At 43.0% G+C, this 144,179-nt stretch overlaps 2 protein-coding genes across 5 annotated transcripts; one reads left to right on the top strand and one right to left on the bottom strand.

Moving 5' to 3' along the window:
• Positions 1–13,762: 13,762 nt before the first annotated feature.
• On the top strand, positions 13,763–52,166 carry LOC147445744 (protein FATTY ACID EXPORT 3, chloroplastic-like). 2 transcript variants are annotated; one of them, XM_086525170.1, is made up of 7 exons: positions 13,763–14,147; positions 14,732–14,828; positions 14,901–15,167; positions 50,172–50,339; positions 51,389–51,435; positions 51,520–51,560; positions 51,691–52,166. In XM_086525170.1, exons 1-7 carry the CDS (start codon positions 13,887–13,889, stop codon positions 51,776–51,778), a joined length of 969 nt encoding a protein of 322 aa, XP_086381296.1. In that variant the 5' UTR covers positions 13,763–13,886; the 3' UTR covers positions 51,779–52,166. The 2 variants fall into 2 exon arrangements, with proteins under 2 accessions (XP_086381296.1, XP_086381295.1); XM_086525169.1 differs by having other exon boundaries at positions 13,765–14,147; positions 14,732–15,167.
• A 1,736-nt stretch (positions 52,167–53,902) lies between these two features.
• Positions 53,903–106,644, bottom strand: LOC147445745 (FKBP-like peptidyl-prolyl cis-trans isomerase family protein). Of its 3 annotated transcripts, none has more exons than XM_086525171.1 (11): positions 106,489–106,644; positions 105,923–106,084; positions 97,351–97,400; positions 97,213–97,268; positions 64,171–64,228; positions 64,000–64,074; positions 63,813–63,902; positions 54,619–54,696; positions 54,491–54,531; positions 54,329–54,413; positions 53,903–54,201 (listed from the first exon to the last, which is right to left on the bottom strand). In XM_086525171.1, exons 1-10 carry the CDS (start codon positions 106,574–106,576, stop codon positions 54,386–54,388), a joined length of 726 nt encoding a protein of 241 aa, XP_086381297.1. In that variant the 5' UTR covers positions 106,577–106,644; the 3' UTR covers positions 53,903–54,201; positions 54,329–54,385. The 3 variants fall into 3 exon arrangements, with proteins under 3 accessions (XP_086381297.1, XP_086381298.1, XP_086381299.1); XM_086525172.1 differs by having other exon boundaries at positions 53,903–54,204; XM_086525173.1 differs by having other exon boundaries at positions 53,903–54,242.
• Between the last annotated feature and the right edge of the window lie 37,535 nt (positions 106,645–144,179).

Genomic DNA, 144,179 nt, shown 5'->3' on the forward strand with positions numbered 1-144,179 from the left:
GTCCAAGTTGCACCAATATGATTGCATGCTTTGCCAATCCTATCGGATTTGAATTCTTGACGGAATGCATTGAGCATGATCTTTTCTTAGTTCTGTGACTCAGAACTAGAAAATCTGATTGGCCGAGGCTGCAAAACCACTGGGGCTTTGCATGATGCCCACCTATGAGTTTTGCCACTTGTTTCCATTTCTAACCTTGTCGGAGTTCTCTAATTTCAAAAATTACAGATATACTGCAGGAAAAAATTGATATGGAGCACACCATTCATCCCCACACAAACCATGGCATCCTGTAGGAGAATGGGTTGCAGGCAGGGCGGGGGGGGGGGGGGTATGCCCTCGTGGGCATCCTCCCTTGGTGTCAAGCCAAAAGGCCTTGCCTTGGGCGACTGTGTGTGAGCATCAATATAAAAAAAAACCATTGAGAAGCTCTCATGGCGGACTCCACGCTCTGCGCAGAGGAAATATTCGCAAAGAAGTCGCCGTCTAGGCCGAACTAGGCACCATCCATGTGACGTGAAAGGCTCCCCAGAGCCTTGCAAACTCAACAAGGCCGAAGCCGCATGATTTGGTTCTGGTCGACAGTGCTCCCCCTTCCCTTGCTTAGCGGCCCTGCCCACGCCGGGTCTCTCCTTCCCGATGTGTAGAGAACTTCCCCGCCTATTGAGCGGTCCTTCCCACGGCCATGCCCTATCGTCTTGTCCACGACGAGAGAGAGAGAGAGAGAGAGAGAGAGAGAGAGAGAGAGAGAGAGAGAGAGAGAGAGAGAGAGAGAGAGAGAGAGAGAGAGAGAGAGAGAGAGAGAGAGAGAGAGAGAGAACAAGAGAGAGAAAGCAAGATCATGCACTTGCCATGAAAAACCATGCAAGCCTTCTCCTTCCCCCCTCCATCCCTGAGCTTTGATACCAATGAAAGGCCATAGGGAAGATAGGCATGCTCATAACCACCCAACCTGCCTATATGTAGGCCCCTGGACCTCTGGCTCTTAGCTACATATAGCCCCTGTCCTGCATGTGTATCCGTCGGCCCTTGGCCAGGGCCGTGCCCTCCTATAGTCCTACCCTTGGCATAACAGTTCTCTGATGACACCTTGTCTCCCTGCTCGATGGCGACCCTGCACTCTCTCGCACAGTCTGCTCTCTCACAAGATGGCTTGTTTTTTACGACGACAAAAAAAAACTCCTTCTGCTTTTCTACTTGCCACCTTATTTCCCCATTGCTTGTTATTTTTCGCGGCATCATATAAGCTAGTTGAAGAAAAAAAATAAAGCAAAAGTAAGTGGTCAATCCCATGTCGGCCGTTCACACTCAAACTCTAGCCAAGATTCTAAGCAGACATCTTCTCAAAGAAGGCGGATCTCTTATCGACCAAAGCATTACCAATTACATCATCCCATATGCTGCAATCCATGTTCTCCAAGTGATGTCGTTTCAGTGAGTAGCTCCTCAAGCACCTTTGTGCCTGTATAAAGATCAAGCATTGCTAAGTACAACCCTTGACATACATATCTACCGGAGCATTGGTGACCAAATTTATTTCATTGCCAAGCATCTCCCTGTAAGCTTTCTCACTCCAGAACCAATAGCCAATGCATTATAAAATACAATTGCCTTGCCTTATTGGTGATCGCATAATCATTGAGCTCCAAATAACACCATCATGAGCAATAAAGTCATCAAACCTTAAAGTTTGATGCTTTTGGCATACTTATCTGCCATCTACGGTACTCTAGAACGCTACACTAAAAAACAATAATTCTTTCATTAGAAAACCTAAAAAATCCTTTTTGTTTTGTGTTTTTTCTCCCAATGAACGCGGGGCATCACGACATCGGGATTTACATGCAGGCTCTAGCATGGGTACGAACACTCACCTACCACCAGAGCCGATACGACTGCGTGTAGATCGATAAAGTGCCTTAGTGGGTGTAGGTTGAGAGAGCACCGCACCGCGCACGCACGCACTTACACCCCCTCCATGGCTGCCTCGCTCCCTTGAGCTTTGATAGCAATATGAGAGACTTGGGACTAGCACATACAACTCTCCACCTAATCATGCCATATATAGGCCCTTGGCCTGCTAAATATAGGCTTTCCTGTACCACATGTGTGTCCTGGTTCTTGGCCCTGGTCCGCCATACCCTAGGCCTGACATGTCTTATCATTAATCACAATATACCATATGGGATTTGCTTAATGAAATCTAATTGTAGACTTAGCCAATGCATCTAACTCAAGCAATCTTTGCTAGACATTTTCGCATGCTTAGATGGCATGCCAAAAGACAATCTTTAGTTGTTTCTTTTGGACAAGAACAACTTGGATTTTTACTTGCCATAAAGAAAATTTGCTGCCCCATCAAACTCACATATATTGTAAATCTCTTTGTCTGGTCTAATGGAAATGGCCTATGAACTTTGAGCGGAATTAAGAGTATCAGAGTGAGCATTTTTGTGAGATTACTTTGAGAACATAGAGGGTGAACTTAATTAGCAACATGAACATAGTACTTGATTAACTTGGCATGAACAATAATTTTGCAAGAGAGAGAGTATTAGAGAACAGGACAATAGTTGAGGACCGGATTTACTTTGGGCCGGTCCCCTCTCCAAAAGGCGTTTGTATTATAGATTCTCCCATCAAGAGAGACTTGTTACAATACAATCTTTGTGTTCCTTGTGACCTTGGTGATGCTATGAAGATGGAAAGCTTCATGCATCACGAGCTTAACATAAACTTTGCAAAAAGCATTAACTATCACAAGCCTCAGTCCCAAGGCCTCAAACACCTTCAAAGGTGGAGAGAGCCAGTGGGGAATGAGGGTAGGGAAGAGGAAGAAGAATCATCCATATGAAAAAGAAATAGTTCCTCACTTATCATCAGGTCTTCTTGCTTAGCATAGCATAATAGCATAGTAATGAAAATGAAGAAGATAGCAAACTTAAGCATTGAAGCATGACTCTTGGTTGGATTTGCATTCCATAGCCAAGAGTGTTGATGTAGGCTCTCCACGTTTCAACAAGCTTGGAGAAAGAAACGGAGATCTTGCACTTTGCGCTCCACACAATGAGAGAATGTGTGTGTGTGTGTGTGTGTGTGTGTATGGGAGAGTATAAACCCCTCTCATGTTTGGTCCACCTCTCTCTCTCTCTCTCATTATTTAATTATTTCATTTGGACATGTGTCCTCTTTTTCCTCTTTGAAAGAAAGAACTTAATTATTTATTTTTATGTATTTAAATTCTCATCGGAGATCTTTAAAACCTATCCAATAGCATTCAAGCACATGATGAGGACCACATGTGGAGGATCATTTGAACATGTGTCTTTTATGCTTATTAAGTCATTTGGTTGAATTTGAATACTTCAAGGACTTAGTCAATCAAGCATGGAAACTTTGATGCCTCTTGAGAGTTTTCTTTGAATTGAATACTTCAAGAACTTTAGTCATTTAAGCATCTGAGAAACACCTCAAGCTTCTGGGTAAGGCTCCCGCTAACACTTAGCAAGCCAACAAGCACCTCATGCTTGGGTGGGATTCCCACCTCAAGGTTAGCCCTAGCTTGCCTAAGGTCAAAGGACTTTTGAACACTAACTTTTGGAGGTCTTCAATGAGGCTAACCCTATGGTATTTAAGCTCCATTCAGTAGCATTACTCTTTAACATACCATCTCTCATTTGGACCCCTTTTAACCTTGGCCCCGTGTTGAGACAGATCCATAAGCACATGTCTATATTCTAACCCGTGTTCCTGTTTATTCTCCCACATTAAATGATCAGTTTAATATAAGAAAATCATGTGGGTTGGTTAGATATTAGATTTTATGACATTACCTGTCTCTTGAAATCATAGTCATCCTCGACTATGAGGTAGAAGAGATAAAGTCTTAGTTGTTAGTCTACGTTTCTTAGCGGGTAGAGTATCCCTTTTCACCCTGTGACATCCTTCCAGAATGGATGACTAGTCCATTTGGTGCTTGGGAGACATAGCTGCCGGAAGCATGTCTACTCTTTAGTCCATATTATACTCCCAAAGTAGAGTGACAAATTCTATTTGGTGTTTGAGTGACGTCGTCGTCACAAACATGATTCTAAGCATGCAAACTATTTAAATTTGTGCACAAAAGAGGATTAGTCTTATAAGACAAAAACATTGTAATTTAGAAAGCATTTACATTTGCTTACTCTAGTGCATCATTGTAAGCATTAACAAGGTTCATACTATCCTTAAGCTGTATTCCTTGCATCCATCTAGCATCTTCAAATGGATAATTTTTAAACTTAATAAGATACCGTCGGATAATCTTACCATGCCATAGTACCTTGTCCTCATGCCGAAGGATAGCTTCGGGTTGTAGCACCCCTTCTTGGTATTCGATTTCTGAAGAGTCTTCAATAATTGGTTCTATTGGTGGCTCTCCTTTGTAGGGACTAAGTAGGCTCACATGAAAAGCATTGTGTATGAGCCAATGGTTGGGAAACTTGAGTTGATAAGCCATGTCATTGATTGGCTTCAAGATTTGAAAAGGACCATGATATCTTTTTGTTAATTTAGCATAATACTTTTGATGGTCCGTAGGATTTTTGCCCACTGTTTGCCTCAATCGAGCCTTGGGAAACTAAAGTAAGTCCCAATCATTTTCTTTGAATGTTAAGGCCCTTCTGTGCTTGTCACAGCAGCAGCTTTTTGCCTTTATTCAGAGATGGATATAGCCTCCTTAACCTTTTGAAAAGATTCTTGTAGGCCACGGCTATACTCATCAGCAACGGAGATCTTCCCATGTACTTAAAGTAGCAAGGGACTTTTAGGTCTTCCCTCTATGATCTCAAAAGGTGCTTTTCCTGTAGTAGTATGGACAGTATTATTGTACGCATACTCTACAAGGGGTAAGTACTTCTCCCATTGTGATTGTTGATCTACTTCTGTAACATAAGTCTTTAGTAGATCGAGTATCGTAAGATTGGCTATCTCACTTTGGCCATCCGTTTGTGGGTGGTAGGCCGAAGAGAATTTCAATCTTGTACCTAGATTTTCAAAGAGACCTTTCCAAAAATTATTGGTCATTCTAGGATCTCTATCTGACACGATGGATGTTGGTAATCCATGGTGTTTGAAAATCTGAGATATGAAGATGGTTGCCATTTGGTGTGCCTTAAGAACTTCTCAAGCTTTTGTGATCTTTGCCATGTAGGGCATGATTTGTGATGTCCTCCCCTCTTGTATTCTCTAGGAGAATAGCCATAGCTTTCGTCGGGAGAGGACGAAGGTGAAGAACAAGGAGAAGAGGGTGACCTCTTTCTTTAACTTTTCTTCCTTTGTTTCCTCTCTTCCCTTTTGGAGTGATGAGGAAAAGGACTGTGTGTTGATCGCCAAATCCTCTAGACCGCCATCTTCGTGGAGCCACATCTTCAGAGGAGCTCAAGGATTCATTACTTTCTTGTTCTTTGGATTCCTCCTCCAGTATGGGAGAGAGTCTTCTTTTGGGGGTCTCATCAAGAGGCCTCCTAAGCTCTCCCTCCTCTTGGAGAGGAAGGGAAATCCCATAAGCACGAAGTTGTTGAGTAACTTTGACTTGCAAAGTAGGGTTGCAACCTAGTAACAAGATAATTGATAAACATGGGGGCAACATCATTAGCACCTTCATGTGCAAAATCAAAGTTATCAATGTTCATTCTACTCTCTTGGTTATTGTCAGCCATGCTAATTATACTTATGTGTTTAATTAGTGTATTCTTTGGCAACTCAAAACCTTAGGTGCTCCTCCTCTTAGCCTTTGAAATAAGCACTTAAGTATCTACACCCATGGCTCAAATTGGTTAATTATAGAGAGTAGTGGGGTGGGTCTAACATAGAAAAATTGCCAAGGAATAGCTCCTTTCAGACTTTTAATGGCTCAATAATGGTAAAGCCGTAGGCAAGTCTTAAAAAACCCCATTATTAAGGCCAAATCTCCCGAGGTGTGCACCATATCCCACATAGTGGACTCAACAAAACCGATAATAGATCCTAGTCCCACTTACCCTAATGTAATTAACAAAATCAACCATTAATAGGCTACTTAAGGACCTCTCTTCTTAAGCAAGAAACGAGAAACCAAATGCTCTGATGCCAATGTAATGGAAATGGCCTATGAACTTTGAGAATAGCGGAATTAAGAGAATTAGAGTGAGCATTTTTGTAAGATTACTTTGAGAACATAGAGGGTGAACTTAATTGATGGTAGCAACATGAACCTAGTACTTAATTAATTAACTTGGCATGAACAATACTTTTGCAAGAGAGAGAGTATTACAGAACATGACAATAGTTGATGACCGGATTTACTTGGGGCCATTTACTTGGGGCCGGTCCCCCCTCCAAAAGGCGTTTGTGTTATAGATTCTCCCATCAAGAGAGACTTGTTACAATACAATCTTTGTGTTCTTTGTGACGTTGGTGATGCTATGAAGATGGAAAGCTTCATGCATCACGAGCTTAACATAAAATTTGCAAAAAGCATTAACTATCCCAAGCCTCAGTCCCAAGGCCTCAAACACCTTCGAAGGTGGAGAGAGGTAGCGAGGAATGAGGGTAGGGAAGAGGAAGAAGAATCATCTGTTGGAATTAGGTTTGCAGAGAAACGCACACAGCTTGGAGAAGATGAAGGAAGCTCAAGGCAGAGTGTATTACTTAGTGTGCAATGGAAAGATAGATAGCCCTGGGGTGATGGGCGCATACACAATGCTCGGGGGAAAAAACCTCCTAAAGAGGGAAAAAAATGGCCCAATGGTCCTAGTGTGTTCACACAGATCACTACCACATGTATATGGTAACAAATCCCCCCTAGAGTGCTGCGGTGAACGAGAGCTGGCACATGAGTAAAGGGAAGTGCCATGCCCCGAGGACATGATACAATCCACAAAGGGGAGTAGGCCCAAAGCTTTGCGGAAAGCTTCAAACTTCTCACGAAACAATGCCTTTGTGAAAAGATCTATAAGGTTGTCCTATGTTGGCACATAAGCCAAGCTGATCTCTCCTGTTGAGAGCCTCTCCCTGACATAGTGGTAATGCACCTCAATGTGCTTTGTGTGAGCATGAAAACTAGATTCCTCACAACTGCCAATGCGCTCTGACTGTCAGTGTAGATAGTGTTGGCAGTGTCCTGTCCAACACCCAAATCAACCATAAGGCGTCTGAGCCATACACACTCAACCGTAGCTGCGAAGACTGCCCTGTACTCAGCCTCACAACTCAAAGTGGCCACAGTAGGTTGCTTCTTGCTCAACCATGATATACATGAACTGCCAAGCATGAAACAAAAACCACTTGTGGACACTCCAAACTTACATAGCAATGTCTCTATGTAACTTTTCATCTACATAAAGAACCACAAGGAGAAGTACATCACCCTCACACTTTACATACAGTGTGCTTTCTGTTGGACTGTTACGAAAGCCTTGTTTGACCAAATGAGTGTCAAATTTCTCATATCAAGCATGAGGAAATTGCTTCAACCCATACAAAGCCTTGTTACATTTGCACACTTTGTCCTCTTGTCCTTTCTTGACAAAACCACGAGGCTGGTTTACATAAACTTCCTCAAATATGTTACCATTCAAGAAAGCAGTAACAATGTCTGATTGATGTACATCCCAACCAAAATGAGCTGCCAATGCACATAGAAAATGCATAGTAGTCATACGACAAGTCGAAGAAAAAATTTCTTTACAATCTATGCCTTTTTGTTGCCCATAACCCTTTGCAACAAGTCGAGCCTTATGGCGATCGATCTCACCATCCGGCTTGCATTTCTACTTGTAAACCCACTTCGTACCAATGGCCTTTTTGCCAGGAGGAAAATCACATAAAGTCCATGTGTCATTTTCTATAAGTGCATCATATTCTGATTGCATGGTAGCCATCCAATTTTTTGAATTTTGTGCTTCATCAAAAGATAGAGGTCCCTCAACATCATGTAAGCTAGACACAGCCAAAGCATAACAATATGATGCATAAGATGCATGGCGAGAGCCTGAACGAGTACGACTAGACAAAGGTACATCCAATTTACGGTCACGCGAAGTGTGGACCAACCATTTTGGCATACCTCTAGCCTGCTCATTTTCAGCCCTTTCCTTATCAAGTACATCATGTACATCTACATTAGTAATAGGCTGATCTATAACATTTTCGGAAACCCCCATAGGCTGTACATTTGCCTCACTGAAATTTACACTCGAACTTCCACCATTGAAAGGAGGCAACAAAGTGTCATAAATGTCCTATGAGCTTACATTACTGTCTCTAGTACATGACAGCAAGGGCTGAACAGAATCTTCCACAAACATTACATCCCGTGAAACCAAAATACACTTTGTTTGCGGCAACCTGTAACCTTTTCTTTCAGCACTATAACCAACAAAAATACATTTGACACCCTTATCATCCAATTTTCTGTGCTACACTTGTGGCACTAAACCATAAGCCAAACATCCAAAAACACGCATGTGCTCAATAGATGGCTTTCTATCATGCCATGCTTCAAATGGAGTCATAGACTGCAACGCTTTTGTAGGACACATGTTGAGTACATAAGTGGTACACATGACAGCCTCGAGCCAAAACAAATGTGGTAAAGCTTGACTCTCGACCATACATCTTGCCATTTTTGTAAGAGACCTGTTTTTCCTCTCAGCAATACCATTTTGCTCAGGCGTATACGTCATTGTACATTGGTGTTTTATCCCACGACTAGCCAGAAATGCATTAAATTCATGAGACATATACTCCCCCCCTCGATCAAAACGGAGGGTGCCCATAGTACATTTCGATACATTTTCAGCCATATCCAGAAATTGTCAGAAGCACATAAAAACTTCGGACTTCGCTTTAAGAGGAAATACCCATGCATGCATGGAGTAATCATCAATGAAATTCATGAAGTACAGGTAATTGCCCAAGGACGGAGTTTGCATGGGCCCACAAACATCACTATGCACAAACTGCAACCTGCATGTGGCCCTAACTGAACCATCCTTTTGAAACTTAGAACCCTGCATTTTACCCAAAATACAACATTCACAAACATGTTTGATAGGTGCTTCAAGAGGCGTCAAAGAAGCAACCATATCAGATTTCTGCAAACGCAGCAGACTGGCAAAATTCAGATGCCCAAAACGTGCATGCCAAAGTTTTGCATCTGAAATAGCCCTTGAATCTGCAACTGCATTTGCAAAATTTTGTCCACACTTGTCATACAAAGTGAGCTTATCCAACCCACGGCACAAAAGGTCAGATGCAACAATTTTATCACCAAAACTGAGATCATGAACTGTACATCTGTCATCCACAAATTTGACTACAAGTCCAAGTCTAGCAAGTGGGATACAGACGAAAGATTCTTCTTGATCCCAAGTACATAAAGTGCATCAACAAGTGTGAAAGAACTGCCATTTGCAGCAGTAAGCACAATCTTTCCAACCCCCTGAATCGGATAAGACGCATTGTTGGCACAAGTGACTGAATTCCCATGAGGGACAGACTCAAAAGAGGTGAACAATTCACGATGTGAGGTAATGTGCTTTGTAGCACCGCTGTCGAAATACCACACATGTGAATCTACAGCAACTGACAAGCATGCATCATGGACAACAAGATTGTAAGTGCACTCTACACTAAAAGCCCATTCTGCATCAACATCAGCATCAAAGTCTCCTTTTACAGAAGACTCAACAATGGTTGCATTTATAGTGGAACCAACATTTGCAGTGGAACCACCCTCTTTCTTCTTAGCCTCTTTGGCCTTCAACTTACCCCTGCTTGATCAAATGATCATTAGCTCTACAATAATGGCAACGCATCTTCTTTTTGCCCTTATCACCAGAATTTTCTGACGAATTTCTACCAGCAAAAGCATTAGGAACAAAATTTTTGCCACTCGCAGTAGAACCATAAGAAGTGGGTGCATTGTTGTTACCACCCTTTCTTTGAGAAGCAATAAAAGCCTGTTCAGCTGCAAGCTGCCTAGTCCTGTTTTTTCTAGAAAGTGACTCTTGCAACAACAATGTGCATAATGTATCAAACTTGACAATTTTAGGATTTCCTTGGGTTCTTAGTCTCGAAGTACTAGCAAAAGTCTGGCATGAATCTGGTAAGGCATCAAGAATAGTCTGCAAAAGGGAACTGTCTGAAATGACTTCACCTGCAGAAATAAGTTGCTCATTGATATCCTTGACACCAGCAAGGAAAGTGTCCATATCATCTTCCTCATGCATAATCTTCGATCCCAACTCTTTACGCAACAAAGCAATTTTAGCCTCATTGCGGCTTGCATAAAGACCTGCTAGAATATCCCAAGCCTATTTTGCAAATTTTGATGAACGAATGTGAGGAACAATGGTGCGCTTCACAGACAACGCAATCAATGCATGAGCCTGCGCATCCTTTACATCCCAATGAGCTTGTTTTGCTGTAGGCAAAACAACTCTAATCGCAGCAATCCTTGCACCAAGACCTGCAACATCCTCAACATCGCCTGCATCCTCAGAACCAAGACGTACATCAATGTCCTGAACAATATTCCAGACGCCCTTTGACACAAGAACATGTTGCATCATGTAAGCCCACATAGGGTAATTGTCCCCATCCAATCTGTCCTCAATAGCAAACATCTTGAACACATCTGTGTTGTTGTCAGCCATGGTAAATGCTACACTTGTTGCATCATGTGAGCCCACATAGGGTAATTGTCCCCATCCAATCTGTCCTTAGCAGCAAACATCTTGAACACATCTGTGTTGTTTTCAACCATGGTAAATGCTGCACTTGATGTGAAAATTGCTTGAAAAGAGGAGAAACAAAGCAGGAACAACACGTGCTATATAGCACAAGTGGTAGTAGACTGTAAGGCACCTGCTATGGAGAAAATGGAACTGACAAAAATTCTGCACAAAATGACGAAATAGCATGTGCAGTACTACCTGTAGTGGAAACGAAGGCCGAAATGAGCCCGAAACGCAAGCCAAAGTTCACAGAAATCGACGAAAGTGAGCAGGTGTGTGTTGGAGCTGCTGGCGACTGTGTGTGTTGGAGCTGCTGGCGACTGAGCTCGAGAGGACGCAACTTGCTCTAATACCAATTGTTGGAATTAGGGTTGCAGAGAAACGCACACAGCTTGGAGAAGACAAAGGAAGCTCAAGGCACACAATAGGGAGTGTGTTACTTAATGTGCAATGGAAAGATAGATAGCCCTAGAGTGATGGGCGTATATACAATGCTCGGGGGGAAAAACCTCCTAAAGAGGGAAAAAATGCATCGGCGGTCCTAGTGTGTTCACACACATCACTACCACATGTACATGGTAACATCATCCATATGAGAAAGAAATAGTTCCTCACTTATCATCACTCTTCTTACTTAGCATAGCATAATAGCATAGTAATGAAGATGAAGAAGATGGCAAGCTTAAGCATTGAAGCATGGCTCTTGGTTGGATTTGCATTTCATAGCCAAGAGTGTTGGTGTAGGCTCTCCACTTCTCAACAAGCTTGGAGAAGGAGATGGAGCTCTTGCACTTTGCACTCCACACAATGAGAGATGTGTATGTGTGTATGGGAGAGTATACCCCCCTCTCATGCTTGGTCCACACCTCTCTCTCTCTCTCTTATTATTTTATTATTTCATTTGGACATGTGTCCTCTTTTTCCTCTTTGAGAGAAAGAACTTAATTATTTATTTTTATGTATCTAAATTCTCATTGGAGCCCTTTAAAACCTATCCAATAGCATTCAAGCACATCACGAGGGCCACATGTGGAGGATCATTTGAACATGCGTCTTTTATGCTTATTAAGTCATTTGGTTGAATTGAATACTTCAAGAACTTAGTCAATCAAGCATGGAAACGTTGATGCCTCTTGAGAGTTGTCTTTGAATTGAATACTTCAAGAACCTTAGTCATTTAAGCATGTGAGAAACACCTCAAGCTTTTGGGTAAGGTTCCCATTAACACTTAGTAAGCCAACAAGCACCTCATGCTTGGGTTGGATTCCCACCTCAAGGTTAGCCCTAGCTTGCCTAAGGTCAAAGGACTTTTGAATACTAACTTTTGGAGGTCTTTAATGAAGCTAACCCTACGGTCTTTAAGCTCCATTCGGTAGCATTGCTCTTCAACATACCATCTCTCATTTGGACCCCTTTTAACCTTGGCCCCATGTTGAGTTTAATATGAGAAAATCATTTGGGTTGGTTAGATATTAGATTTTATGACATCTGGTGCAAAAGCTGTCATATTAAATCATGACGTTACAACAAACTCACAAAGAGAATTTGACAGAGTTTTGGCAGTAATTGAAAATATCTCAACCAAAAACTACGAGAGAAAACACATAAAGAAATAGTCAAAACCATGGCAAGAAAAGCAATAGAAAATTGATAGAGTTTGGATATTATCAAACAATTTGTTAGCAAACTGTGATAGAGAGATGCATAAACTAAGTAGAAAACTATGGCAAAATTTTGACTTTGGCATAAATCTCAAATCATAATAGTCATAAACAATGAGTAGATAATATCAAAATGTAGGCGTAATTTGAATCAAATATAACTCCTAAACTAGTCTCAAGCCAATGCATGTCCTATGACGAGGCTCCAATAAGGGGAGCTCCAACGATCTAATCCACATTACATTTTAGTAACCAATATCCCAATGTTCAGCTTCAAAAAACCTCACCATGATCCTCGCAAAAGGCTATGTAGACTCAAGACTCACTTCCATAAAATGCCAAAAATGGCACCACCTGAGCATACAAGGTAGTATCCCAAACTTGTATTAAAAAGTAAGAGATATGCCAAAATTTGATAAGGTGGCAAACACTATACTCAAATAGATGCCAAATAGAGTACGGATTTCAAAATCTAGCAATCTTCCACCTCAACTGAAATCTACCTCAATCATAAATGAGACGCATCATGAATGGAAAGCACTGTGAGAAAGAGCATCAAATCTACCATAATAAGACCCCAGATAAGATCACTCAACAAGAGCATTAGATTTGTCCAAAATGGCTTCAACAGTATACATAAAAACCAAGCTCAATAGCATAACACAAGATGCCAATTTGTAGAATCCACAACTCTCACATAAAGAAATCGGTATCACATTTAACAAGAGCATTAACTCAAAGTTCACATCCAAAATAAGCATTTGCATACAAAAATGCAAGTTTAAACATCCCTCAAAGAGCACCACAATAAATCTCAATGTACACAATGCTCTGCAATGTGGGCATTTACATGCTAGTGCACCTAGGCAACCTATCTATTGCTATTGCAAGGGGGGGGGGGGGGGGGGTTGGGGTTGGGGGGAGGGGCTAGACACTATATGCCACGGGGTCTTAATGACCCCAAGGCGGTGGGATCGACAGTGGGGGTTGAAGCGCATGAATCTTGAAGCGGGGGAACGGCATAGAAACAAGTCAATGGCCGATTGGTAATCTGAGATTCAACCCCGCCACCCTGTGGATGGGAGCCTGATGAGCTAACCACGCAGACACGCGTGGTTTGTTGAAACAAATGTGAGTTCACAACATTATAATCTCCCCTTTTCCTCCTATTGTCGTTCCTTGTTTACTTTTCCACATTTGATGTCTCAGGTGCCTCCGTTTTTGTTCTCCGTAGTCGATCCCACCGCTTGCAATTCATTTGATAGGCTACCCGTGTCAAATAGTGCTGAAAGGAGGACGGTCCTAGAGGAGATTCCGATTCCATTTCCGGTGGTTTAGAGAAACAGAGGCTTTAGGCCTAGGCCAGACTACAGAGCCCACATTTTGATCGAGCTCTGCGTTGATATTTACATTTGACACGCGCTTTAGAAGCGTGAAGAGAATTTGAGCCTGCGCTTTTCCAGCTATGGCGGGGGCCTGTACAGCTCTGCGCTCGCAATCTCCATCTTCACTCCAGCAAACAGCAGAATTTCTGCCCCGGACATCGTCCATCTCAAGGCTTTGCTTTTCAACTAATCTGCGTCCAAGATTTCTACGCCTCCGCACGCGTGCACCCTCTTCTTCAGCGTGCTTTAAGACGGCTCCCATTTCCGGAAGTGGTCTTCAATCCAGTATTCACTTGTCTAGAAAAATTGGGACCTCCATTGCGGCTTCCTCAGAGGATTTAGTACGTCAAATTCGCAATTTGGATCTGTTTTCCATGACCCTCATCTTGCTTGCTTTCTGAATGCATGCAGTCTGTCTAAGGGTCGTGCTTACATTGGTTTGAAGTTTTTCATTTCAGTCTGTTCTCCATTTCTCGTACAAATTATCTTGCTGTAGCTTCTTTACGAGCTTCGAATTTTTTTTAGCACATGAAAGCTGTGAGCATTTCGAAGCACATATTGTGGTCCGTCTTTCAGTACTTGATGAATTGTGCAAGTTATGTTCATGCCTACAACAATGCGAATGCCATTGTGTGAAGCACATCTGCAAATATAATTGTTTTAAAACATCAATATGTCATTCCAAATTCTATTGTTTGGTTACTTATCTGACAGTTGGTGAGAAACATGCATAACTGATGGAAACATGTCATTGTTCAGTTCTTAATAGTTAAAACATCAAAATGGTTGCAAATTCATGCGACAAAGGGTTGCAAGTTCATGAGATAAGAAGGCAGATCTTTGCAGATCTGTGTATTGGCACGTAGGATATGAAAGTGTTGATATAGACAAGTATGTGTCTTATTTCATCCAATTGTAACTGCAGGCTTCTGTTGGTGCTAAAGGGACCGAAGCAGACTTTGTGGATGAAAGTTCGAGCAAAGCAGCAAGTAATGCTGCGTCCAGTGAAGATGCAGCGGCTGGTGAGGATGAGGTCTTTAAAGCAGAGACAGTTAGCAAAGATGATAGCAGTGAGCCTGCTAACAAGTTTATAGGGGTTTTAAGGGATACTACCGAGGAGCTGAAGGAACAGGCAGAGAAGGCAAGAGCTGCTCTAACCGTGACAGCGCAAGAGACAGCCGCGGTGCTAGCAGCAACCGCTCAAGAGACGGCTCAGAAGAGTAAGGAGAATTTGTCCTATATTGCTGAAAATGCTCCTGATCCTATCAGAGAAATTGCTGACACGGCCTTGAAAGCTCATTCATCAGACACTCCAAAGAAGTTTGCAAAGATTCATGATTTTTGCCTTGGTATTCCATACGGTAAGCATTTGCCTTTTCACTTGCGATACAGTCCAGTCTCAGAGTGTTTGAGTGCAAATTCTTTTGTAGAATTATGTACATTGCTGCGTAGTTGCCACACACATCATACCAGGATGCCTTGCAGTACTGCAAACATGCCCTTCTGCCTAAACTGTTTGCCCCAAATGTGACCTACAGTCTGCTTGTGTCTTTCTTTGTTGGAATAATTACTTTATCGATAGTCAAGTGCTTTATTCTGTTTATGGAAATGAAGGCTCTTTGAACATGGCATAAGGATATGTTTTCAGGCCTTTAGTGAGTTTGTAACCTTTGAGTACTCGTAAGTGTGTAGGACACTATGATTGACACATAAAAGATGCCCACATTGCACGTGACGATACAGAGAGACAGTACGCTGATGCTGAAAGATGAAAAAGGCGGCCAGAGGGAGAGATAGGCAGACAATAATGAGAGATCCCCCCCCCCCCCCCCCCCCCCCCCCCCCCCCCCCCCCCCCCCAAAAAAAAAAAAAAAAACAAAAAAAACAAAACAAAAGAAAAGAAGAAAAACAGAGAATGTCAATCCCGCATGTATTCATATTAGTTGATATCACATTTCTTGAAATATAAAAGCATAATTTTAGTGTAAAACTTAACCAATGTAAGGGGTAGATGCTTTGTGGTGTCCTGAGAGATGAAGTTTTCGGTGAACGTGGATCACACAAGACAAGGACCCTTTGATTGTTGAGACTTTCCCAACTGCCTTTCTTTTGCTATGCATTTCCTTTCACATAGCATGAAAGCATCTTCCCTCTGTTAGAGTTTGTGCATGGCCCTTCTCACCACAATTGTTGCAATGCCGTTTTGCCTTCAAGGCGTCAGCTCGGCATCACTCTTATTGTCTTTGGTGTTGTTGCTTTTATTCTTACCCTTCTGCTTGTTGTTGTTGGAAGAACTAGTCAAGTATTTGGAGCATGATTTCTTCCCTGTATTGAATCGCTCCTCCTGATCCAATACCATTGGAACAATCTCGTCCCAAGAGATAGTATTCAGCCGGCCACTCGTAATCAAAGAAGAATAGAAGTTGGAGTACCGAGGAGGCAATTGGACCAAAAGCTGGATGGCGATGTTCTCTGAACTGATAAGCTTTCCTATATGAAGTATCTTTTGCTGAAGCTCCTGCATCTTGTTGATGTGATCCCGCATGGAAGAATGCTTCGCATCCAAGGTCCTCAACTGCACCTCGAGGGCTATCCGCTTTATTGGAGAAACTCGATCATAAAGAGAAGAAATCCGATCCCAAATCATTTCCATCTTTCATCAATCGGATGTGACTAATAAGTGATGGTGTACTGTTGAGAATAATGAAAGACCGAATCCGAGCATTGACACGCTCCCATAACTTCGCTCCCCCGCCACTCCTGCAAGGTCCTTTGGCTTTTGAAAGTTGCTCAAGACAAAACCTCCAAGCTCGTAAGAGTCAAAGACCGCCATCATGGTGGCTTTTCAAATGGCATAGTTGCGTCCATTTAATTGCCGATCCAAGGGAAAGGTAGGGAGGGGAGGGTAGGCATCTTGATTGGTTGATTGCCTACAGTGGAGTAGAACTAAGACCAATCTCATCATTCCTTGTTGACGATGGGTGCACCGCCGCCGTCTCTTCCTCATGATGTGCTTCGCCATCACGGGTTGAACTTGTTTCAGAATCATCACTCCTTTGCATGGTGTTGGAGAATTTAGGCATGTGATAAGGCTAGGTCGAGGTAGAAGTTCAAATCTGAAAATCTGCCCACTACAGCCGAATCAGTTCCAAAAGAGTGAAAAACATAGAATAAACAGCAAACCGTCTCTTTTCGTCGCGAAAAATCAGCACCACAAACTCGCACAAATCACCAATCCGATTCAAGAGCATGCCATAGCTCTGATTCCATATCAAAGGTGCATTAGAAAAGGGTGAATCGGGTGATGAACTTGTCTACAACCACGAGCAAAATACCTCTCCGTACCAAGTAGCCAATAGATCTCGTATCTATCGCGATGGATCTCGTCGTCAAGGTCCTAGCCCGTACCACCCACCAAACGGTCGCAAGCACACCCCACGGGAACTGGCCCACTGAAGAGGGTGTGCACACGTTGTGGAGGGGGAGCGCTAGCAAGGGAAGAAGGGATCGCTGCCAAAAAACGCCAACAAGAGAGAGATCGATGATGGTGACAAAACGCTAGGGAGAGGATGTGGTCGCGCTTTCACAAAACGCTAGCAAAGCTGAAAACGTTAGAGAGAGAGAGAGAGAGAGAGAGAGAGAGAGAGAGAGAGAGAGAGAGAGAGAGAGAGAGAGAGAGAGAGAGAGAGAGCCCAAATGCTGGATCTCTGCATTGAATCAACATGCCAAAAGTAGGGGGGGGGAGGGTTGCTTATATAGGCAATCTGTAAGTTTGCCCTACCTCAGCCAAAAAAACCCCATGACCCAGAAAATGGCCTTAAATGCGAATAAATATGTACTCTTAAAAGCGACGTGACACACATATTCAGTAGTAGAACTACAAAAGACTCTAGACTCTTGACCCCGGGAAACCCTTGGAATGGGGGTCCCGCCTCATGCCAGCGTACCAGTTGAGCAACACTGTGAAGTGCACCGCCGTGAACGTATACGTCTACCTCAAATATGGCCGGGCGCAGCCACAAAACAACCCCCACTCCCTAATCTTATCCTGGGGATACTGGAGCTACCACCGGACGGGAATTTAAACTCTTAACAATTTTAGGCTAGAAGAATCCGACAAGCCATTCCCCACGTCAATCGGATTCCCGGGTCAACAAATGTGTGACATTTTCACTTGAAACTTAGCCTTGGTCAAATACTTATAAATAAATTATTTAATGATTTAATTTGTTGGGTTGGTGGACAATTTGCCCTATCTCAACCTAAAGGACCCCCTAGGAATGGGGGTGTCGCCTCATGCAAGCCTACCAGGTGAGCAACACTGTGAAGTGCACCGCCGTGAACGTGTACGTCTACCTCAAGTACGGTTGGGCACAGCCACAAAACAACCCCTCCCTAATCTGCTCCTGGGAGATACTGGAGCTACCACCGGACAGGAATCTGAACTCTTAACAGTTTTAGGCTAGAAGAATCCGACAAGCCATTCCCCACGTCAATCGGATTCCCGAGTCAACAAATGTGTGACATTTTCACCTGAAACTTAGCCTTGGTCAAATACTTATAAATAAATTATTTAATGATTTAATTTGTTGGGTTGGTGGACAATTTACCCTATCTCAACCTAAAGGAGTTTATAACTAGCTGATTGGCATTGCAGGACCTAAAGAGAATAAATAAAGCAGGACACACACACACACACACACACACAGAAGGACTTGCGTATTCAGCTGATGACATGGCAGCAGGTTGTACGGACACCCGAATTTTGCGTTGACATGCTGACATGGTATATTGTACAGATTTCCGCGTTTTGCGCTGACAGGTGCTAATGTGGCACTGTACGAATTTCCGTGGTTAACACTAGCTGATTTTCAACGCCAGCTTTTGGGCTAGTTGCTTTTGAGTTTCAAGCTTTTCATGTAAACTGCTTTTCAAGGCCAACGGCCTTTAAATAGGTGCAGAGGGCTCAGTCTCCGGCACACTTCAATGAGAAGGTGCAAAGCACGAGTACCAACATTGTAGTGAGTTCAAGTAATATAAAGAAATACCGAAAGGGGCGCCAAGGTTTGGGGCCAATACTCTCTGGGGTGGAATTCCACCACTCCGTGTCGCGTGTGCTCTCTCTCTCTCTCTCTTTCAGTTTCAGTTGTTATTGAAGTGCTAAAAGTCTGTTCAGTCTGTTCTTTTCCGTTGGCACGTGGTGCTCGTCTTGTGACAGTGATATCAGAGCATCATGCGTGTGCTTTTCTGTAAGCATACCGGTCCTACAAAAGAGCAGACAGAGCAAACCAAAGGCTACTGGAATTTTATTTGAAGTATCTTCGGGCCGCGAACCCGAACTTATTAGCCAGTCCCAGCTTACTTCATCGTGCATCGGGTGCGCTCCAGTCTTCATCGCTTTGTCTTACAGGGCATAACCCAAAAAGATCACTTGCAAGAGAAGGATCCAAGATTTGTTTCAAGCTACAGTTTTTCTTAGAGGCAGTGCCATGCAGTGGTTAAATTCTTAGCTACCAAGCCGTACAGTCCAAGGACTTGGCAAGCTCTCAAGAAAATGTTTTCCTGAAGTTACATGCCTTCAGACATCTTAATTCGGATTGTAGCTTCTGGCAGAGTGGGGTATTCTGAAATGCTTGCCATGGAAACCCTAGCAGATTATAACTTGAAATTTCTCGACATCTCTCAACAGATGTCTCTTCTCGAGCCGCCAGAGGAAGACTTTCTGTCCAAGAGTTGATGGGGACCATGCTATGGTTGGCTACGACCTTATGGAAGGAATCTAACCCTATTTTTTGGTGTAGGTTTCATGATGGAAAGTCAGTCAAATTTTCGAGCTCGACTGATGTCGAGATTGCTTTTTAAGTTTTGAGTTTTGTTTGAGAATGTCACGTGCACATCTAACCCTATGTGTATGTGGACAAGCTACTTCATGACATGGGTTCAATTCAGTTAGATTAGGAAGTGTACTGGCACTTTTGTGAGTCTGTTCGTAGACCGTGCATGTCCAGACACTTAGAGTAGATGCATATCCTCTGGTTGCTCACAGCATGATTATCAGATTACAGTCAGAACCCATCAAGAGCATTTTTACAGTGCATAGACCTATTTTCCCTATTTTTGACATTTTTCACATATTATTTTTAAGTGACTTTTGTTGGAAACTGGGTAGGGCAAATTCAATAAGCATGGATATAAGCAAACCTAGCGCTAGCACTTATGAGCAGAAGAGGCAGCAGGAACATGACGTTCAACATGCACCTTCTCAGCAAGACTTTCCCCCGCGACAACCTTAGTGTTTTCAGCCTTCAGAAGACACTAGCGTTTTTGCATCAAGATCAGCCCCTGGCATTTTGCATTGCAGATCAGCCTTGGCAACAGCAGACACAACTGATCAGCCCCAGCGTTAGCAGATTTCCTCAGCAACACAGATCAGCACTAGTGGTTTTGATCAGCAAGAGGCCTAGCGTTTGCAGATCTTTTGCGACAGAACCCATAAGAACACCAACGTTTTCAGTTTTCAGCATAGACTCACAGCAGAGCAAGTCCCGAATCTCACAGATCTCACCTCCCTGCAACAGATCCTCGCCGCACGGTCAAACCCAGTGAAGTTTGCAGTTTCAGCCCGGAAAACGCAGATTTCAGCATCTGCGTTTTCAGTGCGTCGTTGTCGCATCGTCGCCATCGACATAGAGTCAGAATTCAGCAGATAAAGATTTGCAGATTTCAGCCATTAGCGTTTTCAGATTTCAGCCCGTCTCGTCGTCGTCGACATCGTTGGCAAGTCCAAGCATTGTAAAGATTTGTGCAATCAATAGTAGACCGCTCTCGCCATAGAGAGTGGGGCCTTCGGAGGAGGGTTGACAACATTCTGGTGTCGCATTCTTCTCTCTCTATCTCTCAGTCTCAGCACCTTCATTCAGTGTTTATCCACTTTGTTTGTGATCACTTTCACTCTCTCATTAAAGGAACGGAAGGCTCTCTCTTCCATAAGTAAAAAGGAACCTTGAGCACAGTTCGGAGCACTCATCTTGAGCAAAGTTCAACAACCACTTCCGCTGCACCTTACATTGGTATCAGAGCTTTGGCAATGTTCTGTATGACTCAAGGAAAGAACCACAAGAACCACAAATTTATTCATTTCTGTGCTTGTTGTGGTCGCACACAACCCAATAACACTTGGGCGTGTCGATTCCTAATCGTGTTTTTGAAGAGTGACAGGAAACCCAAGAAAGAAGGGCTTGTTGAGCCTCCCCTTGTTTCTCTTTTCACTCATTGAGAGCGGGCCGTGCACTTAGCGGCCGGCCAATTGACGTGAGGTGGGAAAAAGCAACCTTGGGGTGAGCGCAAGGCCGCCAAGGGGTGCGCCCGCGGGAAAGAGAAGAGGTCGGGTGAAGAGAAGATCCTTCTCTAACACAGATTGCAAGCTAAAGAAGACCTTCAAGAACCTCAAGAACCCAAGACCCACAAGAACCCAAGTTCCTCGTGAACTTAAGAAACCAAGACTTCAATGTATGGTCATTGCCCGAAGCGGAAGGGATACTTCGCATGGAGGTGATAAGCATGGCAGTGGCGAAGAAGAATTTTTCCCACCAGGAGGTTTTTCTGACCCTCCCCCTTCCCCATCTACGCCAAGGATTGCACTAACTCCTATGGAGGCTTTGGAGCAGATGTTTATGGACAGGAGGATAGAACTAGAAGGGCAACGTGCTGCCTTGGAGCGCAAGTGCAAAGAAAGACAAGCAACATGGGAGCAAAGAAAGGAAGAATTGGATCGTAAACACACAGAAAAAAAAACAGAAATAGAAGCAGACAGAAAGGCCGACTTGTAGCGTGAGCGTAAGCAAGCGCTCGAAATGGCCAAAGAAAGAATGGCAGTCTTAGAGCGTGAGCATGAGCACGCACGCTTGGCAGCCAAAGAAAGCCTAGCCGAATTCGATCGCAAGTGCGAAGAAAGAAGGTTACAGTATGAAGCCCTGAGCGCCCAACAAATGAAAGAGTCGTTGCGACTCTTTTCTCATGTGTAGGCACAGATGCAAGAGATTCGGGAAAAGGAGACTCTCTCAGTCTCTTCTTCTCCAAAGCATGACACACAGGATTTGCATGATTATGATAAGCATGATGGTTTGCATGATAATGATTTGGATGATAATGACAAGCATTTGCATGATCAAGATGTGATTATTCACGAGCATCATGATTTGCAGGAAGAAGCTGTGATTGTTCACAAGGATGATGGTTTAGTTTTCTAGTGAAACTAACCTCATTGCAGATTCGGTCGATCACGAAGAATCGATCTTGGCTCTCGAGTCGAGTTCGAAAGAACCCCCACAGGAAGTATTATGTGTTCGAATGATTAGTCAGCACGCATTGTTCGAGTGTTTCATTCGCGATGCTTTCCTGTATTTTAGTCACCGTCCTTATGTGATCCCTTTTCATAGGCATGACATATGGTACGATGAACACGATTTACTCATGAATGAGCACGGATGTATGCGGATTACTCATGAAAAGATGACATGTTTGCATTCAAGGAATTCACATTCCATGTCTCTTCCTTGGCATGACACTAGTATCCGAAAGAGCACAAGAAGGATTGAGCATCAAGCATGGGCATTTCCTTTGTGATTTGCTACAGTTGATTGATTTAGATCAGAAAGTCAAGATTCGATCCCATTGTTTGCGTGTGTTTGATGAACGGTTTGGCACTCCGTCTCTATGTTCATCTCCATTGCATGCACAGTTTTTTCGAAGGAATAGTATTTTTCCAATCACTTTACATGGAATGGGTATGTTCATGTTTTTGTGTTGGAAGTGGTTTAAGAAATTTTCAGCCTCGGAGATTCTTGAAGAAGGTAGACGCATGACTATAGACGAAATTGAAGCATTGAAGGAGACTCAGAAGACTTTGTGTCGCTTTCGGCGTGGCCCAAAGAAGCAAGCGTAGCAGACCTTTATGAAGTTCAAGTATCGCATGACCCACGCTTCAGAGTGGGCCGGCGAAGAGTCCTTCACAGGATTCCAGACAGTGTTGGTTATCTCCCTCGACGCCATACAGCTCGGTACCAGTACCTCACTTTGAAAAGGAGGGGATGTCACGTGCACATCTAACCCTATGTGTACGTGGACAAGCTACTTCATGACATGGGTTCAGTTCAATTAAATTAGGAAGTGTATTGGCACTTTTGTGAGTCTGTTCGCAGACCATACATGTCTAGACACTTGGTAGATGCATATCCTTTGGTTGCACACAACATGATCATCAGATTACAATCAGAACCCATCGGGAGCATATTTACAGTGCATATATCTATTTTCCCTATTTTTGACATTTTTTACTTATTATTTTTAAGTGACTTTTGTTGGAAATTGGGTAGGGCAAATTCACTAAGCATGTATGTAAGCAAACCTAGCGCTAGTACTTATGAGCAGAAGAGGCAGCAGGAACACGACGTTCAACAAGCACATTCTCAGCAAGACTTTCCCCCACGACAACCTCAGCGTTTTCAACCTTTTGAAGACACTAGCGTTTTTGCATCAAGATCAGCCCTTGGCATTTTGCATTGCAGATCAGCCCCGGCAATAGCAAGACACAACAGATTAGCCCTAGCGTTAGCAGATTTCCTCAGCAACACAGATCAGCCCTAGTGTTTTTGCTCAGCAAGAGGCCTAGCGTTTTGCAGATCTTTTGCGACAGAACCCAGAAGAACACCAGCGTTTTCAGTTTTCAGCATAGACTCACAACAGAGCAAGTCTCCAACCTTGCAGATCTCACTTCCCTGCAGCAGCAGATCCTCGCCGCACGGTCAGATCCAGCGAAGTTTGCAGTTTCAGCCCGGAAAACGCAGATTTCAGCATCTGCGTTTTCAGTGCATCGTCGTCGCATCGTCGCCATCGACATCGTCACCGACATAGAGTCATAATTCAACAGATAAAGATTTGCAGATTTCAGCCATTAGCGTTTTCAGATTTCAGCCTGTCTCATCGTCGGCAAGTCCAAGCATTGTAGAGATTTGTGCAATCAATAGTAGACCGCTCTTGCCATAGAGAGTGGGGCCTTTGGACGAGGGTTTGACAACATTGTGGTGTCGTATTCTTCTCTCTCTATCTCTCAGTCTCAGCACCTTCATTCACAGTGTTTATCCACTTTGTTTGTGATCACTTGCACTCTCTCATTAAAGGAACGGAAGGCTCTTCCTTCCGTAAGTAAACAGGAACCTTGAGCACAGTTCGGAGCACTCATCTTGAGCAAAGTTCAACAACCACTTCCGTTGCACCTTACAGAGAACTTCTTTGGTGATCCTGTTTGAAATTTGTTTAAAATGGATGGCATCTATTTTAAACCTGTCTTGGTGTAACAGACTTGGACACTCCAAGTCAAGAATCTACCACGACAGCACCAAATAACCACTTCAAAACAGTTCACAGTTCACAATTTTATTCGACACTGGCCCGGTGGAGTTCTGTGCCTAGAGATATTGGCCCCAAAGACTAGCGCCCCTTTCGGTATTTCTTTTTGTATTAATCTGTGTTCAAAGTACAGGAGTGCGGGTAGGTGCTCACACTCAGACTCTGCATCGAGATGCTCTGAGTTGTGAGAGGCCAGCTCGTCTATTTAAAGGTTGCATTGGATGCCAAAAGCAGAGCCCAAAAGCTTTAAAAGCTGAAAATAAAAAGCTTGTAAAATAAAGCAGTTCCACTTTCTCTCTCAAGCTCTCTCTTGAGCTCTTGGATAAAGCAAAAGATGTTTCTCTTTCTCTTTCTCTCTCTCTCTCTCTCGCTTAATAAAATAACGCAAAGAGGCTCTCTCTCTCTCTCTCTCTCTCTCTCTCTCTCTCTCTCTCTCTCAACCGCGTGGGAAAAGCAATGCCAAAAAGCTATGCCCAAAATTGCCGCAAAAGCATCGTTCAAAAATCGGCCAGCGCTGCCATGTCAGCTCTGCCATATGCGCCGCGATTCGCGGGCTGCCATAGCAATGCCACGTCAGCATCTGCGCAGAATTTCCGGGACTTTTTTCCGCCAACTGGAGTGTGTGTGTACTGCTGTCCATAGCGAAGCCATGTCACGTCACTGATTCCGGGACTTTTTCCCGCCAGTTGGAGTGTGTGTGTACTGCTGTCCATAGCGAAGCCATGTCACGTCACTGATTTGTGACACTTGGTGCTGATTTGAACTGTTTGACTTTGGTTTGAGTACTGGTTCCAATGCTTGGTGATTTACTCCCGCGTGGAGTAGTGAGAAATGATGTTCGAAAATGCTTGCTCATACTCATGGCCCGGACCCTCGTGGTTATTTGCGGGTGGAATATTGAATGCTTGAAGAAAATATTATTGTTGTTACTCCCTGCCTGGTTATGCGGGAGGAGTATTAAGAAGTCTGAGCAATGGTTACTCTGAGCATCTCCAAAGGAAGCAGGCTGCGGTTTGGGGGGCGTTTGGTTGTGAAAGGCCTCTATATCTCCCGGCCCTGACCTTTTGAGGTTATGCGGGAGGAGTGATGAGGGAGTCGTTGATTATCTAACGGCCCGAACCTTGTTAGATTATGCGGGAGGAGCGTTCATGTCACAAACGGGAGCGCATAGCAATATAGAATATACTCGGATCAATAGAATTGATCACTTAATACCGAAGGCAGAGGGTATAGCGAGAAATAGAGAAAGAGAGTGAGAAGATCGACACAGTACTAGGACCAGAAGATGGGCTGCCCCCCCCTCCCCCCCAATAGTATCTTTATTACTGAGGAGAAGTCTGCACTTGAACCGAACGTATTACCACGTTCGTTCTAGAATAAGACTTGATGGTTCCTGGAAGCCTCAGCTTCTGATTCCTAGGGCAGAACCCTATTCCAAGGAACTCTTGTTCCTTATTCCAAATCCTCGAGAACCAAGGTTCTCGCCTCTGGATCTCACCTTCCAGACTTAGAGCATGGCATCCCTGCAACCCTTTTCCTACTCTGTTTCGAGAGTCCTCGTCCCGTAGAACAACTCTGCTTTTCCGGACACGAAGTCCTTCCTTGGGAATCTCAACTTCTGGATCCCAACTCGAGGGTCTACAACTCTCGGATTCGTGGATCTACGTTCCAAACTCAGGTACGAAACCCTTGGGCTGATCTGGCTCTAGTTTCTCAAAGCGCTTTCTCCTGCAAAGGCTCCTGCCTTCCTCTGCTCCTACTCCCTCGTGAAGAGGAAGTACAACTGCAAACACACACAAACATGGGACAACAATTGTGGTAATTCCACAATTGATACCCCTCGCTCTTTGAGCGGGAAAAGCGACCTTTGTGCTTTGTAGTCTCGCGGTCCTTGTGTCTTCTGGCGGCAGAGTCTCCTCTTGTTGGCATTGGCAACTCCTCTTTTGAGAGAGGGGGTGTGATGCTTTTATAGCTCCCTGGCCATTGCAGGAAGAGTTGAGCGTTGGCTGCCTGCGCAAAGATTGCGGTGTTTTTTTTTTTTTTTTTTTTGCTCTTCTGCCAAAAAGAGGGAGAGAGAAAACGATGGCTTTATTTAATCATAGGCTGGCCGCTTATTAAGTGGGCGGCCGCTCACCTTTTAAAAATGGTATGAACCTGCCCAAAAACTTAGTAAAACCTTATAAGTTAAAAACAATGCTTTCCAGGCGTCCCTGGATGCTACCACATGCACAGATGCAATGCAGAAATAGACTTCCTCACGGGAAAGCATCTGCTTTCCTGAAAAGCAACGTGCTTTCTTAGAAAGCAATTGTATTTCCTCAAAGTTTCCTTTGAATCCATCTTCATTCAAGTGCTTGCTCTTCCTTGTGCACAATTCTAACACAGTTCGGAATTTCCTCCTGACTATGTGGATATTCCTTTTCCGAGGCACCCGTCACCACCTTGTGACGCATTAGGAATACCCATTACATAGTCCTTTCCTGCAGAACTTACGTTACAATCTCCTTTGCGATGCTCTCTGTCACCCATCCTATGACGTATCAGAGATGTCCGTTGCCGGATGGTCGGATACTTCTTCGCGATGCTCCCTGTCACCCATCCGATGTGACACATCAGAAGAACCTGTTCATGGTGGCCTTACAGATATTCCCGTTCACAGTGCTCCCGTCATTACTCTGAATGACGCACTAGGAATACTCTGTACTTGAATGTCTCCAGTGAGAAAAACCCTCACTTAAAATTCCAATTGTTCATTTAGAATTATTTTTCCTTGGTGTTCCAAGTGAGAAAACCCTCTCACTTATAAATCCAACAATTCATTTATAATTATTTTTCTGTCAGATAAAGCCAATCTAGCAAAAGTTCATTGTTGACTTTATGTTTCTATGTCTTGTAACATGCATAAGTGAGCATTTGTGTTGCATTGTGATGTGCCAACCTCTGAATATTCCTAATTGGACGAGATTGCCTGAGTATGTAATTTTAGTGCATCAAGACACCCGTGGAAGATCAGTGTGGTCTGGTTGGGATGGCTAATTTTACTACGCCGGAATATCAAGTGTCACAAACTGGTGACGTGGCAGGCTTCCAGACACACACATAGACACACACATACAATGGTCGCGACAAAAATGCCACGTGGCAGCAGCACGGGTCTCCGCAAAATGTGTTGGCAAGCTGACGTGGCCAATCGTACAGAATTCCGGAAATTGCGGCGCAAAACGCATTGACATGCTGACGTTGCAGCGTACGGATTTCCAGAAATTGCGCAAGCTGATTTTGTGGCAACTTTTGGGCAAACTGCTTTTGAGATTAAAGCTTTTGAGTTTAGGGATTTTTGGGGCTCTGCTTTTGGGCATCCTTATACTCATAAATAAGCGGGCAGGGCCTCACTTCTCAGAGCATTTGGATGTAGAGTCTGAGAGTGTGTACCTACCCGCTCTCTTGTACTTTGAACACAGATTAATACAAAAAGAAATACCGAAAGGGGTGCCAGTCTTTGGGGCCAATACCTCTGGGCACAGAAGAACTCTGGGCCGTGTCAATTTTGTGAACTGTTTTGAAGTGAATCCCTGCTGTGTTGCGGTAGAATCTTGACGTGGGTGTCCAAGTTTGTTATTGTGGTATCAGAGCGCGGCCGATTTCTCTTCTATCGGGAAATCCGATCCTTTCTCGTGGCACTTACAAATTCTAACAAAAATCAGTCGACTGCTTCTGCATCTGTGAATGCTGGAGGAGATCAGGAAGAAGATTCTCATAAGCAAACAGAGAAAGACTACGGCCCACCTCGGCCCGCTCAGTTCAAGATTGAAGAGAGCGAACGTCGACAATTGGTTGACGAGGCAACAAAGCAGATGATTAAATTTGGTAAGGATCCAAAATCTGCAAAATTTTTGTCTCAGCAATCCCTCGCAGAAGTACACGCCCAGTGGTAGAAGGCCACAGAACCACCCATCAAACCGGCAATCAAGAAACCTCCTTCTCCGAGGATGTTTACAGAGTAGGATTTACAAGAGGTGGTTCAGACACAGATTAGCCGGCTTTTGGACGCAAATAACAAATCCAAAAAGCATGAGAAAAAGCATAAGAAAGGAATTGACTTCTTGGGTTATTTGGGTCGTCAATCTTCTTCTGCATCGGCAAGAAAGCAGAAGAAGCGCATACGATTTGAAGGCCTACCCAGTTCTTCTTCTTCTTCTTCTTCTTCTTCCAGCTCTTCTAGCTCTTTTGACTCGAGCGAAGAAGATAGAAAAGGCAAAAAGTGAAGCAAAAAGCAAAGCTTCGGAAAGGGCAAGAAAAAGGCAAAGAAGCCTAAATTTCGTCCAGTTTCTGACAGTTCTACAGAGGAGTCATCCTTGGATAGTTCGGACTCTGACGATCACATGTTTTATGCAAAGAAGAAGCATTTCTATAAAGCCAACCAATATGACTTCCTCGAAGATAAAAGCAAGAAAGTAGGAGAATTCAAAGAAGGTGGACAATCAATTAAGTTTGACTCTTTTTCTACATTCCGAGATGCTCCAAGGGCTTTGGCCTTCATACAGCAGTTTGACATAGCTTTCTTTGGAGGGCATTACTCAGAGCACTCCAAGATTCATAACCCTATGTGGTTGTGGACAAGCTACAGCATGACCAGGGTTCAGTTCAGTCAAGTCAGTCTAGAATAGGAAGTGACCTTGCACTTTTGTGAGTCTGTTCGCAGACCGTGCATGTCTATTATTTTTAAGTGACTTTTGTTGGAAAGTAGGTAGGGCAATTTTGCTAAGTTTGTATAAGTAGAAAACTAGCGCTAGCACTTTCTTGCAGAAGAGGCAGCAGGAGCACACGCTCAACAGACGACTTCTTAGTAGACCCCCAAGAGGCCTAGCGTTTTTGCATCACAGCAGAGGGTTGGCGTGTTTGGACTAGATCAGCCAGCGTTTTTGTTCTTGCAGATTCATGGCGATAGCAGACCAAGCAGACTCCCCAGCGTTAGTAGATTCTCCACAGCCTAACCATTTTCAGCCCTAGCATTTTTGCATCTACGAGACACTTTAGCGTTTTTGCAGATCTTCGCGACAGAATCCCCACAAGCATCAACGTTTTTCAGCTATGCATTGGCGTTTCTGCAACAATACCATAGCCAGCAAGACAGCGTTTTGCAGCAGCCTTTCAGCACCATAAAGACGACGATTATGGACAGCCAGATCCAGTGTTAGAAGGACGGCAACCTCAACGATTTTAGGCAGCAAATTCAGCAGATGGAAGAGTAGCAGATCCAGCAATTCCAAGCACGAAAGACAGCTTTTGTTGCACACCAAGTCACAGTAGCAAATAGTCTGGTCATCGTCGGCACCACCGTCGGCCTCGACATAGCCCCATTAGATTTGCATCAGCATCTTGTACCAGATTGTGCAATCAATAGTAGACCACTCTCGCCATCGAGAGTGGGGCCCTTGGAGGAGGGTTTGACAACATCTTTGGTGTCGTATTCTCTTCTCTCTCTATCTCTCAGTCTCATGCACTTTCATTCACAGTGTTCACCACTTTGTTTGTGTCCATTGCACTCTCTCACTAAAGGAACGGAAGGCTCTCCCTTCCGTAAGCAAAAGGAAACCTTGAGCACAGTTTGGAGCACTCATCTTGAGCAAAGTTCAACATTTACTTCCGTTGCACCTTACATTGGTATCAGAGCTTTGGCAGTGTTCTGTATCACTCAAGGAAAGAACCACAAGAACCACAGATTTATTTATTTTTTTGCTTGTTGGGGTCGCACGTAACCCAAGATCTCTTGGGCGTATCGATTCCTAATCGTGTTTTTGAAGAGTGACAGTCCCAAGAAAGAAGGGCTTGTCCAGCCTGCCCTTGTGCCTCTTTTCACTCATTGAGAGCGGACCGTGCACTTAGCAGTCGGCCAATCGACATGAGGTGGGAAAAAGCAACCTTGGTGTGAGCGCAAGGCCGCCAAGGGGTGCGCCCGCGGAAAAGAGCAGATCTCGGGTGAAGAGAAGATCCTTCTCTAACAGATTGCAAGTAAAAGAAGAACCGCAAGAACCTCTAGACCCTCAAGAACCGCAAGAACCTCAAGCCCCTCAAGAACCTCAAGAACCAAGACCCCCAAGAACCCAAGTTCCTCGTGAACTTAAGAACCCAAGACCACAAGAACCCACAAGAACCGAAGACTTCATTGGATGGTCATCAGTCGAAGCGGAATGGATACTTCGCTTGGAGGTAATGAGCATGAGAGAGGCGAAGAAGAATTTTCCCCACCAGGAGGTTTTTCCGACCCTCCCCCTTCCCCATCTACGCCAAGGATTGCACTAACTCCTATGGAGGAGTTGAACCGTTGTTTATGGAAAGAAAGTTAGAACACGAAGAAAGAAAAGTAGAAAGAAAAGTAGAAAGAGAAGGAGAAAGAAAGGCCTACGAAGAAAGGAGGGCAGCCATTGATCGTGAATCGAAGAAAGAATGGCAACCATAGAGCGTGAGCACGAGCGCGAGAATAAAGAAAGAGAAGCAGAATTTGATCTCGAAAACAAAGAAAGACAAGCAACATTTGATCGCGAGAACAAAGCAAGACAAGCAATGAACGACCGACACAAGAAAGAGATGTTGACTTTTTTCTCAAGTGCAGGCACAGATTGCAAAGGATCAGGAAAAGGAGACTCTCTCAGTCTCTTCTTCTCCCAAGCATGACACACAGGATTTGCATGATGATTTGAATGACAAGCATGATGATTTGCATGATGATCACGATGTGATTTCTCACAAGCATGATTATTTGCATGTTGATTTGCATGATGATCAAGATGTGATTTCTCACGAGCATGATGATTTGCATGAAGATGATGTGATTGTTTACAAGGATGATGGTTTAGTGAATACTTTCTCTAGTGAAGCTAACCTCATTACAGATTCGATCAAACACGACGATCCGATCTTGGCTCTCGAGCCTAGATCCAAAGAACCCTTACAGGAAGTACTATGTGTTCAAGTGATTCATCAGCACGCATTGTTCGAGTGTTTCATTCGTGATCGTTTCTTGTATTTTAGTTAGCATCTTTATGTGATCCCTTTTCCTAGGCATGACATATTGTACGTTGAGAACGTTTCACTCGTGAATACGCACGGATGTATGCGGATTATTTATGAAAAGCTGAAAAGTATGCATTCAAGGAAGTCACATTCCATGTCTCTTCCTTGGCACGACACAGTCGTAGAAAGAGCACAAGAAAGTATGAGCACCAAGCATGTGCATTTCCGTTGTGAATGGCCACTGTTGATTGCTTTAGATCAAAAAGACAAGATTCGATCTCATTGTTTGCGTGTATGTGGTGGACGGTTTGGCACTCAGTCTCTTTGTTCATCTACATTGCATGCACAGTCTTTGAGGATGACAAGATTTTTTCCAGTCACTTTACATAGAATAGGTATGTTCATGTTTTTGTGTTGGAAGTGGTTTTAGGAATTTTCAGCCATGGAGATTCTTGAAGAAGGAAGGAGCACAACTCTAGACAAAGTTGAAGCATTGAAGGAGCCACAAAAGACTTTGTGTCGCTTTCGGCGCGGCCCAAAGCAGAAGGCATTGCAGACCTTATAAAGTTCAAGTATCGCATGACCCACACATCAGAGTGGGCCGCCGAAGAGTCCTTTCCACGATTCTGGATGTTATTGGCGAGCTCCCTCGACGCCATACAGTTCGGTATCAATACCTCACTTTGAAAAAGAAGGAGATGTCACGTGACACATTCAATCCTGTGTCCGTGGCCAAGCTACGGCATGACCAGGGTTCAGTTCAGTCAAGTCAGTCTAGAATAGGAAGTGATCTGGCACTTTTGTGAGTCTGTTCGCAGACCGTGCATGTCCAGACACTTAGATTAGATGCATATCCTCCGGTTGCACATAGCACGATCATCAAATTACAGTCAGAACCCATCAGTAGCATTTTACAGTGCATAGACCTATTTTCCCTATTTTTGACATTTTTCACTTATTATTTTTAAGTGACTTTTGTTGGAAAGTAGGTAGGGCAATTTTGCTAAGTTTGTATAAGTAGAAAACTAGCGCTAGCACTTTCTTGCAGAAGAGGCAGCAGGAGCACACGCTCAACAGACGACTTCTTAGTAGACCCCCAAGAGGCCTAGCGTTTTTGCATCACAGCAGAGGGTTGGCGTGTTTGGACTAGATCAGCCAACGTTTTTGTTCTTGCAGATTCTTGGCAATAGCAGACCAAGCAGACTCCCCAACGTTAGCAAATTCTCCACAGCCTGACCATTTTCAGCCCTAGCGTTTTTGCATCTGCAAGACACTTTAGCGTTTTTGCAGATCTTCGCGACGGAATCCCCACAAGCATCAACGTTTTTCAGCTATGCATTGGCGTTTTTGCAGCAGTACCACAGCCAGCAAGACAGCGTTTTGCAGCAGCCTTTCAGTACCATAAAGACAATGTTTATGGACAGCCAGATCCAGCGTTAGAAGGAGGACAACCTCATCGTTTTTAGGCAGCAAATTCAGCAGATAGAAGAGCAGCAGATCCAGCAATTCCAAGCACGAAAGACAACGTTTGTTGCACACCAAGTCACAATAGCAGACAGTCTGTTCATCGTCGGCACCACCGTCGGCCTCGACATAGCCCCATTAGATTTGCATCAGCATCTTGTACCAGATTGTGCAATCAATAGTAGACCACTCTCGCCATTGAGAGTGGGGCCCTTGGAGGAGGGTTTGACAACATCTTTGGTGTCGTATTCTCTTCTCTCTCTATCTCTCTTTCTCGTGCACTTTCATTCACAGTGTTCACCACTTTGTTTGTGTCCATTGCACTCTCTCACTAAAGGAACCGAAGGCTCTCCCTTCCGTAAGTAAAAGGAAACCTTGAGCACAGTTCGGAGCACTCATCTTGAGCAAAGTTCAACATTCAGTTCCGCTGCACCTTACAACTACATCTTTCTTCAAGGGAAATGCTCGAACATGGTGGTCCACCCTTCTATTGAGAAAGGAAGCTCTAGTTAAATGGTTGAAACTCAAAAGGCTTTTTATTTCTTGTTGGCTGACTGAGGAGTACGAACGAGATATACGAACTACTTGGAATCATCTTCGTATGACCAAGGGAGATTCTCTGGACGCTTATTGCAAGAGATTGTGGAGTTCTTTTCTACCAGCCTCTTCATTTAAGGTCGTCTCGTTTAAAGAACAGATTGAGCAGTATTGTTGCGGACTTCCCACAGAGATCCACGACTACTGCTTGGAACAAAAGTCAAATTCTATTCAAGAATTGATGGGTCATGCGAAATGGGGTTTTGTGATACATTCGGGCAATTTGACTTACAAGGAGTCACGACCCCGGCTTACTCTTCGAGAGAGGGCCAATTACATCAAAGAGGGGAAGTGTTTTGGATGCGGGGAACATGGGCATGTCTCCGCGAAGTGCCCTAAAAAGGCACAGCAAGAACAGAATGAAGACATGTCAGAGAGTTCGAGAGCAGCAGAGGAACGTGGCAGAAAAGGCAAGATGAAAGCAAGACTGGTTCCAAATTGCATGGGTACTGACCCAAGCACGATTGATGAAAATACAGAACTTTGCCGAGCTTGGGACAAAGTGAAAGATCAAGAAGCCTTGATTTTCTTTGATGGAGGAGCCAAGGCCAACTTCATTTCACTTGAATTGGCGGCGCGGCTTGAGATTACACCCGATTGGATGGGACCACAAGCAGAGGTAGTTCTAGCGGCACCCGGACGGGACATAGCCATTACACTTGTCATTGGCAAACTTCGGTTGCATTGTCAGGGGTATTTGGAGCACGAGGACTTTTACATAATGCCCTTGGAAGGCTGTGATGTACTCCTTGGATTCCCTTGGTACCATAAGAACAACGCCGTGGTCGATTATCGGGCGAAGAAAGCGACATTGACAAATGAAAAGGGCAGAAAAATTGTACTTGATGTGAAATTGAAGGGCGAGTCTGTTCCTATTGTATCGGCCTTGGCCATTTCGAAATTAGTGAAATCCAGTCTCTTTGTTTACCCGATCTATTTGAAAGAGTTAAATGATGAACACAGGACGAATATGTCTGAACTTGATAAAGAACGTTAAGATTTTCTCCACACTCATGCTGATTGCTTTTCTGAGGGCTTGCCAGGCGAGTTGCCACCATCTCGTCCTGAGGATCATACGATTGATCTGATACAGGTGACTGCCTTTCAGACTTTGAAAGAGAAATTGACTACTGGACCAGTTTTGACTTTGCCGGATTTCAAAAGTCATTTGAAGTATATTGTGATGCTTGTGGTTGTAGTCTGGGTGCGGTCTTAATGCAAGAAGGCCATGTCATTGCCTATGAGAGCCGATTGTTTTCAGGGCCGGAATTGACAGCACAGATTTATGAGAGAGCTTTTGGCGGTTATCCATGCTCTTACTCAGTGTTGACATCACCTACTCAGAGCCGATTTTACGGTCTTCACTGATCATCAGAGTTTACGCTACTTCTTGTCACAGAAGCAGCTTTCGGAAAAGCAGATGCGGTGGGCTAACATCTTGTCATAGTTTCACTTCTAGATTGTCCATGTACAGGGACAGAAGAACGTGGTGGCAGATGCTTTGTCTCGGAAGCTGTTTGTCTTGGCTATTTCCGCGATTCATCATAGAAGCTTCAAGGACATGGTCGATTAGTACGCCACAGATCCAGATTTTTCAATGTATTCACACGAATACACAATGGGAAGGTAGTGCGGGAAAGTCCATACGGGATGGCTACTTGATGAAGAAAACGATGTTGTGTGATACACAACAGTTGAGGGAAAAGGTTCTAACCGAATGCCACTGTCCACCATTTACGGGTCACCGCGGCATTGATACCACCTTGAAAGGTGTGGAGCGTTACTTCTTTTGGTCGAGACTCAAGAAAGATGTGGACGATTTTGTACGTAGTTGCTTGGTATGCCAAAAGGTCAAGTTTGACAGGCATAAAGCACAGGGATTGTTACAGCCTTTATCCATTCTCACCCGCCCTTCGAAAGTATTGCAATGGATTTCATTTTTGATCTCCCGAAGACACAGAGTGCACACGATGGTATCTGGATTGTTATTGACAGATTTAGCAAGCATGCTCATTTCATTCTAGTGAAGAAAACAATCAAGCCGGATCATTTAGCGAGACTGTTCATTACCTAGATATTCAGATTACATGGCATGCATGAGACGATAGTCTCTGACAGAGATCCCCGATTCATGAGTTTGTTTTGGAAGGCTATTTGGGAGAACATTGGCACATGGTTGCAGTTCTCGTCATCTTTCCACCCGCTGATAGATGGGCAATTTGAGATTGCAAATTCAGTCGTATTGGATTTATTGAAGTCTTATATTTCTGATCAGAATACTCAATGGGAAAAGTTTTTGCCCTTGGTGGAATGTGCCTACAATAACACGATCCACTCTTCGACGGGGAAGGCGCCATTTGAGATTATTGAAGGTGCTACGAAGGTTCCACCCTCCCTAAGCACGAAAGATAAGATTTTTGAAGCCGACCAGTACACGAGGGACTTGGACACTGCTCTTGCCAAGGTCCGGGAGGCTTTAGTAAAATCTCAGGAAAGACACAAGAAGGCAGTAGATCGACACCGTCGCGATTTGAAATTAAAAGAAGACGATTGGGTGCTCTTATGATTTGAGAAGGCACGCTTGAGAAAGAAAAAGGGAAAGGAGCGGCTTTTTCCAAAGCTTAGTGTGAGATACTATGGACCTTTCCAGATAAAAGAAAAGATAAATGATGTCTCCTTTAGAATGAAGTTGCCTGATACTTGGAGAATTCACAATGCTTTTTATGTGAGTCTCTTGAAGCCTTATAAAGGCGATGTGCCTGATAATGGGGAGCCAGATGAGCAACCCGAAGTGGAGGAAAGCGAAGAGATACTCGTTCTAGAACAGATACTGGCACATAATGATAGAAAGATTAAAGGTAAAGTGATTAAGCGGTTCTTGGTTAAATTCAAGAACTATCCTGCATTGGATACGAAGTCAATGGAGGAGGAGGACCTGGCAGATATTCCTCAGATTGTGGAACTTTACCTTGAAGCATGCGGTTTAGCATAGTCTACTCCGATAGAACCTCGATTTCAGCATGGGTGAATCTAGTGCAGCGGGCATGCACAAGAGGGAAGTCACTCCGCTCCTTTGTCAACAGATTACCCCGATTTTTTATATAGAGTCACTGATGTCCATTCGGGTTTCAGGGATACTGTTGGGCTGACAGTATTCTGCTGTATGACTTTATGAACTGGACGTCTCGAAAATGAAAATGATATTGATGTTGGGTTAAAGGCCTAAATAACCCCTTTGTGCATTTTATACACACACATATTTAAAGTCACTTATAATAAAAGTGGGAAAGCCCACAAAACTCGTGAGTTTTCCCCAAATCGTGTGAGCTCTCTCCCTCTCTCTGCTTTCGATCCCTAGCGCTTCTACTTTGCTACACTCGTGCCTCGCTTCACCTGGCCCAATCCTGCACTCCTCCACCTCGTGCATCTACTAGTATCAAAACCCTAGGGTCCGAAACAAGCCCTGCGCAGGCTGCTGGACAGCAAGATATATTGCTCTCCAGCGACCAATTTCGCTTCCATTGCGAAGCCCCTTGCTTCTGGGGTCAAGAAGGTCACCGAAACTGCCAAAAGGCCCAAAACAAGCTGTTTTTAGGTCAAAACAAGTGATTTACAGGTTATTACAGGTTAAAACAGCAATACGCAGGTGTACCAAATTTATGGGATCACATGTATTGATGTTTTGTGCGAGGATTTGAGTGAAAAGCCGAGTACATGTGATTTAAATCGCATATTCAGCTGAAAATTCAAATTTGGAGAGTTTCATGTAAAGAAATTGTGGTCTATCGTATGCAAAGTTTGTCTGACTTAGAGTCGGCCAGGTTGAATAAGAAGGCCATGGCCTACATCAAAATGGCTATCAATGATGACATTTTGACGGACATCAAGCGTTTGGACTGTGCTTATGCAATATGGCAAAAGCTAAAGTCCAATTATGAGAACACAACGCTTGTGAACCAGGTGCATTTGATGTGAAAGTTGGTGAATATGCAGCTTGATGACTCAAAGTCAGCTTCTGAGCATTTGAGTGCTTTTACAGGTGTGTTGAGTCAGTTGCAGGACAATGGGCTTCAACAATTTGATGATAAGCTAAAAGCTATTTTCTTGCTTATGACTGGGATAGGCCATCATTAGCACTAAGCAATGCATCAATGACATCTTTCTTTGAGATAAGCAAGAAAATATTGAGGGAATGGGTACCATGCGCTTGGCTCTTAACAATGGTCAAAAGCTTGTATTGAATGATGTCAGGTTCATACCAGGCATTAAGAAAAGTTTGCTATGTGTTGGCCAGTTAGATGCACATGGTTTTACTACCATCTTTGCTGGGGGTTCATGGAAGTTGCTTAAGGGCTCTATGCTTGTTGCAAAAGGGTCTAAAAGAGGTACTTTGTCATATCTTCGATGCAAAGCTTTGCCTGGCAAGTTTCTTGTTGTTGCTTAAGTTGCTTCCCATATGGAATTGTGGCAGAAGAGACTTGGCCATATGAGTCAAAAGGGTATTGATGTGCTTTCCTCCTTGAAAAGGGTTGATGTGAAAGCCAAAAACTTGGATTTTTGTAAAGATTGTCTTATGGAAAGCAAAAGAAATTTTCTTAATACTGTGGTGTCTCTCGCAAAGCTAATCCTCTTGATCTTATTCACTTCGATGTATGCACTATGCTTGTTAAGTCTTTTGGTGGTGCATTGTATTTTGTTACATTCATTGATGACTGTACTAGGAAAGAATGGGTGCATTTGTTGAAAAATAAGAGTGTGACTTTTAATGCTTTTAAGAAACTTCATGCTTTTGTCACTACTCAAAAGAGTGGTAAGCTTAAATGTCTCAAGTCGGACAATGGAGGAGAATATGTATCTGCTGAATTTCAACATTTTTGTGATGATAATGGGATCAAAAGGGAGTTGACAGCCCCTTATAATCCGTCTTCGAATGGTGTGGCTGAAAGTACAATCGTACTTTATCTGTGAGAGTGTGTTGCATGTTGTCCACCGCTAATCTTTCCCAAGAGTTTTGGGGAGAGGCATTAAAAACTGCAAGTTCATATTTGCAATCGCTCTTCGAATAGTACGTTGAAAAATGACATTCCAGAGGAGGTTTGGTTTGGCAAACCTACCTCTTATGATCATTTGAGAGTATTTGATTGCGAAGCTTTTGTTCATGTACGCAATGATTTGAGAACAAAGCTTGATATGAAGTCCATTAAAGGAGTCTTCCTAGGTTATGGGGAAGTAGGTGAGATGGGCTATAGAGTGTGGTTACCACAATTTAAAAAGGTAATTTGCAGCCGAGATGTAGTGTTCAATGAGGCAAAATTGCTTAAGAATGCTACAAAATCTGATGCTGACAAGAAAACAGTAAGATTTCAGTCTTTCGTGCCATCCATTGATGTTGAAAAAGAGCCTCATGATGCATTACCGCAAGCTGAAATTGATAATTACCGGTTAACCTTGAGCCAGAAGAGGTAAGGTGTTGCTAAATTAGCTTTATCTGACATAAAAAAATAATTCTAAATGAATTATTGGATTTATAAGTGAGAGGGTTTTCTCGCTTAGAACACCAAGGAAAATAATTCTAAATGAATTACTAGAATTTTAAGTGAGAGGGTTTTTTTCACTGGAGACATCCGAGTACAGAGTATTCCTAGTGCGTCGTTCAAAGTAATGACGAGAGCACTGTAAACGGGAATATCTGTAAGGCCACCAGGAACGGGTACTTTTGATGCGTCACATCGGATGGGTGACAGGGAGCATTGGGAAGAAGTATCCGACCATCCGGGAACGGACATTATTGATGCGTCATAGGATGGGTGACATAGAGCACATGAAGGAGATTGTACAGTAAGTTCGGTAGGAAAGGACTAGGTGATGGGTATTCCTGATGCGTCACAAGGTGGGTGACAGGTGCATCGGAAAGGGAATATCCATAGTGAGGAGTAAATTCCAAACTGTGTTAGAATTGTGTACAAGGAAAAGCAACACTTGAATGAAGATGGGTTCAGAGGAAACTTTGAGGAAAAACAGATGCTTTCTAAGGAAGCGGAATTGCTTTTCGGAAAAGCAGATGCTTTCCCGCGAGGAAGTTTATGTCTGCATTGCAACTGTGCATGTGATTGCATCTAGGGACGCCTGGCAAGCGTTGTGAAAGCATTGTTTTTAACTTATAAGGTTTTATTGAGTTTTTGGACAGATTCAGACCAATTTTCACAAGGAGGAGATGCTGCTTTTGCAGATTTCAGCCGCAAAGAAGACGTTGCCGATGATGGCCATGGCGGCCCCAAGTGTACCTGATGTTGCCAGGACCCAATGCGCGAGTTCCCTCGCAAAGAAGCGCCTACGGAGCGTGTTTCCATCGCGACAAGTTGCTGTTTTTCTCTGTTTTCAGCCCATAAAGGTCGTAGACGGGGCTGATTTACTAGAAGGAACCCGAGAACACACCTCTTTTGTGTGTAGGATTAGAAGAGAGGATTTTCTATGTAGAGATCTCTTCCGAGGAATTGCTTTTCAAGAACCGAGCTGCGTTTCAAGCGTCGAGATTGTGAAGGTAACGATTTTCATGTTATGATCTCTGAGTATTTGATTGTAGGTGTACTTCCTCTTCGTGAGGGAGTAGGAGCAGAGGAAGGCACAAGCCTCTGCAAGATAAAAGCGCTCTGAGGAACTAGAGCAAGATCAGCCCAAGTTTGGGAAGTAGATCCACGGATTGGAGAGAGATAGTCTCTCAAGTTGTGATCCGGAAGTTGAGATTCCCAAGTAAGGACTTTGCGTCCGAGAAAGCAAAGTTATTCTGTAGGAAGAGGTCTCTGGGAACAGAGTCGGAAAAGAGTTGCAGGGATGTCATGCCCTGAGTCTGGAAGGTGAGATCCAGAGGCGAGAACCTTGGTTCTCAAGGATTTGGAATAAGGAACGGAAGTTCCTTGGAATAGGGTTTTGCCCTAGGAATAGGAAGCCGAGGCTTCCGGGAACCATCAAGTCTTATTCTAGAACGATCGTGTTACCACGTTCGGTTCAAGTGCTTGTATAGACTTCTCCTCAGTAATAAAGATACTATTACGGGGGGGGACCAATCCATCTTCTGGTCCCCAGTACTGTGTCGATCTTCTCACTCTCTATCTCTCTCTATCTATTTCTCTCTATATCCTCTGGCTTCAGTAATAAGTGATAAATCCTATTTATCCGAATGTATTTTATATTGTTATGCGCTCCCGTTTGTGACAGTGGTATCAGAGCATGGTCTCCTCTCTTTCTCTGTAAAGGAGGATGACTCTAGGAAGATACGAGACGAAGCCATGACAAGCTAAGAGAGAAGCAAGCAGGCAGAAACCTAAGTCCTGTAGGAAAGCTCGCAGAGTTGGGAAAATTTCTCTCTCTGCAAGAAGTCGACACAAGACTTGGGATTCTTTGAGAAGGCGAAGAGCATGATGCTCAAGAACCTAGAAAATCCAAGGAGCGGAATGCTCAAGATCCTTCAGAATTCTGAAAATATCCATGAACATCAATCCTAAATCATAGCCATGAAATCCCGTCATTCCGGAAAGGATATGAAGAAGGTCTTTAGACCTCAGAGCACTCCGGTCAAGTTTGATACTTTTGACGGAAGGGAAGATGTCCCGAAAGCCGAAAGCTATCGCTTTCATTCGACAGTTTGAAGTTGCCTTTGCAAACGACAATTTCTAAAAAAGCGTTGAAGGTGAGGCATGTGACCAAACACCTCAAGGGGATTGCAAGTACTTGGTGGTATACCAAAGCTCTGCAAGGAACTTACAACAAGACTTGGATTCAATTCAAGGCTGAATTTTTCGACAATTTTTTTTCCTCTTCGCTTTGAGGAAGGCATCCAAGAAGATTGGGATCCGTTTTCCCAATAGAAATACGAGCGAGTCCAAGCAAGTAGTGGTTCACTCTTGCCAAGGTAGCTCCACTCTTGACCCTCTCTGAGGAAGGAAGGATGAAGAAATTGAACGAAGGACTTTTGCCCGAATTTTGTAGACGCATCTGCAAGATACTTTGCAGCAGATGGTGGAGTCAGCAATACAAGCTGAAAGTGTACATCCGAGTGTACATAAAATCTAATCCCCGCAGTGGGACGAGAACCATTGAACACGGAAACAACGAACTTTTGTTACCTCTCCTCGAAGGATACGTTGCTATCCGGAGAAAGTTTGGAGTAAGGGAATTCAATCTATAACTCCTTAAATTTTGAACAAAAGACCCTCGAACTTTAAGTGAGAGAGCATGTCTTTGATCAAAGCTAAATCTTTGAGGGATTTGAAAACTGCGTATTGCTTTTATGCACGAGATATGCATGTATCTAACCAGACAATCACTCTCAAGTGTTTATGAGAGTAGGGTTGAGTCAGAACATTGTTTTATACGATGAATTGCTTTGCTTAACCATCTGGAAGGTCCATGATTAATCTGGTATCCGGTAATTCTCGAACAGATTGCCTGCTACTGCGGGTAGGACATTATGAAGGAACCATTATGAGCTTTCAAGCAAAGAAAAGCTTTTATCAAGCTTAAGTACCTTACGAACCAACACTTCCTACCCGGTAAGAGAAGACATGGTAGTGCTTTTTGCACAAGTGAATGAATACTCTCTTTATGAGGGAAGGAACAAGCGACGGTTACGGCTTGTTCTCGAGGACTCCAAGGATTGAAATCCTAGTTTATTTGATGAGCGGGTTTTGCTCTGAGATTGAGCCAAGGGATCGTCAGGTTGAGCGTCTTCGCTCTAAGGATCTTACGAAGGGAAGGTAATTTCCTAGGCTCACTGAAACTTATGTACACCTTTGGGTACATGGATAACACACGAAGATGTAGACCTATGCTAAGGTGGGTCATCTACCAATCGAATTTTTTTCTGCTGAACGGAATGAGATGAACCAACTTCCTTTTGAGGAACTGGACGGGAATTTGTTATACTCTCTTGAGCGCCTTTTTGCACGCAAGGATATTCCGACACGAGAATCTCTTTTTGAGATGTGTTCGGTAGAAGGACTTTGAGTCTCTACGGAGAAGAGGTTTTTTGATGATCGTTGATCATTGAGTACGCTATGTGCTTTTACCATTACAGAAGCAACTTTTGGTTGCGGTATATGTTTCTCCATGAGCAGGTCAAGTAGCATTTACACGTTGCTCGAATAAATTCGATTTCGTGAGAGAGTAAAATTCGCCAACTGTTTTAAAATGGTAAGAATTACCTTAACCACATATGGGAGAACATCATTGAGATCTAAAGCGGGTTCGCCCTTAAGTGGGCCCTGTTTGAACTTATGTTCATAGAATGGTATGGCTAGAATTTTATCTGCCTAAGATTTTGCGAGGAGTCCTAGATGCTTGCAAGGATGGCCTCTGCAAGGAAGAGACGCTAATGGACGTCAGGAAAACACTGCTGGTGGTAATACCTCGCAGGAGGAAAAGATTGGAAGGAAGTGCCGCCGTACACAAGGAATCTTCGGATTGGAACCGTCCGCCTACGTTGAGCGACGGAAACAAGAACCTTCTTTAAGGTGATCGCAGACTTTGTTTGTGAAGGAAGACATCGAGATTAATACTCTTATGATTTGGGCATTCCCTATGTGGGAGGACACAGAGGTTTAATACCCTCTCGACTAACAGCGTAGGATTATGCGCAAGAACAGATACCTAGATTGATCTCTAGGAGGATTATTCTTCTCGGGATTGAGAAGGTGGAATTGAGTTAACAGATTCTCGGATGAGGAACCTTCCAATCTGTTGGAAAGACGCGAATGAGGAGGTCTTACATGGCTTGTAAGTTTGATGATTGGTGAAGGATATCCTCGAGGTACTAGAGGAAGGACATGAATCGGTAAGTATTGAATTATTGAATTCTATTTAATTTAATTTTTAAGTTCTCTTTTGAGAAAGGACCAACTCAACTCACCATTGAGCAAGATTTGGAATTTTTTCGGTTTCTCCCCGGGCAGTTCAGTTGGACCTCTACAGTTGAGGACAACTGTTTATAAGTGAGAGGGATGTTGCTAAATTGGCTTTATCTGACATAAAAAAATAATTCTAAATGAATTATTGGATTTATAAGTGAGAGGATTTTCTCGCTTGGAACACCAAGGAAAATAATTCTAAATGAATTACTAGAATTTTAAGTGAGAGGGTTTTTCTCACTTGAAACATCCGAGTATAGAGTATCCCTAGTGCGTCATTCAAAGTAATGACAGGAGCACTGTGAAAGGGAATATCTGTAAGGCCACGAAGAACGGGTACTTCTGATGCGTCACAACGGATAGGTGACAGGAAGCATCAGTAAGAAGTATCCGACCATCCAAGAACGGACATCTGTGATGCATCATAGGATGGGTGACATAGAGCATCGTGAAGGGGATTGTACCGTAAGTTCGGTAGGAAAGGACTAGGTGATGGGTATTCCTGATGTGTCACAAGGTGGGTGACGGGTGCATCTGAAAGGGGATATCCATAGTCGAGAGAAAATCCGAACTGGAAAAGAGGAATATGCGTAAAGACGCAAGCACAAGAATAAAGATGGGTTCTGAGAAGCTTTTCTTAAAAAGCGGAATATTTTAACGAGTTTTCCGGGAAGAGCAGACGTTTTCCCACGAGGAATCTATGTTTGCATTGCATTCATGCATGTGGTTGCATCCAGGGACGCCTGGGAAGTGCTGTGAAAGCATTGTTTATAACTTATAAGGTTTTATTGAGTTTTTGGGCAAATTCAGACTATTTTTAAAATACGCCGGCCGCCCATTTAATAAGTGGGCAGCCATCTGATAAATAAGGCAACAGATCAGCCAGCGCTTTCTCTCTTTTTCTGGAAGAACAGTGGGGGAAAAAAAAAAAAAAACCGGCTGCGATCTCTACGCGAGCAGCTATTCGTACTGTGGCAAAGGAGCTATAAAAGCACCACATGCCCTCACTGAAAGGGAGTTACCAACGTCAGCAAGAGAAGACTCTGCCGCTAGATAACGCAAGAGACCGCGAGACTACGAAGCACGGAAGTCGCTTTTCCCGCAAAAGAGCGACAGGTATCTATTGTGGATTCACCATACGAATTGTTGTCGCGTGTTTGCGTGTGTGTTTGCAGGTACTTCATCGCGAAGGAGAAGCGAGAAGGCTTCGGCCTACGCTTGGAATTCCGGAAATGGAATTCGAAAACCCGGAACGGACATCACTGATGCGTCATAGGATGGGTGACATAGAGCACATGAAGGAGATTGTACCGCAAGTTTGGTAGGAAAGGACTAGGTGACGGGTATTCCTGATGCGTCACAAGGTGGGTGACAGGTGCATGGGAAAAGGGAATATCCATAGTCAGGAGCAAATTCCAAACTGTGTTAGAATTGTGCACAAGGAAAAGCAAGCACTTGAATGAAGATGGGTTAGAGGAAACTTTGAGGAAAAACAGATGCTTTCTAAGGAAGCAGAATTGCTTTTCGGGAAAGCAGATGCTTTCCTGTGAGGAAGTTTATGTCTGCATTGCAACTGTGCATGTGATTGCATCCAGGGACGCCTGGCAAGTGCTGTGAAAGCATTGTTTTTAACTTATAAGGTTTTATTGAGTTTTTGGACAGATTCAGACCAGTTTTCGCAAGGAGGAGATGCTGCTGCAGATTTCAGCCGCAAAGAAGACGTTGCCGATGATGCCCATGGCGGCCCCAACTGTACCCGATGTTGCCAGGACCCATTGCGCGAGTTCCCTCGCGAAGAAGTGCCTACGGAGCGTGTTTCCATCGCGACAAGTTGCTGTTTTTCTCTGTTTTCAGCCCATAAAGGTCGTAGACGGGGCTGATTTACTAGAAGGAACCCGAGAACACACCTCTTTTGTGTGTAGGATTAGAAGAGAGGATTTTCTATGTAGAGATCTCTTCCGAGGAATTGCTTTTCGAGAACCGAGCTGCGTTTCGAGCGTTGAGATTGTGAAGGTAACGATTTTCATGTTATGATCTCTGAGTATTTGATTGCAGGTGTACTTCCTCTTCGTAAGGGAGTAGGAGCAGAGGAAGGCACAAGCCTTTGCAGGATAAAAGTGCTCTGAGGAACTAGAGCAAGATCAGCCCAAGGGTTTCGTACCCAAGTTTGGGAAGTAGATCCACGGATCGGAGAGAGGTAGTCTCTCAAGTTGTGATCCGGAAGTTGAGATTCCCAAGTAAGGACTTTGCGTCGGGGAAAGCAGAGTTATTCTGCAGGAAGAGGTCTCTGGGAACAGAGTCGGAAAAGAGTTGCAAGGATGTCATACCCTGAGTCTGGAAGGTGAGATCCAGAGGGGTTCTCGGTTCTCAAGGATTTGGAATAAGGAACGGAAGTTCCTTGGAATAGGGTTTTGCCCTAGGAATAGGAAGCCGAGGCTTCCGGGAACCATCAAGTCTTATTCTAGAATGAACGTGGTAATACGTTCGGTTCAAGTGCTTGTATAGACTTCTCCTCAGTAATAAAGATACTATTATGGGAGGGGACCAGCCCATCTTCTGGTCCCCAGTACTGTGTCGATCTTCTCACTCTCTATCTCTCTCTATCTATTTCTCTCTATATCCTCTGGCTTCAGTAATAAGTGATAAATCCTATTTATCCGAATGTATTTTATATTGTTATGCGCTCCCGTTTGTGACAGTAGGACATGATATTGATGCTCCTAATGAGGAAGGACAGCCACCTGAAGTGGTTGAAAATGATTTTCAGTAGCATGATAGAGCTAAAAATGAGTTGCCTCATGATGTAGAACCGTTGCCTAAGAATGTAGATCATTGGGTACGCAAGTCAACTCGTTTGAGAAGGCAACTGCAGAGATTCAATCCCTCTTTGCATCATGTAATGTTGTCAGATGAGGGTGAACCTCTTACTTATAAAGAGGTTAAGTCATGTGAGTCAAGTAGTAAGTGGGAGCTTGCAATGCAGGAGGAAATGAAATCCTTGTATGCAAATGATACTTGGGATCTTGTGCCTTTGCCTAAATGGAAAAAGGCTCTTCCTAACAAATGGGTATACAAGATTAAGATCGTGGATGAAAAACCCAAGTACAAGCAAGATTGGTTGCAAAAGGATATGCACAGAAAGAAGGAATTGATTTTCAAGAAATCTTTTCTCCTGTTGTAAAGCTTACAACATTACGTGTCCTTTTTGCTCTAGTTGCGGTGCATGATTTGGAATTGAATCAAATGGATGAAGACATCGTTTTTGCATGGTGACATTGAGGAGGACATATACATGAAACAACTTGAGGGTTTTGTAGTTTCTACACGCGAGGAACTAGTATGCAAACTGAAAAGGGCTTTGTATGGTTTGAGACAATCATCAGGGTAGTGGTATAAGAAGTTTGACACTTTTATATTGTTTCAAGGCTTTAAACGCAGCCATGCAGATCATTGTTTGTATACGAAAAGGGATGAAGATGGTAGTCATCATACTTGTTCTCGATGTTGATGACATGCTACTTGCCGGGAAACATAAGACTAGTTTCGATGCTTTGAAACGTAAGCTAAATTCAACATTTGCTATGAAGGATTTGGGTGATGCAGAGCATATTTTGGGCATGCGTATTAAAAGAGATAGAAAGCTGAAATTGTTGTTTTTATCTCAAGAAAAGTACATTGCAAAAGTACTTGATAGATTTAATACGGCTGATGCTAAGCATCTTGGAGTACAGCTTAGCAAAGCAGATTGCCCAAAGGATGAGGTGGCATTGAAAGCAATGAAGGGAATCCCTTATTCATCGACTTGTGGTTCTCTTATGTATGCTATGGTTGCGACTCGTCCTGACATTGCTTATACAGTGGGAGTTGTTAGTCGATACATGTCGATTCCTGGCAAAGCGCATTGGGAAGCTGTCAAATGCATTCTGAGATATTTGCAAGGTACACAATCAAAGTATATTTGTTATGGCAAAAGTGACTTAAAGTTGCAATAATATTGTGATGCAGACATGGCAGGTGACATGGATACCAAGAAATCTACTAGTGGATATGTATTTGCTATTGCTGGTGGTGCAGTCTCTTGGTGCTCTAGGTTGTAGAAAATTGTGGCACTGAGTTCTACTGAGGCTGAATACATTTCAGCCACAGAGGCTTCAAAAGAGGCCATTTGGTTGGGCAGACTTGCAAAAGAACTTGGCATGCCTGCTCATACTTCAGTGTTGGGGTGTGATAGCGAGAGTGCTATCTATTCAGCAAAAAATGCCATGCTTCATGCACGTACCAAACACATAGATGTGCGGTACCACTTCATACGTCAAGTATTGGAGGATGGTCTAGTCACCTTGACTAAGATCAATACACATGATAACCCTGTAGATGTTCTCACCAAAAATCTTGCCAAGGCTCAACATGAGCATTGCATACAGCTGGTGGGAGTTGGTTAACTTAAAGGCGTCACTTATGCCTTTAAGTGAGAGGTTGTTGGATTAAAGGCCTAAATAACCCCTTTTGTACATTTTATACTTTGTCTAGGTTCACATTGAACCTGGACATATTTTTATAGTCACTTATAATAAAAGTGAGAAGCCCACAAAACTCATAAGTGAGTTTTCCCCAAATCGTGCGAGCTCTCTCTCTCTCTCTCTCTCTCTCTCTCTCTCTCTCTCTCTCTCTGCTTTCGATCCTTAGCGCTTCTACTCTAGTACACTTGTGCCTCGCTCTACCCGGCCCAATCCTGCACTCCTTCACCTCGCGCATCTACCGGTAGTCTCTCCTTCGCGCTTTCAATTGATTGATTTGTACTTGACTTGTTTGAGTGCAGGAACTAAAAGACGAAATGATTGCAGCATTTTGGTCTCATAAATCTCTATAGACATGATTGCAATATAAATTAGTTAATCGAGCATCTGTGAGGTCCCGACTAGATCTAGATGCGATTACTAAATACGTTGTCGATTAATCATGGTCTGAGATTTGGAATGAATCTGAATGTGATTTGTCGTGCGATGTCTGGTGATGTGACTGTCGATTGGTACATGTGCTAGATGTGTTGTTCCTAGTGCCTGCCACGACCCCCGCAACCTATATAGTGGTCGCGACAAAAATGCCACGTGGCAGCGGTACGGACCTCCGCAAAATGTGTTGGCAGGCTGACATGGCCAATTGTACGAAGTTCCGCAAATTGCAGTGCAAAACGCGTTGACATGCTGAGTGGTAGCGTACGGATCTCCAGAAATTGCGCAAGCTGATTTTTATGCCAGCTTTTGGGCAAACTACTTTTGAGTTTAGGGATTTTTGGGGCTCTGATTTTGGGCATCCCTTGTACTTATAAATAAGCAGGCAGGGCCTCACTCCTCACATAACTACGCCGGGCCGCATCAATTTTGTGAACTGTTTTAAGGTGAATCTCTGCTGTGTCGCGGTAGAATCTTGACTTGGGGTGTCCAAGTTTGTTACATCAAGAGTTCCGATCTGGACGAAAGGAGAAGCCGACTCCTTGATCAAAAGAGCCGAAAGGAGAAGCCAACTCCTTAACAAAAAGAGCAAAACTGATTGTCCCTCGGAAATTTTTGAGCCAACTCCAGTTGTTTTGCAGATATGCTGTGATCGCGGACGATTACTTTCTTTCAAGAAGGGGGGATGTCACAAACTGCTGACGTGTCAGGCCACCGAAGAATGGAGCCAACTTGCACATCCCGGCCGAGGGGCCTAAACCCTACAAGCAGCAAAAGAAGTTGAAGTTCTCACCAACTTACAGATCCTCGCCGAGTGGGTCTATTTTTAAAGAAGTTCCCGCCAACTTATGGGACCCCGTTCGATGGGGCCCAAGTGACCTAAAGAGAATAAATAAAGCAGGACCCACACACACAAAAGGACTTGCGTATTCAGCTGATGACATGGCAGTAGGCTGTACGGACGGTGGACGTCCGGATTTTGCGTTGACATGCTAATGTGGCAGATTGTACGGATTTCCGCGTTTTGCGTTGACAGGTGCTGACGTGGCACTGTACGGATTTCCGTGATTTACGGTGGCTGATTTTCAGCACCAGCTTTTGGGCGAGTTGCTTTTGAGTTTCAAGCTTTTCATGTAAACTGCTTTTCAAGGCCAAGGGCCTTCAAAATTTAAATAAGTGCAGAGGGCTCAGTCTCCGGGACACTTCAGTGAGAAGGTGCAGAGCACGAGTACCGGTATTGTAGTGAGTTCAAGTAATATAAAGAAATACCGAATGGGGCGCCAAGGTTTGGGGCCAATACTCTCTAGGGTGGAATTCCGCCACTCCATGTCGCATGTGCTCTCTTTCTTTCAGTTTCAGTTGTTATTGGAGTGCTAAAAGTCTGTTCATTGTGTTCTTTTCTGTTGGCACGTGGTACCTGTCTTGTGACACTGTCTCCTTAGCGTGCAACACTTAGTCTGGATTTGTCAATACAATGAGACATTCTTGTCCTAGTGCTCTTGTACGCCACCTTGTAATGAACCAAAAATGTTCATAACTGAGTCTCCTGCTCATTGAACCTTCGGAACAAATGCTTAGCAATGCTCCAAGTCATGCATCCTGTCGCCATCAGAAACGTCCGTTCTGGATGGAAGGATATCTTTCGTAGATGCTCTCGTCATCCGACACATCGTAAGTATCAATTCAAGGTGGTGTAGCAGATTTTCCTTATAACATTGCTCCAGTCATTTATCTGAAATTACGCTCTAGGAGTATTTGTTCTAGGATGGCTTCGAAGGTTATTCCGTCTGCGTTGCTCTATGTCACGAGTGAGGCATCCGAATTATTACCTTCTAGTGGATCCACCGTCAATAGTACAAATGTGCGCACATGTTTAAAAAACATTAGATTTTCAGCAGACTAGGACTGTACAGAAAGAGCCAATTCAACATCAGGGTGTTAATTTTTTGTAGCCATCTTGAAGTTTATCAATGGTAATGATTTGTCTCTGAAATGGTCTTCTTAATTAATGCTTATTTTCTTTGTCCAGGTGGAATACTTGTGATAGGAGGCTTCCTTTGGTTTATTATATCTGGAAGCACTGCTCCTATTCGTTTTGGAGTTATACTCGGTGGCATTCTTTTGGCTTTGAGTGTTACAAGTTTGAGTGCATGGAAAGAAGGAAAGCCAACGACCACTTATATTATAGGACAAGCAGGTGATAGTTTGCTACCTCCCGGAGACTTTCTTTTCCAAAAAACATATTTGTGCGGATATGTTCACACATTAGGGGGGTGCATTGAAGTGTCCATGTAATGGCGTGTGGTTGTCGTGTGGGAGTCTTTAATCATTTGCATGCTCTGTAAAGGTGTTTGTACTTGGATCCAAGTACACAATCTCTTTCAAAATGATACCCATACGGATAGATGGGTATTTTCAATGTCAGTAATCAAGCACTTGTTATGGTTTTTTTCATCAAGAAAGCTTAACACTAGGTTGGTGACTTCAGTCAAATGTCCTAATGACAAGATGAAAAAAATTATACATTATTCTCATTATGCATGCATGTGCCTTCTTATCCATACATGCATGGTTCCTATCAAAATGATAAAAGTAGATTAAATTATGAACAAATTATTGTTGAGACTTCAAAATGTGAGGTGCGCATTTTCAAAGAGAGCCATTGTTACGGGTTGTGCATCAAGGAAGCTCAACACTTGGTTAGTGACTTAGACACAAATCTTCTATGTCAAGAATCTAGAAACCAATTATTCTCACTAAGCCTAGTGTTTTTTAAAACGTTCGATCAAGCTTAATGCTGATCAATACTAGCTTCTAATGGGGGTTGTTGGAGTGTACAACTCTTGTTAGCAACTATAATAAGCACTCAAAGTAAAAGCGGTACAACTTCTTTTATGAAAATTGTACCTCAAATCTGATCATATACAAGGCCTTCATCACTAGTATGTTGGGTTCAGCCAAAGAATTTAAATGATTAGAGAGTGACTGGCTCTCAAAAGTGGATTGAAATTGGAGATATTACACTGATTTAGAGGCCATTTTTCTCATTCTTCACCCTCCAAAAACCAATCGAGCAAAATTTGCACTTTGTTTACCAATTTAATGTTTATTGTGACGTTATGTAATCAGTTATTATCATCTCGCTCTCGACTATTAATGAAGTCAGCTGATACGTTCTATATTAGTAAAAAAACAATCGAGAAAAATATGGGTTTGTTGATCGATGTATGTTTCTTGCTGTGACAGTTATTTCAGCAATCCTTGCATTGAGACAGAGTCGAAGGTTGTTTGAGGTAATGGTCTATCTGCTTCCTAAATATTATGCATGCAAATCAGGTGGAGATGTTAATTAAAAGCTTTTTTCTGTGATCTGGCAGGCTAGGGCCTTTTTCCCAGCTGCATTTTTCACTCTAATCAGGTTTGTTTTTACTTCTTTTATATATTTTCAGAAGGGGGACCATTATATTTAGGATGTATATAATGGTGTATTGTAAAATGGAAATATTTGACTATCTCGGTGTTTGGACTGAGTTGCTGTTTTATTGCAGTATTGGAATGGTAGGATTCTACAGCTATGTTCTCATAGCAGGAGGAAATCCGCCACCGAAGAAGATGAAAGAGGCACCTGCAGTCTAATGTGCTACATTAAAGAATAAGAGAACTCCTTAGAGGTCCAGAAATACGCAGTGAATTGCAGAGTGAGCAATCCTATAACAAAGATAAGTCAACATGTGGAGCAAGAAAGGCCCTTATCAATGCAATTATATTTGCGTAGTGATAATTGATGTGCTATATATGCAAATGGCACATACCTTTGCCATTGTTAAAGCCCAAGCTTTTGAACGTGCCCAGTCGGTTGAGCTCAGGGTGTTCTGTAAGGCAGCATGGTAGCAATTGTAGCCTAGCGAGAATTGAGAGTTTCTTAACTTTGTGGAGAGTGTCACCTTGTCAGGTTTTTGTGCTAGTAGACAATAATAATTATTACTCCCCCACCTAAATTTTGGTTTCCTTGGTTTGGGGCTCCTATTATGCGTTGTTAGTGATAGAATGCCTTGCCTCGTTCCTGCTCACGCTCTTCTATCTTCATTTATTTCTTAGCTCATCCACCCAGTGTTCATGTTCATAAAGTTTTGAGATGTGTTTCAAAGACAGGTGTCTTTGCATTCTTTTTCCGTTTAAAGTGGTAGGATGAAAATGGGGTCATCAGTTTTGTACATATGATGGACGCTCAAATTATCTGTTTTGTTGGGTATTTTGCCACTTGCTGCATCTGGCTTCTTATGTTAACAATGATTAGCTGTGTGCAACTCACATTCTTAAACATGTAAGTTTGAGCATATGCGCGTGCAAGAGCTCAATGGAAGGATTTTACCAGAGAAATTATAACTTTTTTGCTATTTCTTAAGAGTGCAAATCTCATGATAAATTCCCTTCCCCCCCTTTTACAAGCATAAGGCTAAAAGTTGGATACAGCGTAGAACTTGAATGGGGTCAAACTCTAAAGCCTTTCCTTGTGCTTTTCATTTCTATCTTGGCAACTAGAGAACAAATTCGTAGTAGAGGAATCTTCAAACACATTCATTAACAAAATTTCTGACCATATTAAATGAGTTGTAGAAATTAATCTTGTCGAATAGTTGATATAGATATTCAAGCAATGGTCTACAAGTTTGTGCCAAATCTGCGTAGTGAAATGGTGTCATATGATACTGTTTAGAATGCTTCCCAGAATTCATAAGAGCTTTGACCACCTCCGGCCCTTTTTGCCAATACTGTTCGCAATGCAATTATTGCTTGATTTTGGATTGTCTATACTTTTGATGCTGAAATAAAAATGATAGCTGCAACTACACAATTATTTCAGTCATGACAATTTGCATGATCGGGGAGGGCACTTTGCAAGGGACCTTTGTAAAGTCCAAACTCCAGCCTCTACAATGGCTACGAGTAGGTAAGGTTTTGAGCTTAATAAGTTCTCACTATAGTAATAAATTTCTTTTCAAGATTCCAACTTCAAGGTTCACACATTTGGTGTGTTATTAAGTCCTACAAAAGGATATCTCAAGCCTAGCCGTGTAGCTTAAACCAGGTCAAGAGATTGTCAAAGTAGAATAAGCTACCCACAATCTGGTGGCAATCTCGAGCATATCACCCATATCAACTCATGCCTTCAAATCCTCAAATCTTCTTCTACGTGGTTGTACAATGGAGAAGTGAATTCAGCAAGTCAGAAAAGTAGGTAGGAGACCCGCAATACAAGGTAGAGGTCAAAGGAGATCAACTACTTTCATAACTCTTTGCATTACCGAGTTCAAAACTACACACCACAAACTAAAAGGGATAAGATGGATCATGCCAATTTGCTTCAGATACATTTGCCTACTAGAATAGTTCAAAGTTGACAAGAAGCTTGAAAGCCCACTATGGTTCACACAATTAAAAATACCCAAGAAAGAGTGGCTGTAGCAATCTTGCATCCAGGCACTAACTTGGCAAAGTTGATATGCGCTCATTATCCCATGACCTGAAAGATCAATATTATTCACGAATGCTAGGAGAAAATACAAAGGGAGAAAAAGATGTGAACTTTGCGATTGGATAGTGTGAAGCAAAGTTAATATGACTCTAAAATCAAAACAAGGTGATGGCCCACATTGGCATTCTAAAACAAAGAAAGCTTGAGAAAAAGGGAAGTCACATGAGAGACCCATTTACAAATTTTAAAGTTACGCGAGGCCTTAAATGGACGATTATCAGAGATGGCCCTTCAAACACATTCTTAATGTGAAAGACATTGGACACATTGGATTGTAGTAATCAGTTTACAATAGGCCCCAGTAAGCAACACATTACATGTCCAAAAATTTATATAACAAATACATGGTTTTGGTGCTTTACTCCTTTTTTTTCCGTGTATTGCAATAATTGTGGTGCTGACTTTAAGAATCTCTGCTGCTTCATCAATCAGCTGAAATTCAAGGAGCCAGTGTGGAGTACAAAAATACATAGTTCAGTCCAGGTGCTCCACACGACTGTAGAGCAGGGCGTACAGCAGTTTTCTGCTGAGAAAGGGCAACCATCACAATACTCTTGAGCATTCCTATGTATAATCAAAATTTAAATGCTTGATGCAACAGATCAATGGATCAAGAAGGCACATCAGAGTTGTTTTAGACGCAGTTTTACCTCAGCATGTGAAGGACATCACATTGCATTAGCATGAATGATTACATAAGAACCTTGTCAGCCTTCCACTAGTTTCACTGGTGACCTGTAAAGATGAATTTTTTGATAGTTAACCATATGTATACTGACCAAGATGCGAAGCCAATTTGAAGTGTCTTTTACCCGAATGGCGATTGTTTGATGCTGAGAAGTTCTAAGTTCATCTGCATTGAGCAGATAATTTAAGCTATCAAAAAACTTGGGAAACCTTGGCAGCACAGTACATCAAGAAGCAAAATCATTAAGCATACCTCTAGCGTTGCATTGGGTGGGATTTCTTGAATTCCTTTGTTTCCATACGCAAGTTCAGGAGGGACTATAAGCAATCTCTGATACAGTATCAAGAAACCAAGTATTCTTTTGATCAGACTCTCTGAGGAAAAAGCAACTAATAGTTGGATCTTCTTGAGCCAAGTAATTTTGCATGTGCTAGGTGAGAGAGACAAAAATGAAATGAAATGTTAATATAACATCTTCTAAAGGCCAAAATGACACGTGTGTGTGTGTGTGTGTGAGAGAGAGAGAGAGAGAGAGAGAGAGAGAGAGAAGAAGAAGAAGAAGAAGAGAGTTTTAACGTCGTAGGAAACTATCCCGAGAGAGAGAGAGAAAGAAAGAAAGAAAGAAAGATTTTTAACGTCTATGTCAGGCCGAAATCGGCCTACGAGACAAATCAAATGTACATGGTGTGTATGTCATCCGTCTATCGGAAAGACAAATGAAACAAAACTGATACAAAACTGAACTGAATGTAGGTAGTGGAGTATCTGAGGAGGGATGGAGCTCTATCTCTAGGGGTATATGCATGTCTATATGCTCAAGGTAGTACAATCATGAGAATGCATCAAGCTATCTAGCTCCATCCTGTACTAATGGGGGGATGTAAGATGTGGTACATGGGCGGGTCTGGTGCCAAGGCTACCCGGATGAAAGCTGTCGGGTCGGCCCTCATCTGAGCCACTCGCTCCTCAGTGGCACGGTGCTCCCGGGCTCGGATCTCCTCGATCTGTCGGTGGTGGGAGCTCGCGCCTCTGTAGCCTGTGACTCGTGGTCGTCGTCTAGCTCGGCTCACCTCCGCCTGTGGGAGTGTCACTCCCCTCTGAGTGTCTAGTGAGGGAGGGGCGGCAATCCTCTGAAAGAAGTCTGTGAGCTGCGACTGTCTCCCCTCTGTCTGTGTAGCTGTGTGGCTGTAGTAGTGTGTCCCGATGGCTCTGTATCTCTAGTAAGAAACGTCCGAGCTGTCTCTGATCTCGAGAGTCCATGATCTCTCGGAGAGTGGGCTGTCCTCTGAATAAGGCCTCATACCTGCCTCTGATCTCAGTGTATGCTCTGCATCTACATACAAAGTGCTCCTCACTCTCCACCTCCTCTGTGCAGGCTCTGCAGACTCGCTCCTCCCTGGGAACACCAGTATGTCTCCCGATCTCAATCTCTAACCTGTGTGCAGCCACTCTCAGCTGACCAATCGCCACCCGTGAGCTATGTGGCATATATGTGTCCATGTAGCGTGGTCTCTGTATGAACCCCCCAGACAATATGGTGAGAAACTGGTCTCTGTAATCTGACATCCTCGTCCCCAAGCCAGGTGACTCCCAAACTCTCCTAGTGTATAGAGAGAGAGAGAGAGAGAGAGAGAGAGAGAGAGAGAGAGAGAGAGAGAGCTGAAATGAAATGAAATGTTATTTTAAACGTTTTCAAAAGGCCAAAATGACCTATGAGACCAAACTGATACAATCTTGGTGGATCTAATCCAATCTCGGGGTACAAAAGTAAAAATGAAGTAAGGTGAAAGACTAAAATCATCATCATCACCAATGCCCGAAGATGCCCGGCATCAGGCATTGTCCGAGAAAGTATTGCATCGGTCACTGAAGAGCTTCGTCAAAGTCCGCCCCTGTAAATAGTCGTACTGGGCGTCTCCCATGTCGTGTTAGAATAGTCCTGATCCTCTGATGGAGCCTCCATCGATGTGGCCGCCCTCGTAGACATGAGCTCTCCCGAGCTCAATGGCTCTGTCAACTAATATACCTCCAGTATAAGAGGGATCTGAAGTCTGCTGTGACGCATGCTCATCTGGCTGCTGAGTCCCTGCTCTAAAGAAGTCAGTGATCTCCCTTTGTGAATGTCTCCTACTGTCTGATCTCCTCAAGAGACTCTTCGTATCTGTGCAACTCTAGCAAAAACAACAGAAGGCATCTCTCATTTTGATATCTCATACTCTAGCCAACGGTCCAAAGCTCTCTCTAAATAGACAATGAAAGTGGCCTCGTATCTCATAGTATACCGAACAATGACAAATGTGATGTAACTCTTATCTCTGGCTCTATATGACACAACTGGCATATCCTGGCCTCTGTTGAAACTCTCCTAAATATGCAGGTCTCAATCCCTAGCAATGCGATGATGTGCGCATCTGTCCAATAGCTACTGTGAAGGTTGCTCACCTGACTGCAGAGTCCCTGCTCTAAACAAGTCAGTGATCTCCCTTTGTGAATGTCTCCCATTGCCTGATCTCCTCAAAAGACTCTCCTTGTGTCTGTGCAGCTCTAGCAAAAACGACCCGAGGCATCTCTGATCTTGATATCATATGACTCTAGCCAACACGGTCCAAAGCCCTCTCTGAATAGACAATGAAAGCGACCTCGTATCTCGTAGTATAGGACAATGACAAATGTGATGTAACTCTGTCTTTGGCTCTATATGACTCAACTGGCAAATCCTGGCCTTTGGTGGTACTTTCCTAAATCTGCAAGTCTCAATCTCTAATTGATGCGATGATGTGCGCGTCTGAGCAATAGCACATCGTATCCTATGGGATGAATGAGTGTCCATATAGGCCGGCCTGATCACATATCCATCCTCTCTTAGTTGGAGAAGATGCTCTCTATATAAATCCATCTTCATACCCAACTCCTATGTCTGTTGTATCCATGTGCTCCTGGTATCTAGCTGAATCAGATCCTGACGTATGAGCTAGTTATCTCTGTCCATGTGAGAGATAGGGAGGGTGCATCCAAGGAGTATTGGAACGGAGGCAATCTATCCATGCCGAAACCATGATGTCATTTGGCCATACTAGCATGCTGTATCCCCTGTAGCGCTAGCTGTCAAGGATGCACTAGCTGTCAAGGATGACTCAAGGGCTAGCCGAGCATATCTGTCTCTGCGGAGTTCCCATAAACTATGCATGAAGGATACTCATCTAGTAAGTGCCTTGACCACGAGAGGGGGGGCAGCTAGCTCGCCTTGAATAATCTCATGTGACACTGAGGCCTTAGCCCGAATCATCCGAGAGATCATAGAGACTAAAGGCCTCTCCATACATCTCCATCCATCAATGCTACCAAATCTGAACCCCGTGAAGCATAGCAGAAGCCACTAGAGTATCAACAAGCCAGAGCTTTGTTCGAGGTTCCTAAAACTGAACCTGCGAACACATCCTCTCCAATCCTCCCAAGGCTGCATAAGCTCTTGTCAATCTAGTCTCTGCTGCTCTCCCCAATGAAAACACCGGTCCACTTGAGACTACCCCAAGATAGGTGTATGTATCTGTATACTCCACCGTCTCCTGGCCATATGTAAATGTGGGTGCTGACCTCCTGAACCACTAGAGAGAGAGAGTATACCTAGATGAATCCAGGATAAGCCCAGATTCACCCTTGAAGGAAAGTGCAAGGTATAGCCCCATGGTAGTCACCCACAAGACAATATAACCATCAGCTCCATCATGCATAGTATTGACTAAATACCACGACATCCCCACTAACGACATCCCCAAGAGAGAGAGAGAGAGAGAGAGAGAGAGAGAGAGAGAGAGAGAGAGAGAAATGAAATGAAATGATATATTAACGTCTTCAAAAGGCCAAAATGACCTATGAGACCATCACATACAAAGTGGTGAATCTAATACAATGTCTGAAGTACAAGTACAAAAAGTACTGAATGTAAAATGTGAAAATGAAAAATGAAGTGTGAAATGTGAAATGTAGAATAGGCCCTCAATGACACTCTGGGTGTCGTGCTAGAATGCCTCTGATCCTCTGCTGGAGTCTCCGTCGATGGAGTGTTCTCCTGTGTCTCGGTCATGGTCGTCTCGATCTCCCGAGCTCAGTCGCCCTGTCAATGAGGGTGCCTCTGGTATGAATGTGGGTACAACTTTGTGCTGGTGGTTGGTCTCCTGGCTCCCTCGATCCAAAGAAATCTGTGATCTGTCTCTGTGACTGTCGTACTCCATGTCTCCTCAGCAGACTATCTCTATGTCAATGTAGCTCAAGTAGATATAAGCCAAGGCATCTCTGATCCTGATACCTCATGACTCTATCTAGGGGTCCAAAACCCTCCCTGAATAAGCAATGGAAGCGCCCTCGTATCTCATAATACACATTGCAGTGGCATATGTAGTGTAGCTCTGTGTCTGGCTCTCTATCGCACAGTTGGTATATCCTATACTCTGGTGGTATCCCTTTGAATCTACCCGTCTCAATCTCCAGCTGGTGTGAGGATGTGCGAATCTGACCAATAGCACATCGCAGACCATGAGACAAATGAGTGTCCATGTAGCTCGGACGAATCACAAACCCATCTCCCGAAAGTTAGAGAAGATGCTCTTTATAGAAAGCCATCTTCGTACCCAACTCTTGCATCGGCTCTACCCATGTCCTCCTGGTGTCCAACTGTATAAGATCCCGACAAATGAGTCTAGTGATCTCCGTCCGTGTGACTGGCAGTGAGGGTGCATCCAGGGAATACTGAAAAGGAGGCAGTCTATCCATGCTGAAACCATGCCTCTGAAACCATGAGGTCATCTACGCATACCAACATGATGCGTCTCCCTGCATCGCTAACTATCTAGAGGACTCAAGAGCCAATCTAGTATATCTGCCTCTATGTGTATCCCATAGACTGTGCATAAAGGACACTAATCTGGTAAGAGCCTCAATCTCTATAGGAGGGGCAGCTACCTCCGCTCAAATAATCGCATGTGGTACGGAGGCCTTGGCTCTAATCATCCGGGATATCATAAATACCAAGGGTCTCTCCATGCTCCTCCAACTGTCATGATTCACAGATGGTCCCCAAACCTGGACCCCATAAAGCATAGCTGAAGCAACCAAAGTATCAAAGAGCCATAGCTTTGTTCGTGGTTCTTGAAACTGAACCTGCGAACACATCCTCTCTGGCCCTCCCAATGCCGCATAGGCTCTGGAAAGTCTAGTCTCTGTTGCTCTCCTCAGAGTAAACCTCGGTCCTGTGAATACCACCCCCAGATATGTATATGCATCTGTGTACTCCACAGTTTCCTGACCATATACGAGTGTAGGTGCCGATCTCTTGACCCACTGTGGTGTGGTGTTAAACACCATAACCTTGGTTTTACCAAGGTTCACAGACAATCCACTATCCTCTGCAAAGCTGAGCAATGCATCCAACTGTCTCTGCATGCCCTCTGGTGACTCTGATATCAACACAATATCATCAAAATATAATAACAAAGGGATCCATGTCCCTGCTAGCTGAGCACCTCTGTCCCCCTCTCTGTCAATGTAGTCAGAAACCTCATCTACATACACACCAAATAGTGTAGGGGACAAAGGACACCCCTGTTTCACTCCTATAGTGGAATGAACAATGTCAGAAATCCCCTCAAGAGTGTGTACATGGCCAGTCACTGAGCCGTATAAAGCCATGATCCCCCCTATGATCTCTGTGGGTACTCCCAACTTCAGTAGCCTGCACATCAATCTAGCCCTCGGCACTGTGTCAAATGCTTTGCGGAAGTCCACACAGCAACAATACATCCGTCTCCCATGTGCCCGACCCTCCTCAATAATGGCTCTGAGTGTAAGAATATGGTCCAAGTGGAGAAACCCCTCCTGAATCCAGCCTGTCCTGCTGCTCGTATGCCCTCATTTTTTGCCCATTTACTCAGTTGTTGTTCAAGAATGGATGCATACAACCGTGCCAATGTGTGCCCTATCATAATAGTACAGAAGTTCCCTGGCACTGTGGGTCTCCTGCCTTGAAGAGAGGTACAATAGTAGATAATCTCCAAGACTCGAGTAGTCCCTCACACATAACACGGTTAAACAACCGCGCAAGAACCTCTGACAGTAAATCTCTAGCATTTATCAAGTGCTCTGCCACCAAACCATCATGATCATATGCTCTCCTAGTCCTCATCCTGTCAATGGAGTTCTTCACCATCTCAGTGGTAAAGAAGGTACTAGTGGCTGGACATGGCTCTAGAGGGTCTGGTAATGGTGGTTGCCCAGGTATTGTATATAATGATGCTGCATACTGACCCCAAATCTCGGGAGAAGTAATCACTGGAGGAGGTGAGTGCTCATGGAAGAGACGCCAGGCCTCACCTGAATCTCGACTCAAAAAGAGCTGATACAAATCACGTTCCATCTGGGCTAAAAAGGCCCGCTTCTTCCGTCGCACTAAATGCCGAAGGGCAATCCGAGACTGTCTATATGTAATGACTCCAAGTATAAGCTCGCTCTGAATCTGAACTCTCATCTCTCTACACTCCTCATCATACCAACTATTCTGAGGCATGTTCCCAAAACGTCTTCTCTGATCTGGTTGAGTGTGTGGGTATGCCTCTACTGCTGCCCCATGCAAGATCTCCATCAATAGAGTGGCGATCTCCTCCACGGTATATACAAGCTCGGCTGCCCACATCCGACTGTAAATCTCCTCCACATAAACTGAGTCCGTCTCTGGTGTAAAAGTATACCGTGTGTGTGCAATCCTCCGTGGTGTCTGAGAGGCACTGTACTGGAAAGAGACTGAAAAAGTCAAGAGAGCATGGTCCACTGCTACTCCAACAGGTCTAGGTCCCACACTGAGATCCTGAATACTAGAGATGAAGCTCGGTGAAGTCATGACATTGTCCACAGTCCTGGCCCCGTGTCTGTGTGGAAAGTATGTGAATCCCCCAGACGAAGAAAAAATCTCTAGACCATTAAGTATGGCCAAACCATGCGTAGTCGTCATCTCCATGAGATATCTCCCATACTCTGTGTGCTCTCTATCCTATGAGTGTCTGTCAAGCCCCATCTCCGATATATCCATCTCTCTAAGCATCTCCTCCGAGGTATCATAAAATACCGTTTAGGAGTTGGCCGTCCTGGCATTAAAGTCTCCCAAAAGAATGATATCTCCATCTCTAGAGAACTCCCATATGTCGTCATCAAGTATAGAGAAAGGGGACTACCCTCTAGGTGAGGTATAGACTGATGTGCTAGGGGAAAGTAACATATAGTAATGTATAAGAATCTGCCCGTCTCAGCTCTCAGTCTCATCTACATGTATCTCGCCTGGTTATCTCTCCGGACAATCTGTAATAGCGGCTGCAACTCCTCCCCGAATAAGACTGCTACCCCTCCTGAACCTCGACTCCCATGCTCGGATCTAGTGTCTGGCCGACAAGCCGTCTCCCATGAATAACGAGTCACACGTGGCATCAACTGTCCAGATTTCTGATGTGTCTCTGAGTAAAAGACAATGTCTCTATCTCTGAAGCTATCCTCAAAGGCACCCACATCCAGCCTATATGATCCATTACAATTCCATGCCGCCATCCGAAGTGTGGCCCCATATGTCTCGCACCGTCATGCTGTGCGTCTTTCCAAAACCACTACTTTCCCTCCTCTATAAAAGGCAATTTTTCCCTTCTCCCTTGCTGCCTTGATCTCTGGTATCAACTCTTGCATATGTGCTATTTGTGCTAAAGTAAGGTCATCCCCCATAAATATCCCAGTTTTCTGAAGTGCTGGTCTCTTCTTCAGGAATTCCTTCCTTGTTTCCAAAGTCGGGAAACGCAAAATAAGTGCTCTCTCTTTGACGTTTCCCTTCTCATCCACTCCCTTCTTTCCTACTCTCCAAGCACCTGTGTGCATAGGTTCCGGGATGCCTATGCGCTGCAAGAGTTCTTTCACTTCTTCTTCTACATTTTCGGTATCTTTGATACCTGTAATACGCACATGGAGGACTCTATTCCTCCTCTTCTGTTCCTCCTCAATGGTCATATTGATGATGGTAGAAGTCTGTGCAGCTTCTGGAATCCGGGCCTTCCCTTTCTTTGCACCCTCAATCCATTTTTCTGCTTCGTCAACCTTCTCCTGTGTTTTAAAAAGGCGCTCCGCCCATGAGGAAGCCGCTTTCGAGTTTTGTTCTTCCCTTTCGCGCAGAGTTTTCACCGGCTCCTTAATTTCTTCGAGCTCCTTTAACATCAAGGGCTGATTTCCCCCCTCCATTTTGGGCATAATTTTGCAAGCTGCAAGTTCCCCTTTAAGCTCTTCAATCACTGCATCCTTTTCCTTCATGTACTTTTCCACATTGGTTTTCCAAGATTCAAAGCTTGCAATTGCCTCATCCAACTTTTTCTGCATAATACATTCCATTACATTCACTTCTGCCCGCATTAGAGCCTGCATCTCCCCTTTCACAGATAGATACATCTCATCATGCTTACCAAGCATCGCTTTATCCAATTCTTTCCTCGTATCTGCATACATAGAATTCTTATAACTCTCTGCGTTTGCGTACATCTCTTTCCTGATGTCATCTCTCATAAAGCTGAGCTCCGATTTAATCATCACTTGAACCCTCTCCATCATTAAATCATCCTGGACTCTGACGGTTTTCCCTGCCCGTAGAGAGCTTGGCGAGAGTACACTATCTCTGTTCCTCCGTTTGAATGTCGCTTTCATTTTTTGTGGGGTGATGAAGCTACCTGTATCACCATCCTCGGCTGGTTGGTCCATCCGAGAGAGAAGAACAGAGCGAGCAACGTATGAGAGAGAGAGAGAGAGAGAGAGAGAGAGAGAGAGAGAGAGAGAGAGAGAGAAAAGAAGAAGAAGAAGAAGAGAGTTTTAACGTCGTAGGAAACTATCCCAAGAGACCTTAAAGATCTAGCCAAAGAGGAGTTTAACTCAAGACCTGTTATTCAAGAGGGAAATGGAATAACCAATCTACCACACTTGGGTGATAGAAAGATTATAACATTTTCCTCTTTTTATTAGCACACACACACACCCAAGAAGAAGAGAGTTTTAACGTCGTAGGAAACTATCCGCAGAGAGAGAGAGAGAGAGAGAGAGAGAGAGAGAGAGAGAGAGAGAGAGAGAGAGAGAGAGAGAGAGAGAGAACGGAGGTTATGTGGAGCCTGCAAAAAACAATATCCATGTGTGTAACCAGCCTCAAGTGCAGAGGAAACATGCTCGCATGCAAATGTTGCAGAGAGAGAGAGAGAGAGAGAGAGAGAGAGAGAGAGAGAGAGAGAGAGAGAGAGAACGGAGGTTATGTGGAGCCCACAAAAAATAATATCCATGTGTGTAATCAGCCTCAAGTGCAGAGGAACCATGCTTGCATACAAATGTTGTAGAGAGCAGTATCAGCTTGTTTTACAAATTCCTTTTTTTGGGGGGGAAGCGTTTACCTGACCGCCTACACGCATTCCTTGTACCCCATAATCCAAGCCTTTAAGCACAATTCCTTGCTCAGATGCACCAACATCAAACCCATAAGGCTGCACAAACAGATGCACTTTAAAGAGACAAGCTCACATATCACAAAATAAAGACATTCTTTTTTTCGAAGTACAAAAATGATCATTCCCTACTCACAGTGCCACCAGTCACTCCCAATCCCTGCCTGCTGGTCATGAATGTCACACCCCTCCACTTTACGACATAATGAACCTACAACAAAGGTATATTGCTCTACAGTTTCCTCTAGAAGTGCATCAAAGTTCCAAAAGCAGCATGGATGCAATCAGCATAATTTCATTGTCTTACTGCCACACGAGAACCCTTAGACGCAATGGCACCTCCTCCAACTTTCAGATCATAATACCTATAACAAAAACAACAAGATTAAGTCAGCTCTTGGCATTGCACATCTATGGCTGGATCTAGAGAAAGTTTATGCAAGCTAAATGAAGACACTGTGTGTAACTGATCTTCTAGAAGAATCAATGTTATCTACTTGAAGCTGACCTTAAATCAGCGCATACTACACAGTAAGCTCATAGTCCAAGACAGGCCCTAAATAGGATCAAGTATTAAGGGTGGTTGATATCACATAATAACCAGCCCAAAGAACTCATCTCGGCCAACCCCTGAACCGCACGTGTGCACAAAAGAGTCTCTAATGACATGACCTTTCCAGCTTCAGAATGTTATTGGAAATGGCCCTATGTTGCCAAGGATGGCTTAAGGCTCTCTCTCTCCCAGAACTTGATGCAGAGTGGCAGTGCAGTGTTGATGCCGATTCTGCTAGAGTGCACCTTTTGGCCTCGGAGATCCGGAATCTGATATTGGAGATTCATTGGAGTTTACAGCCTCTTCATGTAGAGGGGCGGTACTAATTCAATTACTTGTTCATTACACACAGAGGAGTGAGAAGAAGAGAGAAGACAGATGTGTCCAACAACTAGATCATCACTGCGCACACCAATACCGACACCCCATAGGCCACAAAGACCAGCCCCCCTTTTGGTATTTCTTTATTCAAGTGAAAACAAACAATTCGAACACTTAGACCAAACTCCCACCAAGCTGTCCAAACCTGTCGAGGGCTGAAATTGGAGGTTTCGACCCAATTTTGGCAACATAACAGTGCCAACATCTCTCTAGGTCAAAAGTACAAGTCTAGGATGGAGTCCCTTGCATTTTAGAAGCTTCCCGGTGAGCTGCAAGTAAATTTCAGCCTGCTGTAATTTCCTGTTATGTCATAAAGTGATGACGTGGCATGCCCAACTGGAAGAAAAATGGCCAAGTGGACAAGAGAAAAGAACTTATGAGCACCAATCGTGGGGCCTCAAACCCAAAAAACCCAAAGCGTAGACTCTGACAATGGTTTCCGTAGAACGCACTGTACGGATGTTGACGTGGCAGATCGTACAGATTTTTGAATTTTGCATTACTGTGCTAACGTGGCAGGCTTTATAGATTTCTGTAATTTGCGTTGCTCGCAATTCTGGGCAGATTTACGCAAGCTTTTGGTGCAGATGCTTTTGAGGCTTGGTGCTTTTAAACTGATTGCTTTTGGGGCTCTGCTTTTGGGCATCCCTTGTAAGTTTACAAGAGGCCCTTGGGGCCTCACTCTCCAGAGCATTTGGACACAGTTGGAGAGCAGAGAGATTGAAGTTACCAGATACTTGGAAGATTCACAATGCATTTCATATGAGTGTTGATATCTTTCAAAAGTGAGGTGCCAATGGATAGGGAGCCAAAGGAGCAACCGGAAGTGGAAGAGACCGAGGAGATTCTCATTTCAGAACATATATTGGCTCACAAGGAAAGTGAAAGGTAAAGTGATACGCCGGTATTTAGTCAAGTTTAAGAACTATCCGGCATTGGATGCGAAATGGATGAAGGAGGAGGACCTAGCAGATACTCCTCAGAGTTTGGAACTTTACCTTGAGGCTTTTGGTTTAGCTTCGACTATTCCAAGAGTTCCTAATGATCAGTGGGTTGAATTTGGTGCAGTCGGGACTGCACAAGACGGAAGCTACTCCACTCCTTTGTCACACATTACCCAAATAGAATAAAGTCACTATGCCCAAGTCTATTACACGCACCACAACTGTAACCCTCGTTATACAGTGTTTGCATTTCCTACACTCAAGGCGCACAGTCCTATGCGCAATGGCAGGTCCTACAGTTCCCTGAGTGAGAGAAGCGTCCTTGGGTGAAACGCTACAACAGACTCAAACACAAGAGAGGAAGAAAATTCAAAGATTAACGGATTAGTGCAAAATCACAAATTTCTGATACCAATGTTAGGTGCAGCGGAATTGAATATGGTGACAAGATCTAGACTTTACACTTCCCCAAATCTTTGCTTCTTTCCTAGCTTGAATGTGTGCTATTTAGCGCGAATGATGGTTCCTTTTATTTCTTTGTTGAGAGAAAGGTAGAGATGTGTATCGAGAGAGAGAGAGAGAGAGAGAGAGAGAGAGAGAGAGAGAGAGAGAGAGAGAGAGAGAGAGACCCGATGGGCTCCCAACAAACCCTCTCAAGGGCCCCCCACACTTGCCAATGTGGTATTTGCTCTTGATTGCGTAAATGGAATGTACACACATGCAATACCTCAAGTGGAGACTTTACTTACTCGAATGGGGAATGTCGCCACGGGGTAACTCTTCAAGATGAAGCACCTCCGGGCTGACTTGATGCACCTTTGGATCCCATCTCGATGAGGGGTTCCAAATGGCCACCAAGGGTAGATCTGGGGCTGAACGCTCCCGATGTGAGAAGAAACAAGGACTGAAAGCTGGCTGCAAAAATGCAGATTTGGCATGCAAAACGCAGCAGATCTATCGCATAAAGCAGGGCTGAAAACATAGATCTCAATGATGCCAATGATAAACCGCAATGGGAGCACTCGATGCCGGTAAGGGAATGGCCAAAAAGAGGATCAATGGGCTGCCGAAGTACCGAACTGCATCTGGGAAGCCAACATTAGCGAATTCGATGCGTTTCCGGTGAGGAAATGGGCTGGAAACAGAAAACGCTGGGCTGAATGGGTGATCCGGGGCTTTGCTCGCGAGGAGAAGGCAAAAACGCTGAGGGCTGATGTGCAAGCAAAACCTCGGACCAAATTTGCAATGCAAAACGCTATGCTCTCTGCTCCCTTTATAGGGGATTTTCATGAGTTATGAACCACTTAAGGTCTAGGTAGGGAAAAACCTCTGTCAGATTCTTAAAAATAAATCCATAAAATAATTTCTTAATAAGTTTGACTGGGGTGAAGTTTTTGGGTGAAATTGCCGCACATTTGCCCACTCGGGAATCCGATCAACGAGGGGAATGGCTAGTTGGATTCCTCTAACCTAAAACTATATGCACGTCATGAGAGATGCCCACCATAGTGTAATAACATCTGTCAAAATGCTTGTACAAACCATTTATGCAAGAGGGTTCCAAAACTGGAAAACCTAATCTAATGGATTCGTTCAGACATGTAGGTCTTGTGAACACAAAATTGCCGGTAGTAAACCCCCTAAGATTCTAGACACTCCTATGTAGGGATGGGTGGAAAATTGGCTCAGGAAGTCAATCCATGTGGCACATAGAGCCATGTGCACGTGACAGATTGCCATTAAACTCTTGGATTGTTATAGCCTTTGTGTCCATGATGTGCAGGAGCATGGCAACAGCTCGCATGGCAGTCCGAGAACATTCAACAAGGTACCAGCCCACCAAATCCATTTAGCAGATTCCCTGCACAAGCTTCATCTCTAGCAAAGCCAAGGGCTCCATTTTTGTACAGATACAAAGTGGGTCAAGATTCTGTAAGTCCACAGAACTGAAGTACCTATTGAAGCATCAAGAAGCACATAAATACTGCCGCAGGCATCTACCTTAGGGGTGAGCACTTCTCCAAGAAAAATTCCTCCCCTCTTTTTCTATGCAGGTGATTGGGTGTTGTTTTGAAGTCATCTCCAGTTAATCTTCCAAGTTTTGTGTGGTATCAAGTCTCTGTGCAGTTCACCACCACCTGTTCAGTTGCGACAATCGGTTTCACTTCCAAAATTGTGAAATCAGCTCCTAATTGTTGATGCTACCGATATGACTGCCAAAAATCGTTCTCATAAATCTGCAAAATCTGTTTCCCTTTGTAAAATGCCAACTCTTATAGGCATAAGCATGCCCATCCTGTGGTAGCACAACTCCAATGCAACTCCCTTGAAGGTTGAACATGACCTAAACTAGACTCTGTTTTACAAAAAACATGCTAGGAGAAAGATGAGTTTTACCTCGCTCAAAAACAGCCAAGTAGATAAATGGGAACCAATTCTTCTATGACGAAATCATACTTTTCTTCCTCTTCATGCATCCAGTTCAATTTTCCCCCATGCAAGGCAACTACAGATGAAAGATTGGTCTTGCTTGATTTAAAAGCAGAATCTTTTATGATTTCTCCATATCCTTCTTCCTCCACATGCATCCGGTCTGGATCTACCCCATGCAAGTCTACCACGGATTAAGGCTTCGACTTGCTTGATAGGGAACAAAAGAACTGAGCTCTAATACCCCTGGAACCGGCCACTGACATTTGAAAGGCAATTGCACTTCGAAACTCAGCAAGATTTACCAAAGGTGAATTGAAATTACTTAAATTGAGCACATCAATATACCAATACTTCGCATGAGAGATGAGGTTCCTCTAGGGAGAACATTAGCCCCAAATCGGGTGCCTTTTTACTTGTTTCTGAGCATCAAAATGCATACATACCAAATGTAAATATGCACACCTATCACACAGGGGAAGCTCCAGATACAAAAAAAAAGTCCATAAATACAAGAGATGTACAGGAATAATATGAATCTCTCCCCAGTGCCAGCCAATACTCAAATCCAAGTAGATGATGCTCTAACACAAGGCATTGACCCTCAATTACAAGCTGATAACAATGATTCACAGATATAGGTAGTGCAAGTTCCGATGATGGTGGCATGCAGAGTGCAACTACGGCAGAATGCCATTGAAATTCACACAACCTATAACAAATGTACTGTACAATCTAGGACATTAGTGAAATAAATATAGTCTGTGGAAAAATGAAGGCAGTAGTAAGCTTAAGGGTAACAACTGTTATAGAGTTATGGCAACTCTTTGGATTCGTCCAGTCAGTCCCAATTTCTCCTAGTGATAGGTGACAGGGAGTGAGGGCTGTTTTGTGGCTGTGCCCAGCCAGAGTGAGGGTGTTTTCTCATGTCGGAATGTGTCTAGCCATGGTTTTTGGTTCTTTCTATTGCCAGTAGGCTCCTACAAGCTGGGAGTAGTTTTCCCAACCTTGCCTAGGTTTTCCCCGTGGCCCTTGAGGGCCTCAGGTGCCTTCTATCCGATGGAGGTTACAGGATGTGGACCATTGCTAGATTGTTTCAGCTTTCCCTGATGGAGTTTTGTTTGTCGTGCCTTCCCGCAAGGGGATCATGCATGCAGCTTTTGGATCCAGAGGGGGAACCACTTCATTTTCAGCCTTCTTCTTCAAAGAGAAGTGTTTGTACACCAATAGAATATTCTTCAGCACTTATGGAGCAGATTTCTATGGCTGTGTTTTCTTCAAGGAGATGGATTGGCAGATTTGTTGCGCCTTTTGCAAATGCACAACTTTCTTGGAATTGTCGACGGAGCTATCTATCCGTTGGGTAGCAGATTGATGATTCAATTGCACTTTGTACCAGATTGTGGGTCATGGATCATAGAGGGGGATCTCTTCCCTTGGAGAAGCAAAGGATGTTCTTTGATTTTTTTCTTTTCCATCCAAGGATGGAAGTTTCACTTCCGGCTTCGGTACTTTCTTGTTCATCCAAATGTGTCGGAGTTGGCTTTGACAGGCAGAGGGGGATTCTTATCCCCAGTACCACTTCTTGTGTGATCGTCCAGCTTTAGAGGATGTGGTTTAAAGGTGGAGCATATTGTCACAAAGTGATGACGTGGCGGACAGCAGAAACCCTAATTTCTGCCAAAAACCCTAATTTCCGAAAATCGCGGAGGCTGAATTTTTTTATATTTTTTATTTTTTAAATTTGGAAAATGATGAGCGACGCAAATTTCGCTTTTTCTCTACTTAAATGAGAAAGAGAGAGAGAATGCTTTTGCTTTCATGTTTTGACTCTCTGTGAGAGAGAGAGAGAGAGAGAGAGCAATTGCTTTTGATTTGAAGCTTTTGGGGCTCTGCTTTTGGGCATCCCTTGTAACCTTTAAATTAGTGGTGAGGGCCTCACTTCTCAGGGCATCTGGAGGCAGAGTCTGAGAGTGAAACCCTAACCGCTCTCTTGTACTTTGATGATTGATTAATACAAAAAGAAATACCGAAAGGGGCGCCGGTCTTTGGGGCCAATATCTCTAGGCACGGAACTCCGCCGGGCCAGTGCAAATCTATTGTGATCTGTGAATTGTTTTGAAGTGGTTATTTGGTGCTGTCGCGGTTGATTCTTGACTTGGAGTGTCGAAGTGTGTTACAGTGGTATCAGAGCACGACCGATTTCTCCGAGAAATCCGATCCCCGAAAATTTTTTTCCGCGGCACCTATGGCTTCAGGCAATGATCAGTCAACTCCCTCTGCATTTGGAGATGCGGGCAGGGATCACAAGGAAGATTCTGGCAGAGAGTACGGCCCGCCTTGGCCTACTTAGGCGGAGCGGCGAGAGATGGAGTGTCGCCAGTTGATCGGCGATGCAACAAAGATGATGCTCAATTTTGCCAAGGATCCGAAGATAGCAAAATATATGAACCAGACCTCTTTGAAAGAGGTACAGATGGAGTGGCAGAGAACCACAACACCACTCCCGAAACCCGCTCTCAAGAAACCTTTTGCCTCCAAGAAAATATACGGAGAAGGAACTGGAGAACGTGGTTGATGCACGGATTGCTCAGCTTTTCGACGTGCAAAAGAAAGACAAAAAGCACGGCAAAAAGCAGAAGAAAGGCACTGACTTCCCGGGATATTTGGGTCGTCGGTTGACATTTGACAAGGCAAAGAAACGGAAGAAGCGTGTTCGATTTGAAGGAGTACCCATTTCTTCTTCTTCTTCTTCTGACAGTTCTTCTAGCTCTTCAGATTCGAGCGAAGAAGACAGAAAAGGTAAAAAGCGAAGCAAGAAACAAAGCTTCGGAAAGGTCAAGAAGAAGGCTACATCTCGCCCAGAGACTGACAGTTCTTCTGAGGACTCGTCTACAGACAACTCAGATTCCGATGACGGAAAGTTTTATGCGAACAAGAAGAATTTTTACAAAGCCAACGAGTATGACTTTCTCGAAGAAAAAAGCAAGAAAGTCCGAGAGTTTAAGGAAGGTGGCCACTCGATCAAGTTTGATACTTTTCAGGATACTCAGATGCTTCGAAGGCTTTGTCTTTTATTCAGCAGTTTGACATCGCTTTCGCGGAAGGACGCTATTCAAAGCACTCCAAGATTCAGAGAGCTACCTATTACCTTAAGGGGAATGCTCGTACTTGGTGGTCCACGCTTCTTTTAACAAGAGTGCGCCACTTAAATGGCTGAAATTTAAGAAGCTTTTTATTTCTTCTTGGTTGACACAAGAATATGAACGAGATGTACGAGTTGCTTGGAACCATCTTCGGATGACCAAGAAAGATACAATCAATGCTTATTGTGAAAGATTCTGGAACTCTTTTCTACCCGCCTCTTCATTCAAGAAGATCTCGTTCAGAGAACAGATTGACGGTTTACCTTGGGTCTACCTACAGAGATCCGAGATCACAAAAGTCAGCTTCTATTCAGGAGTTGATGAGTCATGCGAAGCGGGGCTTTGCCATTCACTCTGGCAGTTTGACCTACCCCACAGATGAGGCCATGACACAACGAGCCGAACAGACTTCTGGGAATGAAAGAAGAATGAAAAAGAGCAACCCAGAGAGAAAAAAGGATGCACGACCCAAGCTTACTCCTGAGGAGAGAGCTCGCTTCATCAGAGAGGGGAAGTGCTTTGGATGCGGGGAACATGGACATATCTCCGCGAAGTGCCCTGATAAGGCACAGAAAGAACAGAATGATAAAGACGACGACAGTTCGAGAGTTTGGAAAGTGCTTTGGATGCGGGGAACATGGATATATCTCCGCGAAGTGCCCTGATAAGGCACAGAAAGAACAGAATGATAAAGATGACGACAGGTATGAGAGTTCGAGAGCAGCTGAGGAATGTGGCAGAAAAGGCAGATAGAAAAGCAGAACTGGTACTACATGGCGTGGGACATGCACCGAATCTAATGAATGAAAGTACAAACTTTGCCGCTCTCGGGGCAAAGTGAAGGATCAGGAAGCTCTTTTGAAGGAGCCAAGGCCAACTTCTTTTCACTTGGAATTGGCGGCTCGATTTGGAACTACGCCCGACAGACTGACGCCACAGGCGGAGATAGTTCGACTGGCACCCGGATGGGATGTTGCCATTACACCGAGCATTGGCAAACTTTGTTTGCAATGACAGGGGAGTTCAAGGCACGCGAGTGACGTTCTACTCGGGATCCCTTGGTACCACAAGAACTACGCCGTGGTTGACTACCGGGCCGAGAAAGCGACTTTGATAAATGAAGGGCTTAGAGATTGTACTTGATGAACTTCAGTTTTCTTACTCATTCTTTTGGGAGAACTGTACGATGGATAAAGGTTGAATATGTTTTGACCTGAAGAAAAGAATGCCAAGATTTTTTCTCCACGCTCATGCCGATTGCTTTTGAGAGGACCTGAAGATCATACCATTGATCTGATATCTGGAAGCACGCCATCGAATCGGCCACCGAATCGTGTGAGCCGAGTACAGAATGAAAAGATTATGAACCCAGTGAAAGACCTCTTGGAAAAGGGTCTTGTCCAGCCTAGTACTTCACCGTATTGCTCTCCAGTGTTGTTGGTTTTTGAAGAAAGACGGATCTTGGAGAATGTGCATCGATTATAGCACTCTCAACGAAATCACCATCAAGAACAGATTTCCGATTCCTAGGATCGATGATATACTCGACAGGTTACAGGGATCCTCGTGCTTTAGCAGGATTGACTTGAAGAGTGGATATCATCAGATCAAGATAGCGCCAGGAGTTGTCTACAAGACAGCTTTTCGGACGACTTTTGGGTTATTTGAGTTTTTGGTGATGTCTTTTGGCTTAACCAATGCTCCTGCGACATTTAACCGGATGATGGATAGGATTTTTCGAGAGTACAGGCTATTTGTTGGCACTTTCTTTGACGACATCATTGTTTTCTTTAAGAATGAGGCAAAACACAGAGATCATCTGCTTCAAGTCTTTCAGGCATTACGAGATCACACGCTAGTGATTAATGCAAAGAAAAGTGAATTTTTCCTACAAGAGATACACTTTTTCGGACACATTGTGTCAGCAGCAGGAGTGCAAATGGACCCGGCCAAGATAGAGACTATCCGTGATTGGCCCGATTTGAGGAATGTCCATGAAGTTAGAAGCTTCTTGGGACTTTGTTCGTACTACAGGCGGTTTATACGAAAGTTTGCAGAGGTTGCTTCCCCTTTGCATACCTTGACACAGAAAGGAGTACCTTTTTTCGTGGAGACCCACAGAGGTGACTGCCTTTCGGACATTGAAAGAGAAATTGACTACGGGACCAGATTTGACTTTGCCGGACTTGCAGAAGTCATTTGAAGTATTTTGTGATGCTTGTGGTCGTAGTCTGGGTATGGTCTTGATGCAAGAAGGCCATGTCATAGCTTACGAGAGCCGTTTGTTCTCTAGGACGGAGATGACAGCACAGATCTATGGGAAAGAGCTTTTGGCGGTTATCCACGCTCTTACTCAGTGGCGGCATTACCTACTCGGAGCGGATTTTACTGTCTTTACAGACCATCAGAGTTTGCGCTACTTCTTGTCACAGAAGCAGCTTTCGGAAAAGCAGATGCGGTGAGTGAACATCTTGTCACAGTTCCACTTCCAGATTGTCCATGTGCAGGGACATAAGAATGTGGTGGCAGATGCTTTGTCTCGAAAACCGTTGGTTCTGGCTATTTCCGCGATACATCATAGGAGCTTCGAGGATATGGTCGATCAGTTTGCCACACATACAGATTTTGCAGATATTTTCACACGGATACGGGATGGGGAGACACTAGCTGGATATTCCCTTCGGGAAGGCTACTTGATGAAAAAGACTATGTTGTGCGTTACACAGCCGTTGAGGAAAACGGTTATGACTGATTGCCACTGTCCACCTTTTACGGGTCACCGCGGCATTGCTACTGATAGCCGTTTTTTCGGCTCTTTGTAATTGCCACAGTGAGTTACCTCACCCTACCAAAATCACCCAAACACTGTGGCTATCCCTACCATTTCACTGTACATAGACGTGCGTGAGTCACGGGACTTTTCCCATATCTTCTTAAAAAACCCTCAATTAGCTAGTCATTGGGCTAGTTGAGCCAAAAAAAATATAAAAAAATAAGTATATTATGGCCCATGCGTATGTAAATATTTCTTTGTATATAGGGCCTAAATAAAAGATTTTTTCATAATTATTTTGGTATTTATTTAAATATTTCTACCTAGGTGTGTGTTATTTATGCTCTGTACATTGCCTCACCATTACCACAATTTTTTCTTACCATTTTTCATACTCTTTAATCCATATAGAAATATTTTCATGTAAGCTTCTCTTATATTTGGTGTAACTCCACCCCAACAAAAATCCAAAAAAACTAGTTTTATTTATGTGTATATTTTTTCACTATTGTGATTTTTCCCTTCCTACATCTATTTTGTTTTTTTCTAAAAAATTAGAGCACCAAAATATTTATCTTTTTATGGTAGCCTCATAATGAGAGAGATTTCTTTTGACCCCTTTATATTTTTTTTCCACTTATATTATTTATATTTGACATGTACATATTTTTTAGACCCCTCAATATTTGATTTTCTTAGTTGTACTATTCACTTATATCATAATCTCAACAATATCTTCAATTATAGACCTACCAAATAAGGTCAAGGGTAGGTGGCATGCATACATGCACTATGGAGGGCTCACTCTTGGAGGTATTCAAAAGAATCATCCAAAGAAGGACCCCACAAGGACCTTGTGCAGTGGAAAAAAACGGTCGGTTTTGCTGAATTTTTAAAGTTCACTTGCTCTCCGAATTTGAAAAGGTGATACAAACAAAAGTTGTAGCTCGTGGGCTGAACTTTTGCCTCAAATGTTTTCATATTTTTTTGAGCTACGAGCTGTGAGCTATGATTTTATTAGTGGACCCCAGTTTTCCCATGTTATGCAACCACACTCTCTCTTCCACTTTATCATTTTCCTCTTTCACACACACTTCTCCACTCATCATCCCAACCTCTCTCACCCCTCCTCTCTGCACCCTACTCACCTTCTCCTCAACCTTGAAGAATAAGAGAAACCATGGTGAACTCATACCTCCCACACACAATTCCATTCCAAAATTGACCACCTAGTCTCATTTTTCCTCCTCCAATTTACCCATATCTATCAAAAAAACCACAAAATTCAGCCTCTTCTCTTAAAAGACAGCATCATGGTGGTTGATTACTCAGCTTCAATTACCTTGTCTCTTAAGGAAGGTCAAGAGTGGAGAAAAAATGTACCGTCAAAGCTAGTGGACCGTCAACAAGCGTCAAAATTGGCCCTACTCAAGACACTTGGAGCATCAACCTTGTAAGAAATCCACCTTTTCTTACCTCTTGAGAGTTTGTCTTCCTTATTTGTATCCTACATGGATACTCCCATTGTAAATATCCAATTCCATTTGTAAATTAATACTAACTCTACTAACACTAACCCACTATGAAAAGTCCTATCACCTCCATTTCTCTCCTCTCTCTTTCCCCACCAACTTCTTGATAATTCCAAGCAAAAGAAATTAGATAAATGGCTGAAAATCTAACCCAACCATGGTTAGAGGAGTAACCCTAGCCTTCAAAATTGCTATAAAAGGAGGGTGTGGCTAGCACAAAAGGGGGAGCCATAAGCAAGAGCACTATGCTATAGCTTGAGAAGCCAAGCTCAACCTCTCTAGAAGGAGCTCTTGAGTGGAAGCTCATTGTCTTATGCATGTGCATGTGTTGTAATAGGGGATTAGCAAGGGAACTCTATGCCATTGTAAGAGAGAGAGTGATCATTCAATTGAGAGTAGGAAATCTATCATTTCTCCTACTAGTGTAAGCCCAACATTTGCTAAATCAAGGAGGGTGGATTTGGACTAAGCTTGGATACTTTGTCTCCCTTCCAACGTGAAGTAATGGACAACAATGATGCGTAAGTGTCTTGGTGTTTTTTGTTAAGTTCTTAATAGCTTGTCTCTGGTGTTGTCATCAATCTAGCCATAAATCCCACATACTGTAAGAGGGCGACAGGGTGGAGAGGACTCCCCTGGCCTTAAGACAGTGATTAGGGTGGCTTTTCTTGTGATGTGTTGTTGTGAAATTTACGCAAGCTATGTCGAACAAATACTAATCTCACTTTGATTTGTCATGACAGATTTGTAAGAAGGTATTAGTGCAACAGGCACCCTCTTCCCCCTTCTCTCTCTTTCTTACATGTATATATTTATGTTTGCTTGATCATTAACGATACACTTCAAAGCAGCCCGAGCACCATCTCTCTCTCTCTCTCTCTCTCTCTCTCTCTCTCTCTCTCTCTCTCTCTCTCTCTCGTGTTTTAGTGTGTGAGAGTGTTCCATTGGTGTTAGGGTTAGTGTAAATTCCTTGCTTGTTTGTGGGTTGCTCTAACGATTCTCGTCTTTTGCGTCTTAGTTCGCTCTTAAACTAGGTGGTGCCCCTTGTGTAGTTGGGATTTGGCTGTGGGTTTGTTGTTTTGGTTTGTGTTGTGTTGTGCCCCAGCCCCATTGAGCAGCACGGGAGCCTTGAAGGGTGTCTAGAGGTTGCTCTTCTTGTTGCCCGCCCCGGACCGCCTCACTACCACCATGAGAGCGGTAGAGAGAAATTTCTTTTCGCGGAGACTGAAGAAGGATGTGGAAGAGTTTGTGTGCAGTTGCTTGGTATGCCAGAAGGTCAAGTTTGACAGGCATAAGGCACAGGGATTGTTACAGCCTTTACCCATACCCTCCCGCCCCTGGGAAAATATTGAAATGGATTTCATTTTTTTTTAATCTCCCGAGAATACAGAATGATCACGATGATTTTCCGATTACATGGCATGCCTGAGACGATTGTCTCCGACAGAGACCCCAGATTTATGAGTTTGTTTTGGAAGGCAATTTGGGAGAACATTGGCACGCGGTTGCAGTTCTCGTCATCGTTCCACTTGCAGACTGACGAGCAATCTGAGATTGCCAATTCAGTGATTTTAGATTTATTGAAGTCTTGTATCTCGCATCAGAAGACTCAATGGGAAAAGAACTTACCTTTGGTGGAATTTTCCTACAATAACACGATACACTCTTCGACGGGGAAGACGCCATGTGAGATTGTTGAAACTGCTGCGAAGGTTCCATCCTTCCTGAGCACGAAAGATTAGAAATTTGAAGCGGATGACTCTTCGCGAGATTTGGATACGGCTTTTGCCAAGGTTCGCGAGACTTTGCAGGAGTCTCAAGAACGATAGAAAAAGGCAGCGGATCGCCATCGTCGTGACTGGAAACTGAAGGAGGACGATTGGGTGCTCTTACTTTTGAGAAGGCACGCCTAAGAAAGAAAAAAGGAAAGGAGAGGCTTTTTCCAAAGCTTAGTATGTGATACTACGGACCTTTCCAGATTACTGACAAGATAAATGATGTCTCCTTCCGATTGAAACTGCCAGATACTTGGAGGATTCACAATGCATTGCATGTGAGTCTCTTGAAACCTGTTAAGGGTGATGTGCCTGATGGTGGGAAGCCTGATGAGCAACCCAAAGTGGAAGAAAACGAGGAAAGGTAAAGTCCGAAGGCGGGTTCTTGGTTAAGTTCAAGAACTTTCCTGCATTTGATGCGAAGTGGATGGAGGAGGAGGACCTAGCAGATACTCCTCGGATTGTGAAACTTTACCTCGATGTTTTGGTTTAGCATAGTCTACTCCAAACGGAACCCAGAAACTCAGCTTGGCCGAAGATCTGGTGCAGTGGGATGCACAAGAGGGGAGTTACTCCGCTCCTTTGTCAACAGATGCCTCGATTTTGATACTAAAGTCACTGATGTCTCTTTGAGCTTCAGGGATACTGAGAGCTGACAGTATTCTGCTGGATGACTTTATGAAATGGAATTCCTGATTATGATACTGATTTGTTCTTGACTTCTTGTGAGTGCAGGAACTGATAGACGAAATGACTGCAGCATTTTGGTCTGATTGATCTCGAATAGACATGTTTGCAATAGGGGTTAGTCAATCGGACATAGTTGAGGTCCCGATTGGACCTAGATGTAATTGCTAGTGAAGCGGTCCGGGGCGGGCAACAAGAAGAGCAACCTCTAGACACCCTTCAAGGCTCCCGTGCTGCTCAATGGAACTGGGGCACAACACAACACAAACCAAAACAACAAACCCCCAGCCAAATCCCAACTACACAAGGGGCACCACCTAGTTTAAGAGCGAACTAGGACGCAAAAGAGGAGAATTGTTAGAGCAACCCACAAACAAGCAAGGAATTTACACTAACCCTAAATCAATAGCACACTCACACACTAAAACACGAGAGAGAGAGAGAGAGAGAGAGTGCTCGGGCTGCTTTGAAACGTATCGGCAATGATCAAGCAAACACAACTATATATTTAAGAAAGAGAGAGAAAGGGGGAGGGGGTACTTGTTGCATTAATACCTTCTTACAAATTTGTCATGACAAATCAAAGTGAGATTAGTATTTGTTCAACATAGCTTGCGTAAATTTCACCACAACGCATAACAAGAAAAAACCACCCCAATCACTGTCTTAAGGCCAGGGGAGTCCTCTCCACCCTGTCGCCCTCTTACAGTATGTGGGATTTATGGCTAGATTGATGACAACACCAGAGACAAGCTATTAAGAACTTAACAAAAAACACCAAGACACTTACGCATCATTGTTGTCCAATACTTCACATTGGAAGGGAGACAAAGTATCGAAGCTTAGTCCAAATCCACCCTCCTTGATTCAGCAAATGTTGGGCTTACACTAGTAGGAGAAATGATAGATTTCCTACTCTCAATTTAATGAACACTCTCTCTCTTACAAATGACATAGAGTTCCCTTGCTAATCCCCTATTACAACACATGCACATGCATAAGACAATGAGCTTCCACTCAAGAGCTCCTTCTAGAGAGGTTGAGCTTGGCTTCTCAAGCTATAGCATAGTGCTCTTGCTTATGGCTCCCCCCTTTTGTGCTAGCCACACCCTCCTTTTATAGCAATTTTGAAGGCTAGGGTTACTCCTCTAACCATGGTTGGGTTAGATTTTCAGCCATTTATCTAATTTCTTTTGCTTGGAATTATCAAGAAGTTGGTGGGGAAAGAGAGAGGAGAGAAATGGAGGTGATAGGACTTTTCATAGTGGGTTAGTGTTAGTAGAGTTAGTATTAATTTACAAATGGAATTGGATATTTACAATGGGAGTATCCATGTAGGATACAAATAAGTAAGAAAAACTCTTAAAGAGGTAAGAAAAGGTGGATTTCTTACAAGGTTGATGCTCCAAGTGTCTTGAGTAGGGCCAATTTTGACGCTTGTTGACGGTCCACTAGCTTTGACGGTACATTTTTTCTCCACTCTTGACCTTCCTTGAGAGACAAGGTAATTGAAGCTGAGTAATCAACCACCATGATGCTGTCTTTTAAGAGAAGAGGTTGAATTTTGTGGTTTTTTTGATAGATGTGGGTAAATTGGAGGAGGAAAAATGAGACTAGGTGGTCAATTTTGGAATGGAATTGTGTGTGGGAGGTATGAGTTCACCATGGTTTCTCTTATTCTTCAAGGTTGAGAAGAAGGTGAGTAGGGTGCAGAGAGGAGTGGTGAGAGAGGTGGGGATGATGAGTGGAGAAGTGTGTGTGAAAGAGGAAAATGATAAAGTGGAAGAGAGAGTGTGGCTGCATAGCATGGGAAAACTGGGGTCCACTAATAAAATCATAGCTCACACCTCGTAGCTCAAAAAAATATGAAAAAATTTGAGACAAAAGTTCAGCCCACGAGCTACAACTTTGTTTGTATCACCTTTTCAAATTCGGAGAGCAAGTGAACTTTAAAAATTCAGCAAAACCGACCGTTTTTTTCCACTGCACAAGGTCCTTGTGGGGTCCTTCTTTGGATGATTCTTTTGAATACCTCCAAGAGTGAGCCCTCCATAGTGCATGTATGCATGCCACCTACCCTTGACCTTATTTGGTAGGTCTATAATTGAAGATATTGTTGAGATTATGATATAAGTGAATAGTACAACTAAGAAAATCAAATATTGAGGGGTCTAAAAAATATGTACATGTCAAATATAAATAATATAAGTGGAAAAAAAATATAAAGGGATCAAAAGAAATCTCTCATTATGAGGCTACCATAAAAAGATAAATATTTTGGTCCTCTAATTTTTTAGAAAAAAACAAAATAGATGTAAGAAGGGAAAAATCACAATAGTGAAAAAATATACACATAAATAAAACTAGTTTTTTTGGATTTTTGTTAGGGTGGAGTTACACCAAATATAAGAGAAGCTTACATGAAAATATTTCTATATGGATTAAAGAGTATGAAAAATGGTAAGAAAAAATTGTGGTAATGGTGAGACAATGTACAGAGCATAAATAACACACACCTAGGTAGAAATATTTAAATAAATACCAAAATAATTATGAAAAAATCTTTTATTTAGACCCTATATACAAAGAAATATTTACATACGCATGGGCCATAATATACTTTTTTTTTTTTTTTTTTTTTGGCTCAACTAGCCCAATGACTAGCTAATTGAGGGTTTTTTAAGAAGATATGGGAAAAGTCCCGTGACTCACGCACGCCTATGTACAGTGAAATGGTAGGGATAGCCACAGTGTTTGGGTGATTTTGGTAGGGTAAGGTAACTCACTGTGGCAATTACAAAGAGCCGAAAAAACGGCTATTATTAGCCCTCCCCCTGGTCGATGGTATATTCATGTACCATCATAGAGCATCTTTTCCAAAGAGAGTGCTTCAGAGTCCTTGACGAGATTTTTATTGTTTGGCCCCTCAGAATTTTGGCCAGAGTTACACTCATGCTTCATGTAACAATACTTACATGAAACAATGGCCTTTTGACAGATCTTTGGTAGATCCTTTGGTAGAAGGCGACTCAAATAGGGCTTCAAGCGATACCCGTTTACTTTCCTGGAGTGCTCTTTACCATTCAAGTCCATAAGCTGATAGTAACTTGAATTGAAAGCCTTCTTGACTATGTATGGCCCTTGCCATCTTGTTTCAAATTTGACATCAAAACGATTATCGAGTCGATTGTCATACCTTAGCACAAGATCTCCTTCATTGATGCCTTTGTCCTTCAGTTTCTTGTCAAGCTTCTCCTTTGTCTGTGTGGCTTTCCTCTTATAGCACTCGTATGCTGCTTCTCTTTTCCACTCAAGCTCAGCTAAGGTAAGAAGTCGATCCATCCATGCTTCTTGATCATCTTGTGCTGATTTGCCATGAAGTCGCATTGTTGGAATGTTTAGCTCAATTGGCTGTAAAGCCTCTTGACCATAGACCAAGTGAAATGGTGTGAACTCCGTGGCTTCCCTATATGTGGTTCGATACGCCCACAAGGCACCATCCAAGAAGTCATCCCACAACTTTGTCTTGTTTTTCACCATCTTTCTAATGATGCTTGCAATGACACCATTAGCTTTTTCTACCAAACCATTTGATTCGGGATAGTAGGATGTACTGTGACGATGTAGAATATGAAGTTCTTCACAGACTTCTGTGAGCAATCCCTTTCTAAACGCTGGACCATTATCAGAAACAATCTCCAAAGGTGTGCCAAATCTACAACAAATGTGAGTGTAGACGAATTTGCTCACTGTTTTCTCATTTACCTTTGCCACACTTTGTGCTTCCACCCACCTAGTCATATAGTCTACAGCCACTAGAATGTAGAGTTTACCATTTTTTGTCCTACGCAGAGGACCCATAGCATCAATGCCCCACTTTTCAAACGGTCCATTTGCAAGCACGATTTGCCTTGGACCATAAACCAATCTTCCATTCCCATTTACCTGACAATTGTGACAACTTTTACACCAATGTTGGACATCCACATGCAGACTTGGCAAAACATACCCCGCAAGCAAAATCTTCTTCACAGTTAATTCTTGGGCAAAATGACCACCACATGCTTCTTCATGCAAACCTTTTAGAATGGCTGGAATTTCCTCAATAGTTGGTACTCTTCTGCATACTTGATCCCTCCCTCTTTGATAGAGGGAGCCTTCTAGGAAGAGATATGCGCTTGCCTTCTTCATGAGTCTCCTCTTCTGAGCCTTCGTGAAGTCTTGTGGAAACCCGCCCTCCAAAATGTAGCTAATAATGGGAGTCAATGACTCCAATCCCTGGTATCTCGGTTGCTTGACAGTTGCTACGACCATGATGACCTGCACTTCTTTCTCAACACATGTAACTACTTGCTGTACAAGTAAATCGGCATCTTCATTCTATTTCCTAGGAATATGATATAGTTGCACTTCTTCAAATTGATTAAACAATCTACGAATGGCATGAACTTTTGTCCGTAAGCTTTCATTCTTGCATGCCCAAATACCTAAAATCTGTTTAACAATGAGAAGTGCATCTCCCTTTACCATGAGGCGTTGTATCCCTTGGCCAATGCACATCTTCAAACCATGAATTAGTGTGTCGTATTCTGCTTCATTGTTGCTAGCTGAACTTGGTAGATTGAACTTCTCTTTCATGACCACCTCTCCACTTAGGTTGAGCAACACTAGCCCTCCCCCTGCTTTTCCTGTGGCTCGACGAAAAGCTCCATCAAAGAACAAGGTAAAAGCATTAGGAATACTTTTTGGTGGTGGCAATGGTAGGGTCTTTACTTCAGGCACCTTAATCTCCTTTTCATGCACCCTATAAGTGAGAATCCCTGCCAATTGTGCACGCACACTATCTTCTACCTTGAAAGAGTATTGAAACTCTTGCAACTCTATAATCCACTTTGAGATCCTAGTACTAAGATTCATTTGAGATGACACCCAAGGGAACAAATTCTCTGCAGTGAGAATTACAAAAGGTTTTGGTAGCAAGTAGGATCTAAACTTTCTCACCGCAAACATGAGAGAAAGCATCATGAGTTCTGCTTCTGTGTAGTCTCTCTCCAAAGCATTCATGACCCTACTAGCAAAGTAGATGGGTCGCATCCTTGTACTGTGGGGATCTTGTTGTAGCAACACAACACCAATTGTTTCCCTTCCAACACTAGAGCTAACAAAGAATGTGTACTCCCAACAAGGAGGCATGAGTGTTGGTAGCTCTGACAAAATGACTTTAATGTTACAAAAATACTCTTCAAGCTCATCAGACCATGCAAATTCTACTTGTTGTGTCAACTTTTGCAAAGGATGAAGCAACTCCGAGGCTAAGTGAATGAAGCGTGACATATACTTCACCTTTTGAATGAATGAGATGACCTCCTTAAGACTCTTGGGTGATGGTAGCTCAATAAGAGCCTTTGCCTTTGAAGGATCCACTTCAATGCCTTTGTAAGAAACTTTATGACCAAGCAAGATTACTTCATCCTCACCTATATGGCACTTATCGGGGTTGAGTTGACCTCCCACGTCGTAGAGCTTCTTTAAACCTTCTTCTACCCTTTGTAGATGCAATGATTTTGAGCTATAAATACAGAAATCATCAATGAACACCCTAATTGACTTTCCAAAGAATGCTTGAAACACCATATTCATGAAACGTTGGAATATTGCAGGAGCATTTGTCAGACCAAATGGCATGACTCTAAAAGCATAACAACCCCAAGGAGTGATAAAGGTTGTTTTCATTTGCTCCTCCAATGCAATCCCTATTTGAAAGTAACATGAGTAACCATCGCACACAGTGTACTTCTCATGACCAGCTACCTCATTTAGTATCTCATCCTGGAATGGGAGGGAAAAGTGATCTCTTTTGGTTGCCTCATTGAGGGGACGGTAATCCACACACACCCTCCACTTGCCATTTTTCTTAGGAGTGACAACAACAGGAGAGACCCACTCTGAATTCTCCACTGGATAAATGAAACCTGCTGCTAGAAGCTTTCTTACCTCCTTGAGTAGAGCCTGCTCCTTAATGACTCCTAGCCTTCGTAGCTTTTGAGCCTTAGGTGTGGCCTCTGGCTTCAACTCAATCTTGTGTTGAACAACATCTACTCCACGCACATCGGTGTAGTCTTTAGCAAAAAGCCTCGGAAATTTCCTTAGCACACATTTGAACTCCTCTCTTTCATCCTTTGTAAGTGTTGTAGACAACATACCTTCTAACATTCCTTCATCTTCCACCTTTTGATTCTCTTGGGAACCTACCTCTTCCAAACCTCGACAAGAGGTCTCTTGGTTGCTTGGCTTAAACCTTACCCCCATGACTTCGATGGAAGACTCCTCTTCAGTAATGCTGCTGCTACTTTCTTCTTCTGAAGTGCTATCGGTCCAACCTTCTTCCGTCTCACTTTGAGATGATTCTTCATGGAGCTCCTCTTGGCGTTGCTCCTTCATGTCAAAGACAACCTTCTTATGATTGTCATTCCTGCAAATTAATTTCCCACTCTCCCAATCCTGCAAAGCTCGCATTTTCATTAGCCATGGTCTTCCTAGGATAAATGGATAACCACTTCCCATGGTCGACATAACATAAAAATCCACTGCCTTCTTAATGCCAAAGGCCTCCACAAAAACATTTTTACAAATGCCTACGCACCTAGCCTTGCTATTGTTTGCCATTTTCACTTTGATTTCAGGTGTCTCATGGATGTGCATGCCTAGTCTTTGCATGAGCCCTTCTGTCATGATGCAAATTTGTGCACCCCCATCCACTAGACCTTTCCTAACCAATCTTCCTTTTATGTAACAATCTAGCACAGGTGTAATATCCTCGTTCATTTCAGCATGTGCAATTTTTACAACAGGAAAACTCTCTTTTACCTTTCTCCTAGTGCTAACTGCCTTTGTTAAATCCCTCCTAACTTGTGGGCATAATGCAAGAAACTGAGGCCATGAGATATCAGGACCCTTACCTCGCATGTCTTCCAACAGGTTGTATGGAGCCATACCATGTCCAAGAGGGAAGTCTTGGAGATTGATACGACGTCGAGTCCTCTTAGCTTCCTTGGTCTCCTTTGCCTTCTTGCCTTGTCCATGGTCACTCTGTGATGGGACACCCTCTTTCTCTTTACCTTTTCCTCGGCGACGCTTAATGCCATTGGCTTCCATGTCAAACTCATTTGAATTTGTCACCTCTACCACATGCACATTTGGATCTGGCAAAGGTGGAACTCCTTCTACCCCTTGTGGAGGTGGTCTTGGTCCATTTGGCCTTTGTAGAAGCCTTGGTTGTTGACCAGCACCTTCTCCTGCATTCATCACTGGGTAATTCAAGTTAGGTCTCCCTGGCTCTCCACGGGGCCAAGGACAATTATACATCCCATGTCCAGACTCTCCGCAATTCCAACATTGCAAGACTCTCCTAGTTCGTGGCTCTCTCTCTTCTGACTTCTTTGCTTGTCCCTTTGGACCTACAGCTTGTGCAAGGTGAATTGACAGGCTGCTTAAAGATTCATTTAACTTCTCAATCACTTCAGCCGTTACCTCAGGAAGCTCCCTAGATGTTGATGCTTGTGACTTACCTTTGGGTCTAAGACCTTCTATTGGAACCTCTCCCCTTAAGCACTTGAGTTTCCTATACTTCTCAGCAGCCCTAGTTTCAGCTGCATCAAAAGTAGTAGATGCACCCGCCTCAACTTTTACCTTAAGGTCAGGAAAGAGTCCGGCTATGAACCTCTCCCCTTAAGCACTTGAGTTTCCTATACTTCTCAGCAGCCCTAGTTTCAGCTGCATCAAAAGTAGTAGATGCACCCGCCTCAACTTTTACCTTAAGGTCAGGAAAGAGTCCGGCTATGAACCTCTCCTTCTTTAAAAATTATGCACCATCACCAGGGTTAGCAACATTTCGTATCCATAGGGCCCAAAGACGTAGAAACTCTTGCTTGTACAAGTAGTAGTCATCTAAGTCTTTTTGCTTATGAGAAACAATGTCTTGCCATAGTTTTTGAGTGTTTTGGGGATCAAAGAAGTATCTCTTAAAACGATTCAAAACTTCTGTGTAATTACCCTTAACTTCCTCAGGCAAAGAGTCAAACCAAGTACTAGCATCTTTCCTAAGGACCACCTCAAACATTTCTACACGTTCTTGATCGGTTACTATCCTCTTGATACGGCAAGACATCTTGAAATTTGCTAAAAATAATTCTGCATCCTCTCCAGGCTCTCCAAAGAAAAGAGGATATCCAGACATTTGACGTTGGCTCTCCATTATTATGAAAGATTACAACACGAGTTACAATAAGGGATACAATAGAGATTTAGAACCACTCGCCTACAAATGAAGAAGTAAGAAAATACGACTCTAGGTTTTCTTCTTCAGCTATCCAAGCTTCAATGAGGTCTCGATTTGTTTGATCAAAACAAAAAGGTAGACTATTGATGAGCTCTAAGAAGGGTTGAAATTCTTCAAAGCTAAGGCGATAAACAGAAATCTCTAGAACTTCATTTTCTGGATCCAAAAGAGCAACCACGTTCCAAGTGATAAATTGCACTTGTTCTACAATTCCCAACGCACAAGCGGTTTGTATAAAAACTAGATCTTCATGCTCGTCGAAGGCCGTGAGAAAGTAGCAATTGACTAGGAGCTCCTTTCCTTCGAGTTCCACACAGTCGGAGTGAGGCAACCTTCTCACAATTTCATAAAGAACATCCTCATCAAGTCCAATCAAGTTTGCAAGATTTAAAGACTCCACTTGTGCTACAAAATTCTTGGACAAAAACTCCTTAGGATTATGGTTAAATCATTCAAAAGCATAAAGAGATTTACAATGTCTCTATGAACAAAGTGTCATAGAAAGTAGAGAAGGATGAGAATTTATACAAATTTGCAATCTTCTCTATGCTCTCTTTATTAAGACAAGCTCTGAATAGCTCCCTATCTCCTTTGTTGAAAGCGAAAGGAAGACTATTAATAAGACGCAAATGAGGGAAAAATTCACCAAATGTGAGTCTATGAAGCATGAACTCTGGCCGCAAGTTTTCTGAAGAGTCTTCCTCAATGGTGAAATGCACTCGCCAAACGCCAAATTTCACTCTATTTACCAATCTTAGGGCACACACTAGTTGGATGAATGCGCGGTCTTCCTTAGTGCCCAACAACAAGAGGAAAATGGAATCCACGCGTAGGACCTTCCGTCTTAACTTCACCACTCTCTTGTTATGAGGGAGACGCCTTACTACTTGCTCCTGCAACTCAATCGGTAATAGAGCTAGATCTCTAAGGATTGAACTTTCACTGCACACACATTCCCAGTTAGAACAAATGATCGTTTTTTGTTTCTTGTAACAACTTGGACAAAGAAAAAACAAACATACACACTATTTTGCCAGGCTGCGCTTCATTTTAAAATAAAATGAACACATGTACATCAAAAGAAGTGTGGTAGTTGATGAGAGGTAGAATGACAGGCTTTGGTGATGCAAGAATTTCTCCTACTCTTTGGACACCAAACATGAACACCATACGTTGTTGAAAATGGATTTTCCTACTAATTGCAATGTTTATTCTAATGTGTGGAGTGAAATAAAAGGGGAAAACCTCTATTCCTAGGCCATTATCCATGGTCTATGCATGACCTAATGCTTAAAACAAAACAAAAATATAGACGTCCAAACTAAGGTCGTACCTAATGAGAGACAAAATAAAAGGACTTACTGAAGCGTTTATCTCGGCCAACCTAAGAGGACCTAAAATTCTACGAATGACACGTTGAAATTGCAACTTAGTACTAACAATTATGTGTACCTTTTGCCTTGCAATGGGAATGAAGGGATCATACAAATTTTCGTGATTCATGCAAGCTACTTGACTATGCTAAAGGTTGATTCTACACAAAAATACACAAGCCGTTCCTCCGTGGGGGCACCAATTTGAAGCGGTCCGGGGCGGGCAACAAGAAGAGCAACCTCTAGACACCCTTCAAGGCTCCCGTGCTGCTCAATGGGGCTGGGGCACAACACAACACAAACCAAAACAACAAACCCCCAGCCAAATCCAAACTACACAAGGGGGACCACCTAGTTTAAGAGCGAACTAGGACGCAAAAGAGGAGAATTGTTAGAGCAACCCACAAACAAGCAAGGAATTTACACTAACCCTAAACCAATGGAACACTCTCACACACTAAAACACGAGAGAGAGAGAGAGAGAGAGAGAGAGAGTGCTCGGGCTGCTTTGAAACGTATCGGCAATGATCAAGCAAACACAACTATATATTTAAGAAAGAGAGAGAAAGGGGGAGAGGGTGCTTGTTGCATTAATACCTTCTTACAAATCTGTCATGACAAATCAAAGTGAGATTAGTATTTGTTCAACATAGCTTGCGTAAATTTCACCACAACGCATCACAAGAAAAAACCACCCCAATCACTGTCTTAAGGCCAGGGGAGTCCTCTCCACCCTGTCGCCTTCTTACAGTAAGTGGGATTTATGGCTAGATTGATGACAACACCAGAGACAAGCTATCAAGAACTTAACAAAAAACACCAAGACACTTACGCATCATTGTTGTCCAATACTTCACGTTGGAAGGGAGACAAAGTATCGAAGCTTAGTCCAAATCCACCCTCCTTGATTCAACAAATGTTGGGCTTACACTAGTAGGAGAAATGATAGATTTCCTACTCTCAATTAAATGAACACTCTCTCTCTTACAAATGGCATAGAGTTCCCTTGCTAATCCCCTATTACAACACATGCACATGCATAAGACAATGAGCTTCCACTCAAGAGCTCCTTCTAGAGAGGTTGAGCTTGGCTTCTCAAGCTATAGCATAGTGCTCTTGCTTATGGCTCCCCCCTTTTGTGCTAGCCACACCCTCCTTTTATAGCAATTTTGAAGGCTAGGGTTACTCCTCTAACCATGGTTGGGTTAGATTTTCAGCCATTTATCTAATTTCTTTTGCTTGGAATTATCAAGAAGTTGGTGGGGAAAGAGAGAGAGGAGAGAAATGGAGGTGATAGGACTTTTCATAGTGGGTTAGTGTTAGTAGAGTTAGTATTAATTTACAAATGGAATTGGATATTTACAATGGGAGTATCCATGTAGGATACAAATAAGGAAGAAAAACTCTTAAGAGGTAAGAAAAGGTGGATTTCTTACAAGGTTGATGCTCCAAGTGTCTTGAGCAGGGCCAATTTTGACGCTTGTTGACGGTCCACTAGCTTTGACGGTACATTTTTTCTCCACTCTTGACCTTCCTTGAGAGACAAGGTAATTGAAGCTGAGTAATCAACCACCATGATGCTGTCTTTTAAGAGAAGAGGCTGAATTTTGTGGTTTTTCTGATAGATATGGGTAAATTGGAGGAGGAAAAATGAGACTAGGTGATCAATTTTGGAATGGAATTGTGTGTGGGAGGTATGAGTTCACCATGGTTTCTCTTATTCTTCAAGGTTGAGGAGAAGGTGAGTAGGGTGCAGAGAGGAGTGGTGAGAGAGGTGGGGATGATGAGTGGAGAAGTCTGTGTGAAAGAGGAAAATGATAAAGTGGAAAAGAGAGTGTGGCTGCATAGCATGGGAAAACTGGGGTCCAGTAATAAAATCATAGCTCACAGCTCGTAGCTCAAAAAAATATGAAAAAATTTGAGACAAAAGTTCAGCCCACGAACTACAACTTTTGTTTTTATCACCTTTTCAAATTCGGAGAGCAAGTGAACTTTAAAAATTCAGCAAAACCGACCGTTTTTTTCCACTGCACAAGGTCCTTGTGGGGTCCTTCTTTGGATGATTCTTTTGAATACCTCCAAGAGTGAGCCCTCCATAGTGCATGTATACATGCCACCTACCCTTGACCTTATTTGGTAGGTCTATAATTGAAGATATTGTTGAGATCTATAATTGAAGATATTGTTGAGATTATGATATAAGTCAATAGTACAACTAAGAAAATCAAATATTGAGGGGTCTAAAAAATATGTACATGTCAAATATAAATAATATAAGTGGAAAAAAATATAAAGGGGTCAAAAGAAATCTCTCTCATTATGAGGCTACCATAAAAAGATAAATATTTTTGGTGTTCTAATTTTTTAGAAAAAAAAACAAAATAGATGTAGGAAGAGAAAAATCACAATAGTGAAAAAATATACACATAAATAAAACTAGTTTTTTTGGATTTTTGTTGGAGTTGGTAAGAAAAAATTGTGGTAATGGTGAGGCAATGTACAGAGCATAAATAGCACACACCTAGGTAGAAATATTTAAATAAATACCAAAATAATTATGAAAAAATCTTTTATTTAGGCCCTATATACAAAGAAATATTTACATACGCATGGGCCATAATATACTTATATTTTATATTTTTTATTATTTTTTTGGCTCAACTAGCCCAATGACTAGCTAATTGAGGGTTTTTTAAGAAGATATGGGAAAAGTCCCGTGACTCACGCACGCCTATGTACAGTGAAATGGTAGGGATAGCCACAGTGTTTGGGTGATTTTGATAGGGTGAGGTAACTCACTGTGGCAATTACAAAGAGCCGAAAAAACGGCTATCACTAGCTACATTGCCGATAAATCATGGTCTAAGATCCGAATGAATGTTGAATGTCATGTGATGTCCTGTGATGTCTGGTGATGTCCTGTGATGTCGTGTGATGTGACTGTCGATTTTGTACATGTGCTAGATGTGTGTTCCTAGTACGTAGGTACTAACAGTCAGTGTCTGCTAAGACGGTTTATGGCTTTTGTCGGTTTTGCAGGCGTAATCGCGGTCTATTACAATGCTTTCAAGAGGGGGGTATGTCACAAATTGATGACGTGGCGGACAACAGAAACCCTAATTTCTGCCAGAAACCCTAATTTCCGGAAATCGCGGAGACTGAAATTTATAAAAAATAAAAATAAAAAAAATTGGAAAATGATGAGCGACGCAAATTTCGCTTTTTCTCTACTTAAATGAGAAAGAGAGAGAGAATGCTTTTGCTTTCATGTTTTGACTCTCTGTGAGAGAGAGAGAGAGCAATTGCTTTTGATTTGAAGCTTTTGGGGCTCTGCTTTTGGGCATCCCTTGTAACCTTTAAATTAGTGGTGAGGGCCTCACTTCTCCAGGGCATCATGGACGCAGAGTCTGTGATGGTGAAACCCTAACGCTCTCTCTGTACTTTGATGATTGATTAATACAAAAAGAAATACCGAAAGGGGCGCCAGTCTTTGGGGCCAATATCTCTAGGCACGGAACTCCGCCGGGCCAGTGCAAATCTATTGTGATTTGTGAATTGTTTTGAAGTGGTTATTTGGTGCTGTCGCGGTTGATTCTTGACTTGGAGTGTCCAAGTCTGTTACACATATGGTGGCAGATGCTTAGCCAACAATGACAACATTTCCAGGAAATTTGGTTGGAGTGTGGACTACTCCTATCTCCTTATCTCCATGTTCTCTCTTCATCGATGGTAGTGTGGCCCTACATTATTGATCATTCGTTTTGCCCTTTTGTGAGCTTGTCAGAAACAGTTGTGGGACAGGTTTGCGATCTCGTGGGCAATATTCTTGATGTTCGACAGCAACGGCAGTTGATGGGGACATCTAGTTCCTACTTCCGCACTAAGCAACATTCGGATGCTTCTCCCGTACTTCCCTTTGTTGAGCTCCAACCTTGGGGCAACCCATTCCGATCTTCGAGGGCATGTTGCATTCCACTGAATGGTTCCTTTACTTTTCCCTTGAGTATTGGTGATATATTCTATACTGTATATTGGTTACACAGTTGCGTGGGTATATTCTCTTCAGCACAAGTGGAAAGGACAATTTTGGGGAAGATTGTAAGGAAGCAAGTTACAACAATGGGAATACATGTGCTCTCTCGAGTCTATATGGAGTTTGGTATATTGTATTGGATTGTACCTACACGTTTGATCTTGGCATATGTAAAGGAATGGCAGGCATAAGGTTTGATCTCAGGGAGTTTGCTTGGGTAGTTAGGTCCTGTTGGACCCCGACAACTTCTTTGGCAACATGATCCTCAGGTGACAACCTTTCAAAAGTCTTCTTATCCTTAGCAACTTGAGGTTATCCATGGTGTGATTCTCTTTGAGGCTCGAGTTCTATGAGATTCAGGTTTTGCTATTCAGTTACAGAGGAAGCAGTTTTACGCCAGGTTGTCTCAAATTTCTTTTTGGTGGTACATTCTCTCTTCCCAAGATTGAACACGAAAGGGGCTTCCTATATTGAGGGGAGCTCTCGACTTTAGCTCTAGAGCTTTCAGTGACAATGTTTGCTCTATTCCGACATGGGGTTCGGTTAGTTGTTACCTCAAAGAGAACTTTTGAGGACACTTCTCTCTTAGAGGGCTTCCAGGTTATTATCTTCAGTTGACTATTGGTGCTCCAGTCAGCAGAGTATCATGCACGATGTCTTCTAGTCCTTGGTCTCCTTGCCCGCTTTGTGGATTTTTGGATGGTGTGCTTTAGCCCACAATGCAATTAGTATCTTAGGGGGTGTTTTCTTTAGCTACTTCGGTGGTTGCTTCTTCTTCTTCGGAATTTGTGGTGTGATGGTTACTCTTCCCAGTGCATCCGAACAATAGTTCCCCTGTTTTGTCTTCTAGATTGATCATGGAGACTGTACGATTCAAGACACACCTACTTCCCTTATCCTTAGACTGACATGTTGCTTCGTATAGGTGATAGTGGTCCTTCTTAGACCAGGAACCAATTAGTCAGCCATGGCATTCTTCAAAGTAGGGAGATGTTCTTCTCTATTCTCTCAGATTTGGTTCAAGGTTTCACAAGTATATTCTTTCTTTCACATTCACTTTCCTTGGGTGATCCACTTACACAGGTAGCGACTGTTGGAGAGTTGTGGAAGAAATCCACGGTCCGAGTGTTCTCCCTTCAAAGGGGGATGTGGAGCCAGCTTAGGAGTCAATTTTTGAGACTACTTCCTTTCACTTCTAGAAGTTCCATGTGCATTGGACAAGATTGACAATTTATGTGGTGGCCTCCTATAGCGCCTTGTTCTTCTCTTGCAGAGCTTGGGTGCAGGGCCCCTTGATCTAGCTATATTAGTTGTAGTCTCAATATTGATATGTGTACCTTTCCGTTGGATGTATGTTCTCGATTCACTCTGAGAGTGGGGTGATATTCTCTCGAGATGTGTTCCAAACAAACGAAGATTAGTAGCACTTTTTCACTCTCAGTTCTCATGAAGTTCCTTTAGGTACAATTTGCAATTTAGCATGATGTATGGTGGTTGGTGCAGTTCTTTGGTTCTGCATCATCAGACAGTTGATTTCTCAATAGCGTCAATTGTCCACATTCTTTGGACTTCCCATAGAAGCTCGAAGATTCTCGCATGTGGTATGTGACCGGAAGTGCAGATTTTCGACTCTTTCCTCAAGGGTGGAGCCTTTGAGAGTTGGGAAATGATCCGAATACCCGTAGTTTATACCTTCACCCTCAGTTTTGATGGTTTCTGTTGAAGCGATTAGCAGAAATACCTACTGCAGCTGCTCGCTGTGCGACTTGTGAGTCAGTTGAGTTGAGGAGATTCTTGTTTGAGATTGGTTCTTCTCAAACGGACAACATTTTACATCCCGGACATCTTTCGAGGGTAGTGGTTGGATGGTATAGCGGTCACATATTGTTCAACCTCAAAGTCTTGTTGTAGATATCCTCGTCCACGAAACCCTCTCTTTACAATTGCAGATTGCTCACTCCAGCTTCCTGGTCCGTCTTTCGTTCCAGGAGCTGAGAGGGGATGTTAAGAGTTATGGCATCTCTCTTGCGCATGCTAAGAGGTGGTACCCATGTTGAGGTCATGTCAATGGTCTCATGTGTAGGAGCAGATGGCAGTAGCAGTATCAATTGTGTGTACCTTTCTATCCATTGGGGCTATGCGGGACCACCCTTGGTCACTTGAGTATGCAGCTTTGTGATCAACAATAAGAGCCTTTCCCAGATCTCTCTCTCTCTCTCTCTCTCTCTCTCTCTCTCTCTCTCTCTCTCTCAGATGTCCTCTCTCTTTCTACCTCAGTTATCTCTCTTCTCCACAAATGCCTTGTTCATGCATCTGGCATTGCAGGTGTTCTCTAGTGTCAAAGGATCTCATCAGAGTCGAGCCAGATTGGAGTTGAGGTGTCCACCGGATCGGCGGCCAGTTCTTGTCTTCATTGCATCCTCCATTGCCAATTCTAACAACAACAAGGTTCCCTTTTCATCCTCTAAATATGTGTACACTCAATGATTGGATTGATGTGGAGGGTTGCATGTGGACTTTTTCCTTGGGTCTCCCGTAAAGATGGATTAGGCCTCCACCATCGTAAATTAGGCTGCTATTAGAGAGGTTACTGAAAAACTGTATTTAGAGAGTTAGTCAGAGACTAGTCACTCAGAGATGTCAATAGACGTTAGCATGCATGGTCTCACGGCACATGCAGCATATGCATGTCCTTTTCAAAACCACCGAGGACATCTTATGCTGAGTCAATAAGGAACATGGAAAAGAGTCTTAAAGCATGGGAAAAAGGACTTCAAACCATGGAAGACACCTTATGCTGATTCAATAAGGAACATGGAAAAGAGTCTTAAAGCATGAGAAAAAGGACTTCAAACCATGGGAGCACCTTATGCTGATTCAATAAGTGACATGGACAAGAGTCTTAAAGCATGGGAAAAAGGACTTCATGGAAAAAATGCCACTGAAACAATCTTTGTTCTTTTGACAGAGTTTACTCACAACATTTGCAGTATCTCAGTAACTTGTGAAAAGGGATGGTGCTGCCTCCCGTTGTTGTAAATTACAAGTAGCATTTCTAGAATTTTGAGATTGTGCCTAATTACATGGCTGGATTTGATGGCTTCATCCTTTGGCTGCTGATTCTCAGCCTTGTGGACCACTTGACAGATGTGAAAGAGATTATACATTCCAGCAGCCCAACCTCGGCTATTTTGCTTATTTTTGTGCTTCCTTGGACGGTCTCTCTACAAATAAAATATATATACCTAGATGAATACAAGAGAAGTCCACATTCATCTTCAAAGGAAAGTACAAGGTATAGACTCCTGGTAGTCATCCACAAGACGATATAACCATCAGCTCCATGATGCATAGTATTGACTAAATACTGTCACAAGTTGGTGATGTGGCACCACCCCTAGGGAGTTTAGCCATTCAAGACCACTACTATGGACAACCGGCCAAGTGGGAACAAACCCTAAAAGGTGATGACGTGGACAGCCAGCCATAAAAATACCTAAGTATAGACGGGACAAAAACTGTACGGACAGCAGCGTAAAATGCAGAGCAGTGCTGGCATGGCACACGTACGGAGTTCCACAGTTTGCGTAACAGCCCAGAGAGCGCCAGCTTTTGGATCAGAAGCTTTTGGACACAGAGCTTTCATAGCAATTGCTTTTGGGCCTTTAAACATGTAGAGGGGGCACTCTCTCTGGCATTCCCGGTTTGGAGAAAGAAGAGCGGAGTTTCCGCACTTGTACCTTTGCGAAGCAATACAAAAGAAATACCAAAAGGGGCGCCAGGGTTTTGGGGCCAGTGCATCTCGGAGTGGAACTCCGCTACTCCATGTCTCGTGTGGATCTTTCTCTCTCTGTTCAAGTTGTTTTGAAGCGCTAAAAGTCTCTTCCAGTCTGTTCTTTTTAGTCGGCACGTGGTGCCCACCCATTACAAATACTATGACATTCCACTAACGTCATTAGTGCCCAATAGTGGGTGTACAACTAGGTTCTAATTTATGCTCCCACACACACGCGCTCATACACACAAGCATACATCAACACAAAGATCTGCATACTGAGTTTTTTTCATAACTCTAGAGATGCAGGGCAGAGATGCAGGGCAAACTCAGCCAAAATGAAACCCAGCACTAAAAGAACCATTAAATAGGAAAAATTAGAACACAAATAAGGTAGTTGATAGGGCATACGCACCACAGAAGATAGAAAGAATTAACACAATATCAACTGGTCGTGACTCAGACGAAAACTTTGCGAGTGTAAAGTGTACATATCCACTATACGACTAAAAATATACCCAAATGAATCCTTGATAGGCCCAGATTCACCTTCAAAGGGAAGTGCAAGGTATAGATTCATGGTAGTCATCCGCAAGACAATATAGCTATCAGCTCATGATTCATAGGATCAACTACGACATCCCCACTAAAGTCGTCAATGCCCAATAGTAGGTGTCGAGCTAGGTACACACACACATGAGCATACATCAATACAAAGGTATGCGTACTGAGTTTCTATCATAACTGTAGAGATGCAGGGCAGACTCAACCATAATGAAGCCTAGCACTAAAAGAAGCATCAAATAGGAAAAATTAGCACACAAATAAGGTAGTTGAAAGGGCATACGCACCACAGAAGATAGAAAGAACTAACAAAAATTTTCCCATGGTTTTCAGTGTTCTTGCATGGACACCGATTACCATAACTGCTGATGCAGAAAGAAACAGGGGGGCAGAAACCATAACTGCTGGTAAACCATGCACAAAAGCATGAGGATGTAAGGGTGCTGAAAGGGGCTGAGCATCTGGACTGGTGCACCAAAGCAGGTGTGATCTATGTGTTCTATAGCCATGTTGGAAGCTGGGACTGTGCCTCACTGCATTGCCTCTTCAGTGTGGCTCCTGATGCATTGAAACAGCTCATTCATGAAAACGAAATTATTGATAAATGAGACATTGACCAGTATGCTGTGTCACGGATGCGTTGAAAATTTTCTTGACAAGTGTAAAGGGGACACACTATCCAAGCACAAGAATCATGCTAAGATGGCCTTGAGAAACAAAAACAGAAGGATATAAACTAATCTCTTCCTAAGTGAGACAACTGATTAGAAACACACCCTGGCAATCATAGTCAATGCTATGTAAGTTAGAGCCTCATTGCCCTTGACCCCTAGCAATAGCCAAAACAAAACGTACGGGCATCATGGAAAGAATCAATACCCACCTTCATCCCTAGCATTGTCACTTGCATCCATGAGCCCAATAGGACTGAAAACCTCAATGGAATTAAACTGATTGAAGCACCCAAAACATGTAAATCATAGCTAAAAGAGCGCCCCTGATTCTACAAGAGTACATTGACATGCAAGAAGAAAAGGCTACCTACCTGAGACCATTTGGCAAGGTCTTGTATTCACTCTCTGGAACCTTTTCTCCTTTCAGCTGTCACGAGGAATTCACATTGTTATAAGATATAAAGATCAAAATGCTGGGCACTAAGAAAGGTTAATAGCTTGAACCTTACAGCTCTTCGACTCGTTGATGCAGCTTCCGCAGTATCTTTATTTACAACACCTGGATATATACAGTAACAAGACCTCCCTCTCTCTCTCTCTCTCTCTCTCTCTCTCTCTCTCTCTCTCTCTCTCTCTCTCTCTCTCTCTCTCTAGAGTACCGATGAGGGTGGATTCATCACCCATTGTCTCTCTCTTGTATTGGGCGCCCATTGTATCAGTGCTCACACATACCCCACACAGTTCCAGCTAGTAACACTTCTAGATTCAATTTAGTATCTCTCTCTTGTTTTTACTAAGACATGGTATCAGATTCACCAGTATGTAATAGATTGGTCTCATAGGTCATTTTGGCCTTTTGAAGACGTTAATATATCATTTCATTTCATCATCTCTCTCTCTCTCTCTCTCTCTCTCTCTCTCTCTCTCTCTCTCTCTCTCTCTCTCTCTCTCTCTCTCTCTCTCTCTCTCTCTCTCAGTTGATAGAGGAGCACAGTTGGCAGGGACATAGATCCCACTATTGTTATATATGATATTGTGTTGATTTCCGACTCCCCGGAGGGGATGCAGCGTCACTTAGATGCTTTGTACACATTTGCCCACGATAGTGGATTGTCTGTTAACTTGGGGAAAACCAAGGTTTATGGTGTTTTAACACCACACCACAGTGGGTCAGGAGGTCAGCACCCGCTTTTACATATGGTCAGGAGACAGTGGAGTATACAGATGCATACACCTATCTTGGGGTAGTCTTCAGTGGACCGGCATTTTCATTGAGGAGAGCAGCAAAGACTAGATTGACGGGAGCTTATGCAGCCTTGGGAGGATTGGAGAAGATGTGTTCGCAAGTTCAGTTTCAGGAACCTTGAACAAAGCTGTGGATTTTTGACACTCTAGTGGCTTCAGCTATGCTCTATGGGGTTCAGATTTGGAGGCCCTCAGTGAACCACCAGGGCAGATCTCGCAGCACTGATGGATGGAGATGTATGGAGAGGCCTCTAGTCTCTATGATCTCTTGGATGATTCGAGCTAAGGCCTCAGTGCCACATGAGATTATTCGAGCTGAGCTAGCTGCCCCCCCTCTCGTAGTTGAGGCCCTTACTAGATCAGTTTCCTTCATGCATAATTTATGGGACCTCCCCAAAGACAGATATGCTCGGCTAGCCCTTGAGTCATTGCTCCTTAAGTCATCCCGACAGCTAGCGCTACAATGGGACGCAGCATGTTGGTATGGGCAGATGACATCCTGGTTTCAATCACATGGCTTCAACATGGATAGACTGCCTCCATTCCAGTACTCCTTGGATGCACCCTCCCTTTCTCTCACATGGACAGAGATCACTAAGACTTAAACGTGGGGATTTAATTCAACTAGATACCAGAGGCACATGGATACAGTCAGTACAAGAGTTGAGCACTAAGGTGGCTTTCTATAGAGAGCATCTCCTCCAACTAACAGAGGATGAATATGTGATCAGACCAGCCTATATGGACACTCATTTATCCTATCGGAAACGATGTGCTATTGGTCAGATGTGCACATCATCGCATCAGCTAGAGATTGAGACTTGCACATTTAGGAGAAGCCACGATATGCCAATTGTGTCATATAGAGCCAGAGACATAGTTACATCACATTTGTCATTGTCCGTAATTCTATGAAATACGAGGCCGCTTTCACTGTCTATTCAGAGAGGGCTTTGGCCAATTGGTAGAGTCATGAGATATCAGGATCAGATGCCTCGGGTTGTTTTTGCTAGAGCTACGTAGACAAACGGAGAGTCTATTAAGGAGACAAGACAGTGGGAGACATTCACAGAGGGAGGTCACTGACTTCTTTAGAGCAAGGACTCGTGTCACGAGGACATGGCAATTGCTAACCTTAGTTGTTGGTTTCTTTCCAATGATTTTTGTTTTATTTTTGAGACCCTCTTTTTGAAGTTGCAAATGGTCGGACATTGTATGGCCAATGTGAACGGTGGTTTCACCCACAGACAGGAAGTTGGTCGGCACCGGAATTCGTATAGTAAGAGAATGTCTAGGCTCAGTGCAAGGTCATGTAGGTCCCCTCGTCGCACTTAGCAAGTTGGTGGATACTAGGAAGTGAACTCAATAAAGGCATAAAGTCTAAGGTGGGACTACCAACAAAAAGTATCCGATAGTTGGGCCACATTGCACTTTTGGATGCGGTCCCAATGAGGATAGATGGTCAGATGACTAGTGGGAGCCCAACGGAATCATTTCCTAAAAATTAGGGAACTGCTATTTTGGGCCGTGAAATGTGTTTGCGTCATTACCTTCGGTATGACTAGGGGAACATTTTATTACTCTGCTGCAAAGTCACCTGATGCACCAGTTGACAGATTTTTAAGCAGGAAGCCCAGTGCGGGAAAATTGCATGTATGAGTGCCAAGTGGCACTTTTTGGTCAATTTACCAAGTCCGGGAGAACAGAACTCGTAACTGACTTTCTGGAGCAATTTTGGAGGCTGTTAACGCTGATTTTCAGCCATTTCTCTCCATTTTTGAGCTTCCCATGACTTTGCCTAGGTCCAAGGAGCTCATTTTCAGCATTGGAAGGCATCAAATGCGTGTTTACAGGGCTGTTTTGCTTTGCTGCCTTTTCAGCGATACGCAGGTTTTGGCAGCCATAGAAATCTTCCCCTTTTTGCATCTATTTGTTCACAGATGCATTACATGTCAAGGGCAGCAGAGGGGGCGCTCGATTTATGCTGGGGGGATGCTTCATTGAGAACCTATCACATGTTAAGAGCTATGGAGTTCTTGCTTTCCTCTCTATGTACGGTGTGGTGCTAGGAGTGTGCACACTACACACTGCTCTCTCTCCCCCTTACGTGCAGTTATGTGATGCCCCACAAGAGGGCTCTTCATTTGACTGATGTATAGCTGTGTGGGTTCATGCTTTTGTGCTGAGGCAAGAGCCTCCTTGAGCAAGAACAAGGGTAGCTAGCTGCTACTCCAAAGCAGGCACCGGTGAGGGTCATAACCTCACCGTACAGGTGCAAATTCAGCGTTGTGTATGCACTGTAAAATTGACTGTTTTTCAGCCATACGGACGCCAGAACCATTGGGAATAGTGCCCCACTGGCAGAGGACAGTTAGGGGACTGTTTGGGGCTGTTTTTAGGGGACTGTTTGGGGCTGAAAACAGGGCAAAAACCAGTAAATACAGCGTGCTGAATTTACTGTTTTTGGGCAGGAATCAGAGGGTTTATGCCAGTGGAAGTGAGTTCCAACAGGGGAATTGGTTTCGTGCAAGTTTTGGGGCTGTTATGTTGCCGAAATTTGGCCAAATCAAGTGGTATCTAGTTGGATATAGACAACAATTCCCAGGACTCTACTTACCCTCTCAAAGTATAAAGAAATACCGAAAGGGGCGCCAATTTTGGGGCCTACAGGTTGTCGGGCCTCGACGTCTGCTCGGGGCATTCTAGCTTACGAGCCGTGTGTGTATTCAAGTGTTAATTCCCGTCGCAGGTTTCCTTTGCAAAGTGCTTTGTGTGTGTATCTAAAGTAAAGAATTTTGGGTGAAAGCCAACGCCTACCGCCCCACGGGCCGGTTTCAACTCGGCAGCCAGATGAGCATGCTTCACAACAGACTTCACAACCCACTTCTACCAGAGGTATATTAGTGGACAGAGCCACTGAGCTCGGGAGAGGGAGAGCTAGACGTCCACGTCCACGGGGGCGACCACGACATCGATGGAGGCTCCATCAGAGGATCAGGACTATTCTAGCATGACATGGGAGACGCCCTGTACGACTATTTACAGAGGCGGACATCGATGAGGCTCTTCAGTGACCAATGCAATACTTTCTCGAACAACGTCCGATCCTCGGGCATGGATGATGATGATGATGATTTCAGTCTGACGATTTTAATCTTTTATTTTAGTCTTTCACTTTATTTCATTTTATTTTTGTACCCAGACATTGGATTAGATCCACAAGGATTCAATCAATTTGGTCTCATAGGTCATTTTGGCCTTTTGAAAACGTTTAATATAACATTTCATTGCATTTCTCTCTCTCTCTCTCTCTCTCTCTCCCCCCCCCCCCCCCCCCCCCCTCTTCAACAAAAAACACAGCCATTTTTTGACCTAGTAGATAGCAGTTCACTCTTTTGATCATAACTTCTTCATCCGAACTCCGATTTGGGTGATCTATAGCCTCAATTGAAGAGCACGACGCCCTCTACGCATTGATGTAAACACAGAAATTTTCAAAGTAATGGAAGGCGTTTCTGTAGCAGCATTTCTGAAGTGAACAGGTTCAAGAAAGTTGACTCTCATCTCTTATTTGACATACAATGTCTTCCGGCACTCGCAAGGGTTCTTCTTCTTCAACAAGGTCCACAACCATTGTGGAAAATGATCCAAATCTCCTAAGGGTGGAGATAGCAATAAACCACCCAACCAACGACATCGGAAACCATGATCATGGCATACTTGGTATCGTTGCAAGAGACCGTAAACAAAACAAGGCGAAGACTTACGAGCACTTGCAATGGAGAATGGCGCACTCAACGTACTTGTGGTTGAGAATGAGAATCTCAAGAGGACACTTGAGATGCAAACAACACGTTTGATGCAACTTGAAGAGGAAGTCAAGGAATGTAAACGCTCTCTTGTGAACTTGAATGCTTTGAAGGAGCGCATGAGGTGCCATGAGCAAAGTAGAGATTGACCATGTATTGAAAGAGGAGAAATTTAACACCATGAGCCGAGATGTATGCGACATGAAAAATGTATGCAGAGGAGCCTCCTTCCACCTCAACCTCACCACCAACAGCCTCCCCTTCCCCCCCCTCTCCCCCTGCCTGCCGACTCCTCCGCTCCGCCCCCTCCCCTACCCCCTCTCGTCGCCTCAACTGCCCCTGCAACCTCCTCTCCTAGCCCTTCCCACACTCCACCACTAGCTCACGGGACACTCCTGAGTAACGAGCTGGCTCGGGAGGAAGTGTGTTGCCTGAGGGCACCACTTTTGGTGCAGACTTCTCCTTTTGCTACAATCCCACGCGGGCTGACCAGTCTCAATCTTTCAGAGGAGGCTTAGAGCAATCACCTGATATGGAGCCGGCAATTCCCTACTCGATGAGGCTTTCACGCGACGGGGATCCCCGTCTCATAGTGCTCGCTCAAACACAATTTTGTGCATGTTCTTCAAGGTTCAATGGGAAGGCCGCCTCCACAGAGTCACTGCCGAGGCACCAGAGGCTTTCAGCGGAGTAGCGTTGTGGGTATCAGTGGGAGGACTTGTGTCATAGACCCCGATCGATCTTGAATCGAGACGCTAGCGGCTCTAGGCTTAAGAAAGCCGCCCTTTGGTGCGAGTGCAGTGGGACCCAAGGGAGTAGTTTTGGCGGGATCTTTTTACTCCAGCTGATTACCCGGGGACCCTTTTCTTTTGGTACACAACTCGGCGGGGTTGCCATATACTATTAGCGTTGAGCGAGGCTCGTTCTGTTCATTCACTGGTAGGACGAGGGTCTCACATCCGAGTTCTTGGCAGGATTTGGAAGCTCTTGTGGGACAACAGATAGTTGAGACGAGTCACCATGTTCCAATGGCTAGTTGCACATCGAGCTACTGCAATCAATCACGAGTTAGTTGGTGCACAGTGGTCTTTCGGTAGTATGTGCCGTCTGTGACCACCCACTTGAGACTCAACGCAATTTTCTGTGGGATTTTCTCATGGCACATCAGGTTTGGCTTCAGGTTCTTCCGATGATGTCTCCCTTTACAGCAGGATGCTCCTAAGGAGCCTCCATCTACCTCAGCCTTGCCACCGACAGCGTACCTACATGGAACCATTTTGACCCTTTACAGCGGGATGCTCTTGAGGAGCCTCCTTCCACCTCAACCTCACCACCAACAGCCTCCCCTTCCCCTCCCCCCCCCCCCGCCTGCCGACTCCTCCGCTCCGCCCCCTCCCCTACCCCCTCTCGTCGCCTCAACTGCCCCTGCAACCTCCTCTCCTAGCCCTTCCCACACTCCACCACTAGCTCACGGGACACTCATGAGTAACGAGCTGGCTCGGGAGGAGGTGTGTTGCCTAAGGGCGCCACTTTTGGTGCAGACTACTCCTTTTGCCACAGTCCCGCGCGGGCTGACCAGTTCCAATCTTTCGGAGGAGACTCAGAGCAATCGCCTAATATGGAGCTGGCAATTCCCTGCTCGATGAGGCTTTCACGCGACAGGGATCCTCGTCTCATAGTGCTCGCTCAAACACAATTTTGTGCATGTTCTTCAAGGTTCAATGGGAAGGCCGCCTCCACAGAGTCACTGCCGAGGCACCAGAGGCTTTCAACGGAGTAGAGTTGTGGGTATCAATGGGAGGACTTGTGTCATAGACCCCGATCGATCTTGAATCGGGACACCAGCGGCTCTAGGCTTAAGAAAGCCGCCCTTTGGTGCGAGTGCAGTGGGACCCAAGGGAGTAGTTTTGGCGGGATCTTTTTACTCCAGTTGATTACCCGGGGACCCTTTTCTTTTGGTACACAACTCAGCGGGGTCGCCATATACTGTTAGTGTTGAGCGAGGCTCGTTCTGTTGATTCACTGGTAGGACGAGGGTCTCACGTCCGAGTTCTTGGCAGGATTTGGAAGCTCTTGTGGGACAACAGATAGTTGAGACGAGTCACCATGTTCCAATGGCTAGTTGCCCATCGAGCTACTGCAATCAATCAGGAGTTAGTTGGTGCACAGTGGTCTTTTGGTAGTATGTGCCGTCTGTGACCACCCACTTGAGACTCAACGCAATTTTCTATGGGATTTTCTCATGGCACATCAGGTTTGGCTTCAGGTTCTTCCGATGATGTCTCCCTTTACAGCAGGATGCTCCTAAGGAGCCTCCATCTACCTCAGCCTCACCATTGACAACGTTCCTACATGGAACCATTTTGACCCTTTACAGCGGGATGCTCTTGAGGAGCCTCCTTCCACCTCAACCTCACCACCAACAGCCTCCCCTTCCCCTCCCCCTCCCCCCTGCCTGCCGACTCCTTCGCTCCGCCCCCTCTCGTCGCCTCAACTGCCCCTGCAACCTCCTCGCCTAGCCCTTCCCACACTCCACCACTAGCTCACGGGACACTCCTGAGTAACGAGCTGGCTCGGGAGGAAGTGTGTTGCCTGAGGGCGCCACTTTTGGTGCAGACTTCTCCTTTTGCCACAGTCCCGCGCGGGCTGACCAGTTTCAATCTTTCGAAGGAGGCTTAGAGCAATTGCCTGATATGGAGCCGTTAATTCCCTGCTCGATGAGGCTTTCACGCGACGGGGATCCCCGTCTCATAGTGCTCGCTCAAACACAATTTTGTGCATGTTCTTCAAGGTTCAATGGGAAGGCCGCCTCCACAGAGTCACTGCCGAGGCACCAGAGGCTTTCAGCGGAGTAGAGTTGTGGGTATCAGTGGGAGGACTTGTGTCATAGACCCCGATCGATCTTGAATCGGGACGCTAGCGGCTCTAGGCTTAAGAAAGCCGCCCTTTGGTGTGAGTGCAGTGGGACCCAAGGGAGTAGTTTTGGCGGGATCTTTTTACTCCAGCTGATTACCCAGGGACCCTTTTCTTTTGGTACACAACTCGGCGGGGTTGCCATATACTATTAGCGTTGAGCGAGGCTCGTTCTGTTCATTCACTGGTAGGACGAGGGTCTCACATCCGAGTTCTTGGCAGGATTTGGAAGCTCTTGTGGGACAACAGATAGTTGAGACGAGTCACCATGTTCCAGTGGCTAGTCGCACATCGAGCTACTGCAATCAATCACGAGTTAGTTGGTGCACAGTGGTCTTTCGGTAGTATGTGCCGTCTGTGACCACCCACTTGAGACTCAACGCAATTTTCTGTGGGATTTTCTCATGGCACATCAGGTTTGGCTTCAGGTTCTTCCGATGATGTCTCCACTTTTTGCATCCAGCCAATACACATGGGGTGTTGCAGCTTGGTTTAGACTCACGGGCCTAGCACTTCGCTTGGAGATGGCTTCAGTCAACAGGATGATCGTGATACAGGAGGGCCGGCCTACACTCCAGCCAACCACAAAGCTAGTCCCTCAGGAGTGGAGCAGAGATAGAGAGTGGTGTTGGGAGCTCATTTGCAGCCTGACACTATGGTTCATCTAGCGAGCCCACTACTTCCGCATCTTCGAGGTTCGACAAGTCCCGGCGGCAAAGACTGTCCGTGACATTTGGCTGGAGCTGATCCACACACTCAGGGGCCAATTTGAGAGACTCCAAGGGCAGCTCTGATTGCATGCTGATTGCATGCGGTCTGCCTAGGGCCCTTCTTCACCATGGTTTATCGCACGCCTAGATGGCAGTTCCGTCCACCAATGTGGTTGTTCCCTCCTCCCTTCTCCTGATTTAGCCATCATAGTACGTATCTTGTTTTTTCATTGGGAGAGTCTCCCCACATGTTGATGTAGCCCTCTCTAGCAAAAGCAGTTTGTAGCCCATTGGGCAAGTTTTCTGAACTAATAGCAGAATCTTTTTCTTGGGGAAAAAAAACATCAATCACGTGATGGCAGATACAAGTAGAAAAAAGTGAAAGCTACTTCAGTGTTTCTTGCCTGATGCTGCAATGGTTGTAAACATAGCTGCTAAAAAAGCTTCTCGCCGTATGAGCTTCAAATCGGCTTCTTGAATTTGGATCACCTCAGAAGATGCTCTAACCTTGCATTGCTTTGAATCTGCATGAATGCTTGTTGGCCGTTTCGATCTTTGAAAAACACCTAAGAAGAGGAACAAAATCTGTTGACTTCCAAGAGATAAACTTTCAGCAACTCTCTCTCTCTCTCTCTCTCTCTCTCTCTCTCTCTCTCTCTCTGGTTCGATTTTCAATGAGCCATTGTGGCTTGACTATCTCTTCTGTCTATAACTTATATTGGTAACTTCATCTATGGCTTCCAGAATTAAAAGCGCACATAACATAGCAGGAATGTAAAGTAATATTTCGTTCTGCCATTATCATTCACCTCTCTTCATCCATATATAACGACGTAAGTTCAGAAAGCGAATCACCCACAGAATGTCAAAGAGGGTCATTCTATCTCTATGAAACACCCAAAAGTCCTACAAGGTCTTTACACACTCTCTCTCTCTCTCTCTCTCTCTCTCTCTCTCTCGGGTAAAATACCGGGCAGATGAACCGTAGAGAAGAGCTTGCAAAGAGGGAGTGCCGTAGCTGTTGTAGAGAAGCTGGTACCCACTGCCAGTGCTGCCATTGAAGTGAGGTAATCTTCAGGAGCTTATTGGGTTATATATATCTATCATGGATATACATAATAAGCGTGTTAAGAGCCGAGTCCCACTTTGAGTTAGAGTATTGGTTCACAACACTTTTGAACAAGAAGAGAAGAACTCATAAGTCTTTGCAAAATACTACTTTAAAAACTTCATTCAAGAGGAGGTTACATTTTATTGCGTCAAAAATAGTGGAAACTATCTCCTCTTTTTTCATTGTTAGTTTTTCCTTTGTTTTTGTAATACAAGCAAGATGTCTTGTATTAAGCGCACTACTAGCATTTACGAAAATGTTCCCTTGATGTTGTTAATATATGCATGTGTGTAGGACTGCACATTAACAAAATCATTTTAATACCTCTAATTTCCTTGATGTGATGTGAGACTCGGCTCTAAATAAGGTTAATGAACGGGTTTTGCATACTTGGTGTATTAACATCCACCCTTCAAAACAAGACAGTGCAGATAAATTAAAAAAACAGATCCCAATCCATTGTGGTAGGGTACCAACATGCGAAGCCTCCTTATGTTCAACAACCTTCATAGCCACACAGTAAGCATATGTTGAGAACTGTTGGAATTAGGGTTGCAAGAAAACACACACAGCTTGGAGAAGACGAGAAAGCTCAAGGCACACAACAAAGAGTGTATTACTTAGTGTGCAATGGAAAAGATAAGTTAGCCCTAGAGTGATGGGCATATATACGATGCACGGGGGGAACAACCTCCTAGTGAGGGAAAAAATGTTCGGCGGTCCTAAGTGTGTTCACACACATCACTACCACATGTATATGGTAACAAATTCCCCTTGGTGCGATGAACGAGAACTGGTACATAGAGTAAAGGGAAGTGCCATGCCTGAGGACATGATCAATCCACAAGGGGGAGTAGACCAAAGCTTTGCGGAAAGCCTCGAACTTCTTATGAGACAATACCTTTGTGAAAAGATCTGCAAGGTTGTCCTGTGTTGGAACATAAGCCAAGCTGATCTCTCCTATTGAGAGCCTCTCCTTGACATAGTGATAATGCACCTCAATGTGCTTTGTGCGAGCATGAAAAACTGGGTTCCTCGCAACTGCCAATGCGCTCTGACTGTTAGTGTAGATAGTGTTGGCAGTGTCCTGTCCAACACCCAAATCACCATAAGGCATCTGAGCCATACACACTCAGTCGTAGTTGTCAAAACTGCCATGTAATCAGCCTCACAATTGGAAGTGGCCACAGGAGGTTGCTTCTTGCTCAACCATGATATACATGAATTGCCCAGCATGAAACAAAAACCACTTGTGGACACTCGCATGTCAAAACAACCAGCCCAATCTAAGTGCAAAAAATCATGTAACTCTGGTGGCAATGATCCCCCCTTGGGATAAAGCAAGCCAATATATAAAGTGCCACTCAAGTAGTGGAAAATCCTGTTGACAGCATGCCAATGCTTAGACCCTGGGCTATGCATAAATCTGCTGACTTGTGAGACTACAAATTGAATATCGAGCTTCGTGTTGCATGCATAAATGAGGCAGCTAACAACAATTTGGTAAAGAGTGACATCTGTAGGATCACCAACATCATGAGGACTCAATTTCAAACATGTTTCCATAGGAGTGGCAATAGATTTGTAATCCTCAAGTCCAAACTTACATAGCAATGTCTCTATGTAACTTTTCTGACACAATGCAATACCACCATCACACTGCTTAAATTGAATACCCAAGTAATGATGCAACAGCCCCAAATCTTTCATCTTGAAAGTAGCATTCAAATCAGCCTTAAATTCAGCAATATGTCTTTCATTTGGTCCGATGATCAACAAATCATCCACATAAAGAACCACAATGAGAAGTACGTCACCCTCATGCTTTACATACAATGTGCTTTCTGTTGGATTGTTACAAAAGCCTTGTTTTACCAAATGAGTGCCAGCCTTCTCATACCAAGCACGAGGAGATTGCTTCAACCCATACAAAGCTTTGTTACATTTACACACTTTTTTATCCTCTTGTCCTTTCTTGACAAAACCCCGAGGCTGCATTACATAAACTTCCTCAAATATGTCACCATTCAAGAAAGTAGTACCAATGTCTGATTGATGGACATCCCAACCAAAATGAGATGCCAATGCACATAGAAAAAACATAGTATTCATACGACAAGTGGGAGAAAAAGTCTCTTCATAATCTATGCATTTTTGTTGTGCATAACCCTTTGCAACAAGTCGAGCCTTATAGCAATCAATCTCACCAACCGGCTTGCGTTTCAAATTGTAAACCCACTTCGTACCCATGGCATTTTTCCCACGAGGAAAATCACATAAAGTCCATGTGTAATGCATTTTCTATAAGTGCATCATATTTTGATTGCATGTCAGCCATCCAATTTTTTGAATTTTGTGCTTCATCAAAAGATCGAGGTTCCTCAACATCATGTAAGCTAGACACAGCCAAAGCATAACAATATGATGCATGGCGAGAGCCTTAATGAGTGTGACTAGACAAAGGTGCATCCAATTTACTATCACGCAATGTATGCACCAGCCATTTTGGCATACCTCTAATATGCTCATTTTCAACCCTTTCCTCATCAAGTACAGCATGTACATCTACATCGGGAATAGGATGATCTGTAACATTTTCAGCCCTTTTCTCATCAAGTACATCATGTACATCTGCATCAGTGATAGGATGATATGTAACATTTTCATAAACCTCCATAGGCTATACATTTGCCTCATCGGAATTTACATTTGAACTTCCACCACTGAAAAGAGGCAACAAAGTGTCATAAATGTCCTGTGAGCTTACATTATCGTCTCTTGTACATGACAGCAAGGGCTGAACAGAATCTTCCACAAACACAACATCTCATAAAACTAGAATACGCTTTGTTTGTGGATGATACAACCTGTAACCTTTGCTTTCGGCACTATAACCAACAAAGATACAATTTGACAGCCTTATCATTCAATTTTATGCGTTGTGTTTGTGGCACCAAAGCATATGCCAAACAACCAAAAACACGGATGTGCTCAACAGAAGGTTTTTTATCATACCATGATTCATATGGAGTAATAGACTGCAAAGCTTTCGTAGGACACCTGTTTTGTACATAAGTGGCACACAGGATGATGGCTTCAAGCCAAAACGAATGCGGTAAAGCTTGACTTTTGACCATACATCGTGCCATTTTCATAAGTGACATGTTTTTCCTCTCAGCAACACCATTTTGCTGAGGCGTATAAGGCATTGTACATTGTGTTTTATCCCATGACTAGCTAGAAATGCATTAAATTCATAAGACATAAACTCCCCCCCTCAATCGGAACGAAGGGTGTCCATAGTACATTTCGAGACATTTTCAGCCATAGCCAAAAATTGTTTGAAGCACATAAATACTTTGGAATTCGCTTTAATCGGATATACCCATGCATGCTTGGAATAATCATCAATAAAAGTCACGAAGTAAAGGTAATTACCCAAGGACGGAGTTTGCATGGGCCCACAAACATCACTATGCACAAGCTACAACCTACATGTGGCCCTGACTGAACCATCCTTTTTAAGAACTTTGAACGTTGCATCTTACCCAAAATACAGTTTTCACAGACATGTTTGACAGGTGCTTCAAGAGGCGGCAAAGAAGCAACCATATTTGATTTTTGTAAACGCAGCAAATTGGCAAAATTCAGATGACCAAAACGTGCATGCCAAAGTTTTTCATCTTAAATAGCCTTTGAGTCCACAATTGTATTTGCATAATTCTACCCACACTTGTCATACAAAGCGAGCTTATATAGCCCACGCCTTAAAATGCTAGATGCCCCCCCCCCCCCCCCCCCAAAACCACAATTTCATCACCAAAACTGACATCATGTATTGTACATCTGTCATCCACAAATTTGACTACAAGACCAAGTCTAGCAAGTGCAATTACACACAAAAGATTCTTCTTGATCCCACGTACATACAATGCATCAACAAGTGTGAAAGAACTACCATTTGCAGCAGTAAGCACAATCTTTCCAACTCCCTGAACAGAATAAGAGGCATTGTTGGCATAAGTAACTGAATTCCCATGAGGGACAGACTCAAGAGAGGTGAACAAATCACGATGTGGGGTAATGTGCTTTGTAGAACCACTGTCAAAATACCACACATGTGAATCTGCAGCAACTGACATACATGCATCATGGACAACAGGATTATAAGTGCACTCTGCACTAAAAGTCCATTCTGCATCAACATTAGCATCACAGTCTCCTTTCACAAAAGACTCAACAATAGATGCATTTGTAGTGGAATCAGCATTCTAGCCTCTTTCTTCTTAGCCTCTTTGGCCTTCAACTTAGGACACTGCTTGATCAAGTGATCATTAGCTTTACAATAATGGCAACACATCTTCTTTTTGCCCTTATCACCAGAATTTACAGACGAATTGCTGCCAGTAGAAGCATTAGGAACATGTGATTTTTCAATCGTAGAAGAACCATAAGAAGTGGCCACATTGTTGTTACCACCTTTTCTTTGAGCAGCAATAAAGTCATGTTCAATTGCATGTTGTTTAGTCCTTTTTTTTTTTGGAAAGCGACTCTTGCAACAGCAATGTGCATAGTGCATCAAACTTGACAATTTCAAGATTTTATTGGGTCATAAGTCTCCAAGTACTAGCAAAAGTTTGGTAAGAATCTAGCAAGGCATCAAGAACAGTCTACACAAAGGAACTGGCCAAAATGACTTCACCTACAGAAATTAGTTTCTCATTGATATCCTTGACACCGGCAAGGAAAGTGTCCACGTCATCTTCCTCATGCATAATCTTCGACTCCGGATCTTTACGAAGCAATGCAATTTTTGAAGTCGCGGAGCGGAGCGTGGGTCGACTCTCTCTCTCACACACACACAGTGAGCTTACACAGTACACAGTACGCAGAGATCTGTTAGAAGGGTTATCTCCCAAATCCTTAGTATTCACAAAGAATATGTTAGTATATACAAAGAGTTAGAGGTAAGTGAGTTAGGCGGGCGGCCGGCCATATCCGCATAAGAGGCCACTTGGGCTTTAATCCCAACAACCTCCCACTTAAAGTCCAATGTGGCACTTTAAGTAACTGTAAATCTATGAACATAAATGTACAAAGATTTACATGGCTGCCATCTATCCAATGCCCAATAACTCACGACAATGCACAAAGCCCTCTCCTGGAAGTCCCTTTGTGAGTAGATCAGCAGGATTGTCCTTGGTGTGGATCTTCAGCAGTTGTATCTGCTTGTCTTCAAGTACTTCCCTAATGAAGTGATACTTCACATCAATATGCTTAGTCTTCGAATGGAACACTGGATTCTTTGCCAATTGTATAGCACTTTGACTATCACAATATAACTCTGGCATATCTGCATTGATTCCCAAGTCTGCAACCAATCTACCAAGCCAAATAGCTTCTTTGCATGCCTCATTTGCTGCAACATACTCAGCTTCTGTAGTAGACTGCGTAACACAATCTTGTAATCGAGATCGCCATGATATGGCACCTCCAGCCAATGTAAAGACATAGCCTGATGTAGATCTCCTCTTATCCAAGTCTCCTGCATAATCTGAGTCAGTGTATCCTCTGACACTCAAATCCTGACTACCATAGCAAATGCGCATACTCTTTGTATGTTTTAAGTATCTCATGATACCTTTCACTGCCTCCCAATGTTTCTTGCCGGGATTTGACATATATCTGCTAACCACTCCCACTGCAAATGCAATATCCGGACGTGTAGCAATCATTGCATACATCAAACTACCCACTGCAGACGCATATGGAATCTTATCCATTTCAGCCTTTTCTTCCTCAGACACAGGACAATCTTGTTTGCTAAGTTTCACATATGGTGGCAATGGAACACTCAATGCCTTTCCCTTCTCCATATTGAAACGTTGCAAAACCTTGTCAATATACTCTGTTTGAGATAACCAAATCAACTTCTTTGATCTGTCTCTCTCAATGCGCATACCAAGTATATGACTTGCCTCACCCATGTCTTTCATGTCAAACGATTTGGCCATCTTTGACTTCAAAGCTGAAATTTCTTCCAAGTGTTTGCCAGCAATCAACATGTCATCCACATACAAAATAAGGATCAGCCAACTGCCATCCTTAGCCTTCTTTGTATATAGACAGTGATCGAACTCACTACGTTTGTAGCCTTGAGAAAGCATAAACTGGTGGAACTTATGGTACCATGCCCTCGGTGATTGTTTTAAGCCATACAAACTCTTTAACAACTGGCATACCAAATGTTCCATGCCTTTCTCAACAAACCCTTCTGGCTGCTGCATGTAAATTTCCACATCTAAATCACCATGCAAGAACGCTGTCTTGACATCCATTTGGTGCAACACCAAATCCAATATAGCAACCAATGCAAGAAAGCATCTCAATGTAGTCATCTTGACCACTGGAGAGAAGACTTCATCAAAGTCAATGCCTTGTTCTTGCTTAAAGCCCTTGGCAACAAGCCTTGCTTTGTACTTTGGCTGACTATCATGAGCGGTGATCTTATACCTGTAAACCCATTTACAAGGTAGAGCCTTTTTGCCCTGTGGTAATTTAACCAACTTCCATGTCTGGTTTTTATGCAGAGCTGTCATCTCTGACTGCATGGCCAACTGCCATTTTTTCGAGTCAACCACTTGTAATGCTTCCTTGTAACAAGATGGTTCTCCGCAATCTGTGAGCATGACATAATTTAGAGATGGCACATAACGATCAGGTGGTTTGGAGACACGCTCAGAACGTCTCACCACAACTGATTCTGCCTCTCTAGCCACTATAGGCTGTTCCTGAGCCTGACCATGCTGTCTTGATGTGCTAGCACTAGGTCCATCTTCCCTGAAGACAACTCTTCTGATCTCCTCTGTCTTCTCTGGTTTAGCGTGAAACTTGGCTTCATTGAAATGCACATCATTGCTACGAATAAGCTTTCTGGACTCAGGATCCCAAAGCCGGTAACCCATCTCGCCCGATTCTCCGTAGCCAAGAAATATACACTTCTTGCTCTTTGGTTCTAACTTATTTCTGAACTCCTTAGGAATATGGCTATAAGCTTCACAACCAAAGACTCTGAGATGCTTATACGAAGGTGCCTTGCCTGTCCATAGCATCTCGGCCACTGCACTCTTATCCAGAACCCTACTAGGAGACCTGTTGATCAAATGGACTGCTGTAGCCACTGCTTCCGCCCAAAATCCATCAGGCAACTCAGCATTTGACAACATGCTTCTGACCTTCTCTTGTATGGTCCTATTCATACGTTCTGCAACCCCATTCTGTGAAGGATTATATGGTGCAGTAAGTTCCCGCTTAATCCCTTTTTCTTGACAAAAGTCTTGAAAAGCTTTGGAAACGTACTCTCCACCATTGTCAGTTCTCAAGCACTTCAGCTTCTGACCACTCTGATTCTCCACCAGCTGCAAGAATGTCTTAAAGACCTTGAGCACCTCATCCTTGTGCTTCAAGAAGTAAACCCATACTTTGCGAGAATAGTCATCTATGAATGTACAAAAGTACGCTGCTCCCCCTAGTGACAAACTAGGCATTGGTCCGCATAGGTCACTGTGTACAAGAGCTAACCGTTCATCCCTACGATTCCTCTTTGATCTGTGCGGTTCCTGTGTTTGCTTACCATAAACACAATGCTCACAAAACTCGAAATCTTGAAATGAAAAGCCAGGCAAATAACCATAATGAGAAAGTATTTCCATTCCTCTTTTTGACATATGTCCCAACCTACGATGCCACAGTGACACACTTGGCTGCTCAATCACATTAATTACATGGTTTTTAACCTCTGAAACATGTAAAGTGTACAGAGTTCCTGACTTGCTGCCATGTGCTACAGTCATCGAACCTTTGGAGATCTTCCAAGCGCTGTTCCCAAAAACTGTCACATAACCCGCATCATCCAACTTCCCTGTACTAATCAAGCTCTTTCGGATTGCTGGAACATGTCTGACATTCTTGAGCCATAAAGAAGAGCCATTCTGAAACTTCAACTGCACATCTCCCACTCCAAGTATGTCACAAACCTGCTCATTGCCAAGTCTGACATAATCTTTAGTAGCCACATATGATGTAAACCACTCTTTGTGCGGAGAAACATGTAAAGATGCCCCTGAGTCGATAATCCAATCACTCATAGCATGTCCATCCTCTGCAGTCAAGAAAACAGAATCAAGATTGCTTGTAAGGAAGATGTCACCAGCTGCTATACCAGAATCACTGTCTGAACCAGATCCTGTGACATTCACCTCTTCAATCTTCACTGAACTCTTCTTTTCATCTTGCTCAAAACTCTTTGTTTTGCCTTTTTCTTGTTTCCACTTCGTACAGTCTCGCTTCATGTGACCCTTCTTGCCACAATGGTAGCATTCTATGTCATCCTTTGACTTCGAATCACGAGACTTACTTCGGTTTTGTGCCTTCTTACCCTTCTTCTCTTTAAACTGTTGTCTCCCTCGAACGACCAAAGCACTATTGCCTTTGCCTTTGTCAATGTTCTTCCTGTTCACTTCCTCTGTGAGCAAGCTGCCTTCTACATTGGCACTTGTAAGACCTTCTGGCGCGACAGAATTACTTAACGCTGTACGAAAAGTATCCCAACTGTCTGGCAAAGTGATTAAGAGAAACATAGCCTTCACTGAATCTGGAAAAACTATCTCCTGTGCTGTTAACTGGCTGAAAATTGAGTGAAATTCATTCAGATGATTTGACATGGCTGTCCCTTCCTTCATCTTCAAATCCACCAATTTCTTGAGCCAGTAAATCTGAGAAGCAGCACTTTGTTTCTCGTACATATCACATAGCTTTTGCCATACGCCATACGCTGTAGTCTCTTCTGCTACATTGAAGTAAACATTTTCTGCCAGTGTCAGCATGATTGTGGAACAAGCTAACTCGTCAAGCTCTTCCCACTCATCTTCAGCCATACCTTCTGGTCTCTCCCCTTTGAGCTTCAGTGGATTCACTTGTTTTTTCTGCACCAAAACCTGCCAAATCTGCTTCTTCCAGAATGGAAAGTTTGTGCCATCCAGCTTCTTTATGTTGTAAAGAGTCTCACTTTGAGAAGATGCCATATCTGCCAAACTGTTTACTCCTGAGAAAAATCCGGCAGAGTTTCCCCTGTAAACTGGCCTCTGTACACAGTAAACAAGCTATAATCAACAAGCTGAACACCTCTCCTCAGGAACTGTCAGTATTTTGAAAATTTTTGACAGAGTCTCCCCTGTAAACTGAGCTCTGGGAACCAAAAGATAGCTCAAGAAACAATCATAAATAGCTGACCAATGACAAATCTAAAAAATCCCTGTAATATGCTGTCCTGTAAGCATACACTGTCTCCTCTCTGGGCGATGACAGAACCTGTATCTGTCTCAAGACTGAGCACTGAACAATGCCTCAACGGCCTGACGCATAAGATGCAATCCAGTGTCTACACAAAGTCATACATCCTAAGGGATAAAAGTCGCCGAAGAAGATGCGTGTAGAGGGGAACTCCAGCAACCTAATCCACCTCACACTGGGTAACCCAGCCCCCAGTGCTTGGCTTCAAAAAACCTCACACACGACCCTCTCAGATGGCTCAGCAAACTGCCCAGAACTAGCATACATCCTATAATAGACCAATCACTGTCCTATGACCGCTGCGGCGGTCTGTCTGCTAGCGTGACTCACAACTAGCAGACCCACAATCACAGTACATCAATCTGCAATACATGCCAGTGGTGTCAAGCCGTCGTATGGCCACACCTCCCCTGGAACCTGGCAAGCACAAGAAGTAGCAATGTAGACTGCAATATATATATCTGATGATATATATGTGTACCTGGTCTATAGATGATGCTCTGAAGACGAATAAGTGATGTATGTCGATGTCGATATTGATGTCGACCACCTCCTGCTTGCCAATCTACACAAGACGGATTTCTTTGCGGCTGAAATCTATCTTCTGCTGTGGTGCTCAGAACGAAATTCTGAGGGCATAAACGGCTTCGAAAGGGGGGTAAAACCCCAGGTCGCCTACTGGAAACGCTCCCGGAACGCCGAGTGTGAATTTTCGAACTCCGGATCCAGAATCTGCCGGAAAAGTGCGCGCGCGCGCGATTGCGCAAATCCGCACTGAACCAAGGCTCTGATACCAATTGAAGTCGCGGAGCGGAGCGTGGGTCGACTCTCTCTCTCACACACACACAGTGAGCTTACACAGTACACAGTACGCAGAGATCTGTTAGAAGGGTTATCTCCCAAATCCTTAGTATTCACAAAGAATATGTTAGTATATACAAAGAGTTAGAGGTAAGTGAGTTAGGCGGGCGGCCGGCCATATCCGCATAAGAGGCCACTTGGGCTTTAATCCCAACAATTTTTGCCTCATTGCGACTTGCCTAAAGACCAGCCAGAATATTCCACGCCTGTTTTTTAGATTTCACTGAATGAATGTGGGGAGTAATAGTGCGCTTCATAGACAACGCAATCAATGCATGAGCCTGCGTATCTTTTACATCCCAACGAGCTTGTTCTGCTTTAGGCAAAACAACTCTGACAATAGCAATCCTTGCAGCAAGACCTGCAACATCCTCAATATCGCCTACATCCTCAGAACTAGGATGTACATAAAGATCTGGCATTGCAAGTACCCTTTGCACATATGAACACAGAGAAGGCCGTAGAGAAGGCATCGATATGAAAATCTAACATTGTAAGCACCTTTGCACATATGAACACAGAGAAGGCAGCGATATTATATATGAACACAGAGAAGGATGGAGAGATAGCAGTGATATGAAAGTTCCGGCATTGCAAGCACCCTTTGCACATATGAACATAGAGAAGGGTGGAGGGAAGGCATTTATAGCATATATAACACAAAGTAGGTTGGAGAAGCACCTTGTGGGATGCTAAGGTGGATGCACTTGGGATTGTTTGTAGTGCAGATTCTATAGGATAGAGCACCACGTAACATGAATGGGAGGAATAGTCACACTGGGCAAAGCCAAGAAGAGACAAGGAATGGAGATGCTGTTATAGGTCAAGTTCTACATGCATCTTGCTAGGTTTTACTCTAATTTTTGATTGCTCAAAAAGGTTCACTCGAAGTTCTAAATTCCCCATGCTTAGACCCCAAGCTATGCATAAATTCGCTAATCTATGAGAGTGCAAATTGAATATCTAGCGTCGTATTGCATACATAAATAAGGCATTAAGTATCATTTTGATAAAGAGAAACACCAAAGACATCGCCAACATCATGAAGACTGAATTTGAAATATATTTTCATTGGAGTAGTAAGAGTCTTGCAGTCCTCAAGTCCAAACTTACATAGTAATGTCTCTATGTAACTTGCTTGACACAAAGCCTATCACACTGCTTAAATTTTATGCCTTAGTAATGATGCAAAATCCCCAAGTATTTCATCTTGAAAGTGGCATTCAATTCAGCCTTTAATTTAGCATGTGTGTCTCATTTGGACAAGTAATCAGCAAATCATCTACATATAGAACAACAATGAGAAATACATCACCCTCAAGTTTGACATACAAACTAATGCTCTCAGTTAGACTATTTCAAAAGCCTTGTTTAACCAAGTGAGTGTCAACTTTCTCATAGCAAGCACGAGGATACTACTTCATCCCATGCAAAGCTTCTTACATTTGCACACTTTATTTTCTTGTCCTTTCTTGACAAAATTGTTACTTCCTCAAATATATCACCATTCAAGAAAGTAGTAGAAATGTTTCATTGATGTACATTCTATCCAAAATGAGCTGCCAATGCACATAGAAAATGAACAGTAGAACACCATTTTAGAGGAAATGGGAAAATCCCACAACTTTGGCATTGATTTCAATGCCTATGTAGTCTTGTTTCCCGTTTGATTTGGGAAAATTTTGTTTAATTTGGGAATGTTAAAAGTAAGTTTTGTTGTTCAGTCCTTGTACGACATTAGACAAAGAGATTAATTCTCAAGAAAATGGTGGTGTTGAGAAACATCTTTTTTCTCATTAAAAGTTTATTTTCATGTTGGTGCTAATAAACACCTTAAAAATTTTAATAAACACCTTAAAAATTAAAGGGTATTCGTAATGGCTTCAAAAAAATTAAAAGGTATTCTTAGTTCAAAGATTCCCTCAACAATAAAAATGATGCGCTAGTCTATAGCACGTAGTCACGGGCAATGACGAACCATGTAGATATGTAACAGTGTTAGCTATAAAAGAAGGATGCAACAGAGAGAGAGAGAGAGAGAGAGAGAGAGGACACTTTGAAGAGAAGAAAACACTAAAGAGAAAATAAAGGAGAAGAAAAACACCTCTTTATATGGACACAAAAGGTCTTTTGGCTTTCTACCTTCATGTGTCTTTTGACTTTCCACCTTCATATGTCTGTTGACTTTCCACTTTCATCTGCCTTTTATTTCCGAAACTCACCCTTCACTTATGCACTTAATATGTTTTGAGAGAATTTTTATTTTTTCGAGATTGGGGAGACCTATTATACACCTTATAAAATCATACATGGACATGAAAAATTACACCAAGGTATGAATATGAAATGCTATTCATTTTCTCCTATTAAGCTAGCTTGTGCCTTCTCCACAACATTGGATGGGATCTAATTGCTTCTGCAAGTCTTCCATCCCTTGGAGTCCATGAACACACAACTACATCAACACACTCCCAATGCTTAGGGTCAGCAATATTGCAGCACCAATTCTTTTTCCAAAAATCCTCATACTATTCTTGGATTGAGGGATTTCTTTATCAATGTTTTGGTGCCCAATATTGAATGAAAACTTTCTTATAGTTAGGAGATGAGCTGTCCACATCAATGTCTGACTTTGCAACTCCTAGCCATATCGGATATTCTGGATTTACAGGTCTCATAAGAACAAAATCCCCTCTCCTAACATCAATTTGAGGCTTAAAAGCTTCATGCGGCCCTGCACTTTGAGGACCAACATAGTGATGATTCAATTCTTCATATCCTTGAAATTGATCTCTGTCTTACTCTATATGTTGCATTCAATGACTCCCTGTAGTCTTCTTTGGCCAAAATGATGTATATTCAGCAGTATGTTTATTTGTTGGTTGTTCAAGCTCACTAATTATGTTTTTCCAATAAAGAATAACTGGCTCTGTGTATTTTGTAGAGTCATGGTCCTTTCCCTCTAAGACAGAATCTTTTTTCAGAAGTCAAGATATGTCTTAATCCCTTTAATAACCAACGGACTATCCCTCACATAGTCTGCTATAGGCACCACATATGGACAACTTGCTAACACTTCTGGTTCCCTTGAGCATCTTTTTTCCACGACTCAATTCCTGACTCCCTTGGCATCCAATCAAGTGATTTGGGGTGAATTTTGTACTACAGTACTGGGATTTCACCTTGCATATAGAAACAAAATCGAAGTGACTAGAGTGTCCAACTAGAGCCTTGTGTCCATCACACAAGTACCCTTTAACAAAATTATTTGAAGGCAAGAACTTGTGTCATCAGAAACGGTGCCGTCGCCCAGCTTTCACATTTTTGGAAACATTCCATTAAATATGGAAAAGTGAATGTCATTCATGTTCGCAATCTCTCTGAGAACCTACTAAACGTTGCATCTATATACTCATGTGTATGATCGACCATTAAGAATCCCAAATGCACGGTTTTGAAAACACCTACTAAACATTACATCTATGTCCTCATGTGTATGGCCATTAAGAATCTCAAATGCACGGATTTGAAAACACCTTTTTCTACTAGCAAGGATAAGTATGCTAATAAATAACGATTCTTATTCTCTCTTGCACAATTATCTAGCTATTTGGTAAATCTTGTTGGAATTAGGGTTGCAGGAGGGAAACACACACAGCTTGGAGAAGACGAAGGAAGCTCAATGTGCACAACAGAGAGTGTATTACTTAGTGTGCAATGGAAAAATAAATAGCCCTAGAATGATTGGGTGTATGTACAATGCACGGGGGAAAAAACCTCCTAAAGAGGGAAAAAATGCCCCGGTGGTCCTAAGTGTGTTCATGCACATCACTACCACATGTAGATGGTAACAAATCCCCCCTAGAGTGATGCGGTGAACGAGAGCTGGCACATGAGTAAAGGAAAGTGCCATGCCCTGAGGACATGATTAGTTCACAAAGGGGAGTAAGCCCAAAGATTTATGGAAAGCTTTGAACTTCTCACGAGACAATGCCTTTGTGAACATATCTGCAAGGTTGTCCTGCGTTGGCACATAAGCCAAGCTGATCTCTCCTACTGAGAGCCTCTCCCTGACATAGTGGTAATGCACCTCAATATGCTTTGTGCGAGAATGAAAAACTGGGTTCCTTGCAACTGCCAATGCGCTTTGACTATCAATGTAAATAGTGTTGGCATTGTCTTGTCCAACACCAAAATCAGCCATAAGGCGTCTGAGCCATACACACACACACACACACACTAAACCGTAGTTGTGAAGACTACCTTGTACTCAGCCTCACAACCAGAAGTGGCCATAGTAGGTTGCTTCTTGCCAGATATACATGAACTGCCAAGCATGAAACAAATACCACTTGTGGACACTTGTGTGTCAAAACAACCAACCAAATCTGAGTCTGAAAAAGCATGTAAGTCTGGAGAAAATGATCGCCCCTTGGGATAAAACAAGCCAAGATGTAAAGTCCCACTCAAGTAGCAGAAAATCCTCTTGACAGCCTACCAATGCCTATGCATAAATTTGATGATTTGTGAGGCTGCAAATTGAATATCCGGCCTTGTGTTGCATACATAAATGAGGCATCCAACAACAGTTTGGTAAAGAGTGACATCTGCAGGATCACCAGCATCATGAAGACTCAATTTTAAAACCTCTTTCCATGGGAGTGGCAATAGGTTTGCAATCCTCAAGTCCAAACTTACATAGCAATGTTTCCATGTAGCTTTTTTGACACAAGGCAATACCACCATCACACTGCTTAAATTGTATACCCAAGTAATGATGCAACAACCCCAAATCTTTCATCTTGAAAGTAGCATTCAAATCAGCCTTAAATTCAGCAATATGTCTCTCATTTGGTTTGGTGATCAAAAAATCATCCACATAAAGAACCACAATGAGAAGTACATCACCCTCATGCTTTACATACAATGTGCTTTCTGTTGGATTGTTATAAAAGCCTTGTTTGACCAAATGAGTGTTAGCCTTCTCATACCAAGCACAAGGAGATTGCTTCCACCCATACAAAGCTTTGTTACATTTGCACACCTTATCCTCTTGTCCTTTCTTGACAAAACCGTGAGAGTGCATTACATAAACTTCCTCAAATATGTCACCATTCAAGAAAGCAGTAACACTGTCTCATTGATGTACATCCGAACCAAAATGAGCTGCCAATGCACATAGAAAACGCATAGTAGTCATACGACAAGTGGGAGAAAAAGCCTCTTCATAATCTATGCCTTTTTTTTGTGCATAACCCTTTTCAACAAGTCGAGCCTTATAGCGATCAATCTCACCATCCGCCTTTCGTTTCAACTTGTAAACCCACTTCGTACCAATGGCCTTTTTGCCAAAAGGCAAATCACATAAAGTCCATGTGTCATTTTCTATAAGTGCATCATATTCTAATTGCATGGCAGCTATCCAATTTTCTGAATCCTGTGCTTCATCAAAAGATAGAGGTTCCTCAACATCATGTAGGCTAGACACAACCAAAGCATAAAAATCTGATGCATAAGATGCATGGCAAGAGCCTGAATGAGTACGACTAGACAAAGGTGCATCCGATTTACTCTCATGCAATGTATGCACCAGCCATTTTGGCATACTTCTAGCCTACTCATTTTCAACCCTTTCCTCATCAAGTACATCATGTACATATGCATCAGAAACAGGCTGATCTGTAACATTTCCAAAAAACCCCATAGGCTGTACATTTGCCTCATTGGAATTTACATTTGAACTTCCACCACTGAAAAGACGCAACAAAGTGTCATGAATGTCATGTGAGCTTACATTACTGTCTCTAGTACATGACAACAAGGGTTGACTAAAATCTTCCACAAACACAACATCTTGTGAAAGCAGAATACGCTTTGTTTGTGGATGAAACAACCTGTAACCTTTGCTTTCATCACTATAACCAACAAAAATACATTTGGCAGCCTTATCATCCAATTTTCTACGTTGTATTTGCGGCACCAAAGCATATGCCAAACAACCAAAAACATGCATGTGTTTAATAGAAGGCTTTGTATCATGCCATGCTTCATATGGAGTAATTAGATTGCAAGGCTTTCATAGGACAGCTGCTTAGTACATAGGTGGCACACATGATGGCCTCAAGCCAAAAAGAATGTGGCAAAGCATGAATATTGACCATACATCGTGCCATTTTTGTAAGTGACTAGTTTTTCCTCTCAGTAACACCATTTTGTTGAGGTGTATAAGGCATTGTACATTGGTGTTTTATCCCACGACTATCCAAAAACGCATTAAATTCATGAGACATATACTCCCCCCCCTTGATCAGAATGGAGGGTGCCCATAGAACATTTCGAGACATTTTCAGCCATAGCCAAAACTTGTTTGAAGCACATAAAAATTTCAGCTTCTCATTAAGCGGAAATACCCATGCATGCCTGGAGTAATCATCAATGAAAGTCACGAAGTAAAGGTAATTTCCCAAGGATGGAGTTTGCATGGGTCCACAAACATCACTATGCACAAGCTGCAACCTGCATGTGGCCCTGACTAAACCTTTCTTCAAAAACTTAGAACGTTGCATCTTACCCAAAATACAACCTTCACAAACATGTTTGACATGTGCTTCAAGAGGAAGTAAAGAAGGAACCATATCAAATTTCTGCAAGCGCAACAAACTGACAAAATTCAGATGACCAAAACGTGCATGCCAAAGTTTTGCATTTGAAATAGCCTTTGAATCCACAATTGCATTTGCAAAATTTTGCCCACACTTGTCATACAAAGTGAGCTTATATAGCCCAGTGCATAAAATGCTAGATACAACAATTTCATCATTGAAATTGGGATCATGTGTTGTACATCTGTCATCCGCAATTTTGACTACAAGACCAAGTCTAGCAAGTGTAGATACAGTGAGGGCGAGCTTTTTGAAATGGGGCCTCTAAACCCAAACCAATGGGCCTACCCTCACAAAATGTTCGTAAAGAGGTACGCACACTACTTGGGGCACCACCTTCTTTTGGGAGTGGAGAAGGAAACCAATCAAAATGACACTTGCACTCACCCACTCAAGCAACACACTTTGAAAACCCCCTTACTCTATATACACTTTGGACACTTGAACACCATCAACGATTATGCAACCCAATGCCGTGCATCAAAATGAAATATGCAATTTGTGGAATAGCATTCACCTTCTCCCCATAAGAATACCCATAATACATCCAAACTCTTCCTCTCTCAAGCATTCATCAAAAAAATCATGTTCACAAGACTTGCCTCTCAAACACACAAGAGAATCACTTACATCAAACTAACACACTTTGCATAGAGAGCTCATCTCCATCTATGCAATGCCATGACACAAATAAAATCATCATGAGAGGTAGCCACATGCATATGTAATGAAGCAAAAGAGAGTTGGAGTGAGAAATCTCTTTAGACCAATTGAATAAGTGTGGAGAAACAAACCAATGGTAAATTGAGAATAGAACACTTACTTGATTTCTCGCACACCTTTTAAGGGGAGAACCGACGCTTGCTAACCATCACGAATTGCGACACTTGAAAGTTTTGAAGATGATTTCATGATCATTAACATAACCATGAGAGAGATCATGATGTATTTACAAGTTATTGAGGTGTTACAAATGATTTATTGGGTTGATGGAGTAAGAGATTGTAGAATGGAAAGAGTGGAGAATAGAGTTGCACTTCCTCCAAAGAGGAAGGTTAGGAGGGAGGATGTGAAAGAGGGAGAGTTGGGGTTTTCTCTACTATTGATCAAGAAACAACATGAAGTTGAAAATATAGGTGTGTGTGTGTGTGTGTGTGTGTGTGTGTCCTTGAGTCTCTCCAAGGGGGGCTATTTATAGTTGTGTAGGAGTGGGATTATGCTACACTTAATTAGAGTAAGTGATTAGACCTAATTAAGTGTCCTTTGACCACTCATTGAATATTGGACATAAAAGGGACTATTTATTCACCAAAAATATCATTTTAGACCGTGAAGGCTCCATAGGGGTGCATAATGTAGGTGGGCCCCACCATGAGGCCCTACGGGTGGCTCCTGCGGGGTATCTCAACTTGTCTGTCTTGGCATTTAGAAAGCATCTTTAGGTTGGTCCCATCACATGCAAGTGACCTTGAACACTCATTGCTCTTCTAGAAGATGAGTAGGGGAAAAATAAGATCTCACTCTCTTGATTTACTTGATTTACAGTTCCCTTTTGCTGCGAATCTGACAGATTTACACTATTTTGACCATAACTTTTTACCTGTAGCTCGGAATGACATGCTTCAAAAGGCAAAATTGACCTTCTCAACATGTTTGATATGAATTTGGACTATTCTTCACGCCCATGCACCAAGGAATTCGGTTTGGAAGGTCCACACTAGGCTAAGGAACCTTTTGCTTCAAAGTCTTCTTGTATGGGCCCTTTGCTTGTATGCATCCAAGGGGAATCATGCTTTTTCAAAAGGCTATGATGCTTAAACAAATAGAGGAGGGCCCAATATTATTTGCTTGTGAAAAGAATATACAATTGGAGTCTTTTTGAAAGGAGAGAAACTATGTGTATATTCTTAAGAGATATTGGGCCACCTATGTAGGGGGCATAGAAGACTTGTAGAGAGGGACCATAATCTTTGGTAAAGACAAGTGGAGAGTTGATTTCCATGGGAATTTATCTATAAGGGGTGGAAGATGGATATATTATTTTTCTACTACTAATTCACAAGAGGTAAGAAAGTTTGGGGGTATATAGTTGGTTATTGTATGCTTACTTTTATTTACAAAGCAAAAAGAAAAGGGTGGTAATATAAATATATGACTAAGGTGACATTCTTGGGAAGAGTACAATGTATGTGTCGCCACAAAGGTTAAACGAAGAGAGGAAATTTACTCTAGATAACTTAATAGCGTAGAAATATATATATATATATATGAGGAAGAGGACGTTGAGTAGGCTGAGAAATGTTGCAAAAAGATGGTTACCATTTTATGCCACTCATATTAGCCCTCCCCCAAGCCTAAAGATATTCATATCTTTAGGAGGACGGTTTTGCTTTTTTTTTTTTCTTTCTTTTTTTCTCTTTTTGTCATTTTTCCTTTTCTTTTTTTTCAATAGGAGGAGTGTCATGCACTCTTTTACTCCATTAGACCTGCTTTTCATTACCTCAATCCCATAAATCGGAGATGGGAGGGTTGCCTTGGGTATGTTCAGATTCCAAGACTGGTTCTTCTTTGCACATCAAAGCTTTAAAAATAGGTGGAGCATTTGCCAAGCCGAAGGGAGCCATGCCAATTTGGAGTTTAGATGATGTAGGCAGTTTGAAAGTAGGGCTTTAATCTCCATCCATTGACTCTGGTCTTGTGGAGTTTTCCTGATAAATCTGTAACTACCATTCCCAAACTTTGTTTTTATCATGAAAGGTCCCTCCCATCTTTGCAAAAACTTTTTGTCAAGTCGAGTATCAAGTCGGTTATCATAGCGAAGAACCAACATACCTTCCTTCAATCCTTTCCCCTTGAGCTTCTTGTTGATTTTATCCCTTTGGCTTGTCGCTTTGGTGATGTAGTGATCAATGGACTCTTCTCTATCTAGCTCAAGTCGTTGGAGATCTAAGATCCTTTCATGTAAAACCTCCTTTGGTTTTTTTGCCACTCTTGCAAGAACGCGCAAGCTTGAGAGCTCTACCTCAATGGGTAGAAGTGCTTCCTCTCCATAAACTAGATGAAAAGGGGTGAATTGGGTAGATACCTTGAAAGATGTCCTATACGCCCAAAGAGCAGCCGTCAAATGGCGATCCCAATCATTAGGCCGGTCCACAACCTGTTTAGAAATGATCTTACATATCATTCCATTCACTTTTTCCACCAATCCATTGCATTGAGGATAGTAGGGTGTGGAAAGCAGGTGTTTCACTTTTAACCTCCTCAAGAGATCATTCAGAAGGTCAGCCCTAAAACCCGGGCCTCGATTTGATAAGATTTCTAGGGGTGTTCCAAACCTACTACAAATATGATCAAAAATAAACTTTGATACCTCTTCAGCTATGATTCGGGTTGTGCTTGTTGCTTCCGCCCATCGTGTCATGTAGTCAACACCCATGATGATGAAAACCTTCCCTGTAGAAGTACGAGGTAGGGGACCTATTGCATCCACACCCCACTTTTCAAAAGGGCCATAAGATATTATTGGGACTTGAGGCTCATATGTTAGTCGTCTATCCCCAGCAATTTGGCATGGCTTACATGCTTTACACCAATATTGGACATCACGATGTAAGCTCGGCCAAATAAACCCTGCTTGTAAAATCTTCCTACTTGTAATATCTTGAAAAAAGTGACCACCACAGACATCATCATGACATGAAAGAAGAATTTTCTCTATCTCTTGCACACCTGGTACTCTCCTCAAGACCAAATATTTCCCTTTGTGATATAAATCATCCCCGATCAACTGGTAAGGTGTGGCCTTCTTAACTAGTCTATGTCTTTGCACCTTGTTTAAGTGTTTGGGACACTCACCTGCTTGTAGAAAGAAGATAACCTCTTTTAGCTCCTCTTGACCTTGATATTTGGGTTCATATAGTTTCACACCTCCTACCGCCATTTGAAGCTTTTCATTTGCGAGTAAGTCTGCTTCCTTGTTATGAGTTCTCACAATGTGTTGTACCTGTGTTGCTTTAAAACCCTTCATCAAAGCTCTTACACTACTAAGCCACTCAAACAAAGTACGATTCTTGCACCTCCAAGTCCCTTGGATTTGCCTGACCACTAGCAAAGAATCACCTTTTATAATAAGTCTTTGTATGCCTAATTCTTTGCATTCTTCTAACCCAAGGGTTAGAGCAGCATACTCAGCCTCATTGTTAGAGTGAACATTGGGTAGAGTGATACCTTTTCTAACCATTACCTCCTTTTGTGGGTTTAAAATGAGGATCCCCCCTGCTGCTTTGTCTTGTTGGCGTTGATAGGCTCCGTCAAAGCATAAAGTATGGGCATTATCAATCTCCTTCACTTTGAACTGTTTTGAGCCTTCCTCTCTTTGTGGTCGTGATCCTTCCCTTTCTCTCACTTTGTAGGTGAGAATGTCTGCAAGTCCTGCACTTGTGCTATCTTCTACAAGAAAAGTGTATTCAAATTCTTGGAGTTCAAGCACCCACTTTGCTATTCTAGATGAGAGGCTCATGTGTTGTACTACATATGGTAGATTGTGCTCTAAGGTGAGAAAAACAAATGGCACAAGGAGAAGATACGATCGAAACTTCCTTACCGCAAACAAGATTGCAAAGACCACTTTCTCCATTTCAGTGTATCCCTTCTCGGCTGGAGTCATCACCTTGCTTGAAAAATAGATCGGCCTCATGTATGATGTTTTAGGATCTTTTTGCATCAAAACAACACCAATTGCTTCGAAACCTACACTTGGAGTGACATAGTAAGTCTCCTTTGGATCTGGTGGCATTAGGATTGGGAGAGAGCTAAGAATGCCCTTCACTTCCTCAAAACATTTTGCATGTTCCCTCCCCCATTCAAATGTAGATTGGCTTGCCAACCTATGCAAAGGGGCGATGGCTTCTGCTAGGAGATGGATGAAGTGAGACATGTACCTCACTTTGTGGTTGAAGGTCATTAGCTCCTTTGTTGTTGTTGGTGGAGATAATGACAAAAGGGCCTCTACTTTAGAGGGATCCACTTGAATTCCTTGTGAAGAAACCACATGGCCTAGCAAAACCACCTGAGATTCACCGATATGACACTTCTCTGGGTTGAGTTGTCCCCCAAATTGATGGAGCCTCTTAAGCCCCTCTTCAACCTTTTGGCAATGAAGTGATCTACAACTATAAATACAGAAATCATCCATAAAGACTCTTATAGATTTTCCAAAGAATGTCTGAAATACAAATATTGTGAATCTCATGAAGGTGCTAGGAGCATTGGTGAGCCCAAAAGGCATTACTCTGAATGCAAAACATCCCCAAGGTGTGATGAAGGTGGTTTTTGGTTGGTCCTCTTCTGCTATTCTAATTTGAAAATATCCTGAATACCCATCACACACAGTGTAGCATTCGTGACCTGCTACTTCATTCAAAATTTCATCTTGGAAAGGGAGAGGGAAGTGGTCCCTCTTTGTCGCAGCGTTGAGGGGTTTGTAATCCACGCAGACCCTCCACTTACCATTCTTCTTGGGAGTGACTACAATAGGTGATACCCATTCGGAGTTGGATACTGGATATATGAAGCCAGCCTTCAAGAGTCGATTCACTTCCTGTAGGAGAGCCTTTTGTTGCACAGATCCTAGTCGCCTTAACTTTTGAGCCACGGGTTTGGTCCCTGGTTTCAATTCAATTCGATGCTCTATTACATCTACACCTCTTATTTGTGAGTAGTCAGTGATAAACAAATTGGGATACCTCCTTAACATATTGATGTAGGACCTCTTCTCCTCACAAGTAAGATCTTTTGCAAGCATCTTCTCAAATCCTTCTTCAAGGTGGTGGCATCTTTCATCCCCTCGTGTGTGATTGTCTGTTGGCTTTTCTTCTACTGGAACATCTTGAGTGTTGGCATTGAATACAATTCCCATTACCTCCAAAGAAGACTCCTCTTCACTGGTTGATGCTTCCTCATCACTTGAGTAGGGACTCTCCTCCTCGCTCTCTTCATCTGCCGTGGTTTCATAGTTGATATCTAGTTGCTTTCCTTCTCGCCAATCATACACCACCGGTTGACCCTTCTTAAGAATCAAACGACCACTTCCCCATTTTTGATCTGCATTCACAGCAATGAGCCAAGGCCTCCCTAGGATGATGGGATAGCCCTCCCCCTTAGCTGGCATGACATACATATCCACTCGTGCATCTATGTTACATACAGAGACTTTTACATTTTCAATGATCCCCAAACACTTCACACTTGAGTTGTTGGTTAGCCTAGCTTGACAATTAGAGGACTTTGTAATTTCAAGCCCTAACCTGTTCATTGATTTTTCCGTGATCACACACATTTGAGCTCCACCATCAACATATACATTAGACACCTTTTTACCCCTTATGTAAGCATCCACAATGGGTTCCACATCTTTTTGTAGCTTTGAGGCCACAACCTTAATGGAAAGATTTGCTTTCTTTTTTGGAATTCTTGTACTTACCAACTTTGGCCATTGCCTTCTTACTTTGGCTGATAGGTGTAGAAGTTGAGGCCATGAAATGTTTGGCTTTTGGGTTTGTAAATCCTCCAGGATGTTGTAGGGCTCTAGCTCCTTTCCCAATGGGAAGTCGTTGATACCAATTTCCCTTCGCCTTGATCTTTTCTTCCTGCTACTTTCAGCTTCTTCCATCTTTGACTTCTTCTTCTTGTCCCTTCTGGCTGAATTTGTTCCTTCACTTCTCATGTCTTCATCCTTATCATGTGCTCTTGTGCGTTTTTCTGCCGGCATAACATCAAAGTTTAGAGTATCCTCATCTATTACCTCTTCTAGCTTGATGATGTTGACTCCTCTTTCTTCCTCCTCATGTGGAACGGGAGGTATATTTGCTGGTGGTGGTGGTCGACGAAGGATTTGTGGGCCTTGAGCTTGTTCTTGCTGCACAATGAGAGGAGGCGGTCTGGGGGGATATATGTCTCCCGGAAGTCTCTTTGGATGTGGACAATTGTACATGCCATGGCCCATTTCATTGCAATTCCAACATCGCAACTCTTGAGCTTGTCTTCGTTGATTGCGATTCCCTTCTCTTGGTTGTCGTTGTTGAGGTAGGCCTTGTACTAGATTCAGAGTGAGGTTCTCAAGCTGTTGAGTTAGCCTTTGTAAAACCTCTTGTTGAGAGTTATCTCCTATTTGTGAAGATTGTGCAAGAGGGGCCCTAATTGGTGCTTCCATGGTTTGTGAAGACTCCCTCTCACTCACTTCATTCAAACCCCTTGCTCTATGTGCTTGAAAGTGTAATTTTCTAAACTTGATGATGGCTACCTCACGTGCTTCTTCGAAGGTGGATGGGAATTTTAGCTCTACTTTAGCCTTTAAAAGTGGATACAAGCCAACCATGAATCTCTCTTTTTTTAGAAAGTTAGGTGCACCTCCATGATTTTCTAATGTAGCCTCCCACCTACCCCATAGATTGACAAAGGTTGCTTCATAAGAGGGATAGTCTTCAAGTGATACCTGCTTATGTCCAATAAGACATTTCCATAGTCCTTCAGAAGTATCACCTTGCCCGAACTTGGAGAGGAAGCTTGCTCGCAGTCTCTCCCAATTGGACTTGATTTGGGGTTGCAAGGTCTCATACCATGCTTTAGCTTCTGCTTTTAGAACCAACGGGAAGGCTCGTAGCTTTACTTCCTCTTCAGCTCTCCCGAATATGAGATGTGCCATCTCCAAGTTGTCAAGAAACTCTTGCACATCTTCCCCACTTCTTGCATAGAACGTGGGAAAAGAACTTGACATTTTGTTTAGACTTTTTGAAATCTCTTTTTTTTAAAAGAAACTTTTCTCGTACGGGCCGCACACGATTATTGACACTATAAATCTGATTACATTAAAATGAAGATGTACACATCCATTGTTAATTCGTACTTTATCATAGGTAGAATAAATGGATTAATTGAAGCATTGATTTCATTGAGGCGAGTGGATCCAAATATCCTCCTTATGATAGATTGAAACCTAAACTTAGTTGTAATGATTATATGAATGGATTGCCGAGCAATAGGCCTAAAAGGTTCATTGTTTTGATCGTGATTCATGTGCTACTCCTCGTTGTTGGTTTGAAGACCTCGTTCCTTCATATGGCCCTTGAGCACCCCTTCACCACTCCTTGTTCCTGCCTTTAAAACAAAATGAAAACGTGAACATCAAAAGAAGTTTCATAATTGATGATTGGAAGTATAATTGGATTGGGTGATGCCAGTATTTCTCTAAGTCTTTCTGCACCAAACATAAAAACAATGCGTTGCTGGAAAAAGACTTTTCTATCTATGTGAACATTTACTCTAATGTGTTGTGCAAAATGAAATGGATAGATGGGAACTCCATTGTTCATCACTAAAAAATTTGAAGGTAACTTGGAAATATGTTCCTCCGTGGGGGCACCACTTTATGAGGGCGAGCTTTTTGAAATGGGGCCTCTAAACCCAAACCAATGGGCCTACCCTCACAAAATGTTCGTAAAGAGGTACGCACACTACTTGGGGCACCACCTTCCTTTGGGAGTGGAGAAGGAAACCAATCAAAATGACACTTGCACTCACCCACTCAAGCAACACACTTTGAAAACCCCCTTACTCTATATACACTTTGGACACTTGAACACCATCAACGATTATGCAACCCAATGCCGTGCATCAAAATGAAATATGCAATTTGTGGAATAGCATTCACCTTCTCCCCATAAGAATACCCATAATACATCCAAACTCTTCCTCTCTCAAGCACTCATAAAAAAAATCATGCTCACAAGACTTGCCTCTCAAACACACAAGAGAATCACTTACATCAAACTAACACACTTTGCATAGAGAGCTCATCTCCATCTATGCAATGCCGTGACACAAATAAAATCACCATGAGAGGTAGCCACATGCATATGTAATGAAGCAAAAGAGAGTTGGAGTGAGAAATCTCTTTAGACCAATTGAATAAGTGTGGAGAAACAAACCAATGGTAAATTGAGAATAGAACACTTACTTGATTTCTCGCACACCTTTTAAGGGGAGAACCGACGCTTGCTAACCATCACGAATTGCGACACTTGAAAGTTTTGAAGATGATTTCATGATCATTAACATAACCATGAGAGAGATCATGATGTATTTACAAGTTATTGAGGTGTTACAAATGATTTATTGGGTTGATGGAGTAAGAGATTGTAGAATGGAAAGAGTGGAGAATAGAGTTGCACTTCCTCCAAAGAGGAAGGTTAGGAGGGAGGATGTGAAAGAGGGAGAGTTGGGGTTTTCTCTACTATTGATCAAGAAACAACATGAAGTTGAAAATATAGGTGTGTGTGTGTGTGTGTGTGTGTGTGTGTGTGTCCTTGAGTCTCTCCAAGGGGGGCTATTTATAGTTGTGTAGGAGTGGGATTATGCTACACTTAATTAGAGTAAGTGATTAGACCTAATTAAGTGTCCTTTGACCACTCATTGAATATTGGACATAAAAGGGACTATTTATTCACCAAAAATATCATTTTAGACCGTGAAGGCTCCATAGGGGTGCATAATGTAGGTGGGCCCCACCATGAGGCCCTACGGGTGGCTCCTGCGGGGTATCTCAACTTGTCTGTCTTGGCATTTAGAAAGCATCTTTAGGTTGGTCCCATCACATGCAAGTGACCTTGAACACTCATTGCTCTTCTAGAAGATGAGTAGGGGAAAAATAAGATCTCACTCTCTTGATTTACTTGATTTACAGTTCCCTTTTGCTGCGAATCTGACAGATTTACACTATTTTGACCATAACTTTTTACCTGTAGCTCGGAATGACATGCTTCAAAAGGCAAAATTGACCTTCTCAACATGTTTGATATGAATTTGGACTATTCTTCACGCCCATGCACCAAGGAATTCGGTTTGGAAGGTCCACACTAGGCTAAGGAACCTTTTGCTTCAAAGTCTTCTTGTATGGGCCCTTTGCTTGTATGCATCCAAGGGGAATCATGCTTTTTCAAAAGGCTATGATGCTTAAACAAATAGAGGAGGGCCCAATATTATTTGCTTGTGAAAAGAATATACAATTGGAGTCTTTTTGAAAGGAGAGAAACTATGTGTATATTCTTAAGAGATATTGGGCCACCTATGTAGGGGGCATAGAAGACTTGTAGAGAGGGACCATAATCTTTGGTAAAGACAAGTGGAGAGTTGATTTCCATGGGAATTTATCTATAAGGGGTGGAAGATGGATATATTATTTTTCTACTACTAATTCACAAGAGGTAAGAAAGTTTGGGGGTATATAGTTGGTTATTGTATGCTTACTTTTATTTACAAAGCAAAAAGAAAAGGGTGGTAATATAAATATATGACTAAGGTGACATTCTTGGGAAGAGTACAATGTATGTGTCGCCACAAAGGTTAAACGAAGAGAGGAAATTTACTCTAGATAACTTAATAGCGTAGAAATATATATATATATATATGAGGAAGAGGACGTTGAGTAGGCTGAGAAATGTTGCAAAAAGATGGTTACCATTTTATGCCACTCAACAGACATAATATTTTCTTTGATCCCAGGTTTATAAAGTGCATCAACGAAGCGGGAACAACACGTGCTATATAGCACAAACCGTAGAAGGCTGTAAGGAACCTGTTATGCAAAAAATGGCATGGATATAAATTATGCACATAATGAAGAAATAGCATGTATAGTACTTACTACCTGCAGTGGAAACGACGGTCGAAATGAGCCCGAATAAGAAATATAAGCAGACTAAGCTCTAGGAGCTCCCCCAAAATTTTTGTTGACCTGCATACGCTTTCCAAAGCTCATTGCAATCAGAGAAAATGAGCAGGCATGTGCTGGAGCTGCTGGCGACTAAGCGCGGGAGGATGCAACCTTCTATGATACCAATTGTTGAAATTAGGATTGCAGGGAAACACACACAGCTTGGAGAAGACGAAGGAAGCTCAAGGCACACAACAGAGAGTGTATTACTTAATGTGCAAGGGAAAGATAGATAGCCCTAGAATGATTGGGTGTATATACAATGCACACGGGAAAAAACCTCCTAAAGAGGGAAAAAATACCCCGGCGGTCCTAAGTGGGTTCACACACATCACTACCACATGTATATGGTAACAAATCTTGACTCTTGAACATACATCGTGCCATCTTCGTAAGCGACCTAATTTTGTTTCAACGCAACACCATTTTGTTGTGGTGTATATGGCATTGCACATCGGTCTTTTATTCCATGACTAGCAAAAAATGCATTAAATTATCAGATATATACTCCTCCCCTTGACCTTGACGGAGTGTGTCTATAGTAAATTTAGAGACATTTTCAGCCATAACCAAACATTGCTGGAAAACACATGAACACTTTGGACTTACCTTTAAGCGGATACACCCATGCATGCCTGGAGTAATCATCAATGAAAGTCACAAAGTACAAAGTGATTACCCAAGGATGGAGTTTGCATAGGCCCACAAACATCATTATGCACAAATTACAACTTGCATGTAGTCGCTATTGAACCATCCTTTGGAAACTTTGAACACTACATCTTACCCAAAATATAGCATCCACAAGCGTGCTTAGAAGGTGCTTCAAAATGCGGCAAAGTAGAAACCATATAAAATTTTTGCAAACGTAGAAAATTGGCAAACTTCAAATCCCCAAAACATGCATGCCAAATTTTTGCATCTAAAATAGTCTACTTACACTTATCATACAAAGTGAGCTTATTAATTCCATGACACAAAATGCCAAAGGCAACAATTTCAATACCAAAATTGAGATCATGAATGTACATCTGTCATCCATAAATTTGACAGTGAGACCAAGTTTTGAAAGTGCAGATACAGATGAAAGGTTCTTTATTATCCCTAGTACATAAAGTGCATCAACAAGTGTGAAAGAACTCCCGTTTGCAGCAGTTAGCACAATCTTTCCAACTCCCTTGATCAGATAAGATATATTGTTTGCATAAGTGACCATATTTGTGCTAGGGATAGCCTCGAGAGAGGCAAACAAATCATGATGTGAAGTAAGGTGATTTGTAGCACCACAATCAAAGTACCAAACATGTGAATATATAACAACTGATATGTGTCTTTCGTGCACCTACATGTATGTCTACACTGAGGACTCGTGCAACCATTTCTTTGGTTTTATCAGTGAGTCTTTTGAATTGGTGATTTCCTTGATGTACCATCAATCTACTCGTGCTTTCATCCATTGAATGACATAATATACGAAGCAATCACATGTATGGAAGCAAATGGGTGGCTATCCACAATAGTGAGAAGTAAGCTTGCCCCCATGTCCATCACATAATTCACCCATACAAGGAAGTTTGAGCATGCTACCATTGAAATGTGTGGTCTTTGACTTCCAAAATTAGTTAATTATGGACAATTCTCATTGAAACATTAGGGCACCTACATAATGGCTTTTGCAACACACTCCAAGAAATGCAATGTTCCACGTTTTGCAGTTTGGTCCAATGGTGTGGATTGTACTTATGTTCCATAGCATCCATTGGATGAACCTTCCCTAAGGTCAATGGAAACTCAAATACTATGTTACCATTGTACATTTTTGGAATTTATTGCACTTTTTTGGTTTCCACCATCTTCGAAAGAAGGTTCATTAATGTGTTTGGCTTTGTCATTGAGATAAAAAAGACAAAATACTATTTGTTCCCCTTACCTCAAAAGAGTATCCCAATGCTTGCTCCCCATAAAGTTGTTCCTTGATTGGGCTAGTAATATCTATGTAGGGAGTGCCCATAGCAGGAGCAACCATCCCACTCGAATTTGAGACTATGCCATCTTCAACCACCACCACAAAATTTGTAGCTCGAGAGATTTGTCCACAACATAAATGAAAGGGTGGTGGTAATGCGCGTGCTAGTCTCCACCCAATTGTGCTATCTTATAACCTCCCCCTAGTGTACACAGTGTCCTGCCGTGCCGGTGGCCTTGCTCGTAGGACCCATGTCCTTACATTTACCCCCCCCCCCCGGAGAATCGTTTTTGTCCTAAAAAACAAACGTTTTCATAATAATCAATATCTAATTCTCCTAAATGATTTTCTCATGTTAAACTGATCATTTAATATGGGGAAGTGCCAGGGGAGAAAAAGCTAGAATATTGGTTAAGCTAACAGACCAGCCACAGTAGGGATCCAAAGGAGAGAAAATAGGGATCCAAAAGGGGGGCCATCTGCAAAAGAGCAATGTGCACCAATGGGCTTAGAAGACCCTAAGGTTGAGCCCATTAAGACTTCCAAAATGCTAAGGTTCCAAAATTCAAAGGTTCCGTCCAAAGGTCAAAAGCCTAGGGAAATTGGATGCTTTCCGTGTGTCCCAAAAGTCTTCGACCATCCTTACATAGGAGGGGGCAAGCCCTAGAAGTAGCAGATAGAAACTCACACACACACACAAGCTCCCTTTACACAAAGGGAATGAGGGACACATGTCAGCTCCCTAGCCCAGATGCCCACAAGGTGTACTCAGTTCCTATTGGATGGCCTTGGAGGTGGACCAATGAGAATTAAGCTAGAGTAAAGCTAGTTTAATTAATTTAAAAACACTTAATAAAAGAACCAATAAGAATTAAGCTCTCTATAAGACTATTGGGCAGTCTCCCAAGGGGTCCAATGAGCATTCAGCAGCCCAATGGCTTGCCTGATTCCTATTGGCCAGGAGGCAAAGGGGTCCAATGAGAGTTTAGTTGAATTAAGTAATTACCTAAAGTTCTCAAAAAAGGGGAAAGGGGGACACATGTCAGAAGACTATCACTTATGCTGCTTAATTTCCATTGGCTAGGCCTAGGGAGGTCCAATGAGGTGTGAGGATGAGCAAATAGCAAGAGGGGTCGACCAAGAGAGAGAGGGGGCTGATTTTTGCAAGGCATTATCACACACACACTCACACAATCTCATGTGTGAATCAAAAAGGAATATCTCTCCTTCTCAAGCTTTAATGGAAAGCTTACCACGTACCCCAAGCTTGTGAAGGGAGGCCTACACCAACAACTCTTGGATTTGTGATGCAAATCCAACCAAGAGCCAAGCTTCAATGCATGCTCATCTCCTCTACCGTGCTAATTACTAAGCTAAGCTATGATAATATGAGTGATTATGTGAGGAGATGTACATCTTTTTCGTAAGAATACTCCTTCCTCTCAATCTACTCTCATACCCCGCTACCTCTCACCATCTTCGAAGGTGTGTGAGGTCTTGGGTCTGAGACCGTGAGGGAATTGATGTGGTGTTTGATAAGTGTTTTGCTTAGTGCATGAAGTTTCCATCTTCATTGCACTAGCTAGTATTGAAGGAACACAAAGAATTGTATTGTAAAATGTCTCTCTTGATGGGAGAAACCATAATACAAAGCCTTTTGGAGGGGGGACCGGCTCCATGCAAATCCGGTCGTCAACTGTTTTCAATTGCTTAATTTCTCTCTCTTTTGAAGTAGTGTTCATGCTATCTAACTAGGTGTTATACTTTTTGTTGCTTTCTCCACCCAAGCACTCTTGTTATTCTCATTAGGAAGCTATTCTAATGAAATGCTCACTAAGTTCATGCTATTTTCCTCTACACACAAGTTACTACACAACTAAATGTTACATTGGTATCAGAGCACAAGGTTTCTCTTTTCTTGCTCAAGAAGGGAGGTCCTCAAGCTAGCTATAAATGGCTGGTACTATTAATTGCATGTGAGTAAGTAGAATAGGGAAATTTTCAGCCTTGCAGTGCGCCTGCCTTTGTGCAGTTAACGGGGCATCACGGTCGAGAGCTTTGGTCTTAATAGTGGAGTCCTACGGGGCATGCCTACAACTTAACCACTATTGAGCTATTAGAAGCTTGACAGGAGGCAGTGCTGTTTTGGTGGTGAACAACCCTCTCTTTTATTCCTTGCAATTAATGGTATTTGAGCCACGGGTACAATAGCTTGAGTCCTTTTTATAAAGGGGTAAAGAGGAGTAGCAACTAGGGCTTGAAGTGCCAAAGTACACCTAAAAAGTTTACACCTAAAAATTGTTAGAATGGATGACAATAGTAAAGAGAGTGAAATTAATGTTGATAACTTTGATTTTGCTAATGAGCAAGCTACTAATGATGCCCCAATGCTTGTTAACTATCTTGTTTCTAGGCTTCAACAAGGCATGGGCTAATGAGCTAGCTCCTAATGATGCCCCAATGCTTGTTAACTATCTTGTTTCTAGGTTTCAACAAGCCATGGGCAATCCATCCCTCCAAAGTGAAGTGCAACGGCAGATTCGTGCTCATGGGATTCTCCAAGCTCTCCACCATGATGAGAGAGCACCTAGGAAGCCTCCTTGCGAGACTTCCAAAAGAGGCCTATCTCCGATTTGGGAAGAAGAAGAGGATCCATATGAAGGGCTCAGAAATTTGCTCCTTGATGACGCATCTCCTTCTCAAAGGAGAATTCAAGAGCCTCCATCGAAGGAACGTGAAATAAGTGAGTCTCCTGCCACCTCGGTAGAGATGGCTCCACGAAGACGGCGGACTAAACGCTCTCCATCACCTCCAAAACGAAGAAGACCATTGCATACTTCTCCACACCATACTTCAAAGAGGGATGACAAAAAGCAAGAGAAGAAAAAGGCGAGAAAGAGGACACCCTCTTCTCCATCTTCTTCATCCTCTTCCTCTTATGAAAGTGATGGTGAAGACAAAGAAGATCAAGGAAAGAAAAAGGCGAGAAAGAGGTCACCCTCTTCTCCATCTTTCTCAAATTCTTCATCTTCTGAAGAAAGTGATGGTGCAACCTTTGAACCATCAAAAAGAAGAGGCCATGGGAAATCCTATGCCACGTGGAAGAGGTCGTCCAAGCTCAAGAAATTCAAAGAGGGAGGAAGAGCATCTCTTTTCTTACCTATGATGGCACTTTTGGTGCTACCGACAAAGTCTTGGCCTTTATCCAACAATTCAATGCAGAGTTTGGAGATGAGGGCTTCACGGAGTCCTCTAAGCTACGCCATGTAGCTATGCACTTTCAAAAGTCCACCAGGAAATGGTGGTCTAGCCTACGGGCCAATGGTGAAGCTCCACGAACGTGGAAAGCTTTAAGAGCTTCCATTATGAAGCAGTTTTTGGCCACCGATGCCAAAGAAAAAGTACTCACCGAATGGCGAATTTGAAGCTCTCTCCCTACGAATCCATTCACAAATATGTAGACAAGTTTTGGGATTTACAACTCAAAGTCACCGTCTTCAAGAAGTTGGATTTTGGAGAGCAAAAGCAACCCTTTTGTGCGGGCTTAACTGAAGAAATGGTGGAGTATGCCAACTCCCAAAGTCCACGCACCATATCAGCGGTTATACACCATACTATGGTGGCCTCTCAAATCAATTTCCAAACGGGGGCTAAAAGAAATTCTAAGCCCACGGAAAACAAGGGTTCCAATGAGCCTAAGGGGAAGGACAATGTCCAAAAGTCTCCTAAGGGACAACAAAGCTAAAGAGAAGGGAGTTTATCAAGGCAAAAATAAACTCTCTCCTGAAGAGCTTGAGCATTATTGCAAGGTTAACCGCTATTTCAAGTGCGGCGAGCAAGGACATGTGTACCACGCTTGTCCCCAAAAGAACACCTACCCCGAACCACCTAGAGCTACCTTGATCGAAATCCAAGAGGAGGAAATTCACCACAAAGGATCTCCTCTATGCCATGCTTGGGGAAAGGCAAGAGAACATGATGCTTTTATTCTCTTTGACCCTGGTTCTACTCACAATTTTATATCTATAGAGTTGGCCACCAAGCTAGGCATACAAGCCTACGAGATGGGAGATGTCCTACCTGCAGAAAATGCTTTCAAGGGGCAAGAAGCTTCAATCACTCCCTTAATCGAGAAATTGAGGCTCCATGTCCAAAGCTATGTGGACAAAGAGGACTTCTTTATCTCTCCTCTTAAGCATGAGGATGTAATCCTAGGGGCACCATGGTTTGATCGCATGGCTGCCAATGTTAAATTCCTTGAAAGGAGAATCTCCTTTAAGTTTGGGAAAAAAGATATGTATATAGATGCTAAGGAAATGGGTAACACTATACGCATTGTACATACACAATCTTTTAACAAGTCAATAAAGAGCTCTATTTCCGTGTACATGATTTTTGTTAAAGATTCTCAAAATGAACCTAATGTTTTAGCAAAAGAAAATGTGCACAATCAAAAGGAATTAGAGTTATCCAATTTTATCAAGGGGTTTCAAGATGTCTTTATTGACAACATCCCTTGTGAGCTACCTCCTAAATGAGGCAATGATGACCATGCAATTGAACTTCTTCCAGGAAGTTCACCGCCTAACAAACCTCCTTATAGAGTTTCTCAAGCTCAACAAGAGGACATTATGTGGCAAGTGCATGAGTTAGTTGAGAAGGTCATGGTTAGGCCTAGATCATCTCCATTTTGTTCTTCTGTGCTACTAGTGCAAAAGAAAGACGACACATATCGTATGTGTGTCGACTATAGAGCACTAAATAGGATCACTATCAAGAATAGGTTTCCTGTTCCACGGGTAGAAGCCCTATTTGATAAGCTACAAGGATCCACCCACTTCAGTAGGATTGACCTAAAAAGTGGCTATGATCAAATAAGGATAGTTGATCAAGACATTGTAAAGACCACATTTCACACTACGTTTGGTCTTTACGAATACATTTTCATGCATTTTGGCTTGACCAATGCACCAGCCACATTCAACCGCTTGATGGAGAAGCTATTCAGGCCTCACCGAACCTTTACTGGTGTGTTCTTTGATGATATCATCATCTACTCTAATTCATTAGACGAACACAAGCAACACCTCTAGGTAATATTTCAAGTTCTAAGAGAGAATAAACTTTATGTTAATCGAAAGAAAAGTGAATTTTTCTTATAAGAGATTTAGTATTTAGGTCACATTATCTCTCAAGATGGCATCCAAATGGATCCATCAAAGTTAGAGGTAATAAAAGGATGGCCTAAACCAAGGAATCTTCATGAATTAAGAAGCTTTATAGGTACACATGGTCTTCCAAGGAGAACAATGCTTTCAAAAATCTTATCTCTTAACCTGTGCTTACACTACCGGATCTCTCAAAGCCATTTGAGGTCCAATGTGATGCTTGTGGTGATTGCCTTGGAGCTGTTTTGCTTCAAGAAGGGCACACCATAGACTATGAAAGTCGAAGGCTAGACCCTGTTGAGCAAGCTCTAGGCATATATGAAAAGGAACTCCTCGCAGTTCTACATGCCTTAGACTCATGGAAGCACTATTTATTGGGGACTCCTTTCATTCTGCGAACGGACCACCAAAGTCTTAAGTACTTCATGAAGAAACAAAATCATGCTCAATTTCACATTGTTTGCCTTTTTGCTCACCAAGTACATGGTGAGATCCCCCTTATTACATCAAAACTGTTGTCACAATTTTCTTTGCTACACACATTTGTATCTTTCGTGCACCTACATGTATGTCTACATTGAAGACTCGTGCAACCATTTCTTTGGTTTTATCAGTGAGTCTTTTGAACGTACCATCCCTCATGTCATGTTGGTGATTTCCTTGATGTACCATCAATCTACTCATGCTTTCATCCATTGAATGACATAATATACGAAGCAATCACATGTACGAAAGCAAATGGGTGGCTATCCACAATAGTGAGAAGTAAGCTTGCCCCCATGCCCATCACATAATTCACCCATACAAGGAAGTTTGAGCATGCTACCATTGAAATGTATGGTCTTTGACTTCCAAAATTAGTTAATTATGGACCATTCTCATTGAAACATTTTAGGGCACCTACACAATGGCTTTTGCAACACACTCCAAGAAATGCAATGTTCCACGTTTGCAGTTTGGTCCAATGGTGTGGATTGTACTTATGTTTCATAGCATCCATTGGATGAACCTTCCCTAAGGTCAATGGAAACTCAAATACTATGTTACCATTGTACATTTTTGGAATTTATTGCACTTTTTTGGTTTACACCATCTTCGAAAGAAGGTTCATTAATGTGTTTGGCTTTGTCATTGAGATAAAAAAGACAAAATACTATTTGTTCCCCTTACCTCAAAAGAGTATCCCAATGCTTGATCCACATAAAGTTGTTCCTTGATTGGGCTAGTAAGATCTATGTAGGGAGCGTCCATAGCAGGAGCAACCATCCCACTCGAGTTTGAGACTATGCCATCTTCAACCACCACCACAAACTTTGTAGTTTGAGAGATTTGTCCACAGCATAAATGAAAGGGTGGTGGTAATGCGTGTGCTAGTCTCCACCCAATCGTGCTATCTTATAACCTCCCCCTAGTGTACACAGTGTCCGCCGTGCCGGTGGCCTTGCTCGTAGGACCCATGTCCTTACATTCCCCCCCCCCCCCTTTGAGAACCGTTTTCGTCCTCAAAAACAAACGTTGTCTTAATAATCAATATCTAATTCTCCTAAATGATTTTCTCATGTTAAACTGATAATTTAATATGGGAAAGTGCCAGGGGAGAAAAAGCTAGAATATTGGTTAAGCTAGCAGACTGGCCACAGTAGGGATCCAAAGGAGGGAAAATAGGGATTCAAAAGGGGGGCCATCTGCAAAAGAGCAATGTGCACCAATGGGCTTACAAGACCCTAAGGTTCAGCCCGTTAAGACTTCCAAAATGCTAAGGTTCCAAATATCAAAGGTTCTGTCCAAAGGTCAAAAGCCTAGGGAAATTGGTTGCTTTTGTGTGTGCCCCAAAAGTCTTCAACCATCCCTACATAGGAGGGGGCGAGCCCTAGAAGTAGGAGATGAGAAAGAAACTCTCTCTCTCTCACACACACAAGCTCCCTTTACACAAAGGGAACAAGGGGCACATGTTAGCTCCCTAGCCCAGATGCCCACAAGGTGTACTCAGTTCCTATTGTATGGCGTTGGAGGTGGACCAATAAGAATTAAGCTAGAGTAAAGCTAGTTTAATTAATTTAAAAACACTTAATAAAAGAACCAATAAGAATTAAGCTCTCTAGAAGACTATTGGACAGTCTCCCAAGGGGTCCAATGAGCATTCAACAGCCCAATGGCTTGCTTGATTCCTATTGGCTAGGAGGCAAAGGGGTCCAATGAGAGGTTAATTGAATTAAGTAATTACCTAAAGCTCTCACAAAAGGGGAAAGGGGGACACATGTCAGAAGACTGTCACTTATGCTGCTTAATTTCCATTGGCTAGGCCTGGGGAGGTCCAATGAGGTGTGAGGATGAGCAAATAGGAAGAGGGGTCAACCAAGAGGGAGAGGGGGCTGATTTTTGCAAGGCATTATCACACACATACACTCACACAATCTCATGTGTGAAGCAAAGAAGACTCTCTCTCCTTCTCAAGCTTTAATGGAAAGATTACCACCTACCCCAAGCTTGTGAGAAGGGAGGCCTACACCAACAACTCTTGGATTTGTGATGCGAATCCAACCAAGAGCCAAGCTTCAATGCATGCTCATCTCCTCTACCATGCTAATTACTAAGCTAAGCTATGCTAATATGAGTGATTATGTGAGGAGATGTACATCTTCTCACCATGTTCGAAGGTTTGTGAGGTCTTGGGTCTGAGACCGTAAGGGAATTGATGTGGTGTTTGATAAGTGTTTTGCTTAGTGCATGAAGTTTCCATCTTCATTGCACTAGCTAGTATTGAAGGAACACAA

Source organism: Adiantum capillus-veneris, chromosome 12, assembly GCF_014529385.1.
Source record: "Adiantum capillus-veneris isolate H3 chromosome 12, ASM1452938v2, whole genome shotgun sequence".
Taxonomy (NCBI): Eukaryota; Viridiplantae; Streptophyta; class Polypodiopsida; order Polypodiales; family Pteridaceae; genus Adiantum; species Adiantum capillus-veneris.

Excerpts from the sequence above, each read along its gene's own strand:
- LOC147445744 (XM_086525169.1), top strand. The coding sequence starts at position 13,887 with ATGGCGGGGGCCTGTACAGCTCTGCGCTCGCAATCTCCATCTTCACTC. Across the intron at positions 50,340-51,388 it reads TTATATTATAGGACAAGCAG|TTATTTCAGCAATCCTTGCA; the intron begins GTGATAGTTTGC and ends TTGCTGTGACAG. Across the intron at positions 51,436-51,519 it reads AGAGTCGAAGGTTGTTTGAG|GCTAGGGCCTTTTTCCCAGC; the intron begins GTAATGGTCTAT and ends GTGATCTGGCAG.
- LOC147445745 (XM_086525171.1), bottom strand. The coding sequence starts at position 106,576 with ATGGCAGCACTGGCAGTGGGTACCAGCTTCTCTACAACAGCTACGGCA. Across the intron at positions 106,085-106,488 it reads CTCTACGGTTCATCTGCCCG|GTGTTTTTCAAAGATCGAAA; the intron begins GTATTTTACCCG and ends TCCTCTTCTTAG. Across the intron at positions 54,532-54,618 it reads CACCCAATGCAACGCTAGAG|ATGAACTTAGAACTTCTCAG; the intron begins GTATGCTTAATG and ends TGCTCAATGCAG.